General features: G+C 45.8%; 3 protein-coding genes and 1 long non-coding RNA gene across 10 annotated transcripts; 2 read left to right on the top strand and 2 right to left on the bottom strand.

Annotated features, from left to right (window-relative positions):
- Positions 1–24808: 24808 nt before the first annotated feature.
- LOC137427540 (uncharacterized) lies at positions 24809–99690 on the bottom strand. 6 transcript variants are annotated; one of them, XM_078778048.1, is made up of 10 exons: positions 99418–99671; positions 98137–98515; positions 94055–94117; positions 91139–91282; positions 47532–47594; positions 46120–46182; positions 38412–38474; positions 37000–37062; positions 30296–30439; positions 24809–27023 (listed from the first exon to the last, which is right to left on the bottom strand). In XM_078778048.1, the coding sequence occupies exons 4-10, from the start codon at positions 91170–91172 to the stop codon at positions 25831–25833; spliced, it is 1623 nt and encodes a 540-aa protein (XP_078634174.1). In that variant the 5' UTR covers positions 91173–91282; positions 94055–94117; positions 98137–98515; positions 99418–99671; the 3' UTR covers positions 24809–25830. The 6 variants fall into 6 exon arrangements, with proteins under 6 accessions (XP_078634174.1, XP_067973217.2, XP_078634172.1 ...); XM_068117116.2 differs by lacking the exon at positions 98137–98515 and having other exon boundaries at positions 99418–99690; XM_078778046.1 differs by lacking the exon at positions 98137–98515 and having other exon boundaries at positions 99520–99629.
- A 44-nt stretch (positions 99691–99734) lies between these two features.
- On the top strand, positions 99735–108016 carry LOC144892267 (uncharacterized). Of its 2 annotated transcripts, none has more exons than XR_013623481.1 (3): positions 99735–99799; positions 102663–102779; positions 107918–108016. It is a non-coding gene; the product is annotated as an uncharacterized LOC144892267 (long non-coding RNA). The 2 variants fall into 2 exon arrangements; XR_013623480.1 differs by having other exon boundaries at positions 102660–102779.
- Positions 108017–110568: 2552 nt separating this feature from the next.
- Positions 110569–118006, top strand: PITHD1 (PITH domain containing 1). Its single transcript, XM_068117119.2, has 6 exons — positions 110569–110798; positions 113696–113739; positions 114297–114374; positions 114672–114776; positions 117108–117216; positions 117519–118006. Exons 1-6 carry the CDS (start codon positions 110598–110600, stop codon positions 117618–117620), a joined length of 639 nt encoding a protein of 212 aa, XP_067973220.2. The 5' UTR covers positions 110569–110597; the 3' UTR covers positions 117621–118006.
- A 4102-nt stretch (positions 118007–122108) lies between these two features.
- MRPL15 (mitochondrial ribosomal protein L15) lies at positions 122109–141509 on the bottom strand. Its single transcript, XM_068117121.2, has 5 exons — positions 141273–141509; positions 138482–138636; positions 128641–128806; positions 122786–122909; positions 122109–122692 (listed from the first exon to the last, which is right to left on the bottom strand). The coding sequence occupies exons 1-5, from the start codon at positions 141366–141368 to the stop codon at positions 122352–122354; spliced, it is 882 nt and encodes a 293-aa protein (XP_067973222.1). The 5' UTR covers positions 141369–141509; the 3' UTR covers positions 122109–122351.
- Positions 141510–144179: the final 2670 nt, after the last annotated feature.

Here is a 144179-nt window from a genome sequence, read left to right as displayed (position 1 = left end):
GAGGACACTGTCGCTGTACTTGAGATGCATGCTCATCATCTGTTTCCTCATCCCGAGCTCTCTGCTGATGTTCTCTGTTGTGAGGACGCTATCGCTGTAGTCGAGATGCATGCTCATCTTCTGTTTCCTCATCCCGAGCTCTCTGCTGATGTTCTCTGTTGTGAGGACACTGTCGCTGTAGTCGAGATGCATGCTCATCTTCTGTTTCCTCATCCCGAGCTCTCTGCTGATGTTCTCTGTCGTGAGGACGCTGTCTCTGTAGTCGAGATGCATGCTCATCTTCTGTTTCCTCATCCCGAGCTCTCTGCTGATGTTCTCTGTTGTGAGGACGCTATCGCTGTAGTTGAGATGCATGCTCATCTTCTGTTTCCTCATCCTGAGCTCTCTGCTGATGTTCTCTGTTGTGAGGACGCTGTCGCTGTTGCCGAGATGCATGCTCATCTTCTGTTTCCTCATCCCGAGCTCTCTGCTGATGTTCTCTGTCGTGAGGACGCTGTCTCTGTAGTCGAGATGCATGCTCATCTTCTGTTTCCTCATCCCGAGCTCTCTGCTGATGTTCTCTGTTGTGAGGACACTGTCGCTGTACTTGAGATGCATGCTCATCATCTGTTTCCTCATCCCGAGCTCTCTGCTGATGTTCTCTGTTGTGAGGACGCTATCGCTGTAGTCGAGATGCATGCTCATCCTCTGTTTCCTCATCCCGAGCTCTCTGCTGATGTTCTCTGTTGTGAGGACGCTGTCGCTGTAGTCGAGATGCATGCTCATCTTCTGTTTCCTCATCCCGAGCTCTCTGCTGATGTTCTCTGTTGTGAGGACGCTATCGCTGTGGTTGAGATGCATGCTCATCTTCTGTTTCCTCATCCCGAGCTTTCTGCTGATGTTCTCTGTTGTGAGGACTCTATCGCTGTAGTCAAGTGGCATGCTCATTGCTCATCCTCTATTTCCTCAGCCGCAGCAATATGTTTGTATTGGGTGTTTGATCTACTGCCGGATAGAAACCGTTTTCTTTTTCCTCTGCGAGGAGGAATTTCCACTGGAACATAAAAAATGTCAATGAGCGGCATCAATGTGGATTTATAAATAGCGGTTTTGTAAATAGCACACTCTTTGTCAAAGCAGAATAAATATGCCTTTGATATTAATTCATTAATAAAATATTTAGTTGTTCACGTCACTCGGCTCACGTCACGTGGTTACAGAGGGACAGGTATATTTTAACCACAATGCATGTAATTAAATACTTTACCTCACCACCATGTAATTACAAACACCGGCTGTGCAACTGTGCAATTCAAAACGCCTCATCGCACATTACCATAGAGTCCGGCTCGTTTTAACTGAGAATATATATGTATATAGTGTTACGGTTGTGGGGATAATGATGATAACAAAGCAAGCATGATGATTCGTGTCGTTTAAGGTGTATTGCATAAGAAATGCCAGGTCAGTTGTGGGATCAGAAATAGGACCTTTTGTTCTTTATTTTTCCTTTTCTAAAAGTTTAGCCCATATCGACTCCCTTGACACTTCACGGGAATTTCCCTGATGGTAGTGGTGCACAAAAACAGCTGTGGAAAGGATTCAAACCTTTTTCTTTCAAGTAAGAAAGGGTGGGAATATACTAAGATGAAGAAGAAGAGCGTCTTTTGCTTGCCCAGTAAAAAAAATGATCCATGCTCGTTGCGTGAGAGGCCTCATCTTGTTGGTGTGAGGGACCCAATCTCTGAACGTTATGAAGGAGATTTGGTGTGCATGAAGGAGGTGGAGAAAAGAAAAAGAGCGTGTTCTGAAGAAAAAGGCACTTCTTTGGGTCTCTATGGAGACGATCTCTGCTTCAGGCTGTGAACGGCCTCGGTGTGTGTTACATGCAGGACTTGACCTCGATGAACTTATTGAAGGATTTGCTGTGTTGCATGAAGGAGGTGGATGAAAGGAAAAGGATCAAAGAAGAAAGGAATTGCAGAGCATGATGACTGGTCCATTCACGCTTGTTCCCGCCAAGCTCCGCTCCGACGAGCGTCGGATGAAACTGCCCTTCAAAGCTGGCCCGTTTAATTGAATTCCCTAAGAATGTTGTTTTTTTTGCTTTGCTTCCCTTTCCTTACCCTGGGTTAGATAGAAGGGGGTCCGTGAGTGTGATGTAGTGTCTGCCTTTCGTATCGGTTGTATGTGGCCTGTGTTATTAATTAATTAATTCAGTCTGTCATTATTTAATTAAATGAGTCCATTGTCATACCTATATCATTTGCTTATTGTACCGTTTTGCCTTCTGTGAAGTAAATTTATTGCATTTGATTGTTTGATTTACATTTTTCGGATCGAGTTGCAATCCCCCTTGAGTTGCCAACGCAGCAGTCGAGAAACTCGATCTACTCCTTGTGCTCAACCAGAAGCTCAAGCTTCCAAATACTGCTCGGCCAGCTTGCGGGCCTTGGCCTAGTGGGTTGGGAATAGGACCTCGGGTCGCTGACAGTTACCCAGTAACGCACAAAGTTGGGAGTGACGTTTGTGACTCTGGTCTTCAACCCCTTCACCCATAACAATGGTGTCAGGAGTAGGATGTGAACCCTTACCCTCGTATTCCTCAATAACTCTGGTATCTGTACTGCGATAAGTACCTGAGAGGAGTGTACACCCAGTGCTGTTGTAATTGGGTTTGATGGAGGATTAGTGCTACCACAGCAGAGGAAGGAGTAGAAGAAGGGGAAGGAAAGATACTTTTGGTGTGTGGCAGAAGTTCCCTCAAAATGTCACTCATGGGGAGAATAATAGAGCAGCGCAGCACTCGTGTCGTGATGACAGAGCAAGCCCCGTGGAATGACAGAACCTACGCAGCAGAGCAGGAATGGCAGGATGATGCCAATAAGCACAAGGACAGGGGGCAGATTGCATTTTTTGCTGTATTTAGCATGCTGCCCTGACCACAAAAGCAGATAATTTACAACGCACTTGTTTACATCGGCTGAAAAACAAATTGCGAAATATTGCATGGAAGACAAGAAGGTGATTGAAGAACTACAAAATCAACTACAACGGCACTCAACTCAGTAGAGAGCAAACCTCCGCCTGGTTGGCCATATCACTCAATGGTGAAGAATCTCTTTAAAAATACTACTTTCCGGATCTGCATCTTCACCAAAATTGAATCGATTCTTCCTTGTCACACACACAACCTGTCCAACAAGTTTCGTCCAAATCCATCCATAACTTTTTGAGATATCTTGCTATGTATAGTTTTTGGCCCCATCTCGCAACGGTGAAGAATCACTTTGAATATTAAATAATTCTCATCCGAATGCATATTCAGATCTTCACCAAAATCAAATCCCTTTGTCCTTGTCAGACACCCAACTGGTCCACCAAGTTTCGTCCAAATCCGTTTAAAACTGTTCGAGATATCTTGCTATGTATCGTTTTTGGCCCTATTTCCCAATGGTGAAGAATCACTTTAAAACTTCTAGTAGCCGAATCCGGATCTTCGCCAAAATCTAATCATTTCGTCCTTGTCACATACGCTACCTCTCTGCCAAATTTCGTCCGAATCCGTCCACAACTTTTTGAGATATGTTTTTCGCGGACAAACAGACAGGCAGGGGTGAAAACAACCTCCATCCACCTTTGGTGGCGAAGGTAAAGAGACGAGGCACTGCAGCATGTAAAGCAGATGGAGAAATATTGCATGGAAGACAACAAGCGTTACGCCTCGGTCCCCCGTCGGTGAAGTGATGCGAGTTGACAAAGTGGAAGACGCAAGGCGGCCATCTTGGATTTTGACGTGGCGACCCAATTTTCAATAGCGTTCTCCCTTATGCGTCGATACACCCACATAGTCAGGTTCACTATGTTAACAAATATAATTTCGTTCAAAATTTTGGTAGATTAGCAAAACTATACATTTCTGGAATACTCAGAGCATGGAGAATCCGAAAATCAATGTTGGCATTTGCACAGACACCTGTATGGCCGCCATTTTGGATTTTCAAAATGGCCGCCATAAAATACATATTTTGCGCGATCTCGGCTTCCAGTCAACCTAGAAACTTAATTAAATATGCTAATCCTATGTTTTCTGGGTTAAGGAATCCAATAAAGGCCTCAAAATAGTGCTCAGGATTATAGAAAAGCAACAAACAAAGGTAATTGAAAACCATTGTCTTTATATTTGTGATATAACTGTATTACATAATACATGATATTGCAAGTCCTTTGAAGTTATAGGTATGGGTTTATAAAGCAAGAAAGCAGCCTTGTTAGTATCAGATTGAACTATAAGTCCTATACACAGGATCTACTAGGTCTACACCGTTCAGGAATTATGCTTTTACAGATCTTCATCACTGTCCTGAGGGTCATTTTCGCAAAGGTGTCTACGCAAATGTAAACATAAATTTTTGGATTCCTCATGCTCTGAGTATTCCAGAAATGTATAGTTTTGCTAATCTACCAAAATTTTGAACGAAAAAACATAGTGAACCTGACTAACACACCAGATTAGAAGTTAGTAGTTCGTTTATTTTTCAAGATATTTCGCTCACAAGGTTCAGACATACATGGTGGTGGCCATCTTGGATTTTGACGTGGCGACCCAATTTTCAACAGAGTTCTTCCTTATGCCGAGATACACCCACACACCAGATTAGAAGTTGGTACTTCGCTTATTTTTCAAGATATTCCGCTCACAAGGTTCAGACATACATGGCGTCAGACATACATGGCGGCGGCCATCTTGGATTTTGACGTGGGTTGCACCCACACACAAAATTTAAATGCGGTCCTTCGCTTACGCACGCACGCCTGCCCGGACGGACGGACACACGGACTAAGGGGAAAACCATAGTCCCCCTTTCGCTCCGCGGTGCGACGGGGGACAAAAAGGAGATTGAATAATCAGATCATATACATTTGGATCAGGACCTCTACCTGCACCGTCAACCCCATGTCACCCCTGCACGCTTTTCTTTTTTTTTGTATACTGAATCGAGGCTCGTGAAAGAGCTAAATGAGCTGTGGATGTTACAACCAATGATCAAGCTCTTGAAGCTTATGTGCATCCTTGGCTCATCTAATAAACGCCAAGTAACTCATGTGCATCCTTGGCTCATCTAATAACTCATGTGCACCTTCCCCAGGACTCATGTGCATCTTTGGCTCATCTAATAACTCATGTGCATCCTTGTGTACACCTTCACCATCTCCAATGATTCGACGTTCTGTCCGATCATGTAGACAGCCTGCTTATCTGGCCGATTGTCAAGTAACCATAACACAGTCCTGTCCTTTGTGTACGGTGTTGGGCTTTGACATTTACATCCGTTCGCTGACCCTCTTGTGGCCTTCACAAATAAAGTCTGTTAAAATGTGCACCCATTGTTTGGACAGCTGCCGCACCCCACCCACATTTGTCACTTGACTCCACCCACATTTGTCGCTTAACTCCACCCACTTGTCACTTGACTCCACCCACATTTGTCACTTGACTCCACCCACATGACACCCAGACAAAATATGGCTGCCATCTTGGTTTTCTGATGGGCCTGAGGCATCAGGGCTGTCGGCCTCTGCTCATTATTCACTGCCCCGAGTTTGTGACATCAGAGTTCCATTGGCTTTGCTTGGGTCGAGTGTTACTCACGATAAGGGACCCCAAAAATGTAATCACATGTTGAATAAAATTCATCAGTATTTTTTATTCAAGCCCATCAGCACGTATGGTACGTGCCTCCCCAAAAAATGGCGTTACGTAATTTTTGAACGGCTCAGCATTGGGGTTAAACAATCTGTCACCATGTGACAAGTCAGCACGATCTTCTGATATAACTGTGGCGGAGGCTGTCATGGATGAGAGGTGTCAAGTTAATCTTTTCATTGAGCGCATTAAATGTGTGTTTCCCAATCAACCCGTTACCTGATTTTGTGCAGGTTATGACCACAGTGAGGACATATTCTTCTCTTGATATGTATGTATCTCTCGGTGATCTCGGTGTCCGGGTGTGGAACCTCCATCTTGACCGAGCGCTGTTCGTGATCTGTATTAAACCACATTGGATCTGAGCCGGACTGGGGTATCTCCTTAACAAGTTCTGATGTGGGACTCTCGCGAGGCGGATAAAACAAACTGGATAAAAAATGGATAAAACAAACGATGTATTTTGTAAAATGTAATTAAATTGATTGATTCTGTCTTCAGAAACAGTGATTGAGTTACATCAAATCCTCCAGACACTATTTGCATCACGACGGGCTTTTGCTTCATCCATTTATTACCTCCGCCACCAAAGGTATAGTCAGGTTCACTATGTTTTTTCGTTCAAAATTTTGGTAGATTAGCAAAACTATACATTTCTGGAATACTCAGAGCATGAGGAATCCAAAAATTAATGTTTGCATTTGCATAGACACCTTTGCGAAAATGACCCTCAGGACAGTGATGAAGATCTGTAAAAGCATATTCCTGAACGGTGTAGACCTAGTAGATCCTGTGTATAGGACTTATAGTTCAATCTGATACTAACAAGGCTGCTTTCTTGCTTTATAAACCCATACCTATAACTTCAAAGGACTTGCAATATCATGTATTATGTAATACAGTTATATCACAAATATAAAGACAATGGTTTTCAATTACCTTTGTTTGTTGCTTTTCTATAATCCTGAACACTATTTTGAGGCCTTTATTGGATTCCTTAACCCAGAAAACATAGGATTAGCATATTTAATTAAGTTTCTAGGTTGACTAGAAGCCGAGATAGCGCAAAATATGTATTTTATGGCGGCCATTTTGAAAATCCAAAATGGCGGCCATGCAGGTGTCTGTGCAAATGCCAACATTGATTTTCGGATTCTCCATGCTCTGATGATTCCAAAAATGTACAGGTTTGCTAATCTCCCAAAATTTTGAACGAAATTATATTTGTTAACATAGTGAACCTGACTCTTCATCACTGTCCCGAGTGTCATTTTCGCAAAGGTGTCTACGCAAATGCCAACATTAATTTTTGGATTCCTCATGCTCTGAGTATTCCAGAAATGTATAGTTTTGCTAATCTACCAAAATTTTGAACGAAATTATATTTGTTAACATCGTGAACCTGACTAGTAAGCGCGAGTCATCAGCTCACGTTGATCAAGTCCCTGCCCTTTGTACACACCGCCCGTCGCTACTACCGATCGGACGGTTTGGTGAGATCCTCGGATCAGCCCCTGCACGGGCCGTTCTCGGCTCGTCAATTTAATTACATTTTAGATAAAATAAATCGTTTGTTGATCCATCTTTGTGTTGTTGTCCCATTGTGACGTCACATTCGTGCGCATAGTGACGCGTCTCGCTGGAGTCCCGTGTCCCCCTTCACTTCCTTTGTAATCATCACGAACACCTTGAGAATACTCACGCTCTGCCGAACTCAGACCCGACGGGAGCAGCGGGATTCGAACCCAGCGAGGCAGTATTTATTATTATTGGTTCCTCCTTCGGACATCCCCGTAAATCAAAGGGAGGTGCAAAGCGTCCCTCCATTTATATACGGGATCGTTTTTCTGTATGCAGCTTTAACATGGGGACTGAAAATACTGTTGTATATCTGCCCTGTAGTGAACACCACTTGGCGACACAGATGACCAAACGAGCTTTAACTCCAAGGCGTTCAATCCATTGATGACGGTATTCTTTACACATGAGGGAAAGGAGGATGACGAACTTACCTGTACGGCATCCACCCGACGTCTTCGTACCTGTATTAATCAATTAACTCAAACCGACACGGAATTAAAATGTACAAAAATACCAGCTTTATTTAAGAATACAGACCCAAATACAGACAAAGGGAAAAATAACTGTGAAAAGAAATGCGTTATTTTTGTGGGCACTTAGCTCTGAGCTCGTCAGGGATCGTCTCGGTTTGTCACAGGCCTCTACGTCCTTGCGCAGGAACCACAGGCTGCGCTGCCGCGAGCATGAACTAGGCCTCCTCGTCTCTCGCCGTCAAGCGCGGAGTCAGCAGGCCGCGCCCATTCCACTCACCCCTGCTCGTCAATTAAATCTCCTCGCGCAGGAGCGCTATGAACTCCGACCGCTCACCGTGAAATCCCTAGTAGAGCGAGATATGAAATCAGTTCACCACCAAAGCCAGAAGATGCAAGGAAGTCAAGAGGGACAGCCAAGAAGAGAAGAGAAACCATGAGTCAAGAAAAGAAAATGTCCGCGGAGAGCGTTCTTTTATACTCCAGGCTCTGATGTCATCCGTGCCTGCTCCACCAATCTGATAGTCCCATCTTAGCAGTCCTTGCTCCAATCAATCCCGGACCAATCACTACTCTTCGTGGCGTGGCCTCCCGGACCTGCCTGCTTGTGTTGCGATGTGACGGCTGCTGCACCAGCGGTAGTTGAATGTTCGGGTTCCGGTCGCTTTTATTTTGTGTTATAAATGCGCGATTTCCTGGCTATGTGTGTGTGCTGCTGGTGTCATAAGGAACAGAGGAAAAATAACAGAGGCCATTACATACAGGGGATTAATTACCCATAATCCCAAACTAATTAACATAACCCCGCCCCTCGTGATGGGAACGAAGATACGCGCTTACACGACATTCGGCCTGACTTATGTACATCAAGATGGCTGCACGACATTCGGAGCATACCACCAATGCAATTCTACCTGGACAAAGGTAATCACTGCCTACCCCCTACAAATGTAACAATACATTTCTCGGCTTTTACTGGACGAAATCGACTGCAAATTTCAGAAGTAAATGTTTTGTATGTTATGGTAATATGTTCCAAATTTCAGAAGTAAATGCTTCAAATTTCAAATTTCAGCAACGTCCGTTTCCGAATTCTTGAGTTTTATTTAGAAAACCCTCAAAATCACGTTGGTGTCTGTCCGACTGTCCGTCCAAAATGTGTTGGTGCTCATATCTCAAGGACTATACATTGAAACTACCTGAAACTTGGAATATACATCGGCCAATCGGTCGAGTTAATGGATTTCAAAACAAATTCCACATAAGTGCAATCGTTTTTGTTTTAAAATTAAATATATAAATATATAAATATATATCCATAAAAAATATCTATATACACACTTTATAACTTCAAAATATTATTACACCAATATAACGTGCTGGATTAATGGCCAAATGGGTAAAGCACCAGACTCCCAAGCTGGGGGTTGTAAGAAATGCAAATATTCAACCCAGACAGGATTTAAACCCACAATTCCCAGCTTGGGAGTGTGATGCTTTATCCATTAGGCCATTGAGCCAGCACATTAGAATTTAAAATTTTTTTTTTTTTAAAGGGGTATAAAGTTTGTATATACAGTGGTACCTCGGCTTACGAGTGCCCCAACGTACGAGTTTTTCGGGATACGAGCCGTCGCTCGGGCGGTTTGTTGCTTTGGGATACGAGCCGAGATCCGATGTACGAGCTCAAAAAATTTATTTTTTTGAATTTTCCGGTTGTGGCTTCCGGTTCCGGTCACGCGGTTATCTTGCCGTGAAAGCATCTCTGCTTGGATATAAAACACGCAATCGTCGAAATACATGAGCGAGGAATCTCCTTGCTCCAGCCGGTGACGTCATCGGCGGGGATCCCCGCCTCCAGAGTGGCTGGTCACGTGACCGCCAAAGCGTGTCGCGCGTGCGGGTATAATGAGCTACACCTGTGGATCACGTGACCACGGAAGCACGCCTCGCTTGAGAGGCATGGCTTTCGGTTTGCGTTTTGCTTTATAAGGCGCGATAAATGGGCTTTTGAGTGTTAGCGGTTCATGGCGTTGACGGTTCATGACGGTTCATGACGGTTCATGGCGTTGACGGTCAAAAACCCATTACATCAATTTTACCAGGCACTGTACAGTAAGTACAGTGGACACCAAATGCACGGTGGAAGGCTAGAAGTAGAAGATCGTCCAAGACAAGTGAGAATAAGCCATACTTTGGAGGAGATGACGTCATTCGCTGGTCCGATAACCAAAGATGTGGTATAAAAAACCAGGTGAGCTAACAATGCAGCAATGAAGGAATTCGGCCAAGGCACCGGCACACAACGACCTACCTACATCGAAAGACTCAATGCCAATGGTGACAGAAGCCAAGACGGCCGGCTTAAACACCGCCGAAAGACCACGGTGTACCAACTTACGATGCAGAACATCTTGCACTTAATATGATGACAACAGGTGCCATCCTCTGACGTACCATTACAGGTACAGGTACAGTACACGTGAGCACAGAGCAAAAGTTCACTGAAACCGAGATTAAGAAAAAAGAAAAAACACCTCGTGGTCCGTGCTCGATATCCGAGTTTCAATCTTTTCAAACACATGATGCTCTCGGTCACGGTATCTCCTGCGAGCTGCTTCTCCTTCAACCACACAAACAACAACTTCTCCATATCTTCATGGATAGAGGTCCGGAGCTTTGAAATAATCGTAACGCCCTTGGCTGGCGTTATAGCCTTTATGGACTCCTTCTGCTTCAAAATCGTACATATCGTAGAAGGAGTACGATCGTACTGCCTCGCCAAGTCGACAACACGCACACCTCACCTGGCATGCTCTTCTCCTCTGCTTAATAAAACCAGTTTATTTCTTTACATTCTCTTGTATTATGTACAGTATATACGAGGTCGTGCTTGTTTATACATTATTTGTTATTTATAAAGTACATTTTTGTTATTTAAAAGCACCTAACAAAAAAAATTGGTGTTTTTTTTTTGAGGCTGGAACGGATTAATAGCATTTCAATGCATTTGAATGGGAAAATTTGCTTTGACTTACGAGCGATTTGGCTTACGAGCTCCGTCACGGAACGGATTAAACTCGTAAGCCGAGGTACCACTGTATATTGTTGCAGATATGAGGACTGTATTTTTTTTGATTGTGCTTTATTATTAATATTGGTTATTCTGCGCCTCCTGCCTCCGGAGCTGTGTAAAGGTCAAAGGGCATCCCATAATTAGTCCATAGAGCACCCACACCACAGCTAATCATAGAATACCCCTGTTCGATAGCTTACATCTTATTATGTGTTTTAGGGTAAGGCTGTGTCTCCCATTAATTGAAATACTCCATTGCACCAGTGAAAGAGATAGATTCCCTTCATTCCCATTCCCAAAAACCTCCATTCCCCCTTTCGTCGATTGGAAACTACCTCCGCTCCAACAATTGCCGCCATTGACCACGAGGCAGGGTCGGAGAAGAAAGGCGCGTCTCCACCTCGTCATAGAGGGGAGGAGTGAGCCAGCCCCACTCGACCAACCATGAGCCAGGGGTTTGGCTAGAGAGGGCGGAGGAAAGAAACATCGAGGAGGTTCGCGAAGGTTGAGGGGTGGGGCCTATATAAACCCACGGCAGGGCGTTTCCAAAAGGAGATGATGAGCTTTTACCGAAACTGTGAGAGAAGTCCAGAGTTGAGCTGCAGATCGAGCCACCGAAACTGCGAGAGAAGTCCAGAGTTGAGCTGCAGATCGAGCCACCGAAACTGCGAGAGAAGTCCAGAGTTGAGCTGCAGATCGAGCAACCGCAACTGCATTTTACTGCAGCTGGAGCCACCGCAACTGCAGCCACAGCAGCGTGAGGCCTGGACGGCAGTTTGGAGCAGGGCCGCGAAGGGGCGGCGGCTGCCCAACGAGTCGATCGGTGGCAGGACCAGTTGGACCTCCCTATCCCGCAAGCCATCCATCTCCCGCCAGTCCCATCATCATTCCCCGTGTAAGTGTGCTCATAGTCTGTCTTTTGTCTTGTCCCTGGGTAGTAACAATAAGTCTGTATAAGCTAGTATTTTCACTGTGTCACCTGCGTCTCATGTGCTTGTAAATAAACGTGACTGCTGTCTTTTTGCTTATGTGTGTAAATAGTAAATAAATTAGTAGTATTTCCAAACCTTTCTTTGCCTTCGTTTTCCTCTTTGCATTCGGTTGCTTTAGAGTTTTCCCGATTGAATAGCGGTGGCGCGATCCGGCCAAAGTTTGGGGCAAATCGGGTATTAGTCAGGGAATAACTGTTCGGTCGCGGTAGTACCACCGCTCGGTCAAAATAACATCTTTAACCGCGTCCGTAACAATTGGTGTCAGGAGTTGGGATTCGAACCTGGGACTAAATTTATTTAGCCCAAATTTTGGACACCAATTGTGTTATTACCGTAACAATTGGTGTCTGGGAGTGAGATACGGACCCGAAGCGTGCTTAACGCGCTCAAAATTACAAGCTGCTGGAAATTTGTGTTGTTTTACAAAAACCCGAATTTTGAAATCGCGCCATGGCTGGTCAAGGCGATCGGATGCCGGTGAGTGAGCTAGAGATAGACGGGGTGGAATCGACCCAGGACCTCGGGGAAATGTATATGGAGGAGGTGGTTGAGGGGGTATCAGACGCACAAAATGGCGCTCTCGCGCACGAGGTTACGGGCGCGCAAAATGGCGCCTCGCACATGGCCACGGCGCCCGCGACCGTAGCAGCGCCGCTGGTGGATTCGAACCTTTTTATGATGATACAAATGAGGGCCCTTATGGAGAGGCCAGAAGCCAAAATGGGACAATTGGGAAACCAAATTGAAGCAACAACGAACGGAATGAGGGCCGATAATAGGGAAGCGGAGAGGGACAGAGACCGCAGGTTGGGCGAGCAGGTCCCACGGGTGCACGAGGAGGTAAAGCGGGTCGAGAAGCGCTGGTTGAGCGAAGCGGAGGAAAGCACGGGTACAATGACGGGGGTAGAAATCGCGACACGGGGTTTGGAAAAGCCGGCGACCGCTGAGGTAGAGGAGGGTGTTTTATTAAAGCCAACGGTCGTCGAGGTGAATAAAGAAAAAGCAGTGCTGAGAATTAAAATTGAAGAGATGACGGAGGTAGCCCGGGAATTGCAGGGACAAATGGAAAATGTGCAAAGTCCCTGCTCACATCACGATGCTGTGCTTAACCCGAATGGAAGTTTGCAGGTTTTGGTGCAGGGAGGAAGAAGAACCCCGAAGGTGAGACGTGCTGTGTATTGTGCGGGGAGATTTTGTAAAAGGATGTTTGGCGACAAAAGAATTTTCGCGCGCTTGGGATCGAGGAGGCACCCGGGCGTTGGTGAAGAGTCCCGTGTGAGTGGAAATGGCACGCGTGGGAGGAAAAAGTGTGCGTCGGCGAGTGGGTGTGTTATAAAGTGTGGGAGTGAAACCAAGTGCGAGCGAGAATGCACGTCGGGGTGTACGGAGTGTGACACGGAGAGTAAGGTGGTGGTGGAACGTGTGCGAGGAAGCACACCTGAGTTGGTGGTAGCACGAGTGTGGGAGAGCCCATGTGAGCGCGTTAGTGGGTGGATGCAAGAGTGCACGCCCATGGTGAGTGGTACGGAGTACGTACCAAGGGAGAGTGCGCAAGACGGTGCGCGAGGTGTGTTAAGGGAGAGTGCGCAAGACGGTGCGCGAGGTGTGTTAAGGGAGAGTGCGCAAGACGGTGCGCGAGGTGTGTTAAGGGAGTGTGCGAACAGCGAGTGTGCGCGAGAGGTGTGGTGTGTAACAGGGAGTACGTTGGTGGAATGTACGGACGTCGTTGGAACGCCGGGTTTGGTGAGGGTGAAAGGGGTAGCGTATGCGTGTGAGCATGCAGGTGAAGCATCGACGGTAACCGGGTTAGCGGTTAGGGCGACGGATAGCCGATGCGAGCACTCGGGGCGCGGTGTGCTTTGTTGGATGCCAGGCCCGGCGCGGGTCGATGCTGCGTCGCTTCTCTTCGAAGCGTCGTTGTCGATTCGGGCTTGGCCCCGCCCTGCACGATCGAGTCCGGGCCTTGGCGGGCGAGGCGACCGGTGCGGTTCAAGGGTGAGTGGGAGGAAGCGGAACGGTGCCCCCTCGTGGGGACGGGGTTCCGACCGGGGGAGATTGAGCCATCGGGCCCGGGACCGCAAGGTCCCGCGCCGAGATGGTGCGTGGAATCTCGGCCCGACCAAACCACCTCCCTTGAACCGAAAGCCGGACGGATTCAACCTGCAGGTGACCAAACCACCCGAATTCATTGCTCGGCTTTACGAACCGAGTTTAATGATGTCACGACGCACCGAGGCTAGGATATAGTGGACTGTGATGATGGTGATAGTGATAGTGATAGTGATTTGATACGAAATTTATAATAGTGGGTAGAATTGGCAGTAAATGGAAAATTTTTGAATTGGTTGGAATTTGGACGAGCAAAATTGATAGTGGGACCTCCCCGATGTGGTGGGATGGGCAATCCACCATCCCTCACAGGGGGGGGGGGCAAAGGAGCACTAGGTTTATGGGGTGTATGGCAGTGAAAACTAGCCCGGGTGGGTTAGGATATTGTGTGTAGGGACCTAGAAGATGACATTAGGTAACGTTAAGGTTAGTTAGTGACTGATACCTGTAGTGGGGACGCAGGTAGATTAGTGTGGATGATAATGACGTGGTATGTGCTTAGTTTAAAGGGAAGACGGGGAGCACTAAGTTAGCAGGGCAACAGGTAGTTCAGATGATGCCGTGTGAGTGTTGGAGGTGTATTCAAGTGCATTGAGCAGTGTGTAAGGAACAGGTGTGATTGAACAGGTGTGATTGCACAGGTGTGCAACTGAACCGGTGTATGGAGCAGTGTAGGAGGGAGTAGTGGTGAGGTGTGTTGTGTTGACCAAATGGTCCAGGAAGAGGAGGAGGGTGCAGGTGGCACCAGGTGTGAGTGCACAGGTGTGCACCAACAGGTGAATGGAATAAATGGTAGTGTGGAATATCTGGAGTATTGGAATGGATGGTTGTGGAGTGAGTAGAATGGAAATTGTGGAGTGGAGTGGATGGTGCGAAGGTGTGAATGGGGGAAGAGTGGACCCCCATCACGGATACCCGGGGCGGGTAGTGTAAGTGTTAGGTAGAGGGTATAGGTAAATTGTGGTTGGATATTGGCATCTGTGGTGCGAGGTGAAAGAATGGTATTTGGATGGGTGCATTAGTGTTGTGGAAATGGCTGGGCGTGTAGCCTGTTAGTGTGTGTAGTTGGTTTGGGCACTCCACCACTGTGAGGATGTCGGCCAGGTGAGGCCGCAGGTGGGCTCTGGGAGCCGGGAGTAGTTGTTGTGGATGGGGCCCGAGGATCCGGAGGACGGACACGGATAGCCCAGTGCCAGAGGGCACCAAGGGGTGACAGAGCCAGGAGGGGCCTTCCCCAGTTAGTTAGGTTAGGGTGAGGAGCTGGGTAAGCTCGGGTGGCAACTGCAGTGGTGGAGGTGTGCAGGTGGGTAGACCTGCTGGGAGAGCTACACGTCACAGCCCAGAAATTGTGCAAGGGCACCGGGAGATGAATCGGGGGAGTGAGACCCCAAATTGAGAAGCACCACAGTTTGGTCAATGGGAATTGGTTTTTAGAACCCATAGTGTAAGTGGCCAATGGATTGGCAGGGAAAGACCCCGGGTAGTGTAAAGTGTGTTAATGTCATTTAGAGGATAGTTAGGATTGGAGTCTCCTCGCACCATCTGCATCCACTCACCTGAGGTGACAGGTACTCCACACCATGCCATGTTTTGATTATTTTTTATGATGCAAATGTTTGGATTGTGAGACGCATCATGACGTGGGTGTGACATTGTGCTTGATGTTCCATCTCTGCCTCCTTATGAGGATTGATGATGAATTGGGTGATGGCAAATTTTGAAGTAGAGGGATTGTGGGGACGAATTTGGTATAAGGGAAATAAGGGGAAGACGTGACAGTAGTGACGAATTTGTAAAGGTGTAGATTTTTGTACATATGGGGTAAGGGCAAGGGTAGTGTAGGTGACAGGGGGGTGACGTACGGTAGGGACGAGCTTTCTCACTTCGCCCTCCGTACGCATTTCGCCTTGCATTGCCTTATTGATGTGTACCCTTGTGACCTTACCCCTCGCTCATTTGTCTCTTTTGTCTCCCACATGACCTGTGCGCCATTGGGCGCCGAGGGGAGCGTGCGTGAGTCGGCCATTGTGCGCCCGGAACTCTCAGAACCAGCTGTCTGCATCGATGCACCACATTATGGACCACATGCCTGTGGCCGAGCACCACGTATGGACCCCATGGGTTGGGGCATGGCCCCTCTGCTGGAACCGGCCATGAGGGCCTGAAATCTTGCTGGCGGACCTTGGCCACAGGGCACCGATGCCCCACAGGTGAACCACACTAGTCGGCCCTGTGGGCCATAAATAAAATAAAATAAAAAGGACACATTGGGTGCATTTTTCAGTTCAAATAGGCCACCAGTAAGAAAATGAAAGAAAGACAACATCTGGAAGAAATAATAATAGCCAGCAGTGGGAGCCGAAGAGCAAGAGATCACCTGCAGGGTTAGGGGTTGTTGATTTATTTTTTATTGTTGAACATTGATGAACAGTGATGACTGCACCGATTGGTGCTTGGGGGTGTATTGGTGCGTTTTTGGGTGCTTTCATGGTGCATTGATGCAGAGCAGACTGTCTTCCCCCCAGAAAGAACAATTACAGGTCCTGGGTTAGTTTTGTAAATAAAAGCAGAGTCAGTGTAAATAATGCTCCCCACCGTCAGTGTGTAGTTTGAAGACCATTCCGCAATTCGGTTAAATGTGGGCGTAAGTCTGTTAGGCAGGGTGCAATGGAGCAGCGGGACACATTTATTTATGTTTTAAAAACTGTCGCACTCAGGGTCAGGTTAAAAGTAGAGGGAACTACACCTACGTGTCACACTAAATAAAAGTTGTAGGCCCGGGGCGGGCCTAAGAGGAGGAGGGTGCAGTGTTGCAGATATGAGGACTATTTTTTTGATTGTGCTTTATTATTAATATTGGTTATTCTGTGCCTCCTGCCTCCGGAGCTGTGTAAAGGTCAAAGGGCGTCCCATAATTAGTCCATAGAGCACCCACACCACAGCTAATCATAGAATACCCCTGTTCGATAGCTTATATCTTATTATGTGTTTTAGGGTAAGGCTGTGTCTCCCATTAATTGAAATACTCCATTGCACCAGTGAAAGAGATAGATTCCCTTCATTCCCATTCCCAAAAACCTCCATTCCCCCTTTCGTCGATTGGAAACTACTTCCGCTCCAACAATTGCCGCCATTGACCACGAGGCAGGGTCGGAGAAGAAAGGCGTGTCTCCACCTCGTCATAGAGGGGAGGAGTGAGCCAGCCCCACTCGACCAACCATGAGCCAGGGGTTTGGCTAGAGAGGGCGGAGGAAAGAAACATCGAGGAGGTTCGCGAAGGTTGAGGGGTGGGGCCTATATAACCCACGGCAGGGCGTTTCCAAAAGGAGATGATGAGCTTTTACCGAAACTGTGAGAGGAGTCCAGAGTTGAGCTGCAGATCGAGCCACCGAAACTGCGAGAGAAGTCCAGAGTTGAGCTGCAGATCGAGCCACCGAAACTGCGAGAGAAGTCCAGAGTTGAGCTGCAGATCGAGCAACCGCAACTGCATTTTACTGCAGCTGGAGCCACCGCAACTGCAGCCACAGCAGCGTGAGGCCTGGACGGCAGTTTGGAGCAGGGCCGCGAAGGGGCGGCGGCTGCCCAACGAGTCGATCGGTGGCAGGACCAGTTGGACCTCCCTATCCCGCAAGCCATCCATCTCCCGCCAGTCCTATCATCATTCCCCATGTAAGTGTGCTCGTAGTCTGTCTTTTGTCTTGTCCCTGGGTAGTAACAATAAGTCTGTATAAGCTAGTATTTTCACTGTGTCACCTGCGTCTCATGTGCTTGTAAATAAACGTGACTGCTGTCTTTTTGCTTATGTGTGTAAATAGTAAATAAATTAGTAGTATTTCCAAACCTTTCTTTGCCTTCGTTTTCCTCTTTGCATTCGGTCGCTTTAGAGTTTTCCCGATTGAATAGCGGTGGCGCGATCCGGCCAAAGTTTGGGGCAAATCGGGTATTAGTCGGGGAATAACTGTTCGGTCGCGGTAGTCCCACCGCTCGGTCAAAATAACATCTTTAACCGCGTCCGTAACAATATATATATGTATATTTATACAATCACGTGAAAAAGTAAGTACACCCCATGTAAAGTTTTGACTTTTTCAACATATTTCAACATACAGCTATTTGATCTTCATTTCAACAATATTGATAGATAAAGGTGATATAAGATAACAAATATCATGAAACATTTACATTTTGTAGTCCATTGTATAATTTAAATGAACATAAATGCAAATTTCACATGTGGAAAAGTAAGTACACCCTTGGCTCTAATAGGTGGTATTGCCCCCTTTGGCAGAAACAACCTCAAGTAGGCGTTTCTTATAACTGTCTACCAGTCTCTGACATCGACTGGGAGAAATTTTTGCCCACTCCTCCATGCAGAATTCTTTCAGCTGTGCGATGTTTGAGGGGTTTCTTGCATGCACAGCTCGTTTCAAATCCCCCCACAACATCTCGATGGGATTTAGATCCGTGCTTTGACTTGGCCATTCCAGAACCCTCCATTTCTTTCTTTTCAGCCATTCCTTGGTGGATTTACTGGTATGTTTAGGGTCATTGTCATGTTGCAAGGTCCACCTTCGGTTGAGCTTCAACTTTCCGACAGATGGCCTCACATTATCCTCAAGCACCCTCCGGTACAATGAAGAATTCATGGTGGATTCTATGATGGTGAGCTACCCAGGCCCTGATGCAGCAAAGCTGCCCCAAACCATAATATTTCCACCACCATGCTTTACAGTTGGTATCAGGTTCTTGTGGTCAAATGCTGTCTTTGGTTTTCGCCAAACATGTCTTCTGGTACTGTGGCCAAAAAGCTCTACCTTTGACTCATCTGTCCAGAGCACATTGTTCCAGAAGTGCTGGTCTTTGCCTAGGTGTTGATTGGCAAACTTTAGTCTTGCCCTGATGTTCTTTCTGGACAGCAAAGGTTTCCTCCTGGCACACCTCCCATGTATATCAAATGTGTGCACCTTCTTTCTCATGGTAGACTCGTGCACTTTGACATCAACAGTGGCAAGAGCTACCTGTAGGTCCCGTGATGACATTCTGGGGTTTTAGAGACTTCTTTCAGCATCTTGCGGTCTGCTCTCGGGCTGAACTTGCTGGGGCGGCCTGGCCTGAACAAGTTGGCAGTTGTTTGGAATCTTCTCCACTTGTAGATGATCTTCCGGACAGTCGAATGATTGATTTCAAATTGTTTGGAGATCTTTTTAAATCCCTTCCCAGACTCGTTGGCATCTATAACCTTCTTTCTGAAGGCCTCAGCGAGCTCTTTTGATCTAGGCATGGTGACGCCACACACTTAAACAACAAAGAGCAAACCAAACTAAATGTCTGAGGTTTAAATAAGACAGGTTCCTCCAAGATCCTCTCTAACGATGTTCTAATCATTTGCACCTGAGCTGGTGCACCCGATTCTAATTTTAGGTATTTGAAGTAGTAATAAATGTCGGGGTGTACTTACTTTTTCCACATGCGAAATTTGCATTTATGTTTATTTAAATTATACAATGGACTACAAAATGTAAATGTTTCATGATATTTGTTATATTATATCACCCTTATCTATCAATATTGTTGAAATGAAGTTCAAATAGCTGTATGTTGGAATATGTTGAAAAAGTCAAAACTTTACATGGGGTGTACTTACTTTTTCACGTCACTGTATATATATTGTTACGGACGCGACTAGGATGTTGATTGGCCGAGCGGATGGCCGCCGCGCCCGAACAGTTACCCCGACTAACCTGATTCCTGGACGTTGGCCAAAACTACGCCACAGATGTTCAATATGGAAACTTCTAAAGCGACCGAATGTAAAGAGGAAGAAGAAGACATACAGAAGAATAACAGGATTTATTATTTACACACACTAAAGCAAAAGGAGCAGTCAAGGTTATATACAGGGAAAATGGAAAAAGCAGGTGACACAGTGAAAATACTAGCTTAACTATACAAGCTTAACTTATTCCCTGGGACAAGACAAACGAAACAAACTCACGTACACAAGAAGGATGGAATGGCAGGAATGAATGCTGGAAGGAGGAATGGGAAGGTTCAGCTGGGGCAGATGGTTCGGGCTTGATTCCGCACGGGACGTCGGGCTGGACCTCGACGGCCACCGATGCCACCGCAATCTGGTTCCCGCGGGGTAACGGGTCGAAGCGGCCTGGTGGAATCAACTGCTGGTGGAGCCAAAACTACTGGTGGGGCGCAACTCTTTCGTTGCACTTCTTACTTCGCACTTCTGTCAAAGGCTTCCCCGCGCTTCTTGTTTCGCACTTCTGTCAAGGCTTCCCCGCGCTTCTCTTGCACTTCTCCGAACTCATCTTAGGTGGGGGCGTTTCCCATGGGTTATATATAGCCCCACCCTTGAACCTTTTCGAACCTCCCCGATCGCTCTTCCTCTGCTCTCTCAAACCAAACCCCTCGTGCTCGGTTGGTTGTTCGGGGCTGGCTCCCTCCTCCCCTCTATGACGAGGTTGAGACCCGCCCTTCTTCTCCGAGCCGGAGCACATGGCGAATGGAGTCGCGGAGGGAACAGTTGGCAATTTGTTGGAAGGGGAATGTGAAGGGAAAGGGGATCTACTCTTATTTAATGCAGTGCAATGGAGTATTTAATGAATGGAAGACACAGCCTTACACTAATACACATAATAAGGATATAACTACTGAACAGGGATATATGGTGTCCTTCGTGTATGCTTTATGGAATCAACTACGGGAACGCCCTTTGATCTTTATACAACAACAATTGCAGGAAGGAGGGTGACATTTTACCACAACCTTTTACAACAACATTTTACCACAACAATAAAAAAAACACCATTCTCATATCCACAACAATATAATATACCAGTAGAAGCCATGAAACGTATTTTCAGTCCCCATGTTAAAGCTGCATCCAGAAAAACAATCCCTTATATAAAGGGAGGAGCGCTTTACACCTCCTCCCTTGATTGCCATACAATAAGCAATTTGATGTGGTACAATTACTCATAATGACGCTGAAATTCAGGTTTAAGAATAATTATGTTTTAAATATGAACAAAATGCATTTGCTCGTTGTGCAAGATGTATATTTGCTCATTATTCTTGAGACGATATAAAAGACTTGAAAAAGTAAGGGGGAAAAAAATATTCAACCCAGACAGGACCAAGGGGCTCCCTACATCTGACAAATAAAATACACTTACTTCTTCATGCAGCTGTATGAATCAAATTGGCACCCCTTTATATGAACTTTTTTGGAGCATTACTTGGTTCCTCCTCAGAACACAAGGGTAGTCCAGCATGCACACGAGATTTTTTGAATGCCCCTTATTTTGTATTGTTTGGCATTTTCTACAAGCTATGGAATGTCCTTTCTTTTCTCTACTTTGCCACATGGCACATACCCTTATATATAGGGGCCTTTTCTATGTCCCTGGCATTTTACCCAAAAATTCATGTTAATCACTCGTGAACGTGTCGAGAACATGCATCACGTGGGACAACAATCTGTCACGTTATCTGTTGGTCTTTATGGTTAAAATCAATTAAACACCAACGAGTGACCAGGAGAGCCGGGACGGGAAAAGCCAGGACAGGGAGAGCCGGGATTGGGAAAGCTGGGACCAAAAGAGTCTGGACCAGGAGGGCCGAGACCGGGAGAGCCGGGACGGGGAGAGCCGGCACGGGAAAAGCCGTGACTGGGAGAGTTCGGACCGGGAGAGCGGGACGGGAAAAGCCGGGACTGGGAGAATTGCGACTGGGAAAGCTGGGATTGGAAGAGTCTGGACCGGGAGAGCCGGGACCGGGAGAACTGGCATGGGAAAAGCCGTGACTGGGAGAACCTTGACTGGGAGAGCCGGGACCGGGAAAGCCAGGACCGGAAGTCTGGACCGGAAGAGTCTGGACCGGGAGAGCCGAGACCCGGAGAGCCGTGCCCGGGAGAGCCGAGACCGGGAGAGCCGGGACCAGGAGAGCCGGGACCAGGAGAGCCGGGACGGGGAGAGCCGGCACAGGAAAAACCGTGACTGGGAGAGTCGTGACTGGGAGAACCTTGACTGGGAGAGCCGGGACCGGGAAAGCCAGGACCGGAAGAGTCTGGACCGGAAGAGTCTGGACCGGGAGAGCCGAGACCGGGAGAGCCCTCACCGGGACCAGGAGAGCGGGGACCGGGAGAGCCCTGACCGGGAGAGCCGGGACCGGGAGAGTCAGGACTTGGAGAGCCGTGCCCAGGACCAGGAGAGTCGTGACCGAGAGAGCCGGGACCGGGAGAGTCGTGACCATGAGAACCGGGACCGGGAGAGTCGGGACCGGGAAAGCCGGGACCGGAAGAGTCTGGACCGGAAGAGCCGAGACTGGGAGAGCCGTGACCCGGAGAGCCGGGACCAGGAGAGTGGGGACCGGGAGAGCCGGGATGGGGAGAGCCGGCACGGGAAAAACCGTGACTGGGAGAGCCGTGACTGGGAGAGCCGGGACCGGGAAAGCCAGGACCGGAAGAGTCTGGACCGGGAGAGCCGAGACCGGGAGAGCCGTGACCCGGAGAGCCGTGCCCGGGAGAGCCGAGACCGGGAGAGCCGGGATCAGGAGAGCGGGGACCAGGAGAGCGGGGACCGGGAGAGTCAGGACTGGGAGAGCCGGGACCGGGAGAGTCGTGCCCAGGACCGGGAGAGTCGTGACCGAGAGAGCCGGGACCGGGGGAGTCGGGACTGGGAGAGCCTGGACCGGGAGAGTCGTGACCGTGAGAACCGGGACCGGGAGAGTCGTGACCGAGATAGTCGGGACCGGGAGTCGGGACCGGGAGAGTCGGGACCGGGAGAGTCGGGACCGGGAGAGTCAGGACTGGGAGAGCTGGGGGTTAATATGACCGGATTGTAGGGATTAGGATAAAAAATCCAGGATTAGAAATCATGGATTAGGATAAGGCTAAATCCTGCTCTCGCAGGGAAAATGGCCTTAAAATGCGTTGTTGTTGTTGTTGTTGTTGTTGTTGTTGGGATTAGGATACTCCGTGCATTCAAAATGTTCTCAGAACCAGACTTGATCATCCAAGAAATGACGTTTGGTGTTCACGTTTTCGCATTTTTTTCTTCACGTTCAACCATCCTCTATTCTCTTGTATTGGGGGTCCTTGGACTCGATTGTAATTGCAGTGTGCTCATGAAGCAGAAAGCAGGGATAAGCTATCGGTTGCGTCCGTACAGTGTTTACATTTATAAAATTCATTTTCTTGGCAACCATTGGTCCAATTGACAAAATAATTCCCAATAGGAGCACATCCTCCTGTATAATATTTTTTCGTGATAATTGTGATGTCATAGGTCACTTGGTGCGGGTGCTATATTAAATATATATATTGCACCTCTATATCTACGAAACCGCTGCATGGAAAAAAAATGAAACATGGCTCATGGGCAAGTCCTCCCATGGGGAATAAGATATGTTAATAATGATGTTATTTGGTGCCTTCATTATGACGTCATAATTTGACAAGTACAACGCTTGATCCGATCAAGTTGAACATTTTTGAAGGTCAACTCGGGATAATTTGGTCGACAGAATTAAATTGATGATATCACAGGTCATGTGCTATCCCAGCCATGTTGGATTGAACATAAAACAAAACTTTTAAAATCCTCTTCTCCAGAACAGCTGACCAGATCCATGCCAAACTTCATTCACTTGATCTACAAGCCTTGGGGTATATAATAGGGTGTCCATGAATAAATCATAGGCCACATGGTTTGACAGCCATATTGCATTTAACCTGAAACCTTAGAAAAACCTTCTCCACAATGGATGCACAGATTGAGTGCCCTCCCTTAATAAACAATAAAATGTGCCCTCCCTCAATAAACCGATGATCCTCCCAAGAAATTGGTGTGATTTTTGCAGGAGATGTTCTAAAGCGCAAGTGTCAGCTGAGCCTCATATTGTGAGAGTGCATGACTTACACCCGTGCCTCCCTCATTGACGACGAAAATCGTGACACCCTGCGTGATGCCATAGTCCATCTCATTAAACTAGAACCAAGTAGTTGTTGTTTGCGGAACAGGCGACACCTTTTAGCTTTGGTGTACTGCTCTGTCCCATCTTGAGGCAGGGATCCCGTTTCTTACTTAAGAAGGTGCAGTCAATAAGCTTTTCAGCACACATTTTAGCTGCTCAGTGTGACTGCACAGACTTAGGCCTCAGCCTACAAGGGGTCTCTGTCCATTTAGTCATTTTCTGTGACTGATTGTCATTGTTTGGCATATTTTTGTTGCAGTCAGCCACATTGCTTTTTAAAAGAAGCCATGGGGCCTTGGTTGCTTTACAGGGGTCACTGATGGCACTCAGGAGAGTCGTGCCAATAAGGTATATGCCAGGGTTGTGCACACCTGCCTGCTCACTTTCTCCTAACTGGTTTGCTAAAGAGATTGCCGCCGCTCATCATCACTCACAGGGTATGTGTCCACAACCAAACCCCTAATCTAAGTGAAGCAAATGCCTTGCCTCATGCAGAGCACTTCTAGGGATTCTCCAGTTGGTTGTTCCATATGTGGGTTTTAAGAGTTGTGAAGTCGTTGTCCCAGAACTCAAAATCTCCACCTCCTTTTTTGGATCCAAGGAACATTACACTGGTCAACAGCCAAATTGGTTCTGACTTATTTTCAACTGTTTCTAACTAATTTGGTACCCACGAATCCAAATCTGACCTTAAAATTTCGCTATCACGTAACCTTGACGTAGTACATCATAAGTGTGGAAAACATCTTTAGAGCATGTGAATTTCTTCATTAATATAAGTCTCAATAAGTCTATTTATTGTCACAAAAAATAATATGAAGTTAAAGTTTTTATTTACATCACATAAAAAAATGCAAATCTCCAAAAATAATATGAACTTTATAAAATATCACAAAAAATAATATGAACTTTAAGTTTTTATTGACATCACATAAAAAAATGCAAATCTCCAAAAATAATATGAACTTTATAAAATATCACAAAAAATAATATGAACTTTAAGTTTTTATTTACATCAAATTAAAAGTGCTTCTGAACTTTACTTTTGCGTTTGTAGGAGCAATCACTTTCATGCTGTAAAGTCCAACAGTAGTCGCCCATCATGCTTGGATTGAATCGGCCTTGATATCGAGACTCCACGATGGCAATTTCCTGGTGAAACCTTTCTCCATGTTCATCACTGACATCGCCAAGATTTTGTGGAAAGACGTCCAGATGAGAATGGAAGAAATGTATCTTGAGTGACATTTGAGCACCGAGCGCCTGGTAACTCTTCAACATCTTGTCCACAAGCTCTTCATAATTTGGTGCTCGAAAATTTCCAAGGCAATTGTTAGCAAGAGCCACAAAGCTGTCCCAAGCAACGCTTTCCAGCTCAGATAGTCTCGTTACAAAGTCCTGATTAGTGAGTACAAGACGAATTTCGGCTGTGGCTGATATTCCTATGGTATACTGGTTCTCAAAAACTGGATGTGCTAGTGAAAATTGGATATCATAATCGAAATGTACACGTTCATGTTGGTTAGAATCACCTCAAAATATACTAAAACCATAAAAGTTTAAAAAAAATTGTTGAACAGTGAATTATTCATGAACCACATTGTGAAACTTCCTCGTCACAGCTTCGTTCCAAGAGGTCCTTTCAGAATCCTCACTGAACCTCTGACAGTCTCCACTTGTGGTTCATTTGTAGTGATATTCCCCTGAATGCTTTTTAAGTACTCGGTAAGGGTTTTCCCGATCATCCCAGTTGCTTTGACTAGCACTGGTACAATTTCAGCTTTCTTAAATTTCCACGACCTCTTGACTTCATTTTTCAGATCCTGGTATTTGATCATTTTCTTGGTTTCTGAAGCATTTTGTCCAAAGCATTGGGAACAGATACCTCAATCAACAAAGTCGTCTTTTCCTTTTTGTGTTTGAGAACTATGTCCGTCCAGACTCTCTTGTGTGTGCTATTTGATGTCTACTTAAATGAGATGATTGAATAAAGGCTTTAGGACACAAATGGCACTTGTAAGGCTTCTCACCCGTGTGTGTTCTTTGATGAACTTTCAATTCTGACCTACGAGTGTAAGCCTTGCTGCACACAGAGCACTTGTATGTCTTCTGTCGTGAATGTAATCTTCGATGATGGGTTTTTAAATGTGTTGACCAAAAGAAGGCCTTGTGACACACAGAACACGTGAACAGCTTCTCTCCTGTGTGTATTATTTGATGGCTCCTTAAACGTGCTGATTGAAAAAATGCTTTATGGCAGAAAGAACACGCGTAAGGCTTTTCCCCTGTGTGTATTCTTCGATGAATGTGTAAATCTGATGAGCGAGGAAACTCCTTCCTGCACACAGAACACTTGTGCGGCTTCTTTCCTGTGTGTATTCTTTGGTGTTTTTTTAAATATGCCGATTGAGCAAAGGCTTTGGGACACAAATAGCACTTGTGTGGCTTCTCTCCTGTGTGGCTCATTTGATGTAGTTTCAAAGATGACAACACAGGAAATGATTTGTCACACAAATGACACTTGTGTGGCTTCTCACCCGTGTGCACTCTTTGATGAATTTTCCATCTTGCGATAGAAATGAAAGACTTGCCGCACACAGAACACTTTCTGGGCTTCTCTCTTGTGTGTATTATTTGATGTCTGTTTAAATGTGATGATTGAGTAAAGGCTTTGGGACACAAGGAACACTTGTAAGGTTTCTCACCTGTGTGTGTTCTTTGATGAATTTTCAATTCTGAGATAGAAGTGTAAGCCTTGCTGCACACAGAGCACTTGTAGGCCTTCTCTCCTGAATGTAATCTTCGATGATGGGTTTTTAATTGTGTTGACTGAAGGAAGGCCTTGTGACACAAAATACACTTGTGTGACTTTTCACCCGTGTGGATTGCTTGATGTTGTTTTAAAGATGACGACGTTGTAAATGATTTGTAACACACAGAACACTTATGTGGTCTCCGACTTTCTTGGATATTCTTGAGCGTTTCTGTACAACATTTACAAGACACGTTGCTATATGTGTCAGTTTCTTGAGTAACAGTCTGTGTCATGCGATGATTCAAAACTTCTGTGTTTAACAGCTGGGAACAGTTGGAACAAGAATCCAGTTTCATGTGTTTCTCTGTCAAGACAAGTCATAACAACCATTAAGAATTCATACCAACTTTGAAAAACAGAGAAAAATTGATAATTCACAAAATCTAATAAACAGGTCTCTAAACACGGTCCACCATTAACCACCTTCAAGAGAAACTCCCCAAATCCAAAATCGCTGCTCACCTCTACTTATTCATTCCTTTTTTCCTCCCACCAGTGGAATCGACTTCCACATTGTTTTCAATCTCATTATTACCCTCGCCAGAGGAGAGGATATTGCATTTGATTCAGTTTGTTTGTTTGTCTGTCTGTCTGCCTTTCTGTTTGGTTGTCCGCACAGAATAAATGTGTTTTTCTCTGCAACGGTTGGTCCAATTGACAGGAATTTTTCACCATAGGTGCACCTCCACCTGTATAATTTTTAGTGATAATTATGACGTTTGGCACCCTGCTCTGCTCACCAAACTCTCCTCCGATGGTATCCATGGAAATCTCCATGCATGGCTTGCGGACTTCCTCTCTGGTCGTAGTCAACGTGTGGCCCTGAATGGATTTCTCTAATCTCCCCTTCCTGTTTGTTCTGGCTGGAGTTCCCCAAGGTAGTGTTCTGGGCCCAGTGCTTTTTCTGGTCTTCATCAATGATCTCTCCGACTCTGGAAAATCCTCTCTATCTCTTTGCTGATGACTCCACTATCTGCCGCTCCATTCCTTATCCCTCAGATTGGCAGTCTGCAGCCTCCTCACTCTCTGTCGACCTGGACAAAATCACAGACTGGTCAAACAAGTGGAACATGTCTTTCAATCCTGACAAATCTCACACTCTTACTATGTCTCTCCGAAAAGACCGACTGGAAAACCCTCCCATCTACTTTCTCAACAATCCTCTCCAAGAAGTTCTGTCGCTCAAGCTTTTGGGTCCCACTATCTGCCATGATCTTTCTTGGGAAAACCACATTTCCAAGTTGGCCTCCAAAGCCAGTCGCCGACTGGGCATCCTCCGTCGTGCAAAGTCCTTCCTTGGCACAACTGAGCTCCTCACCACATACAAGGCTTTCATCCGCAGCTCAATGGAATACTGTTCCCCCCTCTGGGCCGGTGCTCCTGCCTCACACCTAGCTTGGCCTCATGCTGTTGAAACCAAAGCTTTCAGAATCATTGGAATCTCCTGCGATGAAGCTAACTCCGAGGGCCTTTCACTCACTCACCGCAGGCAGGTTGGTGGTCTTTCTGTCTTCTACCGACTCCTCTCCGGCCTTGCTCCCCCAGCTCTCTCTGTGCTCTGTCCCCCAAATATTTCTGCAGGTCGCACAAGATCTGCCAGCAACTCTCTTATGGTTAAACTGCCAATTGCCAAACTGCAGGTACCAATAATTTAAAACAACAGAACTACAAGATCACAGAGAGTAAGGGACAGAGTCCAATAAATGGTGTGCATTTGCACTTCTGATCCTACAAACGGAAAGGGTCCAGGCTTAATGCATGCATTAAAAGAAACAGGGTGTCCCAAAAAGACCCGGTCAACTTTGGTTGTTAACATCATATATTTTGTTACCAGAAATGATACAACCGTTTGTTTTATATGATACAGAAACTCAAAGTTTTCTTTATTTTCAGGGCTGGTGGTTTAACGTAAAAGAAAATGGCGATTCCAAAGGAAGAAGCTCAGTGTGTCGAACGATTCATCGAGACGAGATCTGACACGCACGTTCAGCGTAATTTTCGTACAAGGTATGGAAGGAAACCACCATCACGGACTCGTATCACAGAGTGCTACAATAGGTTTAAGAAGACTGGTAGTTGGCAGAAACAGAAAAGTAACGAACGACCAAGCACAAGTGCAGCAGACATTCAACAAGTAAATGAATTATTTCAACGAAGTCCCAGAAATTCAATCCGAAACGCATCCTGCGAACTGGGAATGCCAAACAACACTGTACACAGGATTTTGCATCAAAGACTGAAGCTTTATGTCTATAAGGTGCAGATTCTGTCATAACTCAAACCAAATGACAAGGCGTTTGCCTTGAAAATGCTCAGTCGCATAGAGGATGACGAAGATTACCTGAAAAAGGTCATGTTCACAGACGAAGATTGCCTTCATGTAACAGGGAAGGTCAACCAGCCCAATGTGAGGATCTGGGGCTCTGAAAAGCCCCACATGGTCATTGAACACATATGCGACAGTCCAAAGGTCAATGTGTGGTGTGGCCTTCTCCATTACTGCTTGGTGGGTCCGTTTTTCTTTGCAGACGATACAGTGACCTTAATTTACATGAACATGTTAGAAGGGTTCGCCTTCCCACAGATTGAAGATCTGCAACCCAATATCATTTTTCAACAGGACGGTGCTCCCCCTCATTGGGCCATAGTCGTTCGAGCCATCCCAGTATGCGTTTGAGCCGTCCCGTCCGAGACAGACCAACGGCCTAACCCCACGATCACCAGACCTAACCCCCCTTGATTTTTTTTTCTGTGGGAGTTTGTCAAAGATGTTGTCCACAATACCAAGGTGGTAAACATGCAGGATCTTCGTTCTCGCATCACAACTGCATGTGCACTGGTGCACGCAAACATGCTGAGCCGAACATGGAAATAACTCGTGTACCGCCTTCATGTCATGCGCGTGACAAACGGAGCTCACATTGAAGTGTAACGATGGTGTGCACAAAACGTTATGAATTTCTTTGTCAAGTAAACCAAAGGGTATTGTTGTATCCTTTGTGGTTCTAAATATATTAACAACCAAAGTTGTCCGGGTCTTTTTGGAACACCCTGTAGATGCATTTAAAGATTACCACATAACTGAGTTGCTGAGCTCCTTTCTACAGGAAATCATCCAAAGTTTGTGATTGTAACACTGCGGAGCGATGTCACAAAATTTGGATAGGGTTGTGATTGACCTAATGCAACGATCTTGAATATGCTTCTCGTATCACATGATTGGATTATCATAAACTTTTCTTTCAAACTTGAAGAGGCCCAGTAATCTCAATCGGTTTGTTATTGCCAACGTTATTTCCACAGTGCACATTAGTGAAATACAGACTTTTAAAACTTCATCTTCATGTGTCCAATCAATCCTGAGTTAAGAACAGAAATACAAATAACAGAATGTTTTCTGGGTATTTTATATGTAACTGGTGTCCCCATCTTGTTCACATAAACAAGACAATTGAGTGAAAACTATCTGAATGGACCAGTCATTCTGCAGGATTTATAACCAAATTATTTCATCGTGAAAGAATGATCTATACAAGTAAACACAATATGATGTGATCTATAAAGAGCCCGGCTTACCTTCAATCAGCTGAGCACCTTTACTTGGCTCCATAGGTGAAGAATCACATGGTTCCTCCTTTACATGATCATTGCTCAAAGCATCCTGGGAAGTCTGAAGAAGATTGTTTTGTGAATTTTCTGACTTCACCACTTGAGCTTCACCTGCAAACCATGTGACAACAGTTTATTACAATAGAGGAAGGGGAAAACAAGGAAATCTTAATGAAAACAAGAACGGCCCTCAGTTGAGAGCATACCTCCGCTTGGTTGACCAAATCACTCAATGGTGAAGAATCATTTAAAATATTCTACTAGCCGGATCCGGATCGTCACCAAAATTGAATCGATTCTTCCTTGTCACACACACAACTTGTCCAACAAGTTTTGACCAAATCCATCCATAACCTTTTGAGATATCCTGCTATTTATCGTTTTTATCGTAACCCTTCTTCTTCTATAGGTGGTACCAGCCCTCACATCCACTCTATAAGCAGACTTGTTCTATTTGTCCGCTTCTAGATTATCGTCACCGTCATGTGATATCACAATGGAGAGTCAAGCAAAAAATGTAGAAAAAAAACTTTTTGCAACTTTTTGCCTTTTACATGGAAACTCAACCTTGAGATTTTTATCTTTTTTTGTTTTTTTTGTTCTGTATACAGAATCGAGGCTCGTGAAAGAGCTAACATTTATGACACAAAACAAATCAAAGACAAACAAAATATATAAAAAGAGGGAGCGGTAGATAAGATGGGGAGAGAAGGGGAAGCACACAAACACAACATTTGAGAGCAGGGACATTGGGAGATGTGTGGAGGGAGAGGGCTTGGGGGGAGGAGGTGTGGGAAGGGGACGGGGAATGGAAGGGGGGGGGGGGAGCGGTGGAATAGGCTTATCTCACCTGGAACGAAGTTCAGGGGAGGTTATGTGATGGCGCGTTGTCCGTCCGTCAGTCCGTCTGTCTGTCGATCTGTCCGTCAGTCCGTAAACACTTGAAACTTCTTCTCCGAAACCGCTGATAAAATTGCAACCAAATTTGGCACAAATGATATTTGTTGTGTTGTGACTAAAGTTTGTTCATGGCATTTAAGGAGTCGGGATCTAAGGGGGTTTATCGGGGTCAAAGTGGATCCAGGTTTGACCCCCCAAAATAGGAATTTGCTTTTTCCTTTGAAACTACACACACGATTTTGATGAAACATGACCATAACCTTCACCACCCGTTATGTACCAAGGTTTGTTCACGGCATTAAAAAAAAAATCTGCCCTTTTGGGGGATTATGGGGGTTTGCCCCACAAAATAGGTATTTGCTTTCTTCTCAGAAACTACACACACAATTTCGATGAAACTTCACCACAACCTCAATCACCCATGATGTACCAATCTTTGTTCAAGGCATTAGAAAAATTGGGGTCTTATGATAGGTATTTCCCCCCCCCCCCCCCCCCCCCCCAAAATAGGTATTTTTTATTTGTTTGCTTAAAGTCTTTTGATTATGTTAGTATGATTATACATGCTGCCCTGTCTTCTAGCAAGCATTGAAATTGGTTTAAAATACCTTTAGTAGGTGCAGTATACTGTTTATTCTACCAGGTGAGCGCCAGGGGTATTGCGCATATGTTTCATTATATTCCACTCCTCTCGTACATATCTTGCTTACCTCATCATTTATCCCCATATTGTGATGTGGAATGGAGGATGGATCCATCGCAATAATTTGGTAAGAATAGTATAGACTGTTTTTTCAAGTGAGACCAAATTACTCTTGTATTCAGGATCTGGTATGGGTACGTCATATGTAATATGTGCACCGTCGGGGAAGGCATTGTAAACGATAGAGCAGAATATGGTACGGGTGTATAGTGTAAAACCTCCTGCAAAAGCGAGGCCAGGTGGAGGAGTTGAGCACAATGGCATCAATAAAACGCAATGCGCTTTCAAAAGGCACGATCACAAATTGTTTGGCCAGTGGACTGCAAGGCACAGCGGTAAAGTGAGCTGCAGAACCCTGGAGAGGGCGGAAGACTTTCAATCGGTTCCCGTCCAAACAACCCAGAAGATGGCGCTGCACATATACCATCGGGGGACCAATGAGAGGCACCAGCTGCATGCTCAAAAGGCGGTCCCCTGTGGGGCATAATGGCAGTGTACGTGCATGTGCATGGCAGATTACATTTAAGACCAGAGAAGAAGACACCTCTCCCTCTGCTTCACCGCCATCCCCTCGTGTCCCCTCCGGCTCAGATCGCCCACGTTAGTGCATCCTCTAACGTGACAACTGAAGTCAGCATTGGGTTTAATTTGAACACTAGATTTTAAAATGTCACTCCTGACAAGACAATTATTGGTCGGATGGGATTCGCCCCGATATCCTCCATAACAAATTAAAAATCAAATTTGAGTGCAGAAAGCACGATTGGCCTTTTTTAATTTGAGAGATTGTATTTTTAAATTTGGTAATGTGGGAAAAAGTGGAGGAAATGGTGGACATCCACGAAATGGCAGATCATGTGGAACATGCTCAGAGGCAAGCCCAAGGCGGGGCTTTTGGGGAGGAGTGTAGACTCGGAACCTGCCCCTCAGAAGACCTGGAAGGACATTGCACTAGTGTGGATGTTGTTCTACCCCAGACCAAATAGACCATGAGATGAGGCCGGTAGACAGAATAGTGGGGATAGAGACTCATGGACCCCGTGATGTGCAAGCCAGTGGTCACATTGGTGGGTATGAACGTATGGTGGCGGAGAAGCATACACCGGCAATCAGGGCTCAACCTATGCTGGGAAACAGGGGTCAGGCCTATGACAGATAGAAAGGACTAGCCCATGCTCGGGAGCAGGCTGAAGCCCATGCTAGGGAATCTTGCCAAACCTGTGCCCGTGTACAAAGGTGCATCCGCTGAGTTGTGGTAATGTGGTTGTTGTGGTTGTTGTTGTGGTTGTTGGCAATGGTAAAAGTCACATCAGGACTCGAGGTACGCGAGTCGGACGCTTTGGGAATCTAGGTGCACGGATCGGTACACCTGCTACACAAGGAGTTTGCTTCAAGGACCGTGGAGGAGGGGTAAAATGGAGTTTTGGGGCAATTAGAAAAGGATAGGATAATGTGGGACAATGTCAGATTGAGCCGCAATTGGAATCAAAATGTATTTGTTCTGCTGTTATAGGAGCTGTGAGTCATGTGCAGCTGGACACTCATATATCATTGAGAAAAGATTGGGTGAGATGGTGGCTGCAGGATGGGGCAAGACCAGAGAATCTTCACCGGCTGCTGGAATTTGGTGCACATGACTGGGAACATTAAATTAATTTACATTTGCAGCAGCCTCAGAATGTCTTATTGAAAATTGCCCCCCTGGAAAATTGGGAAGCTCCGCACAGCACGGGAGAAGGCCTGGCAGGATTGGGATGTGGGGACCGACCACGGGTGTGCTACCACGTGGGCCCTACAGGGAACTCTGGTGGTGTCCATGGGGACGCCACCGGAAGTAAAGTCTCGGGTCGATGAGATCATCAGACCTTGAAGGAGCATTGAGACCTTTGAGACATTGAAGTGGTCCATCCCGGACACCGGTAAAGGTGAGACAAGAGAACCACTTGGGAGAGGTTGTGTGGTCTGCACCTTCGAGGCGGCGACACTAAGGACCAATGAGGCCCTAAGGAGGTGACTGTCCAGGCATGCGGTCTAACAGCCTGCCCCTGAGGCTATGGGACAGCCAGCAGAGGGAGACCTGGCATGCTGGGCTGGGCTATGGACATGGGACTCACAGCACATGGACTAGATTGTGAGTACTGCCAACGGAAGACCCACCAGAGCATCTGTGGAAAGTTATCCTGCAAAATGGAAAACATAATTGGGAAAGGCCCAGAGAGGCCCGCAATACCATCACAAATCGTCAGCTGTGATTAATGGGCTCTCAATTTGGTAAAAGAGCCCTGGGTTTTAATTTGTAGTGTGGAAAAGAGAAGTGTGGTACGACTGGGAGTGCGGTCCGCCAGGAGGAGAGTCAGGATTGGTCAGCTACGGGTCAAGAGGACCCACAGAAGGCCAATGGATGCTCTCCTCTGGTGAGTATACAGCCCAAAGGAACTGTTTTAGTGCTGGCAGTCGATGGGGGTGTCCAGGATTTCCCTTGAAATGGGAATTTGTTTTTGCACTGCGGGCACCACACACTGCTACCACCCCTCTCCGCCACATTGTAGGACCGCACCTGCAGATAATTGTGATGCCCTTGCTGGAATGAATATTGATACAGGGAATGGTTGTCGATGAGTGAAGTGTTTATGCTATGTTTTATGTTGATGGATATATGGGAAAGTTCCAGCCAGTGATGTGTGGCAACAGTATATGCTTTGGAGGAGAGAAAGCCCATTAAATTGGTCGGAAGATCCATATTTATTTGTCGCATCCTGTCTCCCTTTTTCCTTGAATACATTACAAACAAACCCTTTTAATTGTGGGAATCATCTTTCTGGCTTTTGTATTATCACACGACTCAAAGCCACTTTTGGCTTGCATTTGGGCAATCCTCGAGAGGAGCATAAATGGCAATAATAAGTGTTGACGATATATCGCACGATATCTAAAAAGGTTGTTGTCGGATTATGACAAACCTTGGTGGGTGTTGGAGAGGAGGATAAGGAAGAACGTGAAGATCGACGAAATGCAGTTTGGATTTATGCCAGGAAGAGGAACGACAGACGCGCTTTTTATTGAAAGGCAGTTGCAGGAGAAGTACATGGAGAAGAGGAAGAAGTTGTTTCTTGGGTTTGTTGATCTGGAGAAAGCATTCCATAGGGTTCCACGTGAAGTAGTGACATGGGCATTGAGGAAGTTAGGAGTGGAGGAATGGTTGATCAGAGTAGTGATGGCAATGTACAAAAGAGCGCGCACAGCTGTAAGGACGAAAGACGGGAACAGTGGTGAGTTTGAGGTGAAGGTGGGAGTGCATCAGGGGTCGGTACTAAGTCCTCTACTATTTGTAGCTGTGATGGAGGTGCTGGCTCGGAACGTAAAGGAAGGTTTACCGTGGGAGTTGTTGTATGCAGATGATCTGGTGTTGATTGCGGAAAGTATGGATGAACTGAAGGAAAAGATGAACAAGTGGAAGGAATGCATGGAGACAAAAGGTCTGAAGGTGAATATCGGAAAGACTAAGGTGACGGCAAGTGGTAAAGCATGTGGTGAGGTGGAAAGAACTGGGAAGTGGCCGTGTGCTGTGTGCAGGAAGGGTGTCGGAGTGAGCTCCATTCAATGTACAATGTGCGCTGAGTGGGTTCATCAAAAATGTAGTGGTCTGAGAGGGTCATTAACCAGTGTGGTAGCTACATTCAAATGTAAGGTGTGCACATAGGGAGCTGCAGATGGAGGAAATGTTGAGCTGGATCTTGGAGACGGCGTGAAGCTGGAAGGTGTGAAAATATTTCGCTATCTCGGAGACATGCTGAATGGAGAAGGTGGATCAGACTCGGCAATAAATGGCAATAATAAGTGTGAGATGTGCATGGAAGAAGTTTTGGGAACTGAGTGGCGTGCTGATGAGGAGGGGAGTGTCGTTGAAGCTGAAGGGAAAGGTGTATGCTGCATGTGTGAGAAGTGTTATGATTTATAGGAGCGATACATGGGTAATGAACGTAGAGCAGCAACGAAGGCTGGAAAGGTTGGAAATGCGAATGGTTCGGTGGATGTGTGGAGTATCGTTGAGAGAGAGGATGACAAATGATGAATTGTGAAAGATTATGGGAATAGAGCCTGTGATGGATGCTGTGAAGAGGAACAGGTTGAGATGGTTTGGTCATGTGTTGAGGAAGGATGAAAGTGACTGGTTGAGAAGAGTGATGGAAATGAATGTAGAAGGAAGTAGAGGACGGGGAAGACCGAGAAAGACTTGGCTAAAGATGGTGGAAGAAGAAATGTGGGCAAGGGGGTTAACAAGGGGAGATGCAGAAAATAGGGCAAAATGGAGAAGATTGTCATGGGGACCGCAAGGCTAACCCCCACTCTGGCAGGAAAAATGGCCTTAAAATGCATGTTGTTGTTTGTTGTTCGTGGGTGAGTTGAGGAGGTGACAAGAACAAGCTGATTACATTTTGGTTGAGGTCCGGATGCATATCCGGTCTATCAGTGGGATACAAAACTTAACCTGTTCAGCCTGATGGAGGTGTGCGCTCTACCGAGTGCCATTCTCGTTTTGTGTTGTGCAATAGGAGTGTTCAGTGAATGATGATGTGGTTGATCCAAATATTTTTTACAAATTTATTTCTCATCGAACTACTTCTGTCACAGCTGTCAGTACAGTCATTTTTGTCAAAAAAGTCGAGGCTCGCGGAGCAGCTAGAACATAGAATGGATCGGGACGTAACAGAAAGCAAGGGGAACACACACACACCAACAGCAGGGTTGAGGGACAAAACAGAGGATGACTTGGACAATTAGGGGACGCGAGGAAGAACGACAGGTCGGGGAGGATGCACTGGGTTAACATGATGGATACAGGTAAACTCTCAGGACGTTTACCCTAAACATGTCAAACATATATTGTGATGCTTCAATGTGCAGAAGGGAATCCATTATTAATGAGCCGGGTCTTTGAATCACTCTGTGGTCTTCAGAAAAGTCCAACATCATCTCTCCAGAGAATAATCTCCATACGTACAATGTACATGCACACACACATAAATGTCTGTAACTGGAACAAGTGGAATGTTGATGTGGTTCACACCTTTCTCTTGAGATATTGAATCATCTTCAAATTCAGATTCCACCTTCACTTTCACAATCAAATCTGAAAAAAAAGAAAAACATTCTTCAAGAAACACCTTTTAAAAGGAGAATTGAAGCCTTAGCATATATGAAGGTTTAACTTTCTTGTATTTGCATTTTTCCAGCTACCTTGTATCATATATGTGTGAATACAGCAGGATAACATATCTGGGATTTTCAGCAATACTTGATCAACTAGACAGTTCCATGAACTTTGGGAGACGTAACAAGTATCCGATTCACTGTGTCATAAAATTCAAGGTTTATTGATTGATTGACCTCCAACAGTCAGAACAGTGGAGCCCAAACTTGAGTTTATTACAAAGATTAAAACACAAGCGATACACAAACACGTGGGCATGTCTACTGCACCCTACTCTACTTGACTCAACTCTACTATACAACACAGAGAAACGCAAATGGTGACACACGGCAATGTTCTCTCAGTTCAGCTTTGTTCTTTGACTTCTGGAATTCACGGACATTCCCTAAAGTCCCTCGCTCTCGGAAACCACTCATTGGTGCGAGATGGCTTTATATCCAGAAGGAACTAGAAAATGCTCAATACTGCGAGATTATTCCATATCCGCAACTTCCCATAACTCTCATGATCTTTCTATGGGTTATAAATTGAACTGCAGTAATAATACTTGCCACTTTCTTACTCTGTCCAACGTTTACAATCAACTTTTCGCCTCAACAATACAGTTCTTTCTCCCTTGTTTTACGCAGGTTTAGTGTTCACCTTTTTGAAGTTACACATATAATTGTCTGTACACCGTTCTGTATTTACATGGGTCTCACTTTTACGTGGTGTTTTCCACCCCGGTGCGGGTCGGTATTCTTCCTTCGGTCGGTATTTTCCTTCCTCTGCCGTGGTGTTGTGTGCCCACAGTGTCGCTGATGTGTGCGGATGGTAAACGATGCACGCAGTGCATAGAGTGCTCTACTGTACCTATCTCCGGGTCAACACGGCGCTCTGTGGAATTGTAATCAATTGCTTTATCTGTATTATTATTGCATTTACTGATTTTTAGCCTTGGCTATCAGGATGAAAACTGTTGCTAGTGGTGAACCAAGTGCACAAAAGTCGAGGAAGGTGATGTCTGTCACAGAGAGTAGAGGTTTTGGATAGCCTCTACTCGTGGATAAGTTGGTTGTGGCGAGAGTGCTGCCTCACTAGGTACACATGATGGTGTTAACAAGTCTAGTATCAGCCAAATAAAGAAATGCGCAGAAAGACTGATTGAAAAAACAGACCAAAGACCAATGAGAAACTGTAGTTCGCAAAAGAAACAAACATAGTGTTTCTGTTTTATGGCAGAGAATTAAGAAGTAGAACTATAACATGAAGATTATTGTCATTCAAACCTTTGGCGAGCGAGGAGGACTCGTCCTGAAACTCAGATTCCACCTTCACAGCCAAAATAACATCTGAAAATAAAACATCGCACTCAAACTAAAGTCTAAGCAACACTTCTAGCCAAACTCGTCACAATACACGTTCAAGAAGCGTTCACTTTTCAATCTTCGATAAATACCTGTTTAAAATATTGTTAAGGAACTGGGGATCAGGGTTTACCAAGAGGGCGTTCCTCAGACCTCCTCCCTGACTTTGTTTCCTCAGGTCACCAGGACACGGATAACTCTGCGGCCCGAAGGGTTTTAAAGCAACCACAGGCATCGGTTGGGATAATTAGGTCTAACAATGTCCCCTCTCCTTTATGTCATCTTACCTGCTGATGACCCAATGACCTCCGCTAAGTACCGCGCCCTCAACATTCACCCGTCTTCCAACTACTATTACTACTACGGCCAAGCAAATCCTGAGTGAACGCTGGGTGAACACTACCGAAGCGAAAGGGTGGGGAAGAACTCCCGGCTACCAACTGCGTACACCCTCATGGCTGATCAATGGAAGAAAGGACGAGTCTGGTTCTCAAAGTGTGGTCACCCGAGGACTGAAAGATCACGAGAAAAAACATTGAAGCAGCTCATGAAGCAGTTTTGAGGAGCCCCAGGAAATCACTTCATCGTCAATTTCAATAATTGAGATTATCTTTATCAAGTACACAAATAATTCTGAAGCAGGAACTAAAAATGTACCTGTATCCGTGTATCGCATACAATTGAAGCAAAAACTAACAGACAATGATGAACGACTTTGTGTGACGATGTTTGAATGGTTTGAGGAAAAAATGTGTTGGGATACAAAATTTCTGAGTAATATGTGGTTTTCTGCCAAGGCCCACTTTCTTTTAAGTGGTCATGTTAATGCTAAAACCAACGTGTTTTGGGGTTCTAGTTCTGATTACGTTTTTTAAAGGCCGTTGCACAGCCAGAAATGCACTGCACGGGTTGCAATAAGCAAATCTGGCATCATTGGGCCTTTCTGTTTCCAATATGAAGAAGGGAAATCGGTAACCATAACCACTGGAAGGTGCTTGAAAGTTATCCAGAAGTTCTGGGTTGCATCCAGGAGTAAGTGTCACATTGGCAGTGCTGTGCAATGGTTTCAGCAAGGTAGCGCCACGCCTCACACTTCCAACAGATTGATACGGTGTCTACAACGGAAATTCTGTGATCAAATCGTCTCTAGAAGAGCAGATGTTGAATGGCCTCCCCACTCTCCGGACCTCAACACACCTGGGGTGACCTGAAGGATAGAGTGTACGAGGGGAGACCTCAGAGTAATGACAACCTCAAAAATGCAATTGCCACCAACATCAAAACTCTTCCGGTTCAGGAATGCAGCCGAGTTATCGCCAACTTTACCAGGAGGATCCACTTGTGCCCGCTGCAGCAGGGCAGCCATTTATAACATGTTTTGTGAACTTTCTTCTGAAATCACGAGTTTCATTCTTGCATGTTACTTTATTTTAAATATTACAATGATTATTACGTATAAGTTTCATTCATGTAGTTTGAATGGAAAATGTAAAAAGTATAAAAACAACTTTGGCCTGCGTTTTTTAAATTTTTTTAATGAAACAGCCTGTACAAGAAACACCTACTCCCTACGAGAGCTTAATAACCCGCAATACGAAAGCAACCTTTAATTTATTTATTTTTCAATTGAAATACATACTTGATTGAACACTGTAGACCACAAAATATCCTTTTTAGGACTTTTAAAACCCCTCTCTTTAGCAGTAATTGGTAAAATAAATTGCGGCATTTTACGTCGTCACGAAAAATCACGTTTTCCGCTCGTAGATCCTGCCTCAAGACAGCGTTGGGGTAATGTGTTCTATAAACTCTCTAATTTAAGAAGGGGTTCAGAGAAGAATTGGTGAACTCCAGACCATTGTGTTTAACTTCAGTGGTGGGGACGATGGGGAACCATTGATATAAATCATCATCACCATCATGATGAATCATGCCCTGCACAGAGTATTGCTGCTCTCGAAGCAGTTTCTGGGCTAGAGTCCTGGTCAGGTCGCTACTCCAACTCTTCACGGACGACAGTGTGAGATAACAACGACCACCAACTAATGCCAGCAGATGTATCTACCTGCATCTGTGTGTGTATATGTACGAGTGTGTGCATGTACAGTACACCTTCAGAAAGTATTCACACCCATTGATTCTTTTCACATTTTGTTGTTACAGCCTCAATTTAAAATTGATGAAACTTGTTTTTTTTGTTACTGATCTACACAAAAGTACTTCATAATCACAAAGTGAAAACATGTTTTTAGAAATGTTTCCAAATTTTTTGAAAATTAAATACAGAAATATCTAACTTATAAAAGTATTCAGCCTTCTGAGTCAATACCTCGTAGAAGCACCTTTGGCAGCGATTACGGCTTCGAGTATTCTTGGGTATGTATGTATCGGCTATGCAGATCTGGATTTGCGGAGTTTCTCCCATTCTTCCTTGCAGATTTGCTCAAGCTCTGTCAAGTTGGATGGGAGTGTCGATAAACAGCAATCTTCAAGTCTTTCCACAGAATCTCAATGGGATTCAAGTCCGGGCTTTGGCTGGCCCACTCAAGGACTTTCACGTTCTTGTTCTGAAGCCATTCCAGTGTTGTTTGGTCCTATGCTTGGGATCATTGTCCTGTTGGAATGTAAATCTTCACCGCAGTCTGAGGTATTTTCCACTCTGAAGCAGGTTCTCCTCAAGGATTTACTTGGATTTTGATCCATTCATTATTCTAACCTTACAAGTCTCCTAGTCCCTGCCGCTGAAAAGCATCCCCATAACATGATGCTTCCACCACCATGCTTCATGGTAGGGATGGTGCTAGATGGGTATGAGCTGTGCTTTGTTTCTGCCAGACATAGTGCTTTGAATTCAGGCCAAAGAGTTCAATTTTCATCTCATCAGACCACAGAATCAGACCACAGGCCTCATGCTCCCAAAGTCTTTCACATGCTTTTCTGCAAACTCCAGGCATGCTGTCATGTGCCTTTTTCTCAGGAGTGGCTTCCTTTTCCTCAGGTCTGACCACTCTCCCCGAAAGCCTCGATCAGTGAAGTGCTGCAGAGACTCATATTGAGCCAAGGAACTCTGTGGTTCTGTCAGAGAGGTCATTTGGTTCTTGATCTCATTCCTGAACAAGGTCCTTCTTTCCCGGTTGCTCTGTTTGGTCGGACGGCCAGCTCGAGTAAGAGTGTGGGTAGTTCTATATTCTTTCCATTTCCTAATGATGGAGCTCACTGTGCTCTTGAGAACTTTTCACAGTCTAGAAATTGTTTTATACCCTTCCCCAGATCTTTGCCTAATCACAATTATATCTCGGAGTTATATGGACAGTTCCTTGGACTTCCTGGTAGAGTTTCTGCTCTGACATGCACTGTGAACTGTGGAACTTTATATAGAAAGGTGTGTTTCTTTCTAAATCATGTCAAATTAATTGAATTGGCACAGGTGGACGACAATCAAGTTGTAGAGACGTCTCATGAATGATCAAAGGAAATTGGACGCACCTGAGCTTAATTTGGAATGTCATAACGAAGGGGTTGAGTACTTATTGAGTTGAGACATTTCATCTTTTCATTTTCGATTAATTTGTAAAAAAAAAAAAAAAAAAATTAAATCCACTTTGACATTATTGGGTTATTATGTGAAGATCAGCAACAAAAAAAAAAATCTCAATTTAATCGATTTTAAATTCAGGCTGAAACACAAAAAAAAGATGAAAAAGGTCAAGGGGTGCGAATACTTTCTGAAGGCACTGTACGGTATGTATGTATGTGTGTGTGTATATATATATATATATATATATATATATATATATATATATATATATATATATATATATATATATATATATATATATATATATATATATATATATATATATAGTTATCGGTTTCTGAGGTTTGGGACATGGAATGTAGGGACAATGACAGGGAGATCAGGAGAAGTGGTGGAAGTATTGGTCAGAAGAAGAGTGGACATATGTTGTGTGCAAGAGACGAGATGGAAGGGAAGTGGTGTGAGAATGGTGAAGGGTAGGCAGGGACAGAAATACAAGTTTGTGTGGCAAGGGTGCCTGGAGGGCGTGAATGGTGTTGGTGTCCTGTTTTCTGAGGAGTTTGTAGACAGTGTGGTGAGTGTGACTAGAGTGAGTGATAGGTTGATGATGGTGAAAATGATGATTGGAAAGCTCTAGATGAACGTCATCTCGGGATATGCTCCGCAGGTTGGTCGGAGCGATGAAGAGAAGGACAGGTTCTGGTGTGCGATAGAGAAGCTGATGGAAAACGTGAAAGATGAGGAAGTTGTTGTGGTAGGAGGAGACCAAATGGACATGTGGGAAGGAGTATGGATGGTTTTGAGGGAGTTCATGGGGGTTACGGATATGGTGTGAGAAATGGAGAAGGTGAAAGGATTTTGGAGTTTGCTGATGGAGCTGATTTGTTGATTTGTAATACTCAGTTCCAGAAAGAGGATAATAAGCTTGTTACATACACGTCAGGTGGGTCGACGACAACCGTTGACTACCCGATGGTGCGTAGGCGAGATAGGGGGCACCTCCGGGACACAAAGGTGATCCCGGGGGAGGAGGCTGTTTCACAGCACCACTTGGTTGTCTGCGACATAAGGGTGAAAGGTGCGATGAGAGCTCGGCGGGTGAAGTACCAACCGAGAATGAAGGTGTGGAGGTTGAAAGAGGTGACAGTAAGGGAGGCATTAAAAGAGAGGCTGAGTAGGGTCAAGGATGATGTGGTTGAGCTTGAAAGTGGTTGGATGTCAATGAAAGCTAGTCTGTTGGGAGCCGTTGGTGAGGTATGTGGATGGACAAAAGGACCACCGAGGCACTCGGAAACATGGTGGTGGGATGATGAAGTTGGAAAGAGGATTGACGAGAAGAGGAAGAAGTTCAAGGAGTGGCAGAAGGCGAAGGGTACGGGAGCAGAAACAGCAGAGCATGAAAGTTATAAGGCAGCCAGGAAGGCTGCAAAGAAAGAGGGAGCAAAGGCGCAGGAGGCATGTAGGAAAATGTTCAGAGAACGCTTGGATTCGGAAGAGGGTCAGAAAGCAGTATTCAGGATTGCAAAGCAGATAGCGAAAGAGAGGTGTGATGTGATGGGGGTGAGTTGCTTGAAGGATGAAGTGGGACAAATCGTTGTCGACCCAGATGGAATTAAAGGAAGATAGAAAAGATATATGGAAATGCTGTTGAATACAGAGAATGAATGGGATGGCAATATCGAGAGTAACCCAGTTTTAGGACCGGCAGAGAAGATAACTGAGAAGGAAGTTGAGGAAGCGATAAAAGCAATGAAGGGTAGAAAAGCGGGAGGGCCGACGGGAGTTGTGGGAGATATGTTGAAGGCAGCAGGAAGTTGGGGTGTGAAGGGAATGACAGAGATCTGTAATCTGGTGGTGAAAGAAGGCCGCATTCCAGTGCATTGGGAACTGAGTACCCTCGTCCCTCTATACAAGGGGAAAGGTGACCCTCTGGAGTGTGGCTCGTACCGAGCGATAAAGTTATTGGAGCATGGAATGAAGGTATTGGAAAGGGTGTTGGAGAGGAGGATAAGGAAGAAAGTGAAGATCGACGAAATGCAGTTTGGATTTATACCAGGAAGAGGAACGACAGATGCGCTTTTCATTGTGAGGCAGTTGCAGGAGAAGTACATGGAGAAGAGGAAGAAGTTGTTTCTTGGGTTTGTTGATCTGGAGAAAGCATTCGATAGGGTTCCACGCAAAGTATTGACATGGGCATTGAGGAAGTTAGGAGTGGAGGAATGGTTGATCAGAGTAGTGATGGCAATGTACAAAAGAGCGCGCACAGCTGTAAGGACGAAGGACGGGAACAGTGGTGAGTTTGAGGTGAAGGTGGGAGTGCATCAGGGGTCGGTACTAAGTCCTCTACTATTTGTAGCTGTGATGGAGGTGCTGGCTCGGAACGTAAAGGAAGGTTTACCGTGGGAGTTGTTGTATGCAGATGATCTGGTGTTGATTGCGGAAAGTATAGATGAACTGAAGGAAAAGATGAACAAGTGGAAGGAATGCATGGAGACAAAAGGTCTGAAGGTGAATATCGGAAAGACTAAGGTGACGGCAAGTGGTAAAGCATGTGGTGAGGTGGAAAGAACTGGGAAGTGGCCGTGTGCTGTGTGCAGGAAGGGTGTCGGAGTGAGCTCCATTCAATGTACAATGTGCGCTGAGTGGGTTCATCAAAAATGTAGTGGTCTGAGAGGGTCATTAACCAGTGTGGTAGCTACATTCAAATGTAAGGTGTGCACATAGGGAGCTGCAGATGGAGGAAATGTTGAGCTGGATCTTGGAGACGGCGTGAAGCTGGAAGGTGTGAAAATATTTCGCTATCTCGGAGACATGCTGAATGGAGAAGGTGGATCAGACTCGGCAATAAATGGCAATAATAAGTGTGAGATGTGCATGGAAGAAGTTTCGGGAACTGAGTGGCGTGCTGATGAGGAGGGGAGTGTCGTTGAAGCTGAAGGGAAAGGTGTATGCTGCATGTGTGAGAAGTGTTATGATTTATAGGAGCGAGACATGGGTAATGAACATAGAGCAGCAATGAAGGCTGGAAAGGTTGGAAATGCGAATGGTTCGGTGGATGTGTGGAGTATCGTTGAGAGAGAGGATGACAAATGATGAATTGTGAAAGATTATGGGAATAGAGCCTGTGATGGATGCTGTGAAGAGGAACAGGTTGAGATGGTTTGGTCATGTGTTGAGGAAGGATGAAAGTGACTGGTTGAGAAGAGTGATGGAAATGAATGTCGAAGGAAGTAGAGGACGGGGAAGACCGAGAAAGACTTGGCTAAAGATGGTGGAAGAAGAAATGTGGGCAAGGGGGTTAACAAGGGGAGATGCAGAAAATAGGGCAAAATGGAGAAGATTGTCATGGGGACCGCAAGGCTAACCCCCACTCTGGCAGGAAAAATGGCCTTAAAATGCATGTTGTTGTTTGTTGTTCGTGGGTGAGTTGAGGAGGTGACAAGAACAAGCTGATTACATTTTGGTTGAGGTCCGGATGCATATCCGGTCTATCAGTGGGATACAAAACTTAACCTGTTCAGCCTGATGGAGGTGTGCGCTCTACCGAGTGCCATTCTCGTTTTGTGTTGTGCAATAGGAGTGTTCAGTGAATGATGATGTGGTTGATCCAAATATTTTTTACAAATTTATTTCTCATCGAACTACTTCTGTCACAGCTGTCAGTACAGTCATTTTTGTCAAAAAAGTCGAGGCTCGCGGAGCAGCTAGAACATAGAATGGATCGGGACGTAACAGAAAGCAAGGGGAACACACACACACCAACAGCAGGGTTGAGGGACAAAACAGAGGATGACTTGGACAATTAGGGGACGCGAGGAAGAACGACAGGTCGGGGAGGATGCACTGGGTTAACATGATGGATACAGGTAAACTCTCAGGACGTTTACCCTAAACATGTCAAACATATATTGTGATGCTTCAATGTGCAGAAGGGAATCCATTATTAATGAGCCGGGTCTTTGAATCACTCTGTGGTCTTCAGAAAAGTCCAACATCATCTCTCCAGAGAATAATCTCCATACGTACAATGTACATGCACACACACATAAATGTCTGTAACTGGAACAAGTGGAATGTTGATGTGGTTCACACCTTTCTCTTGAGATATTGAATCATCTTCAAATTCAGATTCCACCTTCACTTTCACAATCAAATCTGAAAAAAAAGAAAAACATTCTTCAAGAAACACCTTTTAAAAGGAGAATTGAAGCCTTAGCATATATGAAGGTTTAACTTTCTTGTATTTGCATTTTTCCAGCTACCTTGTATCATATATGTGCGAGTACAGCAGGATAACATATCTGGGATTTTCAGCAATACTTGATCAACTAGACAGTTCCATGAACTTTGGGAGACGTAACAAGTATCCGATTCACTGTGTCATAAAATTCAAGGTTTATTGATTGATTGACCTCCAACAGTCAGAAGAGTGGAGCCCAAACTTGAGTTTATTACAAAGATTAAAACACAAGCGATACACAAACACGTGGGCATGTCTACTGCACCCTACTCTACTCGACTCAACTCTACTATACAACACAGAGAAACGCAAATGGTGACACACGGCAATGTTCTCTCAGTTCAGCTTTGTTCTTTGACTTCTGGAATTCACGGACATTCCCTAAAGTCCCTCGCTCTCGGAAACCACTCATTGGTGCGAGATGGCTTTATATCCAGAAGGAACTAGAAAATGCTCAATACTGCGAGATTATTCCATATCCGCAACTTACCATAACTCTCATGATCTTTCTATGGGTTATAAATTGAACTGCAGTAATAATACTTGCCACTTTCTTACTCTGTCCAACGTTTACAATCAACTTTTCGCCTCAACAATACAGTTCTTTCTCCCTTGTTTTACGCAGGTTTAGTGTTCACCTTTTTGAAGTTACACATATAATTGTCTGTACACCGTTCTGTATTTACATGGGTCTCACTTTTACGTGGTGTTTTCCACCCCGGTGCGGGTCGGTATTCTTCCTTCGGTCGGTATTTTCCTTCCTCTGCCGTGGTGTTGTGTGCCCACAGTGTCGCTGATGTGTGCGGATGGTAAACGATGCACGCAGTGCATAGAGTGCTCTACTGTACCTATCTCCGGGTCAACACGGCGCTCTGTGGAATTGTAATCAATTGCTTTATCTGTATTATTATTGCATTTACTGATTTTTAGCCTTGGCTATCAGGATGAAAACTGTTGCTAGTGGTGAACCAAGTGCACAAAAGTCGAGGAAGGTGATGTCTGTCACAGAGAGTAGAGGTTTTGGATAGCCTCTACTCGTGGATAAGTTGGTTGTGGCGAGAGTGCTGCCTCACTAGGTACACATGATGGTGTTAACAAGTCTAGTATCAGCCAAATAAAGAAATGCGCAGAAAGACTGATTGAAAAAACAGACCAAAGACCAATGAGAAACTGAAGTTAGCAAAAGAAACAAACATAGTGTTTCTGTTTTATGGCAGAGAATTAAGAAGTAGAACTATAACATGAAGATTATTGTCATTCAAACCTTTGTCGAGCGAGGAGGACTCGTCCTGAAACTCAGATTCCACCTTCACAGCCAAAATAACATCTGAAAATAAAACATCGCACTCAAACTAAAGTTTAAGGAACACTTCTAGACAAACTCGTCACAATACACGTTCAAGAAGCGTTCACTTTTCAATCTTCGATAAATACCTATTTAAAATATTGTTAAGGAACTGGGGATCAGGGTTTACCAAGAGGGCGTTCCTCAGACCTCCTCCCTGACTTTGTTTCCTCAGGTCACCAGGACACGGATAACTCTGCGGCCCGAAGGGTTTTAAAGCAACCACAGGCATCGGTTGGGATAATTAGGTCTAACAATGTCCCCTCTCCTTTATGTCGTCTTACCTGCTGATGACCCAATGACCTCCACTAAGTACCGCGCCCTCAACATTCACCCGTCTTCCAACTACTATTACTACTACGGCCAAGCAAATCCTGAGTGAACGCTGGGTGAACACTACCGAAGCGAAAGGGTGGGGAAGAACTCCCGGCTACCAACTGCGTACACCCTCATGGCTGATCAATGGAAGAAAGGACGAGTCTGGTTCTCAAAGTGTGGTCACCCGAGGACTGAAAGATCACGAGAAAAAACATTGAAGCAGCTCATGAAGCAGTTTTGAGGAGCCCCAGGAAATCACTTCATCGTCAATTTCAATAATTGAGATTATCTTTATCAAGTACACAAATAATTCTGAAGCAGGACCTAAAAATGTACCTGTATCCGTGTATCGCATACAATTGAAGCAAAAACTAACAGACAATGATGAACGACTTTGTGTGACGATGTTTGAATGGTTTGAGGAAAAAATGTGTTGGGATACAAAATTGTCTGAGTAATATGTGGTTTTCTGCCAAGGCCCACTTTCTTTTAAGTGGTCATGTTAATGCTAAAAACAACGTGTTTTGGGGTTCTAGTTCTGATTACGTTTTTTAAAGGCCGTTGCACAGCCAGAAATGCACTGCACGGGTTGCAATAAGCAAATCTGGCATCATTGGGCCTTTCTGTTTCCAATATGAAGAAGGGAAATCGGTAACCATAACCACTGGAAGGTGCTTGAAAGTTATCCAGAAGTTCTGGGTTGCATCCAGGAGTAAGTGTCACATTGGCAGTGCTGTGCAATGGTTTCAGCAAGGTAGCGCCATGCCTCACACTTCCAACAGATTGATACGGTGTCTACAACGGAAATTCTGTGATCAAATCGTCTCTAGAAGAGCAGATGTTGAATGGCCTCCCCACTCTCCGGACCTCAACACACCTGGGGTGACCTGAAGGATAGAGTGTACGAGGGGAGACCTCAGAGTAATGACAACCTCAAAAATGCAATTGCCACCAACATCAAAACTCTTCCGGTTCAGGAATGCAGCCGAGTTATCGCCAACTTTACCAGGAGGATCCACTTGTGCCCGCTGCAGCAGGGCAGCCATTTATAACATGTTTTGTGAACTTTCTTCTGAAATCACGAGTTTCATTCTTGCATGTTACTTTATTTTAAATATTACAATGATTATTACGTATAAGTTTCATTCATGTAGTTTGAATGGAAAATGTAAAAAGTATAAAAACAACTTTGGCCTGCGTTTTTAAATTTTTTTTAATGAAACAGCCTGTACAAGAAACACCTACTCCCTACGAGAGCTTAATAACCCGCAATACGAAAGCGACCTTTAATTTATTTTTTTTTCAATTGAAATACATACTTGATTGAACACTGTAGACCACAAAATATCCTTTTTAGGACTTTTAAAACCCCTCTCTTTAGCAGTAATTGGTAAAATAAATTGCGGCATTTTACGTCGTCATGAAAAATCACGTTTTCCGCTCGTAGATCCTGCCTCAAGACAGCGTTGGGGTAATGTGTTCTATAAACTCTCTAATTTAAGAAGGGGTTCAGAGAAGAATTGGTGAACTCCAGACCATTGTGTTTAACTTCAGTGGTGGGGACGATGGGGAACCATTGATATAAATCATCATCACCATCATGATGAATCATGCCCTGCACAGAGTATTGCTGCTCTCGAAGCAGTTTCTGGGCTAGAGTCCTGGTCAGGTCGCTACTCCAACTCTTCACGGACGACAGTGTGAGATAACAACGACCACCAACTAATGCCAGCAGATGTATCCACCTGCATCTGTGTGTGTATATGTACGAGTGTGTGCATGTACAGTACACCTTCAGAAAGTATTCACACCCCTTGATTCTTTTCACATTTTGTTGTTACAGCCTCAATTTAAAATTGATGAAACTTATTTTTTTTGTTACTGATCTACACAAAAGTACTTCATAATCACAAAGCGAAAACATGTTTTTAGAAATGTTTCCAAATTTTTTGAAAATTAAATACAGAAATATCTAACTTATAAAAGTATTCAGCCTTCTGAGTCAATACCTCGTAGAAGCACCTTTGGCAGCGATTACGGCTTCGAGTATTCTTGGGTATGTATGTATCGGCTATGCAGATCTGGATTTGCGGAGTTTCTCCCATTCTTCCTTGCAGATTTGCTCAAGCTCTGTCAAGTTGGATGGGAGTGTCGATAAACAGCAATCTTCAAGTCTTTCCACAGAATCTCAATGGGATTCAAGTCCGGGCTTTGGCTGGCCCACTCAAGGACTTTCACGTTCTTGTTCTGAAGCCATTCCAGTGTTGTTTGGTCCTATGCTTGGGATCATTGTCCTGTTGGAATGTAAATCTTCACCGCAGTCTGAGGTATTTTCCACTCTGAAGCAGGTTCTCCTCAAGGATTTACTTGGATTTTGATCCATTCATTATTCTAACCTTACAAGTCTTTGTAATTGTCTTTAAGTCTTTGTAAGTCTTTACTTTTTGTAAGTCTTTGTAAGTTTTGTAAAAGACTTTGTAAGTCTTTTAGTCTTTGTAAGTCCTTACATTATTCTAGTCCCTGCCGCTGAAAAGCATCCCCATAACATGATGCTTCCACCACCATGCTTCATGGTAGGGATGGTGCTAGATGGGTATGAGCTGTGCTTTGTTTCTGCCAGACATAGTGCTTTGAATTCAGGCCAAAGAGTTCAATTTTCATCTCATCAGACCACAGAATCAGACCACAGGCCTCATGCTCCCAAAGTCTTTCACATGCTTTTCTGCAAACTCCAGGCATGCTGTCATGTGCCTTTTTCTCAGGAGTGGCTTCCTTTTCCTCAGGTCTGACCACTCTCCCCAAAAGCCTCGATCAGTGAAGTGCTGCAGAGACTCATATTGAGCCAAGGAACTCTGTGGTTCTGTCAGAGAGGTCATTTGGTTCTTGATCTCATTCCTGAACAAGGTCCTTCTTTCCCGGTTGCTCTGTTTGGTCGGACGGCCAGCTCGAGTAAGAGTGTGGGTAGTTCTATATTCTTTCCATTTCCTAATGATGGAGCTCACTGTGCTCTTGAGAACTTTTCACAGTCTAGAAATTGTTTTATACCCTTCCCCAGATCTTTGCCTAATCACAATTATATCTCGGAGTTATATGGACAGTTCCTTGGACTTCCTGGTAGAGTTTCTGCTCTGACATGCACTGTGAACTGTGGAACTTTATATAGAAAGGTGTGTTTCTTTCTAAATCATGTCCAATTAATTGAATTGGCACAGGTGGACGACAATCAAGTTGTAGAGACGTCTCATGAATGATCAAAGGAAATTGGACGCACCTGAGCTTAATTTGGAATGTCATAACGAAGGGGTTGAGTACTTATTGAGTTGAGACATTTCATCTTTTCATTTTCGATTAATTTGTAAAAAAAAAAAAAAAAAAATTAAATCCACTTTGACATTATTGGGTTATTATGTGAAGATCAGCAACAAAAAAAAAATCTCAATTTAATCGATTTTAAATTCAGGCTGAAACACAAAAAAAAGATGAAAAAGGTCAAGGGGTGCGAATACTTTCTGAAGGCACTGTACGGTATGTATGTGTGTGTGTATGTATATATATATATATATATATATATATATATATATATATATATATATATATATATATATATATATATTGTTGCGGATATGAGATTGGCATCCATCCATATCCGCTTGTAAATATTCCCCTATTTCCTCCATACTTCCCAACTATCCCCAATCCCCCATTCCCTAGTCCCATTTCCTGTAAACAACACTCTGTAGACCCGACCTCCCCCTATTTCCCCCATTAAATGTCGCATCCAGGTCCACCGCATCTCACGTAGACAACTATAGGACATCTTGCTAGTTATTCTTAGTTTATGTCAGTTAAGGACTCGTTTCCATTAATTCTGACTCTTCGTTGCACCAGAATGTGATTGTATGGCACCGTTAGGAAGTTTAGGACCTCCCAATACCTCCCCGCAGCTCTTCCTCACGGTTCAGCAACAGCAACAACAACAGCAACAGCAACAACAACAACAGCGGCGGCGGGGCGGGGAGTGCGCGTCCTCACTCCGGCTTGGTTGGTAGGGGGTGTTGGGAGGGCACCAAGCCTTTCCAGCGAGCCGCCATCGACCATGTGCTCGACGGGGTTACCAAGTAGGGGCTCGCTGTCAGCTCCTCGTCAAGGGCGGAGCCCGGCAACCCCCGCACCCAATAGAAGCGGCGGACCGATCCCATCTGGGGCGGAGCCAACGAGCCGAGTGCGTGTCACTCCCCGCTGAGCATGCGCAGGAAGAGGGAGGTGACGTCAGATGCGCCCTCAGCTTGGAGAGAGAAGGACGCCACCTCCGAGCGCTGTGACACCTCCCCGCATCTCTGGACTGTGCTTGATTCTGTCCCTGAGCCAAGGTGCACCTTGTGCTATCGACTGCCTGTCCTTCCCTGCCATCAATCCCCGTGTAAGTCAGTCTTGTTCCGTTTGTCTGTGGTCTGTCTGGGATAGATAAGATTGTGTCTAAGTGCCTATCTCTTCTGTGTCTTTACCTCATTCCCGTGTAATCTACCCCTTTTCTCCCCCACTAATTATATCCTCCTCCGGAGGTCTTGAGAACTGTACCCCTTGCGTCGTTTCATTTATCCCAGTCGTTGTGTCCTTTCCTTCATTGATTTAGCATAGCGCGATTTGGCCAACGTTCGAGTGGAATCGGGTGAGTTGGGGGTAATCGGGTAAACTGTGCGAACACGGCGGCCATTCCGCTCGGCCCATCATAACATCTAAGCCGTGTCCGTAACAATTGGTGTCGAGGAGTGAGATCGGACCCGAAGCGCGCTTAACGCGCTCAAAATTACAAGTAACCGAAATTTGTTTTGTTGTAAAATAAAAACCCGAATTTTGAAAGTCGCGCTATGGCAGATCAAGACGGCTGGGTTCCGGTAGAGGAGAGTGAGGCAGGGTCGATCCAGGACCAAATTGAGGGACATGAGGAGAGCGAAGCAGTGAGGGCGGCAGGTTCGCAAAATGGCGTCCTCGCGCACGAGGTTGCGGGCGCGCAAAATGGCGCCTCGCACATTGCTACGGCGGCCGCACCCGCTGCACAAGTGGGAGGGATGGCCCAAATGCAGGCCCTCATGGAGCAATTTATGGTACAAATGCAGGCGTCCCTCAACCTGCAGAAGGACGATATGAGGGCTAATAGTGAGCAAATGAGGGCTGATAGTGAGCGATTGGGTGAGCGATTGGAGGGCCAAATGGGGGTAATGAGGGACGAAGCGAGGGGTACCGGTGAGGGGTTAGACAAGAAATTTGGGAAGTTAGACACAAATTTTGAGGAGTTAGACAAGAAATTTGGGAAGTTAGACAATAATTTTGAGGGGTTAGACAACGGGATAAAAGAGGTGAAAAATGGGTTAATGGGGTTAGAAAATAGGATGGAGGACAAATTGCGGGAAATAGGGCAACAATCTGCCAGGGAAATCAAACGAATGGGGAACCAGATAGAGGAGGTGCAAATCGGGTTAGAAACTAAATTGGATGCTCACAGGGAGGAAATGGAGCAGATGAGGGTGGCATCTGGGCAGGAGATGCAAGTGATGGGAGAGGAGATCAGAAGAGGTGTGAGTGAGGAGGTCGGAGGAGTGCGCGAGGAGGTGAGGCACTGTAAGGAGCGCATGGAGAAGGAGGTGAGAAAGGGGACTGTAAAATTGCAAGGTGGTATAGAGGAGTTGACGCTGGGAGTAGAACAACTGACAGTGGGACAAAAGGAGTTGGGGGACCAGGTAAAGAAGAACACAGCGGTAATAGGAGGGTTAAAAGCGACACAAAATGACCTAAAAAATGACTTGATAGCGACACAGAGGCAATGTCAGATGGTACGTGAGGGACTGACAACGAGGTTGGACGAGGTGACAGAGGTAATGGAGACGAAGGACCGGCAGGTGAGGACGCACATGGAAACGGTCAAGGTAGCCTTAGAGGACGAACTTGAGGAGACGCACCGGGAAATAAAAAAGGTGAAGCAGAAATTAGAAGAAGTGGAAGAAGGGGTGAGCGAAATTAAGAAGCGACGGAGAGGGGATAAGAAAGAGATAAAAGAGGAGGTAAAAGGATTGGTCCAAAGTCTGTGTTCGGATCGTGATGATGTGCTCATTAACCGGATGAGGGATTCGCAGGTGATGGAGGAGAAGCGAAGAGAAAGAGGACCCGGTGTAAGTGGTGACCAATATGGTCGTGCGTATGATGCGCCAGGTGATTTAATAAGCTTGGGGGTCGAGATGGACCCGGGTGTTCGTGAGAGGCCGTTGGTGAAGTGTGCGACGGGTCTGGTGTGCGAAAAAGGAGGTGTGCGAGAAAGTCCGACTCTGGGGTGTGTGAGGAAAAAGTGCGTGCCAAGGAGTGAGGGTGCTGTCGAGAGTGAGTCGGTCGTAGCGCGTATGCGAGGGAGCACATGGAAGCGTGTAGTGAGGAGTGTTACGGAGGGTGTAAAGGGAGAATGCACGCCTGTGGTGAGTGTTACAGAGGATGTAACGGGAGAGGGTGTGCGAGAAAGATGTGTGACGGACAGGTGCATGGGGAAAGAGTGCGCTGTCAAAAGTAAGGAAGAATGCACGCCTGTGGTGAGTGTTACAGAGGATGTAACGGGAGAGGGTGTGCGAGAAAGATGTGTGACGGACAGGTGCATGGGGAAAGAGTGCGCTGTCAAAAGTAAGGAAGAGTGTACACCTGTGGTGAGTGTTACAGAGGGTGTAACGGGAGAGTGTGCGCGAGAAAGGTGTGTAACGGACGGGTGCATGAGGAAAGAGTGCGCTGTCGAGAGTAAGGGTGAGTGCGCTGTCAAGAGTGGAGGTGAGAGTAGTAAGAGTGACACGGAGCGTGAGTTGGTTGTGACAGGTGAGCGAGGATGTACACCTGGAATGGAAGGATGCACACCTGGAATGGTAGAGCGTGTGTGGGAATGCACACTTGAGTTGGTCGTGAGGCACGTGGTTGGGTGTGCGAGTGAAAGCACACCTGTGATTGTCACAGAGGAGGTGACCGAGGAAGGGGCGCGAAGAGGTGTGTTGGTGAGGTGTGCGACCAACGAATGTGTGCCAAAGTGTTCGGTGGTCAGGTGTGTGACCAAGGCTGTGAGTGGAATGAGTGTACCTGGGTGTGTTAGGAAAGGTACGAGGAGCATGGGAACAGCTGGAGGTATGAGCAAGAAAGGGGTAGCGTATGCATGTAAGCATGCAGGTGAGGCATCGACGGTAACCGGGTTAGCGGTTAGAACGACAGTTAGCCGAATCGGGCCCTCGGTGCGTGCCGGGCTTCGCGTGCCGCGAGAACCAGCGGGGATCCGAGCCACGGCGGGTTCGGAAGGACCGCCGTACGCGATCCACGCTGGGCCTCGCTTTGAACGGCCGCGTCCGTGCTCCACTAGGCGGAGCGGGCAGCCCGATAGGAAGGGTCGTCATGGCGACCACTTTTTGTTGAGGCATTCCGGCAGGTCGAGATCGGGCCATGGGATGGCTCCGTGCCGAGATGGTGCGTGGGACCTCGGCCCGGGTAAACCTCCTTCCCTGCACCGAGTGCCGGACGCATCCAGCCGCCGGCACCAAACAACCCGCATTCATTGCTCGGCTCTACGAAGCCGGGCTGTGGAAGTGAATTGGCGCACCGAGAGGCATTAGTAAGTAGACTGTAATGACGAGGATAGTGTTTTGGCCCCGAAATTAGAAAAACAAAATTTGATGATTGGCAAAGGATTGGCAGTAATGATTGGCAGATGATGGGTAGTGATTGGCAAATTTTTGATTTGTTGAAATTTGATGTGCAAAATTGGTAGTGGGAGATGCCCAATGTGGTGGGATGGCAACTCTGTCATCCCTCACAAACGTGGGGCAAATGCGCTATAGATTATGGGGTGTATGGCAGTGAAAACTAGCCCGGGTGGGTTAGGATATTGTGTGTAGGGATCTAGCGAAGATGACATTAGGTAACGTTAAGGTTAGATAGTGACAATGATACCTGTAGTGGGGACGCAGGTAGATTAGAGTGGATGATAATGACGAGGGAGCGCAATTGTTTAAAGGGACGACTGGGAAGCGCAAGTTTCAGAGGGGAGTAGTTAGATGAGATGATGCTGTGTGAGAACTGGACAGGTGTGTGGAGCAGTGTATGAGTAGTGAGTGTTGTGGATCAGCGCGAATGCGCTTGGGGGAGAGAAGGGTGCAGGCGGCACCAAGTATGAGAGCACAGGTGTGCAAGTACAGGTGTGTGGAATACATGGAGTAAGTGGTACGGAGTGGTGTGCATGGTGCGAAGGTGTGGATGGGGGAAGAGTGGACCCCTTTCACGAGTACCCGGGGCGGGTAGTGTAAGTGTTAGGTAGAGGGTATAGGTAAATTGTGGTTGGATATTGGCATTTGTGGTGCGGTTGCAGAATGGTATTGTGGATGGGTGCATTAGTGTTGTGGAAATGGCTGGGCGTGTAGCCTGTTAGTGTGTGTAGTTGGTTTGGGCACTCCACCACTGTGAGGATGTCGGCCAGGTGAGGCCGCAGGTGGGCTCTGGGAGCCGTTAGTGTCAGTGGGTGCCTGAGGATCCCGGGTGTGGATCGGGCAGCCCGTGCCAGAGAGGGCACTGAGGGGGTGAGAGTGCGAGAGGGCCTTCCCCAGTTAGTTAGGTTAGGGTGAGGAGCAGGTAAGCTCGGGTGGCAACTACAGTGGTGGAGGTGTGCAGGTGGGTAGACCTGCTGGGAGAGCTACACGTCACAGCCCAGAAATTGTGCGAGGGCACCGGGAGATGAATCGGGGGAGTGAGACCCCAAATTGAGAAGCACCACAGTTTGGTCAATGGGAATTGGTTTTTAGAACCCATAGTGTAAGTTGGCCAATGGATTGGCAGGGAAAGACCCCGGGTAATGTAAAGTTGTTAAAGTCATTTAGGAAATAGTTAGGATTGATGAACCTTTCGCACCATACGCAGCCACTTACCTGAGGTGGTGATGATGACTCCACACCTGTGTTCCTTTGTTTTGTGTTGCAGGAAATGAGAATTGCTGTTTGGATTTGTGAGACGCATCACGACGTGGATGAGACATTGGGGTGATTCCATCTCTCCCTCCTTAGGAGGGACTGATGATGAATTGGTGATGGCAAATTTTGATGTTGAGTTGGAGATGGCAAATTTTGATGAGAGTTGGAAATGGCAAATTTGATTGGTTAGGAGGGAGAGAAGACGAATTTGGTTTATGGGAGGAACGGGGAAGACAGTAGGGACGTTTGTTGATGTGTAAAGTAGATGTATATGGGTAGTGTTGTGTTTTGTGGATACCGTAAGGGGTAAGGGAGGGGCAATGTAGGTTACCTGGTGGGGGGGGGGGGGGGGCGTACGGTAGGAACGTACCTGTCTCACCTGGTTCCCATGTGCCCCTAGTGTGCATTACCTAATATTGCGTGCACTTTTGCGCCCTTACCACCTTACTCACTAGTTTTCTTTTGTCTCCCACCTCCGAGGATCTGGCTTTGGGGCAGAGAGAGAGGAGAGAGAGGTGCTGGCTCCACAGTTGTGGGCCTGTACTTTCGCTGCTTGCTGCCTGGATCGATACACCATATGGACCGCAATTTTTGTGGCCGCCCACAATGGACCGCAGTTCTTTTGCGGGCAAGCACCACCCGTGGATGGACCTCTGGGTCAACGTGGCACCTATGCCATACAGGTGAACCACTTATAGTTGGCCCCCTGACGGCCACAATTAAGAAATGGATGCGGTTGGCGCCTTTCTTTATTTCTAAAGAAGCCAGAAGGCCAAGTGCACTGCATGAAGGCAAGACCAGCGGCAGAACATCGGCCGGCTGCGACACCACCGGTGACCATGGACACTTGATTGTGCATTATTGTTGAACACTTTATTGGTGCACCGGATAGTGCTGACTGTGTGTATGGGGTGGTGCTTTTGGTGCTTGGACGGGGTGCTCTGCACATTATTAAAGGCCGTAGGGCCACAGGGCACTCGTGGGTTGGTGTATCGATGGTGGCATGCGTGCTCTCTCTCTATGCATAACATCTGCATGTGTTCCTCAAAGAACAGGTCCTGGATCGTAGTGTAAATATCAGTCTTGTGTAAATAATGCTCCCTACCGGCTGTATGTTTAGTTTGAGGATGCTTTCCGCGATTCGGTTATCCTGTGGGTGTGTTTCTGTGAGGAGAAGGGTGCAACGTCGCAGGGGGACATATTTACTCATTTGTGAACATCTGTAAAACTGTCGCACTCAGGGTTGAGTTAATAGTAGAGGGAACTACATCTGAGTGCCACACAAAAGTAAGTAAAAATTTATCGGGTCGGGCCGCCCCGAGGTAGAGAAGGGTGCAATGTTGCGGATATGAGATTGGCATCCATCCATATCCGCTTGTAAATATTCCCCTATTTCCTCCATACTTCCCAAATATCCCCAATCCCCCATTCCCTAGTCCCATTTCCTGTAAACAACACTCTGTAGACCCGACCTCCCCCTATTTCCCCCATTAAATGTCGCATCCAGGTCCACCGCATCTCACGTAGACAACTATAGGACATCTTGCTAGTTATTCTTAGTTTATGTCAGTTAAGGACTCGTTTCCATTAATTCTGACTCTTCGTTGCACCAGAATGTGATTGTATGGCACCGTTAGGAAGTTTAGGACCTCCCAATACCTCCCCGCAGCTCTTCCTCACGGTTCAGCAACAGCAACAACAGCAGCAACAGCAACAACAACAGCGGCGGCGGCGCGGGGAGTGCGCGTCCTCACTCCGGCTTGATTGGTAGGGGGTGTTGGGAGGGCACCAAGCCTTTCCAGCGAGCCGCCATCGACCATGTGCTCGACGGGGTTACCAAGTAGGGGCTCGCTGTCAGCTCCTCGTCAAGGGCGGAGCCCGGCAACCCCCGCACCCAATAGAAGCGGAGGACCGATCCCATCTGGGGCGGACCCAACGAGCCGAGGGCGTGTCACTCCCCGCTGAGCATGCGCAGGAAGAGGGAGGTGACGTCAGATGCGCCCTCAGCTTGGAGAGAGAAGGACGCCACCTCCGAGCGCTGTGACACCTCCTCGCATCTCTGGACTGTGCTTGATTCTGTCCCTGAGCCAAGGTGCACCTTGTGCTATCGACTGCCTGTCCTTCCCTGCCATCAATCCCTGTGTAAGTCAGTCTTGTTCCGTTTGTCTGTGGTCTGTCTGGGATAGATAAGATTGTGTCTAAGTGCCTATCTCTTCTGTGTCTTTACCTCATTCCCGTGTAATCTACCCCTTTTCTCCCCCACTAATTATATCCTCCTCCGGAGGTCTTGAGAACTGTACCCCTTGCGTCGTTTCATTTATCCCAGTCGTTGTGTCCTTTCCTTCATTGATTTAGCATAGCGCGATTTAGCCAACGTTCGAGTGGAATCGGGTGAGTTGGGGGTAATCGGGTAAACTGTGCGAACACGGCGGCCATTCCGCTCGGCCCATCATAACATCTAAGCCGTGTCCGTAACAATATATATATATATAGTTATCGGTTTCTGAGGTTTGGGACATGGAATGTAGGGACAATGACAGGGAGATCAGGAGAAGTGGTGGAAGTATTGGTCAGAAGAAGAGTGGACATATGTTGTGTGCAAGAGACGAGATGGAAGGGAAGTGGTGTGAGAATGGTGAAGGGTAGGCAGGGACAGAAATACAAGTTTGTGTGGCAAGGGTGCCTGGAGGGCATGAATGGTGTTGGTGTCCTGTTTTCTGAGGAGTTTGTAGACAGTGTGGTGAGTGTGACTAGAGTGAGTGATAGGTTGATGATGGTGAAAATGATGATTGGAAAGCTCTAGATGAACGTCATCTCGGGATATGCTCCGCAGGTTGGTCGGAGCGATGAAGAGAAGGACAGGTTCTGGTGTGCGATAGAGAAGCTGATGGAAAACGTGAAAGATGAGGAAGTTGTTGTGGTAGGAGGAGACCAAATGGACATGTGGGAAGGAGTATGGGTGGTTTTGAGGGAGTTCATGGGGGTTACGGATATGGTGTGAGAAATGGAGAAGGTGAAAGGATTTTGGAGTTTGCTGATGGAGCTGATTTGTTGATTTGTAATACTCAGTTCCAGAAAGAGGATAATAAGCTTGTTACATACACGTCAGGTGGGTCGACGACAACCGTTGACTACCCGATGGTGCGTAGGCGAGATAGGGGGCACCTCCGGGACACAAAGGTGATCCCGGGGGAGGAGGCTGTTTCACAGCACCACTTGGTTGTCTGCGACATAAGGGTGAAAGGTGCGATGAGAGCTCGGCGGGTGAAGTACCAACCGAGAATGAAGGTGTGGAGGTTGAAAGAGGTGACAGTAAGGGAGGCATTAAAAGAGAGGCTGAGTAGGGTCGAGGATGATGTGGTTGAGCTTGAAAGTGGTTGGATGTCAATGAAAGCTAGTCTGTTGGGAGCCGTTGGTGAGGTATGTGGATGGACAAAAGGACCACCGAGGCACTCGGAAACATGGTGGTGGGATGATGAAGTTGGAAAGAGGATTGACGAGAAGAGGAAGAAGTTCAAGGAGTGGCAGAAGGCGAAGGGTACGGGAGCAGAAACAGCAGAGCATGAAAGTTATAAGGCAGCCAGGAAGGCTGCAAAGAAAGAGGGAGCAAAGGCGCAGGAGGCATGTAGGAAAATGTTCGGAGAACGCTTGGATTCGGAAGAGGGTCAGAAAGCAGTATTCAGGATTGCAAAGCAGATAGCGAAAGAGAGGTGTGATGTGATGGGGGTGAGTTGCTTGAAGGATGAAGTGGGACAAATCGTTGTCGACCCAGATGGAATTAAAGGAAGATGGAAAAGATATATGGAAATGCTGTTGAATACAGAGAATGAATGGGATGGCAATATCGAGAGTAACCCAGTTTTAGGACCGGCAGAGAAGATAACTGAGAAGGAAGTTGAGGAAGCGATAAAAGCAATGAAGGGTAGAAAAGCGGGAGGGCCGACGGGAGTTGTGGGAGATATGTTGAAGGCAGCAGGAAGTTGGGGTGTGAAGAGAATGACAGAGATCTGTAATCTGGTGGTGAAAGAAGGCCGCATTCCAGTGCATTGGGAACTGAGTACCCTCGTCCCTCTATACAAGGGGAAAGGTGACCCTCTGGAGTGTGGCTCGTACCGAGCGATAAAGTTATTGGAGCATGGAATGAAGGTATTGGAAAGGGTGTTGGAGAGGAGGATAAGGAAGAAAGTGAAGATCGACGAAATGCAGTTTGGATTTATACCAGGAAGAGGAACGACAGATGCGCTTTTCATTGTGAGGCAGTTGCAGGAGAAGTACATGGAGAAGTGGAAGAAGTTGTTTCTTGGGTTTGTTGATCTGGAGAAAGCATTCGATAGGGTTCCACGCAAAGTATTGACATGGGCATTGAGGAAGTTAGGAGTGGAGGAATGGTTGATCAGAGTAGTGATGGCAATGTACAAAAGAGCGCGCACAGCTGTAAGGACGAAGGACGGGAACAGTGGTGAGTTTGAGGTGAAGGTGTGAGTGCTTCAGGGGTCGGTACTAAGTCCACTACTATTTGTAGCTGTGATGGAGGTGCTGGCTCAGAACGTAAAGGAGGGTTTACCGTGGGAGTTGTTGTATGCAGATGATCTGGTGTTGATTGCGGAAAGTATGGATGGACTGAAGGAAAAGATGAACAAGTGGAAGGAATGTATGGAGACAAAAGGTCTGAAGGTGAATATCGGAAAGACGAAGGTGATGGCAAGTGGTAAAGCATGTGGTGAGGTGGAAAGAACTGGGAAGTGGCCCTGTGCTGTGTGTAGGAAGGGTGTTGGAGTGAACTCCATTCAATGTACAATGTGCGCTGAGTGGGTTCATCAAAAATGTAGTGGTCTGAGAGGGTCATTAACCAGTGTGGCAGCTATATTCAAATGTAAGGTGTGCATAGAGGGAGCTGCAGATGGAGGAAATGTTGAGTTGGATCTTGGAGACGGCATGAAGCTGGAAGGTGTGAAAACATTTTGCTACCTCGGAGACATGCTGAATGGAGAAGGTGGATCAGATTCGGCAACGGTTGCTCGAGTGAGATGTTCATGGAAGAAGTTTCGAGAACTGAGTGGCGTGCTGACGAGGAGGGGAGTGTCGTTGAAGCTGAAGGGAAAGGTGTATGCTGCATGTGTGAGAAGTGTTATGATTTATGGGAGTGAGACATGGGTAATGAACGTAGAGCAGCAACGAAGGCTGGAAAGGGTGGAAATGCGAATGGTTCGATGGATGTGCGGAGTATCGTTGAGAGAGAGGAAGACAAATGATGAATTGCGAAAGATGATGGGAATAGAGCCTGTGATGGATGCTGTGAAGAGAAACAGTTTCAAATGGTTTGGTCATGTGTTGAGGAAGGATGAAAGTGACTGGTTGAGAAGAGTGATGGAAATGAATGTAGAAGGAAGTAGAGGGCGGGGAAGACCGAGAAAGACTTGGCTAAAGATGGTGGAAGAAGAAATGCGGGCAAGTGGGTTAACAAGGAGAGATGCCGAAAATAGGGCAAGATGGAGAAGATTGTCATGGGGACTGCAAGGCTAACCCCCGCTCTAGCAGGGAAAATGTCCTTTAAAATGCATGTTGTTCTTGTTGTTGTATGTGGCACGATTTGGCCAACGCTCGGAATCGGGTTTAGTCAATCGATAACGGCTCGAACCGCGGATTGCTAAACCGCTCGGCAAATACCATCTTGTCCGTGGTTCGAGTGGTACTTGTCTCCCTGTTTTGCGGAGGGATTGGTGAAGGTATTCGGGATAACACCTTGACCAATAACCCTGACCAATCCCATCCCGCAAAAGAGCGTTACAAGTACCAGAACCAGAGACGGCCGGCTTAACAGGCCAAGGGGATTAACCCCCCCCCCCCCCCCCTTGCTAAGGGGAGTGCCGTCTCTGAGATCCGTAACAATATATATATATATATATGTGTGTGTGTGTGTATGTGTATGTATCCTGTGTTTATCATGATAAAATGTGCGTATTCCATTTATCACTCATTTTGGGGATGTTTAAACTTTATTTTTTTTATCCAACGAACGGAATCTGTTCACCAGATCAAGACATCGACACGATATTGTATAAAGGAACCCGATCAGGACATGGACACGATCTTGTACGAGGGAACCAGATATCCGTACATGATTTGATTCCCACATAAACTATTAACGTACATAGTGCACAGCACGGACCCCGCACGGGAACAAGAACGTCACGTAGAGACCTACCGGGTGCGGGTCCGAACTCCTTATCCGCGGGAGATTCTCCCGGACCGAGCAGGTTCCTCCCATCGGAGACCCTCGTGGATCCTGAAGGGTTCACCTTGTGTTCCTCACCCGAGAGATCTCGGTTCATCGGACACAGCTCGGAGTTCGTAACCTCGGGACAATTCATTCCGGATCCGGTACCACAGAACTGAGGGACAGCGAAAAGGGAAACACGTGCTCTTCTTCCTCCACTGAATCACTGATTCTTCTTCTTTAATAACAATGACGTTTACAGAGCTTCTCGGATCTCCGTAGACCACGCCCCAAATGTAACCTGGACTCGTGAGTGACGATGTTCGTTTCAAGATCTTTAACGTTTAAACAAGTTTAACAACCACTTTCCGGTTCCTGTCCTCGTACTGTTCAATTACAAGTTTAAAAGTTGGACATTCGGACCATTTCGTCCTGTTTCATATTATTAATAGTGTAAAAGAGGTTCCGCCATGTTTACTTCTTTATGTGAATCCCAGCTGTCACGTGATTAGGAGGCACCCAGGTTCAAATCCCGTGTACCGTATGTGTCTATTATTTAATATCTCTGTCCTGTCCTTGTAATTCATGTAAATGTACACTGATGTCTCCTAACAGGGAAGTAGAATTAATTAATGTATGGAGCACGCAGTGGAGGTGAAGGTTGGGATGTTGGGGAAGAGGTGTAAATATTTCGGCGATATTTCCATACGTAATAGATCGATAAAGCAAAATCCCCTCGTGATACATATCGTTTCTGGTGGAAGCGGAACTCCGGGGAGGAGCGTCGCTACGGACATGTTGGTGACGTCATTACCTGAGAAATTGGGATTTTTTGGGGGGGAATGGCAATCCCTGTTCCCGGGGACAGAAACAATGAGTTTAATTTCATTTTATATAAAAATGCATCTTTGTTGGATCTACCTTTGTAAGTGCGCTGTTGTCCGATTGTGACGTCACATTCGTGTATATATTGACTCGTCTCGCAGGAGTCCCGTGTCTCCCTTCACTTCCTTTGTAATCAGTCCTTCCGCTGTGGAACACAAATTGAAACATGAATCGGAGCATGAACCTGCGGTTTAGGGTGACCAGGTCCGAGGAAAAAAAATACGGGACACTCAGGCAATTACCCTTTAGAACCTATTAGAATTACCCTTTATAACCCATTAGAATTACCCTTTGGAACCCATTATAATTACCCTTTAGAACCCATCACAATTACCCTTTAGATCCCATTAGAATTACCCTTTAGAACCCATTATAATTACCCTTTAGATCCCATTAGAATTACCCTTTCGAACCCATTAGAATTACCCTTTCGATCCCATTAGAATTACCCTTTAGAACCCATTAGAATTACCCCTAGATCCCTTTAGAACCCATCACAATTACCCTTTAGAACCCATTAGGCGTACCCTTTAGAACCCAACAGAATTACCCTTTGGAACCCATTAGAATTACCCTTTAGAACCCACTAGAATTACCCTTTAGAACCCATCACAATTACCGTTTAGATCCCATTATAATTACCCTTTAGAACCCATTAGAATTACCATTTAGAACCCATTAGAATGACCCTTTAGAACCCATTAGAATTACCCTTTAGAGCCCATCACAATTACCGTTTAGATCCCATTAGAATTACCCTTTAGAACCCATTAGAATTACACTTTAGAACCCATTGAATTAACCGTTATAACCCATTAGAATTACCCTTTAGAACCCATTAGAATGACCCTTTAGAACCCATTAGAATTACCCTTTAGATCCCATTATAATTACCCTTTAGATCCCATTAGAATTACCCTTTAGATCCCATTAGAATTACCCTTTAGATCCCATCACAATTACCCTTTAGATCCCTTTAGAATTACCCCTTAGATCCCTTTAGAACCCATCACAATTACCCTTTAGAACCCATTATAATTACCCTTTAGATCCCATTATAATTACCCTTTAGAACCCATTAGAATTACCATTTAGAACCCATCACAATTACCCTTTAGAACCCATTATAATTACCCTTTAGAACCCATGAGAATTACCCTTTAGACCCCATTAGAATTACCCTTTAGACCCCCATTAGAATTACCATATAGATCCCTTTAGAACCCATCACAATTACCCTTGAGAACCCATCACAATTACCCTTTAGAACCCATTAGAATTACCCTTTACAACCCATTAGAAGTCCTGGAGGTTCAGGGTGGACGGTGGGGACATTATAAAAGTGTGGGAATTATCCCGTCATCCATCGGGTTCTTTGCTGTTTGATCAAATATATAAGCAGCACCATATTTACATGTCAAGGCAAAACGTTTTCGGTAATTCAATCTTTACTCTTTGAAATAACAATGTTCTGCTCAACTAATAATCTGAAATCAACGTGTTTCCAAATAGATATTTGCACTAAAAGTTGGAAAATTGCTGGAAGTTCATCTTATAAAGTCTCATGAGAAAATGAGTATCGGAAAATGTTTGCGTGAAAAAGTAAATAATTACCAAACATTCTTGAGAATGATTTATTATCCAGGTTACCTTTTCTGTTACTGAAGAGTCTTTTACTGTGAAGGTTTTGATCCCTCGGCTTGTTACGATAACCATTAATTTAGACTTGTGCGTGCTTCCTGCAGCATGCTGCTTCACATGCGGTAACCATCAATTTAGACTTGTGCGTGATTCCTGCAGCATGCTGCTTGACATGTGGTAACCATTAGTTTAGACTTGTGTGTGCTTCCTGCAGCATGCTGCTTGACATGCGGTAACCATCAATTTAGACTTGTGCGTGCTTCCTGCAGCATTCTGCTTGACATGCGGTAACCATCAATTTAGACTTGTGCGTGCTTCCTGCTGCATGCTGCTTGACATGCGGTAACCATCAATTTAGACTTGTGCATGCTTCCTGCAGCATGCTGCTTGAGATGCGGTAACCATCAATTTAGACTGGTGCGTGCTTCCTGCAGCATGCTGCTAGATATGCGGCAAGCATCAATTTAGACTTGTGCGTGCTTCCTGCAACATGCTGTTTGATATGCGGTAACCATCAATTTAGACTGGTGCGTGCTTCCTGCAGCATGCTGCTAAATATGCAGTAATCATCAATTTGGACTTGTGCGTGCTTCCTGCAGCATGCTGCTAGATGTGCGGAAACCATCAATTTAGACTTGTGTGTGCTTCCTGCAGCATGCTGTTTGATATGTGGTAACCATCAATTTAGACTTGTGCATGCTTCCTGCAGCATGCATGCTGCTAGATATGCGGTAACCATCAATTTAGACTTGTGCGTTCAACCATCAGTTTAGCCTTGTGCATGCTTCCTTCAGCATGCTGTTTGATATGCGGTAACCATCAATTTAGACTTGTGCGTGCTTCTTGCAGCATGCTGATTGATATGCGGTAACCATCAATTTAGACTTGTGCGTGCTTCTTGCAGCATGCTGATTGATATGCGGTAACCATAAATCTAGACTGGTGCGTGCTTCCTGCAGCATGCTGATTGATATACGGTAACCATCAATTTAGACTTGTGCCCGCTTCTTGCAGCATGCTGATTGATATGCGGTAACCATCAATTTAGACTTGTGCGTGCTTCTTGCAGCATGCTGATTGATATGCGGTAACCATCAATTTAGACTTGTGTGTGCTTCCTGCAGCATGCTGTTTGATATGCGGTAACCATCAATTTAGACTTGTGCATGCTTCCTGCAGCATGCTGCTTGACATCGGATAAGCCGCCATGGGAAATGGAAAAACTCCGCAAGCATACTGTAACTGTACAGTAAGCTCCATGATAATTTTCTGTATGCTTCATCAACCAGTCATAACTGGTGGAAAGCAGCCATTCGTCAGAAAAGACACACGTCCTTTTTGTGGTTGCCTTCCTCTTTTTCAGTGAACTTTGGCCCTTCAAAGTTTCATCACTCCCAGTCCCATGTGATGAGTCCCACGACGCCATGACAGTTTTGTTTCCGGCTGCTGCTTGGCCTTATTGACGGCATATTGTTGCCATCATGGAAGAGTACACGCCAGTGCTGCATGCTGCCTTTCCGTCCCCTTTTCAAATATTGTTCGGAGGATGGAAAATACGGTACAAATGGCATCCCGGTGTTACGTGCTCCTCCCCAAACCCCAGTCACGGTGTACCTCCGAGCCCCGAGAGGAGTCATGGCAGAAAGATGTGTTATTCTGTGTGTCAAAGATCAATGGTGAAACCACACCAATTGTTACCAACAAACAAGTATTGTATTAAGATCACACAAGAATAACAGCACAATAACAATATTAATCAATTGTACAACCAATATATCATTCCTATGATGGTACCATCAGTTTCGTACAATATAACTCACTGTGCTCCAAGTGAGCGAAAATAACATTCCCAATGTCTCTGTCCCAGCTTCAAACCAAAGTCGATCCATGCTCCAGTGATCGTCAGAATGATGTTGTATCGAGACCAGAATCCCGCTCGGTTGACAGTCACACTGCCAAAGATAGGCAAAAGTGTCCTCAAGAGGCGGCTGGGAAATCACACCTTCGGGTATGGATGTTCAACAGCTCCCAATCGGTGAACCGCAAATTCCCACTCAAAATCCACATTACACACACACACCAGGTTAACGTCTGGATGCGGTGAAATGGTTGAAGCGAGGTGAAAAACCTGGAGCGATGCGAAAATCCAGAGCAAGGCAAAATGGCCAACGGTCTGTTCTCGAGACATAACGGCACTCCAGTGATTCTCTTCGGAATCAACCACAAAACCTGTCACGCAGGTTTATCTGTCACAGCGATAACAACTCTGTCGCAGGAATCCCTTTCCCAGGAAACCCCAAAGTTCGCTAGTGACCCCCATTCGCCAGCGTTTGCTCAAAACCTCAACGCAGCTCGGCTCCTTCTGCGACCTCACTTGCTCCGCATCTTCTTTCTCTTCTTCCTCCTCTTCTTCGTCCGGTTCCCGATCCGGTTTCCGGTTTCTTTTTAAAACATTAATTTTTTTTACCTTTTGAAAATAGTTATCTCCAATTCACTTAAACGATAACAATAATAGTACATGCAACCAAAAATGTTTGCAGTGGATGAGAACCACAACAACGGAAGTGACAAATCCGTAACACTGGGAAGGTTTGAAACGGGACGCGGTGATTTTGAGGTAAAAAACAGGACGATCCCATAAAATACGGGACACCTGGTCAGTCTGGTTTTGCAGTACCTTGGCTCTGTATTTGGTAAATTCTCTGGAATCTCGTCCAGAGCACACAGAGGAGTATAAGGCAGTTGTTTTTGTCTGTCTGCCTGTCAAGTAGTCAAGCAAAATTGTAAATCATTCCAAACAAGAAGCCTACTGTTTTTAGGGACATCATAAAGGACACAAACAACACGCACTGATAACTAATCTAACGTGTTAAATCAGGTGGTGTAAAAGACGCTGCATCAACGGTGGTGAACTTCCAAAAAAAATGTTTGTTTGTTTTTATGTTGCCTTTAGAACTTTTATTTCAATTAAATTGTACACTTGAACAATATAGAACACAAATAGAGTTGTTGGTACAACACTTCCATAAACCTCTAGTTTAGCCGTACTTGGACAAAATATTAGCGATTTTACACCATCTCCACCAATCAAATTTTCCGCTCGCGCTCTCAGCATTGGGGCATGTTGAGATTCAGGCAAAATTGCAGCTCCTCAGAAATATAGACTGTGCTCAAACATAAAGCAAGTGTTGAAAAGACCCTTCACATGTACTTTTTCTCAAGACTGCCCAGAATACGGTGTTCCATGAACTCTCTCGTTCATTCATGTTTATGATTCATTTCCTTCTGGTCTTTAGCTGAGTGTCTGACTATCAGTGATTTCCTTAATTCTGTCTTTGGGTGGATATTTGTGGACTTTATATTACCGTGGTGATCTTTGCGATACTGTATCAACTTCAGAAGATACTCTCACGTCAAAGAGCCCGTTAAGACAAAACGCTCAGCGCCGGGACCTATCGTCCTGGGAGATGGCCTAAACGGTTTTAATGCACTGCGTTCAATGAATTCTACAACTTTACAGTTCCCCAAGGATCATTCGATTGGGCCGAAATCGACGGCAAACGCACATGGAAAACAGATGCCTCAAACGCATTTTCTTACCTTTAAAAGGATTTATTTTGTAAGGTAAACAGGGAAGAGGATAAACAAGATGCTATAAACAAAACAGAATGAACCAAGCAAATCAAATAGCACACAAATAGGTAAATGGGAATATTCAAATTTGTTTACAATGATTGGAAACAAAGCAATTCCTGTCCCACTCAAGGCGCCACAGATCACACTTGTACAACAAGGCAATAATGGAGCTGAGACTTCCCTTTTCTCTGATATGCAGAGTGGACACAACTTTGGAAACCAGGTGCGGGATGAGGGCCAGTGACGAGTAGTTCCAAAGATGCTGAAAGCGAAAACGCGCACGATGAAGATCAATAACGAGGAAGGCCAGCAACGCTCAGCCTCCACCTGACCTTGTTGAAGGATGCATTGCTCTTACCCCATGTAGAAGGATGAAGACAAAGCCACAATCAGTCTCCTCTAAAATTCCTCAGTGAACAGCTTGCTCTCATGTGCATGAGGCTTCCTGTCTATAAATTACATATGCTGCCTCATCAGTGTTGTGTGTAACAAATGACTCTGCCAGGTTCTTGTTACATGACAATCTAACCTATACGAAACACACGGACCATACTACTCTTACCACAGTCTCGCTATGCATTTCCACTTTTGACCTTTTCAGTTGGTCCACAAAACATTTTCCTTTTCTGTATTTCTGCAATACCTCCAGCATAGAATAAACTTTGTAAATGAGGATGGCCTTATTACCTCCGCTACTGAAGGTGGTGGTTATGTTTTCACCCCTGTCCATCTGTTTGCTTGTTTGTCTGTCTGTGAACAAGATATCTCAAAAGGTTGTTGACGGATTCAGACGAAATTTGGCGGAGAGGTAGCGTAAGTGACAAGGAAGAATTGATGAGATTTTGGTGAAGAGCCGGATCCGGCTAGTATAATTTTTTAAGTGTCTCTTCACCATTGGGAGATAGGGCCAAAACCGACATCCAGCAGGATATCTCAAAAAGTTGTGGACGGATTCGGACGAAGCTTGGTGGAGAGGTTGCGTAAGTGACAACGAAGAATTGATTCAATTTTGGTGAAGATTCGGATCCGGATCAGATAATGTTTAAAGTGATTTTTCATCGTTGATAGGGCGAAAACCTATACAGTCTCTTGAAAAAGTAAGTACACCCCATGTAAAGTTTTGACTTTTTCAACATATTTCAACATACAGCTATTTATTATTTTTTTTTTTTGTATACTGAATCGAGGCTCGTGAAAGAGCTGACATTTACTTCATAAACAAATCAACCAGACAAACAAAATATATAAAAAGAGGGAGCGGAAGACAAGATGGGGAGAGAAGGGGAAGCACACAAACACTTGAGAGCACACAACATTTGAGAGCAGGGAGATGTGTGGGAGGGAGAGGGCTTGGGGGGAGGAGGCGTGGGAAAGGGGGGGGGGGGGGAGAAGTAGAAAACACAAGGACACCAAGGACTTCCAGGACAGAAGTTGGTATTTCAAAAAAGTGGAATTGGGGTGAAATTAGCGGGGGTAGAAAAGATGAAGGTTTTGGATGGGGGAAGATAAGAGATGGTGGTGAACAGCTGTTTCAAAGACCTGGAGGGTGGAGTGGGATTGACGAGAGTGAGGGAGTTTGTTCCAGAGGTGGGAGAAAAGAGGAATGAAGGAGTGAAGGTGAGCAGAGAGTCTTGATTTTGGCAGTTTAACCATAAGAGGGTTGCAGGCAGATCTTGTGCGACCTGTAGGAATATTTGTGGGACAGAGCCCAGAGAGAGATGGGGGGACAAGGCCAGAGAGGAGTCGGTAGAAGACGGAAAGACCACCAACCTGCCTGCGGTGAGTGAGTGAGAGGCCCTTGGAGTTAGCTTCATCGCGGGAGATTCCAATGATTCTGAAGGCTTTGGTTTCAACAGCGTGAAGACAAGCTAGGTGTGAGGCAGGAGCACCAGCCCAGAGGGGAGAGCAGTATTCCATTGAGCTGCGGATGAAAGCCTTGTATGTGGTGAGGAGCTCAGGTGTGCCAAGGAAGGACTTCGCACAACGGAGGATGCCCAGTCGGCGACTGGCTTTGGAGGCCAGATTTGAAATGTGGTTTTCCCAGGAAAGATCATGGCAGATAGTGAGACCCAAAAGCTTGAGTGACAGAACTTATTGGAGAGGATTATTCAGAAAGTGGATGGGAGGGTTGTCCAGTCGGTCTTTTCGGAGAGACATCGTAAGAGTGTGAGATTTGTCAGGATTGAAAGACGTGTTCCACTTGTTTGCCCAGTCTGTGATTTTGTCCAGGTCTGCAGAGAGTGAGGAGGCTGCAGACTGCCGATCTGAGGGATGAAGAATGGAGCGACAGAGAGTAGAGTCATCAGCAAAGAGATAGAGAGGATTTTCAAGAGAGTCAGAGAGATCATTGATGAAGACCAGAAAAAGCACAGGGCTCAGAACACTGCCTTGGGGAACTCCAGCCTGAACAGGAAGAGGAGATGAGAGAAACATTCAGGGCCACACGTTGACTACGACTAGAGAGGAAGTCCGCCAGCCATGCGTGGAGATTTCCATGGATACCAAAAGAGAGTTTGGTGAGCAGAGCGGGGTGCCAGACCGTATCGAAGGCACGTGATATGTCAAGGGAGACAGCTCTAATTTCCTGTTTGGCATTGAGGACCTCCATCCATTGTTGAGAAAGCAGAAGCAGCATGTCCAGAGTAGAGTGACCAGGTCTGAAACCAAATTGATGATCAGAGATCAAGCCATTGGAGAAGAGGAAAGATTTCATATCTGAAGCAATGATGGATTCCATGACTTTGCTGATAATTGGGAGAAGGCTGATTGGTCTGTAGTTGCTGGGATCTGTTTTTGCACCTTTTTTGTGCAAAGCGGTGATGTTGGCAGATTTCCAAGCAGATGGCAGATGACCTTGAGCAAAAGAGAGGGTGAAGAGAACAGAGAGAGGGAGTGAAAGAGCGGAAGAACAGGATTTTAGGACCCGTGGGCTGATGCCATCAGTTCCAGTTGCAGAATCAGAGTCGAGGGTTGACAGAAACTTTTCCACCTTGTCAGGAGGAAAGGACACAGAGTCCAGGAGCAGCTGGGTACGACTGGGTACAGAGAGGGATGGGTTTGGGACACAAGATTTAGAGGCAAACACAGAGTTGAGGCATTCAGCTTTTTCACGTGCGGAGTCAGCCGTGTGGCCGTTTGAGGTGAGGGAGGGGATGGAGGGGGAACAAACACCAGAAACAGATTTGACCAGACGCCACCAGGATTTGGAAGAGGGAGACAGATAAGAGAGTTCTGTCCTGAGAACGGAGAGATATTGTTTCCTGGCTCTCCTGAGGGTGGACGCACACTTGTTTGGGGCTTTGTGAAAGGAAATGAGATTTCCTTCCATTGGATTTGCTTTCCAGGAGACGAAAGCAAGTTGTTTCTGGGCAATAGCCTCACTACAAGATTCCGTGTACCTTGGACGGGAGGAAGGGTATGACAACTGAAGACGAGATGGGATAAATCTGTGCATGAGAGAGAGCAATTTACTTTGGAAGAATTCCCAGGAAAGAATTTGATCTTCATTTCAACAATATTGATAGATAAAGGTGATATAATATAACAAATATCATGAAACATTTACATTTTGTAGTCCACTGTATTATTCAAATAAACATAAATGCAAATTTCGCATGTGGAAAAAGTAAGTACACCCCAAGAAATGTTTTTTAAAATCTTTTTATGTGGACATATCAATATTTGATCTTCATTTAAACAGTATCTATAGATAAAGGTGATCTAATTGAACAAAAAATAATGAAAAATTGACTTTGCAATAATTTATTCAAACAAAAAAATTAACAAAGATGCCATTTCCTTCTGTGGAAAAAGTAAGTACACCCTTGGCTCTATCTAATAGGTGGTATTGCCCCCTTTGGCAGAAACAACCTCAAGTCGGCGTTTCTTATAACTGTCTACCAGTCTCTGACATCGACTGAGAGAAATTTTTTCCCACTCTTTCATGCAGAATTCTTTCAGCTGTGCGATGCTTGAGGGGTTTCTTGCATGCACAGCTCGTTTCAAATCCCCCCACAACATCTCAATGGGATTTAGATCCGGGCTTTGACATGGCCATTCCAGAACCCTCCATTTCTTTCTTTTCAGCCATTCCATGGTGGATTTACTGGTATGTTTAGGGTCATTGTCATGTTGCAAGGTCAACCTTCGGTTGAGCTTCAACTTGCCGACAGATGACCTCACATTATCCTCAAGCACCCTCTGGTACAATGAAGAATTCATGGTGGATTCTATGATGGTGAGCTACCCAGGCCCTGATGCAGCAAAGCTGCCCCAAACCATAATATTTCCACCACCATGCTTTACAATTGGTATCAGGTTCTTGTGGTCAAATGCTGTCTTTGGTTTTCGCCAAACATGTCTTCTGGTACTGTGGCCAAATAGCTCTACCTTTGACCCATCTGTCCAGAGCACATTGTTCCAGAAGTGCTGGTCTTTGCCTAGGTGTTCATTGGCAAACTTTAGTCTTGCCCTGATGTTCTTTCTGGACAGCAAAGGTTTCCTCCTCGCACACCTCCCATGTAGATCAAATTTGTGCAGCCTCTTTCTAATGGTAGACTCGTGCACTTTGCCATCAACAGTGGCAAGAGCTACCTGTAGGTCCCATGATGACATTCTGGGTTTCTTAGAGACTTCTTTCAGGATCTTGCGGTCTGCTGTCGGGCTGAACTTGCTGGGGCGGCCTGGCCTGAACAAGTTGGCAGTTGTTTGGAATCTTCTCCACTTGTAGATGATCTTCCGGACAGTCGAATGATTGATTCCAAATTGTTTGGAGATCTTTTTAAATCCCTTCCCAGACTTGTAGGCACCTATAACCTTCTTTCTGAAGGCCTCAGCGAGCTCTTTTGATCTAGGCATGGTGACGCCGCACACTTCAACAACAAAGAGCAAACCAAACGAAATGTCTGAGGTTTAAATAAGACAGGTTCCTTCAAGATCCTCTCTAACGATGTTCTAATTTTAGGTATTTGAAGTAGTGATAAATGTAGGGGTGTACTTACTTTTTGCACACGTGAAATTTGCATTTATGTTTATTTAAATTATAAAATGGACTAAAAAATGTAAATGTTTCATGATATTTGTTGTATTATATCACCTTTATCTATCAATATTGTTGAAATGAAGATCAAATAGCTGTATGTTGAAATATGTTGAAAAGGTCAAAACTTTACATGGGGTGTACTTACTTTTTCACGTGACTGTATATAGCACGATATCTCAAAAAGTTATGGACGGATTTGGACGAAACTTGGTGGACAAGTTGTGTGTATCACAAGGAAGAATCGATTCTATTTTGGTGAAGATCCGGATCCGGCTCGTAGAATTCTTTACATGATTCTTCACCATTGAGTGACATGGCCAAAAACGATACATAGCAGGATATATCAAAAAGTTATGGATGGATTTGGACGAAACTTGGTGGACCGGTTGGGTGTGTGACAAGGACTAATCATTTCGATTTTGGTGAAGATCTGAATATGGATTCGGATACGATAATTATTTACTTTTTAAGTGATTCTTTACCATTGAGAGATCGGGTGAAACGCGATAAATAACATGATATTTTAAAAAGTTACGGACGAGTTATGACGAAACTCGGTGGTTGAGTTGGTTAGGTGAAAAGAACAGGCCGATTTGATTTTGGTTCAGGTCCGAATCCAGATCCGGCCTATCAGTGGGATACAAAACATAAATTGTTCAGCCTGGCGGAGGTATGCGCTCTACCAAGTGCCGTTCTAGTTTTGTTCGGAATAGGTCACTTCGTTTTTTAACTCCTTTTCATGTGTACCTCAGTTTGTCCTGGTTTTGCAGACAGGTGTTATCTCTCAGGCTTTTTGCTTGGCATGGTGCAATGTCTGACAGTGAGTTTGACATTTTCTTCTTTCCCGGCGAAGCTGGGGTTTGTATTCTTCTCGGGACATATTCTAGCTGCTCACATATGTGTGAACACACATGCATACCGCTCACACTTGGAGAGGTGTGTGTCCTTTTTTCAATTGTTTTTGTGGTTGCCAGTCACCAATGAGCATCGTTTGCTTACAGCCAGCCATGCGTCTTTACCCCAAGGTGCCCTGAGGACCAGGCTGTTCCTAATGGGCCACCGATGGTATTCTGTGAAGTTGTACAAGTTACATCTCCATTTTGCAGGTTTCACAAGGTTGAACAGTATCCTCCCACGACTCAAGTATACACGTCCATTGTAGGATTGGAGCACAGTTCAACGACCACGTTGTGAAGTTTTCCTGTTCCTATATCTTTGTTCCAAGGGTTCTTTTCACAATTGCCACTGAACCCCAGACAGCCTCCAAATGTAGTTTGTTTATCGTAATATTCCTCCATAAGGTTTTCAAAATCTCAGTGAGGTTCTTTTTTATTATTCGTTTTCAATGATCGCTTTTTGTTCATGCTTCCAGGATTTTTTATGAGACCAGGATATTGAAGTTTCTTTTCAGATATGCTCGTGGATTACTCTGCATACATTGTTATGCCTTTGTGAGTACACCTGTTCTGACAAGGTTTTCTACACCTTCCTGAGAGAAGGTGATGCTGCTTTCTGTTTCTCCCATGCCAAACCTACACTTGTCAGATGAAGTCAATCCTGCCATCTTCTTGAAGCCATTGATATAGTGTGTAGTGTCTATGATCTTGAGCATTTATTATGATTCGTTATCCATTTGTATTTGTAAAATTGGATTTGATAGTCTGATGAACTTTCCACGTTCTCGACCAACCCCACACTCGCCAGTCTGTGCACTTGGTTGAGCTCCATCAGCAGGTGGAGGTACATTCTCATGATGCAATGTTTTTTGCATAAGATTTTTATGGATAGTGAGGAGTTTCCTTGTTTTGGTATCGAGCTCGTTGATGTCTGGGTATGACCAGTTTACTATTCCACAACTGTATTGGAACACTTGTACTGCGAGTTGGTTTATCTTACTATAATTCACCAAATGTCCGTCTGTCTGTCTGTCCGTCCATTCGTTCCCAGGTACCGCAAAAACGGCTGAACCGATCGCAACGATATTTTGGGTGGGTAATCTTGGAACCCCCTGGAGTAAAATAGGCTATATTGTTTTTCCAATTTTTCCAAACACGATGGAATAATATTTACCGATATGAACAGTGATGTGGCTTTTATTGAAATTATACAAATACTGTTTAGATTTTGATGAGAATTACGAACCTGCCACGAATGCAGAAGTGGACAGATTACGGCAATGGTTACGGCAATGTGGGATTGATAATATCCAAATATAACCGTCATTCAATCATAATGTTAAATCGTTTTGTTAAAGTATCAATTGATGATTGGAATTGAGTGAATACAATTACGATTTTGAATTCGTAATTTTATTCACCCAACCGTACGGAACTTCACATCAGGATTTAAATATTTGTTTATGTCACGAATGTTGTTAAAAGTTTATTTTTTATATTAATGTTATTTCATTTGTGATTGGAGATATGCTGTTTGGAATGAAAAAGGAGATATAGAGTTCAAGTGAATGACGAAATGCCGTGACGGTTTCTACTTTCTAAGCGTGAAATTCGCGGATCGCCATATGCAGATTCGCCACGGACTGGGTATGGAACAAACGTACCCATTTGTTTGTGAACGGATACGTTTTTCATTGACATCCTTCACGAACTTGCTGTCCATGTCTGACGTGCGACTGAAGGTGATACAGGAATGTGGCATTTATTGGTTTCATGCTTTAGCATTCGCCGTTTGTGCATTGTCTGTTTGCTTCTGGCCCCCCACCCGTGCGTAGCACAGGTACCTCACTAGTAGCTTTAATTTTGTTTCTAGGAGAGAGTTTTTAAGACGGTGATGGTGTGGGAGAGGTATGAAAAGTTGACTCTCCTTCCGAGTGCTGTGTTTTCAGGATCTGCCTTGATCTATAAAGGTATTCCTTGGCAAATGTTTTTCACATCTGTTTGTGATATATTTGGTGGCCCTCCTCTACTCCGAGGTATTTGTGTGATGTTTTATTTTCTAGGTCCTGTATTATTGCCCTCAGGTTGATATTTATGGTGTCTGTTTTGTTGGTTTACCTGCTATGAATGTGATCTCTGTCAAATTCCATCCCAATGTCCTCAGAGTATCGTTTCATCAGGTTGAGCTCCATCAGGCCGCCACCTCCTCTTCGTCTCGGCAGGTTCTCAGGATGCACTGGTTTTTGTAGAACATTTTATGGATAGTGAGAAGTTTCCCAGTTTTGATATAACGTGTTGATTTCTGATTCCGGCCAGTATACTATTCCACAACTATATTGAAATAAACGTACTGCAAATTGGTTTACGGCTTCGATTTTGTTTCTCGGGGAGAGGTATGTTTTCAAGATCAGCTTCCTTCCACGTTAACATTCTTTGACAATTGTTTTGCACATTTGTTTGTGACATATTTGGTGGTCCTCTTCTTCTACAATGCACCTTTGTGATGATTCTTCTTATAGCTCCGGTATTATTGTCCTTAGGTTGATATTTATCTCATCCAATTTTGTTGGTTTACTTCTTACGAATGTGCACTTGCCTTATCTAGACCAAATTCCATTTGAATGTCGTCAGTGCCATTTTATTAATTTAAATTGTCCTGGCAATGTTTCAACGTTCAGTGCAAAGTTTTTAATCATCCATATACAGTATGTGTCACCTTTCCTGATCATTTGGACATTATTCTGTTTGACGTTCGGGTGTATCCATATCCTTGCTCATTAATAAAGTTTCTCAGTGGGTCCAGAGCCACCAAACAAAACAAGAATCAGGATCTCGGAGATCTCGCGAGATCTCGGAGACGGTGGGAGGGATTTTCGAAGCTCCACACGGTCTCCACGTTTTTCGAAGTTAAGTCTGTTCACAATTGTATTTTGTCGAAACTGTATTTATCTTTCGGTGTGTGAAGTTATCTATCTATAATTCCAGCAATCTCTGTGTGTGTGTGTGTGTGTGTGTCTGTGTGTGTGTTTGTTTGTTTGTCTGTGACCGCTGTTTCTCGACAACCACGGGTCCGATATACTTTAAACTTGCCAGGTATATTGCTGGGGACCCGAGGATGTGCCTTTTCAAGGTTTCATATTAATTGGACAAGTACTTACCGAGCTATGGCGATTTCTTTACCAAACACTGCAAGCCGTTCGCTTTGGACCAAACCATTGCATGTAAATAGAGGGGGGGGTTCTGTGGTCGTTGCGAATGGACCAAACCATTCATGTAAATAGAGGGGGGGGGGGGTTCTGTGGTCGTTACTGCCACGTGGTTTCAAAGTTTTTTTTTGTTGTTGTTGTTTGCACGCATGTTTTTTTGCACCCACGTACGGGCACGCCCTAGGATGTTTACACACACACACCCCTACACAAATTTTTTTTTTTTTTTTTTTTTGGCAAGGAACGGGCACCCACGTACGGGCACGTCCTAGCTTATATATAGTACGGGCATGCCCTAGTTGTGTGCAACTTTGGTTGTTTCTCGGTGTTTATCTTTCATAAATTGATCGTGTTTGCCGTGTCATGTCTTGAGGCCTTGTACAGTGTGCACTGTACAACCTTGAGGCTTTGTTTTTCTCTCAGCGGTCCGTCGTTTGTGATCCAATAACTTTCGTTCTCTGTATTCCCAGGCTTTTCACCCATAGCCTACTTCCTTGTGTAAATCTCAACTCAAAAAAAAAAAAAAAAAAAAAAAAAAAAAATTTCCTTCTCTGTTCTCATTCGTTTATTCATTCTTATTCGTTCGTTCGTTCTTCGACCACGTGTTTCTCCCCCATTTCCCCAGATAGTTTTCACTCATTAACCTTCAATGTTTACACTTTCCCCTCAAGTTATGTATTCCGTCATATTTTATAACACCTTTTTCTTCTTCTTCTTTAAAAGGCTGCTTTCGACTTGCTCACCAAATCAATTCATCCCAAAAAAAATATCCATCTCCTATAGTGCCTTTTTTCTACATTCCCTAAACTCTCCTGCACTCCATCCTCCATCCAGCGTCCTTAAACGTATTTTTAACTCGAAGGTCACAAGAAACTCATTTTGCAATAAATGTTCGTTTCCCATAAATCGTACACTTTCAAAAATCCAATCTCACCCCTCCCCTCCAAATCTTCCCCATAACCCCTCCCCTCCAAATCTTCCCCATCACCCCTCCCCTCCAAATCTTCCCCATCACCCATCCCTTTCAAATCTCCCCCCTTGCCCCCTCCCTCCTAAACTACCCCCTCACCCCTCCCCGCCAAGACGCCCCCTCGCCCCTCCCCTCCTAGACTCCTGCCTCACCCCTCCCCTCCAAATCTCCCCCATATCCCATCCCTTTCAAATCCCTCCCCTTGTCCCTTCCCTCCCAAACTCCCCCCTCACCCCTCCCCTTCAAATCTCCCCACCCTCATTGCTTCTCAATTTCCCCCCTCTCACTCCCCCTCCTCAAAGCGTCCTCCCCGCTTCTTCCCCCTTCAAACTCTCACCTCCATCTCCCCCAACCTTCTGCCTCGCTCTTCCCCCTCCTCAAATAACACCTCATTGTGGCTCACCCAATCACCATCAAACCTTTTGTCCGCCCCATCCTTCCCTTTCTCAGAGCTATTCTGAAATCTCTGACACACCTTCAACAGCTCTCCCTATCTCTTCCACCTCTTCCACATCTTACCCTACCCCTCCTCCCCCCTGTTCTGTATCTGATGCTCCCCCTTCCTCTTCATTAACGGTATGGACCTCAAACATCCGGGGCCTTCGTTCAAACTTAACTGATCTCTCCATACAGGTTGCTTCTGTCAAACCAGACGTGATCTGCTTAACAGAAACTTTCCTCCTTTATGATGTCTCTGATTCCATAGTATCTCTCCCGGGCTACTCCCTCCTCCGGTATGATAGACCTGAGCCTCGTCCTGGAGGCGGGGTTGCTATCTTTATCAAAAACTCTCTTCCTCACTCGCCCTGCACTGCACTCTCTCCACCTCACCCCCAGGAATACCTCTGGCTACGGCTTCCCCTTCGCTCCCACCTCTTGTTCATATGTGTGTTGTACCGTCCACCAAACAGTGATGACTCCATCTACATCTCGCTGTCTGATGATATGGACCAACTTCTATCTACTCATCCCAACTCTCTCTTCCTCATATGTGGTGATTTCAACTGTCATCATGCCAGTTGGCTGGGTGTGGGTACCTCTCTCACCAGCCATGGCTCCTCAGCAAAGGACTTCTGCGACTCACTGGGACTGACACAATCTGTCAATTTCCCGACCCGGATCTCAGTCAACGGAACATCTTCTCTTCTGGACTTGGTTATGACTAACTTCCCTGAAAATGTCTGCTGCTCTTCTTCTGCTCCGATCGGATCATCTGATCATGTCCTTGTTAAAGTGGACATCTCTCTGACCATCCTCAGGGAGCCTGCTCAGCGTCGACGAGTCTGGCATTTCACTCAGGCCAACTGGCACGGTCTTCAAGCAGCCATCAATCATCTGGACTGGTCTCCCATCTCTACCACCTCTGACATCAACTCATCCTGGGAATTCTTCCAAAGTAAATTGCTCTCTCTCATGCACAGATTTATCCCATCTCGTCTTCAGTTGTCATACCCTTCCTCCCGTCCATGGTACACGGAATCTTGTGGTGAGGCTGTTGCCCAGAAACAACTTGCCTTCGTCTCCTGGAAAGCAAATCCAACGGAAGGAAATCTCATTTCCTTTCACAAAGCCCGAAACAAGTGTGTGTCCACCCTCAGGAGAGCCAGGAAACAATATCTCTCCGTTCTCAAGACCGAACTCTCTTATCTGTCTCCCTCTTCCAAATCCTGGTGGCGTCTGGTCAAATCCGTTTCTGGTGTTTGTTCCCCCTCCATCCCCTCCCTTACCTCAAACGGCTACACAGCTGACTCCGCACGTGAAAAAGCTGAATGCCTCAACTCTGTGTTTGCCTCTAAATCTTGTGTCCCAAACCCATCCCTCTCTGTACCCACCATACCCAGTCGTACCCTGCTGCTCCTGGACTCCGTGTCCTTTCCTCCTGACAAGGTGGAAAAGTTTCTGTCAACCCTCGACTCTGATTCTGCAACTGGACCCGACGGCATCAGCCCACGGGTCCTAAAATCCTGCTCTGCTGCTCTATCTCACCCTCTCTCTGTTCTCTTCACCCTCTCTTTTGCTCAAGGTCAACTGCCATCTGCTTGGAAATCAGCCAACATCACCGCTTTGCACAAAAAAGGTGCAAAAACAGATCCTAGCAACTACAGACCAATCAGCCTTCTCCCAATTATCAGCAAAGTCATGGAATCCATCATTGCTTCGGATATGAAATCTTTCCTCTTCTCCAATGGCTTGATCTCTGATCATCAATTTGGTTTCAGACCAGGTCACTCTACTCTGGACATGCTGCTTCTGCTGTCTCAACAATGGATGGAGGTCCTCAATGCCAAACAGGAAATTAGAGCTGTCTCCCTCGACATATCACGTGCCTTCGACACGGTCTGGCACCCCGCTCTGCTCACCAAACTCTCCTCCTTTGGTATCCATGGAAATCTCCACGCATGGCTGGCGGACTTCCTCTCCAGTCGTCGTCAACGTGTGGCCCTGAATGGGTTTCTCTCATCTCCTCTTCCTGTTCAGGCTGGAGTTCCCCAAGGCAGTGTTCTGAGCCCCGTGCTTTTTCTGGTCTTCATCAATGATCTCTCTGACTCTCTCGAAAATCCTCTCTATCTCTTTGCTGATGACTCCACTCTCTGCCGCTCCATTCCTCTTCCCTCAGATCGGCAGTCTGCTGCCTCCTCACTCTCTGAAGACCTGGACAAAATCACAGACTGGTCAAACAAGTGGAACATGTCTTTCAATCCTGACAAATCTCACACTCTTACTATGTCTCTCCGAAAAGATCGACTGGACAACCCTCCCATCTACTTTCTCAACAATCCTCTCCAAGAAGTTCTGTCGCTCAAGATTTTGGGTCTCACTATCTGCCATGATCTTTCTTGGGAAAACCACATTTCCAAGCTGGCCTCCAAAGCCAGTCGCCGACTGGGCATCCTCCGTCGTGCGAAGTCCTTCCTCGGCACACCTGAGCTCCTCACCACATACAAGGCTTTCATCCGCAGCTCAATGGAATACTGTTCTCCCCTATGGGCCGGTGCTCCTGCCTCACACCTAGCTCGGCTTCACGCTGTTGAAACCAAAGCTTTCAGAATTATTGGAATCTCCCGCGATGAAGCTATCTCTGAGGGCCTTTCACTCACTCACCGCAGGCAGGTAGGTGGTCTTTCTGTCTTCTACCGACTCCTCTCCGGCCTTGCACCCCCAGCTCTCTCTGTGCTCTGTCCCCCAAATATTCCTACAGGTCGCACAAGATCTGCCAGCAACCCTCCGATGGTTAAACTGCCGAAATCTCGGCTCTCTGCTCACCTTCACTCTTTCATTCCTCTTTTCTCCCGCCTCTGGAACAAACTCCCTCACTCCCTTCAATCCCACTCCTCCCTCCAGGTCTTTAAAACAGCTGTTCACCACCATCTCTTATCTTCCCCCATCCAAAACCTTGATCTTTTCTACCCCCGCTAATTCACCCCAGATCCACCTTGTTTGAAATTCCAACTTCTTTCCTGGAAGTCCTGGCAGTGTCCATATGTTTTATACCTCTCCCACCGCCCCCTTCCCATGCCCCCCCCCCCCCCCCAAAGCCCTCGCCCTCTCTCAGATCTCTCGATGTCTCCATGTCTCTCGGTCCCTGCTCTCAAATGTTGTGTTTGTGTCCTTCCCCCTCTCCCCATCTTGTCTACCGCTCCCGATGTTATATGTTTTATGTGTCGGTTTGTCTTTCTGTGTGATTAATGTTCGCTCTTTCACGAGCCTCGATCTTGTATACAAAAAAAAAAAAAAAAAAAAAAAAAAGGCTATAACCCTGGAAGATCCCGTGTTCTATCTTCACTCCTGGTGTAATATCAATGTGGTGTTTCCCGAGCTCCATTGCTTTCACAACCAGTGTGATTATTTGGGTATTGGTTTTGTACACTTGCATGCATTTTACCATCCACAAATGTGGGACACTATCAAAAGTTCTTTTTTTATATAGGCTGTGTGCAATTTGGTGCTTCGCAACTTGCAGTTTTGGAGTATGACCTTATTCAGTAATAGATGGTCTATTGTTCCGTATCGTCCATTCTTACATCTCTACTTCTCTGACTCGTCATTTTTATTGTATTACGTGATTATAATGATTGTGGAAATCAGAGAGTTGCTTTGGCCATCACATGGGCCGGGGCTTTTTAAATTTGGCATTTTTGTGAATTGTTTTCTAATTTATCTTTTTTTTTCCCCTCATATATTAATTATCACTCAGGACATTTCCTCTTGATGTTGCCCTTTCTTTTCCAAATTTGTGATCCTGTGTGGATTCTTTTATGTTGAGAGAAATACGACAAACGAGCAAATGACTTGCTGCACACAGGACACTTCAAGGGCTTCTCTCCTGTGTGTATTAGTTGATGCTTTTTCAGTTCCGAGTAAAAAACGTAAGCCTTGTTGCACACAGAGCACTCTTGTAGTTTCTCTCCTGTGTGTATTCTTCGATGATTCCTCAAAAGTGTTGATCGAATAAAGGCTTTAGGACACAAAGAACATTTGTAAGGCTTCTCACCTGCGTGTGTTCCTTCATGAACGTGTAAATCTGACGAGCAATCAAACTCCTCGCTGCAAGTGGAACACTTGAATGGACCCGTGTGGATTCTTTGATGTTGAGTCAAGCGAGGTGAATTAGAAAACGACTTGTTACACACAGAGCAAGTGAACAGCTTCTCACTGGTGTGCACACCTTGATGAATTTTCAAATCCGAGATAAAACTGAAAGCCTTGCTGCACACAGAGCACTTGTGTGGCTTGTCTCCTGTATGCACTCTTTGATGCTTTTTTAAATGCGTCGATTGAGTGAAGGCTTTAGGACACAAAGAACACTTGAACGGCTTCTCACCCGTGTGCAGTCTTTTATGACCAAGTAAAGTCGTTAAACGAGAAAAGACCTTCGTGCAGACAGAACACTTGTAACGCTTGTGGCACTTCTCACCGGTATGAATTTGATGTCGTTTTAAAACTGTGAACGTGGCAAATGACACGCAGCACACGGAACACTTGTATGTCTTCTCTCCTGCATGTAGTCTTTCATGATGGTTTTTAAAATATGTTGCTCGCAAAAAACCCTCATGACACACAGAGCACTTGTATGGCTTCTCTTGTAGATGTATCTTTTCGTGCGTTTTTAAATATGATAACAGGGTAAATGATTTATTGCACATGGAACACTTATATGGCTTCTCTCCCGGATGTAATGTTTGTTGATGAGTGTTCAAATGCTTTACGTGACAAAAGGCCTCATGACACACGGAACACTTGTAGGGCTTCAAGAGCGTGTACATTCGTTGATGCTCATAAAAACTTGAGGCACGGGAAAACACATCGTTGCCTACAGAGCACGTGCCAGTGTGCATTCTTTGATGTGCTTTCAATTCCGACATAAAAGCAAAAGCCTTGCTGCACACACAGCACCTGTTTGTCTTCCCTCCTGAATGTATTCTGAGATGTTTTTTTAAACTGTTCGAATCAGAAAAGGCTGTAGGACACAAATAACACTTGCAAGGCTTCTCACCTGTGTGTACTTTTTGATGTCCTTTTAAATATGATAACCCGGCAAATGATTTGTCACACAAAGAACACTGATAGGGTTTCTCACCCGTGTGTGTTCTTTGATGAATGTGTAAATATGATGAGCGAGCATACTCCTTTCTGCATAGAGAACACTTGAACGGCTTTGCATCCATGTGGACTTTTTGATGAATCTTCAATTCTGACATAAAAGCAAAAGCCTTGTTGCACACAGAACACGTGTGTGGCTTCTCACCTGCATGCGTTATTTCATGTTTCCTTAAATGTGATGATTGAAAAAAGGCTTTCGGGCACAAAGAGCACTTGTGAGGCTTCTCACCCGTGTGTATCCTTTGATGAAGGTGTAAATATGATGAACGAGCAAACTCTTTTCTGCAAATAGAACACTTGAACGGCTTCAAGCTCGTGTGGATTATTTGATGTCGTTTTAAAGATGACAACGTTGCAAACGATTTGTCACACACAGGACACCTGAGCGATTTATCGCTTTCTTGGACATTCTTCAAGGTATCCGGACAACATTTACGAGACTTGATGCTAAATGTGCCAGTATCTTGAATAACTGTCTGTGTCGTGTGATGATTGAAACCTTGTGCGTTGAACAACTGGGGGCAGTTGGAACAAGAATCCAGTTTCATTTGTTTCTCTGTAAAGACAAGTTACAAAAAGTATAAAAAATTCACACCAACTTTGAAAAATATAGAGAAATTAAAAATTAATCCACAAATTCAATCAAACATTGTCCATATTTTATGTCCTCTACTCGAGGGAGAGGGTTCAGTTAGGATTCAAGAAAAATGGAAGAATTTTGAAACTGCCAAAATGTGTCAAACAGTTACTGAGCACACACAAACTATCTTAGGATGTGTGTAGGTATACGTGTGTGTGTATTGCTACGTTTGTGAGAGGGTAGGCAATGGATTATCTTTGGGCCAGGTAGGATTGTATAGGATAGTGTGCTCTGAATGTTGTGATGAAGAAGAAGAACACTGTACCAAAGTAGGGACCCGTTAGACCGGATGTCGTGTAAGAGTATCTTTGTCCGCATGACGAGGGGTGCGGTTATGTTGATTAGGTATGGGTTAAGGGTAAATCCCCTGTATGTAAATGGGCTCTGTGATTTATCCTTTGTTCATTATGACACACACCACACCAGCCGTGCAGGCTACACCTAAAATAAACATTAAATAAGTAACCAGAACCAAGACATTGAAAACTACCGCGGCTTCCGCCAGCCGAGCCATCACCAGGGCACAAGAGGGGCGTGAGGCCACGCCCCAAAGAACAATTGGTCAGGACGGCCAGAGAGTGATGAGATGGGACTCCCTGATAGAAGCATGCGCGGACGTCATCAGATGACGTAAGAGCCCGGGGAACAAAAGAACGGAGTCCCCGACATTTTCTCTCTTACGTTGGGGCTGTCATCATGAGCAGTTGAAGATACGAGCTTTTGCGCCAGGGACATTGAAAGCGAATGGTCGCAGATATTCTCTTCTTGCGCTGGGTTCCTATTGAAGGCACAATCACATTTCCTGCTCTTGCGTTGGGACAGGGACATTGGTGTCTTGCAGTCGGACATTTGCGCTTTTTCGTCCGGGCGATCGATTCGAGCGGCCACATTTTCCTTTCCCTGGCTTGTTGGTGCTGACGGTGCGGTGTGTGTCCGCCCTGAGGGACCACGGTGCTGTGTGGAGCAGACGGTGAGTGGACGAGCGCAGCCTGCTCGCTTCGCGCTCCGCGGCTGGATTAACGAGCTGCACGCCAAGGCCGGTTTTCCCGTGCATGGACTTCACACCAGGGCGTGTGTTTTCCCGCGCAGGGACGCAGGGGCCTGTGACGATCCAGCACGATCAAGGGGACCAGAGCTAAGTACACAAACACACATTTTTACTTTGTTATTTTTCCCCTTGTGTTGTTTTACGAGTCCATATGGAGGGTCCCTCGATTAGGAATCTCAGTTTTATCATGTATTTTCTTGTTTGCTGGCATTTCTTTTATTAAACCTTTTTATTGTACATTTTAATTCCGTGTCAGGTTGAGTTGATTACCAGGGTCGAAGACGTCCAGTAGGGTCCGTGCAGGTAAGAGCTTCGCTACCCTTCGCTGCCTCATCCCCCGCGCGTATTAACTCCGCAATAGTTGGATTGAACACCTCGGAGTGTTCAGCTCGATCGGCTTCCCGTTACCTTGGAGGATCTTAATCCCCGGGAACACGACAGTATGTATGTGTTTGAGTGTTTGCGTGCGTCTGTGCGAGTGCATATGCGCCTGCACGAGTGCGCATGCGTCTGCGCGAGTGTGGATGCGTCAGCGCGAGTGCGGATGCGTATTGTTAATATCTGGCTTCCTTCTTGGGACTACAGTGCAGTAATCTGTCTTCATTTTGATTAGCAAAGATTGTTCCATCGTTCTGGACAGCGCATAGCAATCAGAGGCTTGCTCTGACCAAGTGTTAATAATGCCTGTAACATCAGTTTCTCCTTTCTTCCCATGGCGATCACCATACTTCGATCACCATTCTGGTGACTTTCATAGCTTTTCCCTCTGCAATATCCAGATAAGAGACAAAGTACCAGGCCATTCAGGAGAACAATACTCCACAATGCTTTGAAAAGGATACAATGGCAGAGCGAAGAAGAACCCAGGGATGACTAGGCATGTTGGAGCATGCCCAATACATAGACACATTCCTTCAGATGCTCACATGGAAATTTGACATCTCATGGACATGCCATCAGGAATTGTAAGACTTGAAGAAGTCTCAAGAATTAACTGCAAAAATTAAACAGTAAATATGAGAGTTGGCTGGTTTATCCTTTCAGAAAGGTGCTGTGAGTAAACATGTCCATAGACCATACCTGGAATAACGGCTGTTTGAAGATGATAAAAGGAAAGTTATTCGAATATTCCCTTTGGAGAATTTCCCAAAGAAATCCGCAATGAGGGAAACTCATGTGAGCTCCACGGAGCGATGAACGGAGGAAAGGCTATATGTCATACTGACATACATGGTCATACTGACCATGGATTTTTTTAGTATCACGATTCAAAACCTCCTTTGGAGAGGAGCTGTTTTTGCAGGGCTGCTTTGCACGCATCACCTTGCATAACTAGATGGTATTCATAGAATACTTTCTCTGCGCAGTCAACTTGGTGCAAGCCAACTCTTCTGTTTTTGAAGGGGTTTTTAAAATTTGATCCAATATGACTGCCAGACCATGTGAGTGATGACATTATAAATTTACATTCTCGAATATAATTGCTGCGTAGATCACGCTCACAAAATTTCAAACTGATCAGACTAAGCGTTGTCCCTGTCAAATTATGATGCCATAATTAAGGCACAAATGACGGCATCAATAACAACACATATTCCACATGCGGAGTTCTTTACAATGAGCCACATTTCATTTTTTTCCATGGAGTGGTTTCGGAGATATAGAGGTGCAACTTTTCTTAGTTTTTCCAAGATGGTGCCTGTACCATGTGACCTACGACATCATAATTGTCATAGAAATTTATACCGGAGGAGGCGCTCCTATTGTGAAAATTTTGAGTCCATCGGACTAACAGTTGCAGAGAAAAAAAAAATCATACTGATCAGACTAAGCGTTGTACTTGTCGAATTATGACGTCATGATGAAGGCACCGATGCCATCATCATTAACATATCTTATTTCCCATGGGGAGTACTTGACAATGAGGCATGTTTCAAATTTTTTTTCCCATTGAGCGGTTTTGGAGATATAGAGGTGTAACTTTTTTCCAAAATGGCGTCCGTAACATGTGACCTATGATGTCATAATTATGAAGAAAACAATTCTACAGTCGGAGGCGCTCCTATGGTAAACTTTCATGTCAATCAGACCAACGGTTGCCGAGAAAATGAATAAAAATGCAGACACGCAGTTATGTACGTACGTTTGCATGGACGGATGCATGGACGTTCGCCAGGTGTATGCACGCAACCGATTGCTTAACCCGCTTTTCACTTCGCAAACACAGGATAATTAAAGTGCAAATAAGGGTGGAATAAAATGGTTGGAAATCACCAGTTGGGTGGAGTTTTGGCTGGAGCTCAGCCTGTGGCAGGTGCCGAGAGATTTGAGGTTCCGCTGAGATTTTATGAGAGGATATTTAAGAGCCACCTGGGTCCTGTTGTGTTGTGACAATCTTTGCTGCTCTATATTGTTAATCTTTTCTTGTATTCACCCTCCACCGAATCATAGTCAGGTGAGTAATAACACATTACTGTCTGTGTTTGATCATATTCTGGTCGGTGGGCGATCTCTGCATTTTGACGTTCATAACGGTCTCATGTCACGTTTGCCATTATTTTGCGATGTGAATTGTTCTTTTCTCTGTTTTGGATTATGATGGTGGCATGGCAAACTGTGCAAACATTGGGTGGTTTGTTTGTTTTGTTTTTGCAGTCACCGTTGTATTAAAGGAAACAGTTACAAGATCTACACGTGACAACTTCTTTTGTATAACACTTGACAAGTGCTGATGAAATTTGATCTATCGTTCGCTCTGAGCTGCGCTTTAACAGAAACCAGTACAGGTCATGTTGCAGGTATCGGAACATTTCCTGATCTGTTGTAGGTTACCTGAGAGAGACATAACCATTTCTCCTGTCAATGGGGATAAAAATTGGCATAAGTACTTCCAGATAGTCTGTGGAATGGAAAAAAGTAGTTTAATAGAGAAATTGTGAGGTTAAAACAGTAATCGTGAATAGAATAAAATCTAGAATGCAGTCATAGTGCAAGCTCGTCATCAATCAGGGAGATGGTGACATTAGATATCGATCTGATCAGAAACTTGAAAGGTGGGATGCATAACTCAAACTGGACAATGATAGAAGCTACCAATTATTTAAAACAACAGAACCACGAAGTGAATAGAGGAATCTGCAGATAGTTGATGTGTTCAAGATTGTCACGTAGCTGATTTGTTGAAATCCTTTCTACGGGAAATCATCCAAAGTTGGTGCAGATGATTGTAACACTGCCAAACTAGGTCGCATGGAAATGGTTGTGACCGACTTGTCCGACGTGATGCAATGATCTTCAATATGCTTATTGGATCACATGGTTGGATTGTCATAAACTTCTCTTTCAAACTTGACGAGTCACAGTAATCTCAATTGGTTTGTCATTTCCCCATTGTGCATTGGTGAAATGCAGACTTTTAAAACTACAACTTCTTTGTCCAATCAATCGGAGTTAAGACCAGATATACAAAGTACGGAATGTTTTTGGAGTATTTTAACCCTTGGATGCAGTGATTGGGCCTCGGAGGCCCACAAGGTTTTTTTTTGTTGCAAAAACTATGCTGTACAATTTTTTTTTGGAATGAACCTCATTTTCACCAACTTTCATGTTGTTACACAAAATTCAGACATTAAAAAAAAAGTTTCATTCAGGCTCGTGGGAAAATCTTCATTCTTCACTTATAACCCGAAAATCCGACACGAATGCAGGCCTGGGGCCTTCGAGGCCCCACATAAATGTTGTTGTACTACTATGTTATATCATTATTTTCTTGATATGAGCCTCATTATATGCTCCTATAACTTGGTTACAAATAATTCAGTGACAAAAATATGAAAATTTTAAAACTTTACATGAATACATTAGTGGGGCCACCGAGGCCCAATGGCTGCAAAGGTGTAGGATTTTTGACAGTTGTGGACATATACATTCTAAATAAAAGGATTAGTGAATCATATTTTTTGAGCAAATACTCTCCATGAGCCTCAACCTTTTAGAGAAAAAAAAGTTGAAAAACCAGGAACCAAATTTTTTTTTTTGCAAAAAAAACAAACAAAACAGATTCATTACTTGTATGGGATTCTTCCAACTAATAGGATCAATGATTCACATTTTCTGAGCAAATACACATCCATGAGCATCGACTTGGATTGAAAAAGGATATGAAAGAAAAAAAAATCTATTAAAAAAAACCCAAAAAAAACCATTACACGAATACATCAGTTGGGCCTCCGAGGCCCAATGGCTGCGTTTATGTATGATTTTTGACGCCTGCATCTAAGAGTTAAATGAAACAGGTATCCCTGTCTTGCTCACAAAAACAAGACATTTCAGTAAAAACAATTTCAATGGACCAGTCATTCTGCAGGATTTATAACAAAATTATTTAATCATAAAATAATTAACTAAACAAGTAAACACAATATGATGTGATCTATAAAGAGCCCGGCTTACCTTCAATCAGCTGAGCAGCTTTGCTTGGCTCCATAGGTAGAGAATCACACGGTTCCTCCTTTACATGATCATTGCTCAAAGCATCCTGGGAAGTCTGAAGAAGGTTATTTTGAAACGTTTCTGACTTCACCACTTGAGCTTCACCTGCAAACCATGTGACAGCAGTTCATTACAATAGAGGAAGGGGAAAACAAGCAAATCTAAACAAAAAATAATTATTCTAGTAGTGGGTAAAATTAATGCCTTGTATAATATTAATAACCGCTCATACCCACTCTATCAGTCTATCAGCACACATATTCTTTTAGCCTGCTTCTGGATTGTAGTCACCGTCATGAGATCTCACAATAGAGACTCAGGGTTTGACGATCACAAATCATCATACCATTTACTCTCTGGACGGTTAAAAACCTAACAAATACTTTTCACACCTTTTTTGCTTTGTTCACGGAAACTCAGCAGTTATTCTCGTCTCGCAATTAAATTTTTTGCTAAAATTGCGATCCACCCCTCCAGTAAATATCTTGATTACCTCATAGTTTATCAACATATCCAATTAGATCCTGAAAAGTACGAGGCGAGATATATTTTCTCTTTTATCACCTCTTTTATCCTTTCTCTCCTTATTTCATGTTGTCCATCGTGAATACCGATTCATTTGTAGAAACCACCTTTAGAGGCCATTTTTCCCCGCAAAGCGGGGGTTGGCCTTTTTCGGGGACCGTGGTTGTTGTTGTTTTTCGGTCCCCTTTTTGAAGCAATGTTTTACGGCCGGATGCCCTTCCTGACGCCAACCCTTTTTGCCGCCTTTAACGACAACCAGGGAATTACCAGTGAACTGGTCCTCAATTAGCCGACCTCGGAAGGTATGACAGGCTGAGTCAACCCCCCTGGCGTTAATTCAGCGATCGACCGGGATTCGAACCCAGGATCCTAGGATCCATAAGCTGACACCCTAGCCGCTAGCCCAACACCAGGGTTAAGGATTGATTTTGTAGGATTCATTCGATTCGATTCATTTGTAGGATTGATTAAAATAGTTACCTCCGCCACTGAAGGTGGATGGAGGTTATGTTTTCACCAATGTCTGGCTGTTTGTTTGTGAACAAGATATCTCAAAAAGTTTTGGACGGATTCGGACAAAATTTGGTGGAGAGGTTGGGTGTGTGACGAGGACGAAATGTTTAGATTCTGGTGAAGATCCAGATCTCAGAATTTTTAAAGTGATTCTTCACCATTGAGTGATTCGGGCCAATAACGATATGTCTCATTATAATCACAAAAAGTTGTAAGTGACAACCAACTAATCAGTTGGGTAAGTGACAAGAACGAGCCGATTAGCTTTTGGTTCAGGTTTAAATCCAGATCTGGCCTTTCAGTGGATAGAAAACGTAAACTGCTCAGCCTGGCGGAGTTTTGCTCTCTAGTTTTACCTATTTCTTTGTCATCTAACTGCGACCGCCACAGCTGTTAGAACACACACACATTTACCCTGAACATCTCAAACAAATATTGCGACCCTTGGATGTGCAGAGGAAAATCCATGAATAACTAGAACGACACTCAGTAGAGAGCATACCTCCACCAGGTGAACAGTTTACGTTTTGTATCCCAGAGTAGACCAGAAAATCACATTTAATCAAAATCGTCCGTCCACAACTTTGAGATATTCTGCTAATATTGTTTTTGGCCCTATCTCTCAATGGTGAAGAATCACTTTTAAAATTCTACTAGCCGGATCCGGATCTTCGCCAAAATCGAATCGATTCTTCCTTGTCACACACAACCTGTCCACCGCGTTTCGTCCAAATCTATCCATAACTTTTTGAGATATCCTGCTATATGTTTGTTTTAACCCCATCACTCAATGGTGAAGAATCACTTTAAAAATCAAATAAACATCGTATCAGAATCGATATTCAGATCTTCATCAAAATCCAATAGATTCGTCCTTGTCACACACCCAACTAGTCCACAAAGTTTCGTACAAATCTGTCCACAACTTTTTGGGATATCTTGCTATGTATAGTTTTTGGTCCCATCTCCCAATGGTGAAGAATCATTTTTAAAATTCTAGTAGCCAGATCCGACTCTGGATCTTCACCAAAATCTAATAATTTCTTCCGTGTCTCATACGCTACGTCTCTGCCAAATTTTGTCCGAATCCGTCCACAACGTTTTGAGATATTCTGTTCACAAACAGACAGACAGGGGTGAAAACATAACCTCCATCCAACTTTGGTGTCAGAGGTAATGAGCTGGATCTTTGAATCACTCCGTGGCCTTAAGGAAGGTCAAACAGCATCTCTTCAGAGAATAACCTCAGTATGTAGAATGCACAGGTAGTGGACAAAAAAATGGAAACACCAATGTAAAGTTATTTAATAGGGCGTTAGGCCACCACGGCCTGTATGTGCCGTGGCATAGAGTCCACCAGCATCTGAAATTCTGCAGGAAGGATGCAGCACCATTCTTTCACAAGAAAGTCGTTCTACTCTCACCTGTTTGATGCATGAGGAAAACGCTGTCTCATGCGTCGTTCCAGAATATCCCATAAATGTTTGATTGAGTTCAGATCTGGTGACTGAGAAGGCCATGACATATGGATAACATGAGTGTCATGCTCATCAAACCATTGGGCGACCACATGTGCTCTGTGGACGGGGCATTGGGGGGTCTCCTCTTGCAGCCATGCGAGCCATAATTAGAGTCACCCAGGCCTGTGCAGCATTTTTATACATGACCCTAAGTATGCTGGGATGTTATTTGCTCAATTACACATGGGCCACACCTGTGTGGAAGCCGTTGTTTGGTGTCCCTCATTTAACCAGGTGTTACCATTTTTTGTCCACTATTCATATATGCACGCATAACTGTCTGTAGATGGAACATGCGGAAAGTTGAGGTGGTTCAGACCTTTCTCTTGAGATGTTGGATCATCCGCAAACTCATATTCCACCTTCACTTTCACAATCCAATCTGAAAAGAAAAACATACTTAAAAAACCCCTTTTAAAAGAATGATCAAAGGTTTGGCATAGATGAAGGTTCATCCTTCATTTATTTGCAATTTTTTTTCCAGCTACCTTGTATCACATACCTGCATGTACAGCACGATACCATATCTGGGATTTTCATTTACAGCAATAATTGACCAAATGCATAGTTACTTGAACATTGATAAAAGAAAAAAAAAAGAAAAAAAAATTAAATTACAAAAATAACACCACCACCATTCTTAATAATCACCACCACCATCACCATCACCATCACCATCATCACCATTCATAATCATTATCACCACCATCACTATCACCATCATTCATAATCATCATCACCACCATCACCATTCATCATCATCACCACCAGCACCATTCATCATCATCATCACCATCACCATCACCACCACCACCAGCACCATTCATCATCATCATCACCACCATCACCATCATCATCATCACCATCATCACCATTCATAATCATCATCACCATCACCATTCATCATCATCATCACCACCAGCACCATTCATCATCACCATCATCATCATCATAATCACCACCACCATCATCACCAAGACCACCACCACCATCATCATCATCATCCACCATCATCATCACCATCCACCATCTATCATAACCATCCACCACCATCATCATCACCATCCACCATCTATCATCACCATCCACCATCATCATCATTACCATCTATCATCATCCAGAATCAGCATTACCATCTATCATCACCATCCACCATCATCATCATTACCATCTATCATCATCCAGAATCATCATTACCATCTATCATCACCATCCACCACCACCATCACCATAATCCATCATCTATCATCACCATCCGCAATCATCATCACCACCATCCACAATCATCATCATCATCATCACCATCCACCATAATTACCATCCACCATCATCACCATTAACATTAACATCTATCATCACCATCACCCATCATCATCATTACCATCTATCATCACCCATCATCATCATTACCATCTATCATCATCACCATCAACATTACCATCTATCACCATCACCCATCATCATCATTACCATCTATCATCATCCAGAATCATCATCACCATCCACCACCACCATCATCACCATCCACCATCATCCATCATCTATCATCACCATCCACCATCATCATCATTACCATCTATCATCATCCAGAATCATCATCACCATCCACCACCACCATCACCATCACCATAATCACCATCATCCACCATCATCATCACCACCATCCACAATCATCATCATCATCATCACCATCCATCAACATTACCATCTATCATCACCATCACCCATCATCATTACCATCTATCATCACCATCCACCATCATCATAATCACCATCACCATCATCTATCATCACCATCCACCATCATCACCAGCCACAATCATCATAATCATCATAATCATCACAATCCTGGCCCTGAATTATACGTGGCCCTGAATGGGTTTCTCTCATCTCCCGTTCCTGTTCAGGCTGGAGTTCCCCAAGGCAGTGTTCTGGGCCCTGTGCTTTTTCTGGTCTTAATCAATGATCTCTCCGACTCTCTTGAAAATCCTCTCTATCTCTTTGCTGATGACCCCACTCTATGCCGCTCCATTCCTCATCCCTCAGATCGGCAGTCTGCAGCCTCCTCACTCTCTGCAGACCTGGACAAAATCACAGACTGGTCAAACAAGTGGAACATGTCTTTCAATCCTGACAAATCTCACACTCTGACTATGTCTCTCCGAAAAGACCGACTGGACAACCCTCCCATCTACTTTCTGAATAATCCTCTCCAAGAAGTTCTGTCACTCAAGCTTTTGGGTCTCACTATCTGCCATGATCTTTCCTGGGAAAACCACATTTCAAATCTGGCCTCCAAAGCCAGTCGCCGACTGGGCATCCTCCGTCGTGCGAAGTCCTTCCTTGGTACACCTGAGCTCCTCACCACATACAAGGCTTTCATCCACAGCTCAATGGAATACTGCTCTCCCCTCTGGTCTGGTGCTCCTGCCTCACACCTAGCTCGTCTTCACGCTGTTGAAACCAAAGCATTCAGAATCATTGGAATCTCCCGCGATGAAGCTAACTCCAAGGGCCTTTCAATTACTCACCGCAGGCAGGTTGGTGGTCTTTCTGTCTTCTACCGACTCCTCTCCGGCCTTGCTCCTCCAGCTCTCTCTGGGCTCTGTCCCTCAAATTTTCCTACAGATCGCACAAGATCTGCCAGCAACCCTCTTATGGTCAAACTGCCAAAATCAAGACTCTCTGCTCACCTTCACTCCTTCATTCCTCTTTTCTCCCGCCTCTGGAATAAACTGCCTCACTCTCTTCAATCCCACTCCTCCCTCCAGGTCTTTAAAATAGCTGTTCACCACCATCTCTTATCCTCCCCCATCCAAAACCTTGATCTTTTCTACCCCCCGCTAATTCACCCCAGATACACTTTTTTTTTGAAATTCCAACTTCTGTCCTGGAAGTCCTTGCAGTGTTCATGTGTTTTATACCTGTCCCACCTCCCCCCCAAGCCCTCCCCCTCCCACATTTCTCCCGATGTTCCTGCTCTCAAATGTTGTTTGTGTCCTTCCCCCTCTCTCCCCATCTTGCCTACCGCTCCCTTTTTTGTTTTATGTGTCGGTTTGACTTTTTGTGTGATTAATGTTAGCCCTTTCACGAGCCTCGATACAAAAAGAAAAGAAAAAAAACCGTCTCAAAATCGTCCATAACGAATCTGCCTTCTGCTCTCGGGAATCAAAATGTCCGTTAGAGCTCCGATTACAACAAACGGGATCGATTACCGGCTCAGGAGATCGACACGACCTTGTACGAGGGAACCAGATCAGGAGATCGACACGATCTTGTACGAGGGAACCAGATCAGGTCAACACGATCTTGTAAGAGGAAACCAGATCAGGAGATCGACACGACCTTGTACGAGGGAACCAGATCAGGAGATCGACACGATCTTGTACGAGGAAACCAGATCAGGAGATCGACACGACCTTGTACGAGGGAACCAGATCAGAAGATCGACACGATCTTGTACGAGCGAACCCGATCAGGAGATCGACACGATCTTGTACGAGGAAACCAGATCAGGAGATCGACACGATCTTGTACGAGGGAACCTGATCAGGAGGTCAACACGATCTTGTACGAGGGAACCCGATCAGGAGATCGACACGATCTTCTAGTTCTACGAGGGAACCAGATCAGGAAGTCAACACGATATTGTACGAGGGAACCAGATCAGGAGATCGACACGATCTTGTACGAGGGAACCAGATCAGGAGATCGACACGATCTTCTAGTTCTACGAGGGAACCAGATGAGGAAGTCAACACGATCTTGTACGAGGGAACCAGATCAGGAAGTCAACACGATCTTGTACGAGGGAACCAGATCACGTAGTCTAGTAGGAAGACTAGGTCCCCCTGCACCCCCCGGAGATATACTTCTAATCAGTGTTTCTAGATTGGAAACAATGTGTAGAAAATGACTAGCTATGGCCCCAAGCTGAAAAAATGTCCCACATACCATTTTTATGCAAATTACTGCTGCCATTATCAAAAAAAGACTAGGTCCCACTGCACCCCCCCGGAGATATACTTCTAATCAGTGTTTCTAGATTGGAAAAAATGTGTAGAAAATGACTAGCTATGGCCCCAAGCTGAAACAATGTCCCACATACCATTTTTATGCAAATTACTGCTGCCATTATCAAAAAAACGATTTTTGACATATCTCAGCCAATATTGCAGATAATTGAAAAATGAAGGTGTCTAGACCCATGTTTTGAAGGGCATAGATCATGATAGAACTATTCATAACATGATTACATGTGTCTATGGTATACTAGTATGCTAATTAGTGCTTTATTTACAAAATAATCACAGTTTTACGAAATAATAGACTCATATTAAGGTCCGTCTACACAGACGTTAACACAAAGTTTTATTTTTCTAAATACCCTGTGAAATTCACCGAATGCCCTGTGAAACCTGGGATTCTTCTCCAGCTTTTTCAAGGGCCCGACTTTTCCCTTCCCTTTGAAGGCACTGGTGCAGTCTTCTCCGCTGAACACATAGTACCCCAGGAGAGTGGCACAGTAGTCCTCTCCCAGGGATTCTGCCAGCTCAGAGACGTTGACAAGTTGGCGATGCTTCCCTGACCCTGTATCCAGGTACACCGTCAGCTTGATGTTGTGGGCATGGTGGAGCAGGATCAGGAGGATGTCTGTGTCCGGTGTTCTGACTACAGCGTTCTTGTATCCGATGGTAGCAGCATGATGGAGGTACAGAACCACCCTGGTATCAGTCTCTTCCTGGTTGCTGTAGATCGTGGGGAGTTCACGTACCTCGACCTGAAACACAAAAAGGCACCGCATTTCAATCACCAGTCACTGCCAGTTTCAGTATATCTCCGGGGGGTGCAGGGGGACCTAGTCTTTTTTTGATAATGGCAGCAGTAATTTGCATAAAAATGGTATGTGGGACATTTTTTCAGCTTGGGGCCATAGCTAGTCATTTTCTACACATTTTTTCCAATCTAGAAACACTGATTAGAAGTATATCTCCGGGGGGTGCAGGGGGACCTAGTCTTTTTTTGATAATGGCAGCAGTAATTTGCATAAAAATGGTATGTGGGACATTTTGTCAGCTTGGGGCCATAGCTAGTCATTTTCTACACATTTTTTCCAATCTAGAAACACTGATTAGAAGTATATCTCCGGGGGGTGCAGGGGGACCTAGTCTTTTTTTGATAATGGCAGCAGTAATTTGCATAAAAATGGTATGTGGGACATTTTTTCAGCTTGGGGCCATAGCTAGTCATTTTCTACACATTTTTTCCAATCTAGAAACACTGATTAGAAGTATATCTCCGGGGGGTGCAGGGGGACCTAGTCTTCCTACTAGACTAACGAGATCGACACGATCTTGTACGAGGGAACCAGATCACGAGATCGACACGATCTTGTACGAGGGAACCAGATCAGGAGATCGACACGATCTTGTACGAGCGAACCCGATCAGGAGGTCAACACGATCTCGTACGAGGAAACCAGAGATCGACACGATCTTCTAGTTCTACGAAGGAACCAGATCAGGAAGTCAACACGATCTTGTACGAGGGAACCAGATCAGGAAGTCAACACGATCTTGTACGAGGGAACCCGATATCCGTACATGGTTCGATTCCCACATAAACTATTAACGTACATAGTGCACAGCACGGACCCCGCATGGGAACAAGAACGTCACGTACCGGGTCCGAACTCCTTATCCGCGGGAGATTCTCCTGGACCGAGCAGGTTCATCCCATCGGAGACCCTCGTGGATCCCGGAGGGTTCACCTTGTGTTCCTCACCCGAGAGATCTCGGTTCATCGGACACAGCTCGGAGTTCGTAACTTCGGGACAATTCATTCCGGTACCACAGAACTGAGGGACAGCGATACACGTGCTCTTCTTCCTCCGAATCCTCCTCTATGCCGCTTCTTCCTCTGCTTTAAAATGCGATGGCGTTTTCAGCGCTTCTCGGATCTAGATAGACCACGACCCACATGAATCGCATATCTATTTTGATACCCCCGGAAGTGTACTGGCGGCCATGTTGGTTCCCCAAAAACACGCACTGGATGTGTGAACGCAAGTGGAAATCTGTCGCTGATCTTTTCTTTGATTTCACTGGTTTTACAATATGCTGATTTAAAACTGATATATTTGCTTACATTATTGTACTTTTAAGCAAAATGCCGTCGTTTGCCGCCTACGGTTGCTCAAATCGTGATGAACGCGAACGAAGCCAAAGTTGAGTGACTTTCCATCGGCAAGGCTGTTGGTGGACGTTAAATATCCCATGAACCCTTCACGAAGAGTAAGCGAGTTATCGCCGGCATCCTCAAAAAAATGACAAAATCCTGCTCTAACTTACAGTGGGCATTGTATCAGCGGCAGAGCTGCACCTCCAGAAAATGATGCCACCAGCAACCACGTGTTGTATACGAAAGATTAAGAAAATAAATAAATTAACCTGTGTTAAAGAGCCAAATTTACCACAAAGTTTTGCCTCAAAATCTTGTGTCCCAACCCCTTCTCTCTCTGTACCCACCTTACCCAGGCGAACCCAGCTGCTCCTGGACTCTGTGTCCTTCTCTCCTGATAAGGTGGAGAAGTTTCTGTCAAACCTCCACTCTGACTCTGCAACTGGACCAGACGGCATCAGCCCACGGGTCCTAAAATCCTGCTCTGCCGCTCCATCACACCCTCTCTCTGCTCTCTTCTCCCTTTCTTTTGCTCAAAGTCACCTGCCATCACCTTGGAAATCCGCCAACATTACAGCTTTACACAAAAAGGTGCAAAAACAGATCCTTGCAACTCCAATTATCAGCAAGGTCATGGAATCCATCATTGCTTCTGACATAAAATCCTTCCTCTTCTCCAATGGCTTGATCTCGGATCATCAATTTGGATTCAGACCAGGTCACTCTACTCTGGTCATGCTGCTTCTGCTGTCTCAACAATGGATGGAGGTCCTCAATGCCAAACAGGAAATCAGAGCTGTCTCCCTTGACATATCACGTGCCTTCGATATGGTCTGGCACCCAGCTCTGCTCACCAAACTCTCCTCCTATGGTATCCATGGAAACCTCACACCTGGCTTGCCGACTTCCTCTCTGGTCACAGTCAACGTGTGGCTCTGAATGGGTTTCTCTCATCTCCCCTTCCTGTTCTGGCTGGAGTTCCCCAAGGTAGTGTTCTGGGCCCTATGCTATTTCTGGTCTTCATCAATGATCTCTCCGACTCTGGAAAATCCTCTCTATCTCTTTGCTGATGACTCCACTCTCTGCCGCTCCATTCCTCATCCCTCAGATCGGCAGTCTGCAGCCTCCTCACTCTCTGCAGATCTGGACAAAATCACAGACTGGTCAAACAAGTGGAACATGTCTTTCAATCCTGACAAATCTCACACTCTTACGATATCTCTCCGAAAAGACCGACTGGACAACCCTCCCATCCACTTTCTGAATAATCCTCTCCAAGAAGTTCTGTCACTCAAGCTTTTGGGTCTCACTATCTGCCATGATCTTTCCTGGGAAAACCACATTTCCAAGCTGGCCTCCAAAGCCAGTCGCCGACTGGGCATCCTCCGTCATGCGGGGTCCTTCCTTGGCACACCTGAGCTCCTCACCACATACAAGGCTTTCATTCGCAGCTCAATGGAATACTGTTCTCCCCTATGGGCCGGCGCTCCTGCCTCACACCTAGCTCGGCTTCACGCTGCTGAAACCAAAGCATTCAGAATCATTGGAATCTCCGGCGATGAAGCCAATTCTGAGGGCCTTTCACTCACTCACCGCAGGCAGGTTGGTGGTCTTTCTGTGATTCTACCGACTCCTCTCCGGCCTTGTACCGCCTGCTATGTCTGTGCTCTGTCCCCCAAATATTCCTACAGGTCGCACAAGATCTGCCAGCAACTCTCTTATGGTTAAACTGCCAAAATCAAGACTCTCTGCTCACATTCACTCTTTCATTCCTCTTTTCTCCCACCTCTGGAACAAACTCCCCCACTCCCTTCAATCCCACTCCTCCCTCCAGGTCTTTAAAACAGCTGTTCACCACCATCTCTTATCTTCCCCCATCCAAAACCTTTGTCTTTTCTACCCCCGTTAAAACACCCCAAATCCACCTCTTTCAATCTCAAACTTCTTTCCTGAAATTCCTAGTAGTGTTCATTTGCTTTATACAGTTTAACCCTCCCCCGCCCTCCCCTGCACCAGCCCTCTCCCTTCCACAGATCTCTCAATGTCCTTGTTCTCTACTGTTGTGCTTGTGTGCTTCCCTCTCTCTCCCCCTCTTGTCTCCCGCTCCTTTTATTATACGTTTTATGTGTCCGTTTATGTTTTCGGGTTTAATGTGTTAGCTCTTACACAAGCCTCGACCTTGTCTCCAAAAAAATATCGAAAAATCCTCGCATTCACAACTTTTGCTTTGATTTCGAGCTCCGATTGCCATACAAACATACCAGCTCCCGCTATCAAACAGAAACGGCTATTTTTAGGGTCATGTGGCACCAAGTGAGATACCTCCAATCGTGGTGTTGGTAATATACACCACATTGTGAATTTTAAAAGTTCACTTTGATACTCTAAGTTGTTTTAATGCGCAAAGTGTTATATCTGTATCTCCCAATCAATACACTTCACTTCAATATAATCAATTCATTATAAAGAAAATAAAATACAAAGTATTTATTCACGTCCTGACCAACTTTAACTTTTCCCTTGAGTGTTTTGACTATTTCAAACCTGCTGGATATTTTGTTACTGTAAGAGAAGTATTTCACCTTGTTCATTTCATTAATTTTTTTAATGTAGTAATTTTGTGTGGGTGTGCACAAACAATTTTTAAAATCTCATTTTCAAGATAAAACTTCGTGTGCGCTCGTTTTCTCTATGTTGGGCTCAGATCATTCTGGAACAATCATGAACAGGTATGGCGTGTGCAGCAGGCATTGGATACAGTGGTGGAGGTGCTTGGATGATTCCTTTTTGGGTGAAAAAAGATGGCGGACGGTGGCGTCAACATTCAGCATTGAACCTGCAATCCAGTTAGTATATCAGTGAATGTGAGTGACCATGCTGGTTCTCAAGAACTTTAAACAAGTTTAACAACGGCCTTGCGGTTCCTGACCTGATACTATGCAAGGTTAAAAGTTGGACTCCTGTCCTTTAAATGATAATTATGGCGCCATAGGTGGTACAGGCGACATCTTGGAAAAACCGAAAAACGTTGCACGTCTCTCTCCAAAACCTCTCCATGGAAAAAAATTGAAATATGGTTCAATGTAAAGAACTCCGCATGGGGAACAAGTGTTGTTAACGATGATGTCATTGGTGCCTTCATTATGACATTGTGGCGGACACGAAAGCACTGACGTGGTGACATCACCCCGCACACCAAGTGGGGATGGGCCACGCCAGGGAGAGAGGCGTGGCCTCACGATATACGCGGAGTGCGCAGCCCTGAGCAGTTTAGTGCTGCAGTTTGAGTACTTTGAATAAAGACTCTTTTATGAACCGCGTTGTCCGTTTGCTCTTTGCGTAAGCATTAGCGCGCGCAGCATCGCGCTTTATATGGTGACCTCGACGTTGGATCTGCCGTAGCGATCCTTCCGAACACGACGCCATTGCAATGGCCAATGACAAGGCAATGGCGATTAAACTTCCCGAATTTTGGGAGGCCCAGGCCGAAGTCTGGTTCGTTCAAGCCGAAGCCCAATTTCAGCTTCGGCGCCTCACCAACGACGACATGCGCTACTGCCACGTCGTCGCCTCCCTCGGGCCCGGCACGGCCGCTCGAGTTGTGTCCGTCCTTCGCCACCCACCGGACGGCCACAAGTACGAGGCACTCAAGCGGCTACTCCTAGCCACGTTCGGCCTCACGGACGACGCACGGGCCGACCGCCTCCTGGATCTCCCCGAGCTCGGCGACACGCGCCCGTCGGTCCGAATGGACCATATGCTGTCACTGTTGGGCGACGAAGCCCCCGGTTCTCTATTGCGGGTGCTTTTCCGTCGCCAACTTCCAGCGCAGGTTCGCCTCGCGTTGGCCGGGACCGGGCTAACGGAACCCCGAGCATTGGCAGCCGAGGCGGACAGGTACTTCGCGGCTTCGGATACGCGGGTGAGAGTCGGCGCGGCCGTCACGGACCTCGAGGCTGATGCTGCTGATCCACAGCATCAGCTTCCACAGCATACGCAGCATGCTGATACGCCCCTCGTGACCGCCGCCACGCCCCGCCCACCGCCGCGGCGAAAACCGCCAACTCCACCGGCCTGGCGGAGCCAGCCACACTCCTCCAGCTCCACCACCTGGTGCTGGTTCCACGCCAAGTTTGGCCACGAGGCTCGGCAATGTCATCCGCCATGCTCCTTCAACAGGTCGGGAAACGCCCGGGCCGGCGCTCAATAGTGGTGATGAGCGCCGGCCGTTCAAGCAGCCTGCTGTTCATAACGGACACCTTATCCGGGCGCCGTTACCTGTGCGACATGGGAGCGCAGGTGAGTGTCGTTCCCGCCGGCACGTCAGACAAGCATGCCGCGGGCGGGGGCCCCGCGCTGCTTGCCGCGAACGGGACGCCCATCCGTACGTACGGAAAACGCTGCCTCTCTCTGCGGTTCGGAGGGCAGGTTTTCCGATGGACGTTCGTCACCGCCGACGTGCCCATGGCACTGCTTGGCGCGGACTTCCTGTGCGCTAATGGGCTCCTGGTCGACGTAAAGCGCAGACGTCTTGTCCAGGCCGAGACGTTCAGCTCGCTCGCTTGTGCGCTGCCCAGCTCGTCGAGCAGCTCAACGAGCGGCTTGCCAAGCGGCTTGCCGAACGGTTCGGTTCCGGCCACGTTGGTCTGTACGCTTCCGGCAGCGGACGCATTCACCCGCCGGCTTCCCGGCCCTCACGCGGCCCACCTTCTCGGCGGGGGCCGTCAAGCACGGGGTGGCCCATCACATCCCCACCATCGGGCCACCGTTCTACGCCCGGGCACGCCGCCTCGAGCCGACGAAGCTGGCGGTGGCAAAAGCGGCGTTCGCTACCCTGGAGCGACTCGGCATCGTTCAACGCTCAGAGAGCGCTTGGGCGTCGCCGCTGCACATCGTGCCGAAGCCCGGCAGGGGATGGCGACCGTGCGGGGACTATTGCCGTCTCAATGACGCCACGACTCCCGACCGCTACCCCGTCCCCCACATTCAGGACTTTTCCGCCCGTTTGGCGGGCATGTCCTTCTTCTCGAAGGTGGACCTCATACGCGGCTACCATCAGGTCCCCGTCAGGCTGGAGGACGTCCCGAAGACGGCGGTCATCACGCCATTCGGACTCTTCGAGTTCCTGCGGATGCCCTTCGGTCTGAAGAATGCGGCTCAGGCATTCCAGCGACTGATGGACAGCATCCTGCACGACTTGGATTTTGTCTACGTCTACCTGGACGATATCCTCGTCGCCAGCGCGTCCCGCGAAGAGCACCTACGCCACCTCTGCACGCTCTTCGAACGCCTGGGCCAGCATGGCCTGATTGTGAACCCCGCAAAGTGCCGGTTCGGCGCCGCCATAATCGATTTTCTGGGGCACCGTGTCACCAGGCACGGAGCCGTCCCCCTGCCGGCCAAGGTGGAGGCGGTGAAGGGGTTTCCGCGCCCCCGCACGATCAGAGGGCTGCAGGAGTTCCTGGGCATGGTGAACTTTTACCATCGGTTCCTGCCCCGTATCGCCCAGCTCCTGCGCCCCCGGCACGAAGCTCTCCGAGGTAAGCCGGGCAAAGGCGATGTTACCTGGACCGAGCAGATGGACACGGCGTTCACGGGCGCGAAGCTCGCCTTGGCTAACGCCACCATGCTCACGCACCCGGCGCCCGATGCACCGATCGCCCTCACCACCGACGCCTCGGACTACACGGTGGGCGCGGTGCACGAGCAATGAGTGCGTGGAGCTTGGCAACCGCTGGCGTTCTTTAGCCGGCAGCTTCGCCCGCCCGAACGCCGTTACAGTACCTTCGACCGCGAGTTGCTCGGGCTTCACTTGGCGGTCAGGCACTTCCGCCATCTGCTCGAGGGCCGTGCGTTCACAGCCTTCGTCGACCACAAGCCGCTGATCTTCGCGATGGGCAAGGTCACCGAGCCGTGGTCGGCCCGGCAGCAGCGTCACCTCTCGGCCGTGTCCGAGTACACGACGGACATCCGGCACGTCGCGGGGAAGGACAACCCGGTGGCGGATTGCCTTTCCCGGGCCGTCGCCCACGCAGTCCACCTCGGCATCGACTATGCCCGGATGGCAGCGGACCAGGCCGCTGACCCCGACGTCCAGGCCTTGCGGACCGCCGTCACGGGCCTCCGTGTCACCGAGGTGCCGTTCGACGGCGCAGGCGCGGCCCTCTTGTGCGACGTCTCCCTCGGGCGTCCTCGCCCCATCGTGCCCGTGGGCTGGCAGCGCCAGGTGTTTGACGCCATCCACGGCCTGTCCCACCCGGGCGCGAGGGCCTCCCAAAGGTTGATCGCCGACAAGTTCGTCTGGCATGGCCTCCGGAAGGCCGTCCGCGGCTGGGCCAGGACGTGCCTCGCGTGCCAGCGCGCCAAGGTGCACCGGCACACCCAGGCCCCGTTGGCCCCGTTCACGGTGCCGGAACGCCGGTTTGACTACGTCCACGTGGACCTGGTGGGACCTCTGCCCCCCTCGCGGGGTTTCACCCACGTCCTCACCATGGTGGACCGCACCACCCGGTGGCCGGAGGCCGTGCCCTTGGCGTCGACGACGGCGGCGGATGTCGCGCAGGCTTTCATCGCCACCTGGGTCGCCCGGTTCGGCGCCCCCTCAGACATCTCGTCCGACCGCGGCCCCCAGTTCACCTCGGAGCTCTGGGGGGCGGTCGCGCAGGGGCTCGGGGTCCGGCTGCACCGAACCACGGCCTACCACCCCCAGGCTAACGGCGTGTGTGAGCAATTTCACCGCTCATTGAAGGCCGCGCTCCGGGCCACCCTCCGCGACGGCGGCTGGGTCGACAGGCTCCCCTGGGTCCTGCTGGGCCTCCGGACGGCGCCCAAGGAGGACCTGCGCGCATCCGCGGCGGAGTTGGTCTTCGGGCAACCGCTGCGGGTGCCGGGCGAGTTCCTCCCCGACTCCACGGCACCATGGTCCGCGGCACAGCAGCGCTCCGCTCTGCAAGAGACCGCCCAGAGGTTCACCCCGGTGCCAACGGCATGCCACGGGCACCCACCGACGCACGTCGCCCCGGAGCTTCGCACGGCGGAGTACGTCTTTGTCCGCCACGATGCGCACCGGACACCACTGCGGCCCCCGTACGACGGGCCTTTCCGCGTGCTGGAGACCGGGGCGAAGCACTTCACCCTGGACATCGGCGGTACTCCTGACCGCGTTTCTGTAGACCGCCTCAAGCTGGCCCACCTCGACGTGGACCATCCACCGCCAGTGGCCCGACCCCCGCGTCGGGGCCGCCCCCCTTCGGGCGGACCCCCGGCACCGCCCAGCCCCGCCGCCATGCCGCCCCCCGGTCCTGCTGCCGGAGGCATCCCAGATGGCATCCCTGCATCCCAGACGCCGCCAGTCACCAGGGGGCGCTTCGGCCGGGTCATCCGTTTGCCCCGCAAACTGACCCTTCAGGTGCGCGGGGATTCTGGGGGGGCACGTGTGGCGGACACGAAAGCACTGACGTGGTGACATCACCCCGCACACCAAGTGGGGATGGGCCACGCCAGGGAGAGAGGCGTGGCCTCACGATATACGCGGAGTGCGCAGCCCTGAGCAGTTTAGTGCTGCAGTTATGAGTACTTTGAATAAAGACTCTTTTATGAACCGCGTTGTCCGTTTGCTCTTTGCGTAAGCATTAGCGCGCGCAGCATCGCGCTTTAACATCATAATTTGACAAGTACAACACTTAGACCGATCACGAAAATTTATTGAGCGTGATCGACGCAACAATTATATTGGAGAACGTAAATTTATGACGTCATCGGTCACATGGTCTGGCAGCCATATTAGATCACATTTTAAAAACCCTTAAAAAATAAGAATTGCCTCGCACCAAGTCAACTGCACAAGATAACGAAGTATTCTATGATTACCATCCAGTTCATGGAAGTGTACATTTATGGCCTCTAATATTTTCATACGTAATAAATGTATGAAGCAAAGGTCCCTCACGGTGCATGCAAGTACAGTGTCTGCAGGACTCGATGGATCTCTTCTTCACTGCAGGGGTCTACAGGGGTCGACAGCCCTGAGGTCTTCACTACAGGGAAGACACACGACAATATCTTACTAGAATTCACCAAATGTCCGTCCGTCCGTTCGAAGGTACCGCAAAAACGGCTGAACCGATCGCAACGATACTTTGGGTGGGTAATCCTGGGACCCCTGGGAGTAAAATAGGCTATATTGCTTTTCCAAGTTTTCCAAGTTTTCCAATTTTCCAAACACGATGGAATAATATTTACCGATATGAACAGTGATGTGGCTTTTGTTGAAATTCTACAAATACTGTTTAGATTTTGATGAGAATGACGAACCTGCAGCGAATCCGGAAGTGGACAGATGACGGCAATGGTTTGATAATATCCCAATACAACCGTCATTCATTGGTAATGTTAAATCGTTAAAAGTCAATCGTGTTAATCGTTTTGTTAAAGTATCAATTGATGATTGGAATCGAGTGAACACAATTACGATTTTGAATTCGTAATTGTGTTCACCCAACCATACGGAACTTCACATCAGGATTTAAATATTTGTTTATGTCACGAATGTAGTAAAAAATATATTTTTTATATTAATGTTATTTAATTTGTGATTGGAGTTATGCTGTTTGGAATGAAAAAAGAGATATCGAGTTCAAGTGAATGACGGAATGCCGTGACGGTTTCTACTTTCTAAACGTGAAATTCGTGGATTGCCATATGCAGATTCGCCACGGACCCACGATCGATGTTTCTACTTTCTAAACGTGAAATTCGCGGATCGCCATATGCAGATTCGCCATTGACTGGGAATGGAACACACGGACCTGTTTGTTTGTGAACAACGGGTATGTTTTTCATGGAAGTCCTTCACGAACTTGCTGTCCATGTCTGCCGTGCGACTGAAAATGCTACAGGAATGTGGAATTTATTGGTTTCATGCTTTAGTTTTCACCGTTTCTGTATTGTCTGTTTGCTTCTGGCCTCCCACACGTGCGTAGCACGGGTACCTCTCTAGTATAACCAATTCAATAATTACATATATAACCAATTCAATAATTACCTCCACCACCAAAGGTGGATGAAGGTTATGTTTTCACCCCTGCTATTTGTCTGTTTGTTACTTACAAAATCGAAGATTTTTCAAGTATATTAGTCGGTTGCGTTTGTTATTCTGTCTGTTTGTTTGTCACCGGCCTACAGGTCACAATTCTAAACTGATCGTCATGAAACCTCACCAAGGCATAGAGGTCGTCACAATTGAGAAGCCTATTGATTTTGAGGTCAAAGGTCATCTCGAGGTCAAATTTCTAAAATCGCCATTTTAATCCAATTGTCTTGACAATTGAACAACATTTGTATATCGAGTCATTAAATAGGGAAACCAACTATTTTTGAGGTCAAATGGTCAAAGGTCAACTCAAGGTGAAACTTCTAAAATCATCTATTTTCATCTGAAAAATCATCACTTTTCATCCTTAACCCGAGCTTTGATCAAGATCGTCAATTTTAATCTTCATGAAATTGGCAATTTGATGGATCAATGGCATCCTTTTTGGGGGGAGAGAGGGGGGGGGGGTGGATTTTGCAAGTATCGTGCTTTGCATGACGCCTTCTCGTTTGTTTGTTTGTCTGTCTGTCTGTGAACAAGATATCTCAAAAAGTTGTGGACGGATTCAAACGAAATTTGGCAGATGTACTGTGTTTGACAAGGACGAAATGGTTAGATTTTGATGAAGATCTGGGTTCGGATCCGGCTAGTAGAATTTTTAAAGTGATTCTTCACCATTGGGAGATTGGGCCAAAAACGATACATAGCAGGATATCTGAAAAAGTTGTCGACGGATTTGGACGAAACTTGGTGGACCGGTTGCGTGTGTGACAAGGACGAATTGATTCGATTTTGGTGATGATCTGAATATGGATTCGGATATGGGAATTATTTAAATTTTAAGTGATTCTTCACCGTTGCAAGATGGGGCCAAAAGCGATAAATAACATGATATTTAAAAAAGTTATGGACGAGTTATGACTAAACTTGGTGGACGAGTTGGTTAGGGGACAAGAACAAGAAGATTAGATTTTGGTTCAGGTCCGAATCCAGATCGGCCTATCAGGGGATACAAAACATAAACTGTTGAGCCTGGCGGAGGTATGCGCCCTTCCGAGTGCTGTTCTAGTTTCATATATACGTATAACCAATTCAATAATCCACAGCAACCTTGTTCCCAACCACTATGTCCCCCATCCACCACCACCCTGTCCCAAACCCACCAACAACCTTGTCCCCCAACCACCACCATCTTGTCCCCCAACCATCACCTTGTCCCCAATCCATCACCACCTTGTCCACCACCCACCACCACCACCTTGTCCCCCAACCACCACCACCACCTTGGCCCCCAACCACACTACCACCATGTCCCCACCAACCACCACCACCACTACTACCTTGTCCTTCGATTGGTTTCGCTTTGATTGGTTGAATATGTGCGTAAAAAGTAAATTTCGCACCGACGACACAACACAACGTTGTTAATATGGGACCAGCTAAACTTCCGCCAAGCATGGCCGTCACACAAAGACAAAGTATGGCAGATTACATCATTACATTTCAAATTGATCATAGTTATAAATACTTCATGGGTTTGTAAACCAATAAACAACCACAACCGGCGACGGCAAGAGCCAAGAAGATCAAAATGGCGGGACATGGGCACAGTCACGGAGCGGGCGGGTGCAATTGCGGTGGAAACGAAGGTTCTGAAGGGACAGGACCCGTGGGAGGCTTCGGCCTGTATTTGCGGATCGACAAAGACAACATGGAGTGTCTGAACGAGGCGCGGGAGGGCAGCGGACAAGACGTGCTTCGGGCGTGGGACGAACGGACCGACAGAAGCAAGGCGAGTTCGGATTCGGACTCCAAATCGACCTTTAACCTTTGGCTTTGAGATTCATCGAGTCCGTTAAACTTCACGTTAGGGCCCCGAGTGGTGAACACGTGACCTAAACCGCTTCCGGGTTTCCTTATTAATATTAACCTGACGTCGAACCTTTTAAATATTCCCGCCGTTTTCCCAAACTCGTTCATTTAAAACTTAAATTGGCGTTAATAATAATATAATTATATGATATCATTATTATAATAATAATATAATAAAAATTATTAATTAAATAGTAATATTAATTAATAAAATTAATATGAATTAATAAAAATTAATAATAATTGAAATAATTATAAATAATATTTATTGTCCCGTATCCATGGAAACTAATCTTTGGTGTACACCGGAAGTTCAAATATCATGAAAAAACATCAAAAGGAATAAGAAAACAGGGTAAAAAATTTGGAAGATTGACGAAAGAGCAAATTGGCTACAAATTTGAATTTCACATGGTATGACAAATGACGTTTTGAAAATGTTCTTCTTCATCTGCCAATCAAGAAAGTGGCTCCATGATGGCAGCTTTTCTAAAAAGTCCGTTCGAGAAGCAAATATAGACTCCTGGTTGAAGGCCTACCAACTTTAGGCCTCAGTCACACTGGATCGTACGATTTCTGGATCGTGCGATTGATGGCAATCTGGCCGAGGTACGACCAATAGTCAATGTTTGCTACGCTCTCCATTGGCGATCGCAAACAGCGATTGGTCTTAGGGGTCATCGTACGATTGGTGGTACGCGTGGTTGTGCGATCACCAACGATTGGAGAAGATCGATCGCAAGATCAATCGTAGGTAATCGTGCGAATAGTGGTGGCGATCAGCGACCAATCAATCGTACGGTCAATCGTGGCGACTTGCGACCGCTCGGACTACCGATCGTGAGGTTGAACGACAGGTGGCACCACCAATCGTCAGGTGGCAGGACCAGTAGCACGACCAATCGTGCGACTACTTGACCCGCGATCATGCACGACTGGTGGTGCGTCCATGCGCGACTGGTGGTACGACCATGTAAGACCTGTCTGCGACCTCTTACGATTTGGAATCGCAGGTCAGAAGTTTTGAACATGAGCATCGACCTTGCTGCGACTGATTTTGCTCTGGCGATCACCCACGACCTCTGCGACCAGTCGCGGGCAAATCGTAGAAAGAGCGCGCGATTCACAAAATTTTCGGTCGCAGCTAGGTCGTAACCTGGTCGCAGGCCCGGTGTGACTGGGGCTTTAAGATGCCAGCGTCATGACCTTTCTCAGTCGTGACTTACGTGAAAATTTGGCTTATATTAATAAAGTTACACACTTCTTCGAGGGCCACAAATCCATTGGTGTACAGACTGAACAGTAGAGGTGACACTAGACCACCTTTTGGAGCACCAGTATTCAAGATTTAGAACTTTGATAAACTACTATTCACCCTCAGCTGCTGAGGACAGTCTCGTAAAAACTTTCCACCCAAAGTATGATTATGGGGGTTCAGGCACAGGTCACTCAACACTTTCAGAAGGGTAAATGGTTGCATAGTGTTAAAGGCTGATGATAAATTAATAAATAACACACAAACATTGGATCCATTCTGGTCAAGGTGACTTGTGATTGGATGAAACAAACTGAGCCAGACATCTTCAACACCTCGCCTTGCTTTGTATGCAAATTGTAAAGGATCCAGTTTCGGAGTTACATCTGATGTTATAAATTTCACCATCAACTTCTCCATACATTTACACAAGATGGAGGTAAGGGCAACAACAGGTCTATTAATCATTGAGCTGCCTTGGGTGAACATTTTTTTTGTCATGGGAATAATGATGGACTTTTTCCAACAAATAGGAACAGTATGAGTCGTTAAAAGTAACTGAAAGAATCGAGTAAAAACATTACTAAGTTCTCAACCGAACTCTTTCAATCAAAATACCAGACTTGATGCCATCTGGACCACAAGCCTTCCTTTTACTCAACGCCCTAAAGCACTTCACGATATCCGGCATGGGACACGCTCGAGTATCTAGATCCTCACAGAAAGTTTCACATTTTACTCGGTTCCCCAGAACCTGGGTGGGATTACCAAGTTCTAAGTTATCAAATAATATAGATATTAATTTATTTATTTTTTGACTTCAGGCATGGACAGCTGGTTCGTGAATGATTTGGGTAAAACAAAAACCAAAAAAAAGGCGAATGGCAAACGATGAACCAATAAATTCCACGTTCCTGTGCCATTTTCAGTCGAACGTCAGGCATTGACACCAGGTTCGTGAAGGACTTGGGCACAAACAATACCCGGTCTGAATGTTGCTATATCCAGGCAATGGCGAAACTGCAAATGGGGAATCCGCGAATGTCATGGATGGAAACCCTTACGTCATTTCCTCATTCTGCTTTAAACTCCATACCTCTATATATTCATTCCAAACAGCATCATTCATGACGAACCAATCTCTAATCTAAGTTCCAATCTCTAAATTGATACTCTATTTTTCTTGTATCATGCTTTGCATTTCCATTTAAATGCTGAAAGGAGTTGATTTTCCTCTGACAAAATTGGAGAATTACCGTCAAATTAATGTTCAATTAACATCCAAGTGACGTGTTCTGCTGGTTTATTACGACATAAAGCGAAATAAAACATTAAGTTTACCAGAGTCTTACAATTCTGACGTTGACCTTGACTTCACAAAAAGCTGTTTTGTCCATTCGCACATTTTTGGGGTAAATGTGTACATTTGGCTGGGATTATTTTTTGTGGGGTAAACTGGACAAAGCAAGAATTTTTGGATTTTTTTTGCAAGTTGCACATTTTAACATGGGATATAAATAACTCTGTTTACTCTCTACTCCCAAAATCCTGGCTGTCTGCAGTACGTGGAGAGCGATGTGGATCAGGAGCTGCTCTTCAACATTCCGTGAGTTATTGGACTGGATTGGGGTCGGTCTGGAAGGAAGGAAGAGAGGGGAGAGTGGGATTGGATGGGGGGGGGGACTGGATGGGGGGGTGAGAGTGTGACTGGATGGGAGAGAGGGGTCTGGCTGGAGGGGATGGATGCAGTGGGTCTGGTAGGAGGGGATGGGGTGGGTCTAGTATGAGGGGATGGGGTGGGTCTAGTACGAGGGGATGGGGTGGGTCTAGTACGAGGGGATGGCGTGGGTCTAGTACGAGGGGATGGCGTGGGTCTAGTACGAGGGGATGGCGTGGGTCTAGTACGAGGGGATGGCGTGGGTCTAGTACGAGGGGATGGGGTGGGTTTAGTACGAGGGGATGGGGTGGGTCTGGTAGGAGGGGAGGGGATGGGATAGGGTGGGTCTGGTAGGAGGGGATAGGGTGGGTCTGAAAGTGTTTGGTGTTGTTTTGTTGTTGTAAGCATTCCTTGTACCTCTGATGGAATTATTTGCTCTCTGGTGAGGGCGGAGCCATGTACATCCATTGTCATGAAGCACAAATCACAATTCGAGTTGTGTGCAGGTTCCTGGGCAGCGTCCGGCTGCGTGGTGTGGTCGTCATGGGCGAGGAAGGAGGAGCGCACCCGGCAGAAATGAGACTGTGAGAATTGGGGAAATGAGGTTGTAAGTCGAGGGTAAAAGGTGCAGTAAAATGCACCTGAAATGGTGGAGCTGAGGCGGCCGACATACCCAACGCTCGAACCCCAAACCCACCTCATTAACCTTTTTGTCGTTACCTCGTTTTTCCATGAGCCTCTATTATGGATACAAAAAAGAATAATTATTTTTTTCATGGACAGGGCTTCATATACAGTCAATGTCAAATGCTGTCGTCTCACCCTAGGGAATAGTATGGAAGCAATGTGGTCAGCTTCCTGGTTGCACTGGTCTGTTCCAGATTTAAAAACATACCTCACATGACGTTTGATGACACGGGACGAGAGGCAGATCAAGAATTTGGAATGAGTCACGACCTCGCAGGCACGCTGGAGTACCCCACAAAGTAAGCACGTCTCTTTATCCGATTTCTAATTTACTTTACTGAGTGGAGTGTTACATTTTGCATTGTAAGGGTAGAATATACTCGTATGTGTCCACTATACTTGGATGTGTACGCACCCGTTAAGAGGTCTCACACATGCTGGGACTCAACCCCCAAGATGAGCTGCACTGTCTCATTGGCCAAATTTGAACGTAGGTGGGACCTCGTTCCCTTTGGACTCGATCACCCTCAGACTCCCTTTTGAACCCCCTCAACCATCGCCCATTGGGCAGAACGTCTCCACGCTTGCCATCCAAAAAGGACCTGCTCCTCTCATCGCTCGATCCTCTCTTCGCTCGTCCTTCCCACATGCCACAACCATCTCGGCCTGAGTTTCAGCCCAATCCCCTCCAAAGAAGAGTAAACTCCAAACGTTTTCCTCATTTGCTGCATTATCTGATGTCAAGGACGTGAAACCCGTGCACTTATTATGGAAGGCCTCAAGCTTCTTGCTGGTCCTGCTCTTGTTAGTCTCTCTATGTAATCAATAGAGACAGATAACCCACTTGGTTGTAATGGGGAGGTCTGTGTCCTTCAAGACATGCTAGCGTTGTACCCCTTCAGCTCTTGAACCATGACTAATCCTCTGGATAACCTCCCTCTCTCTACACCTCTACTACTGGTTATCATTGCTCCAAGGTACTTAAACCTGAGGTGACCACCTTAATGGTTTTATTACCGATGTGGAAAGGAGTTGCGTCATCCCTTCCCAGCCACCATCAGCTTGGTCTTTGGTAAACTGTCATTCCCTACCGAGATGTCACTTGTGGAGACGATACCAACGCATGTTCCGTGTTTTCTCTTTAAATAGTGACTATACATACATCGTCAGCAAAAATCATCGGTGTCACAGTTGTCTTATTATTTTATTTTTTCCCTCTGCAGCCTTTCTCCTCTCCGACTGACCGAAAGCCTGTCAAAGCTTGTCTTTATTGGGTGGATGAGACATCTTTCATCACACTACCCTCCCCCCCCCCCCCCCCATATTACCCCCCTTACAGACCCCTCACGCTCCCACCCGACCATTCACACCCCCTCCCCCCAGACTCCTCATACTCCCCCCCCCCCCCAGACTCCTCATACTCCCCCCCCCCTTACTGATCCCTCATACTCCCCCCCCCCCTTACTGATCCCTCACACTCCACACCCCTTACTGGCTCCTCACACCCCCCACCCCCTGACCCTTCCACACCCCCTCCCGACCCTTCACACTCCCCTACCGACCCTTCACACTCCCCCTCCCGACCCTTCACACTCCCCCTCCCGACCCTTCACCTTCCCCCTCCCGACCCTTCACACTCCGCCTCCCGACCCTTCACACTCCTCCTCCCGACCCTTCACACTCCTCCTCCCGACCCTTCACACTCCTCCTCCCGACCCTTCACACTCCCTTCCCCCAACACTTCACACTCCCTTCCCCCAACACTTCACACTCCCTTCCCCCAACACTTCACACTCTCCCCCAACTCCTCGCTCTCCCCTGATGCCTCCCTCCCTGACCCCTCACACTCCCCCTCCCCGACCTTTCACACTCCCCCTCCCCGACCCTTCACACTCCCCCTCCCCGACCCTTCACACTCCCCCCCCCAACTCCTCGCTCTCCCCTGACGCCTCTCACTCCCTGACACCTCACACTCCCTCTCCCCGACCTTCACACTCCCTCTCCCCGACCTTCACACTCCCTCTCCCTTACCCCTCACACCTCCTCTCCCCGATCCTTCACACTCCCCCCCCCCCAACTCCTCGCTCTCCCCTGACGCCTCTCACTCCCTGACACCTCACACTCCCTCTCCCCGACCCTTCACACTCCCTCTCCCCGACCCTTCACACTCCCTCTCCCCGACCCTTCACACTCCCTCTCCCCGACCCTTCACACTCCCTCTCCCCGACCCTTCACACTCCCTCTTCCTGACCATTCACACTCACTCTTCCCGACCCTACACACTCCCTCTCCCCGACCCTTCACACTCCCTCTCCCCGACCCTTCACACTCCCTCTCCCCGACCCTTCACACTCCCCCCAACTCCTCACTCTTCTCTGATGCCTCTCTCCCCCTGAACCCTCACACTCGCTCACCCCACCCCACCCTCCTTCACCCCTCCCTTTCCCCCTCACCTTCCCACTCCCATCTCCCCTCCCATCTCCCCTCCCATCTTCACTTCCCTCCTGTCCCTCCCCCCCCCCTCCCCTTTAGCTGAGCACCTGTGCCAGGAATTGAAACGTACTAGGAATTTGGAACAGGGGGCAAAGCTCATGAGCAGACTAAAGGTCGCTGTTGATCTTCTGTTTCAGGGCAACGAGATTTTCTAACGTGTCGCACCTCTCGATGCACTTTTCCAAGAATTTTGGAGCAGAAAACACAAAGATCTACTATATCGGCCTTCGTGGAGACTGGATGCAGGTGGGCAGGTCTTTAACGTAAACATCCAAGTTGTACATTTATTTCTGACTTGTCTGGTCTCACCACCATGGTCCAAGATCTTCGGTTGTGTAAACATTTTATCTTTAATACAGAAAGTCTTGAAGCATTTATTTGGTTTTACAAAATAGGATCTTCAATTCTTCTTCTTTCCTCCTCAGTATGTGATCGCTGCATTGCAGGGTGCCACTGATTTCTTTGATACCAATATAGTTGTTTCAAATGAAAGTTTTCATCACACACCTGGCAGCAACACAAACAACACTCTTGTTGTGTCTCTTCAGGCACAGAGACACGAGGTGACCATTTGTACCTACGAGGCAGCGGCCAATCCAGCAGACCACAAGACTCCATCATTCACACCTCAAACTCACCTTATTTCGTGATGCCTTTGTTTTTACCTTGAACTTAATGTCGTTGCTGGTTTGTTTAAGCTTATGATCGCAAATGCTCATTTGAAGGCAAACTTTGTCCGCAACTGGGGATTCATCTAGCCGGCATGGTTGGACAACTCCAAGTCACCTTGCACTTCATGTGACGATTGTCACATGACTTTGAAAGTCAAATTAGTGTTTCTTCTGCTCTTAAGTGTTGCCTGCCTCAATTCCACCCAAATTGCAGAATTTGTCTGTGCTCATCAAGTTTGTCATTGAACCTTCATCATGGATGGAATAGACAGGTCTTGGCAACCCCCTCCGGATGCGGTACTTTCCTATCTGTACTTTGTTGGTGTGCAATTAAATAAAGTTTGCTGCTATGGTGTTGAAGAGAACCAGTTTGTTTGGCTCTCGTATGTTTTTACGGCGTAGCCCGTAAGGCAATGTCGTCTCGGTTTGTCTATCCGTATGTCCCCACAAATGTACATTGTACACCAATCAGAGCTGAGGATCTGGTCACATGACAGGAAGACGATGTTTAGTAACCATTACAGTTGCACATTTCACTAAAAGGAAATATAATAACCTTCTGTGAAACCTTTTGGGGTCCCAGCAGGTGTTGCAAGGTAGGTAGGAGGTTTCAGAAATTCGTCAATACAATTATGGTTTTGAAATGTGATCGACACGGACCTTGCTCCCGAATCCGGAAGTGAACGTATCCGTTCCCTGGTTTTATATCTCAATACAATCGTGATTTAATATTATATTTTGATGTATTAATACCGTAGTATTAATTTGTGATTGGAATGATGAATGATGCTGTTTGGAATGAAAATATAGAGAACATGCTGTCAATGCCTGACATTTTAATGAAGGTGGCACAGGAATGTGGAATTTATTGGTTCATCGTTTAACATCTGCCTTTTTTTTTTTTTCCAAGTCATTCAGGCTGTCCATGGCTGAAAACAAAAACAAAAAAACAATACATTATTTGTTAACTGCTAACTGGTATCCCCACCCAGGTCATTCCCAAGTCACTATCAAGCAAGTCCGGCTACGCTGTTGTTAGACTATCGGTCTTGTTTATTTATTGTACACCGCTCCTTTCCTGTTCCATCTCCATGCGCTGCATGACGTCATCGCCAGGCACCGAATGGCGCAGAAAGGGAGTACTTGGTTTTCACTCCGGTACCTTGTTTATTTGTTCGGGCGATATCTCAGCCATCCTTTGAGCTAGGAAGCTGAAATTTGGGCACAATAGTGTGCAAGTCATTTGGCAAAAAAGCAATTTTTTTGTTTTTTGATTAATCAATTAACTGATCAATTACTTCATTATTATCGATTTATTAAGTACTTATTTATTTCCTTTCTCATTTGGGCGATATCTCAGGCACCCTTTGAGCTCGGAAGCTGATATTCGGCCACGTCAGTGACCAAGTGATGTGGCTATAAAGGATATTTTTTATTTATTGATAAATCAATTATTTCTTTTTTGATTCATGTTTATTTAATTTTCAAAAAGTTACAGCTTTGGATGAAACACTGGTGGTTTAGGTATGCTATTAGCCAATTGATTGAAAAATTATTTTACGATTACCATTTATTGATTTTAATTACGCAATCAATTATTGTACACCTCTCCCTCCCAATACTGACCCTATGTGCTGCACGGCGGTATTGCCAGGTGCCAAAGCCTCCCTGGCCATGCCGTGTGCTGGAGGATATTATTTATTTATTTGGCATGAGGGCGGTGTACTATGAATGTATCTGTGCATGTTTAATTAGTTTCCTGTTTTCATGTTTTGCATATTTATGTAAACTAGTGAGATACCCGTGCTACGCACGGGTGGAAGGCCCGAAGCAAACAGGCAATGCAGATACGGCGAATGCTAAAGCATGAAACCAATAAGTTCCACATTCCTGTAGCACCTTCTGTCGCACATTAGACATGGACAGCAAGTTTGTGAAGGACTTCCATGAAAAACGTACCCGTTCACAAACAAACGGATACGTTCACTTATAGAAACATCGACCGTGGTCCGTGGCGAATCTGCATATGGCGATCCGTGAAGTTCACGTTTAGAAAGTAGAAACCGTCATGGCATGCCGTCATTTACTTGAACTCGATATCTCTTTTTTTCATTCCAAACAACACAACTCCAATCACAAATTAATCTTTTAACAACATTGTTAATGTTTCCTTCCTTGTAAAAACTACCAAGTCAACAGTTAAAAGGATTTTGAGCTGATAGGTGTTACGGCTTTGGCAAGACCGATGGAGACAACGATCTGTTGGCTTATACACCATCCAAATAGCTATGTGGAATTCTCTCATGTAGAGATTAAACCCACGTCGTTTGAACTTTGGCCGAGGTCATTATTTACTTTTAATGATGTTTATATACGAATCAAAAAGAAGATAATTGGTTTTGGGTCGTCCTTTCCGCATATCTCATGGGATTGTGAGTTGGAGAGACAACCGTGATGGTGGGGAGGGGGTTGGCATTCTCTCAAGCAGGGATTCAACCCATGTCCTTATAAAACATGTCTTTGTCCGAGGTCACCGAGTTGATCGGTGCAGCCGTTTGTGCAGCACCCTGGAAAATAACGTTATGCGGGAGTCCAAACCTGAAAATGCTGGAGGCCAAAGCTGAAATTGGAAAAACAATATGGCCTATTTAACTCCAGGAGATCCCAGGATTACCCACCCAAAATATCGTTGCGATCGGTTCAGCTGTTTTTGCGGTACCTTCGAACGGACGGACAGACAGATGGACATTTGGTGAATTATAGTAAGATGGTTCCATGACAAGTGTGAAGCCATTTTGTAGGGTCTTTGCAAGATTTGTAGAAGTGTCAGGGACTGACTGGTGAGGCCTGGGATGTGTTCGTTTACCAAGTTTCTTGTACAGTGCTTACCAAGTGGCTTAAGCACTCGAGCAAGCACTCCATTTAAACTGTTGAGGAATGGCTGGATTGGCAAATGTTAGCGAGCTACTTGATAAATCCCCCCCCCCCCCCCCCCATCTACATCTTATCAGGAATTTAAACTAACATACTGCTGCCAATTTATTTTGAGTGATGATGCATTCATTGATATAACACCTGAACTATGCCTCACTGACAATTTATCACTGAGAAATGAATGGTCGAGACAACTCGGACTAGGTATGTACCTGTGTACCATTCTATCGATAAAATGGCCAACTTGTACCACTGTCTTGCAACTGCAAATAATTATAGAACACGTGGAGGTTGTTTTCGGGGCACCTAACTTTAGCATCAGGCATCCAAATTTTAGAAGTGGTTTGGTTTTGGATGCCCGCTTGGGTACCCACATAGTCGCATGACGAACATCAATTTTGACCCCAAATGTAGGCCATGATTGGAGCGATGAGGTCTTTGAAATCCAGTGATGTAGCCACAACCACAAGCCAACATAGTTCTCACTCTTCTCTCACCCCCCCCCCCCCCCCCCCACTGCCATCACGTTTATTTTGATTTTTTTTTCCCCAAAAAATTATTTCTGCCTTTTCAACTGTCTTGTTCCTCCTTGCTAAAAAAAACTTTCACTCTGATACGAACATTTCTGCCTTCCACCTGAATTTCCTGTACATCTTTTTCCTCAATATCTTCATTGAATAAAATGCTTATTCCTTCTTTAAAAGCTGTTTTTTTGACACCTCAACAAAGGACTTATTTGATTCCATGGGACTGACTCAATCTGTGATCTTTGATTTCTCGCAATGGCAAATCCTGCTTTGGGGACTTGATGACCTTTCCCACAAATGTCTCCTGCTCTTCCTTGCTCCAATTGGTTCATCTTATCTGTGCTTGTGAGAATCAGCATCTCTGCCCTTGTACTGATAACACTTTTGAACCCCCAGGAGTACCTTTGGCTATAACTTACCCTCCACTCCCACCTCTTCTCTCAGATATTCAATCTCATTCTTTCCTCCAGGTCTTTAAGGCAGCTGTTCTCCACCACCTCAGATCCTGTTTTTTTTTTTTTACACCCCGAAGCCCTCCTTCCCAATTTCGTTTTATCTTCTGCATCATCCTTCCCTACATTTTGTCAAAGTTTCCCTCTATTAATCTATTTTGTCCCTCAACTCAGCTGTTAGTGCTCCTATCCCCTCCTCTCTCCACTGTTCCTTTTGGCCTATCTGTTCAGTGTTCTAGCTCTTCCACAAGCCTAGACTCGTACAACAAAAGGAGGTATGAGAAAAATCAATGATAGCACACACCTCCAACAGGCTGAACAGTTTACATCTTGCAAGTGCAAATTACATGCGGACCTGAACCAAAATCTAATCGGCTTTTCCTTGTCACCTACCCAACTCATCCATCAAGTTTTGTCATAACCCATCCACAACCACAACTGTGGCTGAAGTCCTTGGTGCAAGAATGTCCCTTAAAAGAGAAGGTGTCTAGACAATGCATTGCTTTGATATAATCTGTAATAAAATTAATTATAAAGGCACAACATTCAATATGTCGTGAGTAGAACAAACCTTTATTGCAGCGAGGCTAGGTCTTCCTCTGACAACAAAATTGAGTGTTGTAACTGAAGTGTGAAATTGCAAAGAAAGTGTAGCTGGAAACCAAACCCAGTTGTCCGACGTGGCCACAAAGTACATAAAGCCGAGTTCTACATTCGGAAACAATGTTGCCATGTAAGCGCAACCATTGCTCAAGATTCATCGATGTTCTGAACGATCCTCGAAAATGAGAGGTGGCTTAAGGGGCAGCATAAAATTCCAGGAGCTGTGGATCTGTGGGTTTAAGTACCTCCCGGTCAGTCAGGCTGACGAGCCAGCCTGGTGCCAAACCGAAGAATATTTGCCGGGGCCGTTTCCTCTTGGAAAGCATAGCTAGGAGTTCAGGTTGCTCAAGATTTGGAAGAGTGTATCCGTAGCGCAGTGCAAGCGCTTCCCGGGCCATTCTCACTTCCTCCTGATCTGCCAGGTAGCCACGGCATTTGGGATCCGTGTAGAAGGAGATCAGATCTTGCGGTGGAAGTTGTCGCCGGGGAATGGGTTGGCCTCGTCGAAAGAACGGCACCGGCTGGCGAAGAATATCTGAAGAAGGGGGAACATGATGTAGCATCGCTTTCATTACGTATGGCCAAAATCATATGGAAAAGGCAAACATAAATAAACAACGAAAAATACCCAAACTTCTGAGGTCGTAAAAAGCTGTCGTGACAACTCCTCCTTTACTCTCCACGGCGGCAATCGCCAACTCGGATGCCCATTGCACCTCCAGGTTCACCAGAGCGTCAAACTCATCCGCACCCTGGCAGATAACATGGCGTCAAATGTGGAGGTGGTGGCACGATCTAAAACCTGACATTTCAATCGATTTAGAGCGTTTCTGCTCGTATTGGTCTCAAATCTGGTCAGCATCAAGACGAGTGCAAATCAGAGGATGTAATAATAATAATAATAATTCATTTATTTTGTATAGCGCTTTTCATGAAGCCCAAAGGCGCTTTGACAGAGTGCAAAACATAATGCATAACAAAACATGAAAACAACAATTGCAAAAAGACAAGAATCAATAGGGAAATATTTAAAGCAAAAGGAGGGAGAAGGAGAAGTGATAGTCAGGGGTTAAATGCTGTGGGTTGAATGTTGAATGCAGTGCTGAACAGGTGGGTCTTGAGTGATGTTTTGAATGTGGTGAGTGAGGAGGAGTCTCTGATGGTGTGAGGTAGTGAGTTCCAGAGGGTGGGAGCAGCGATGGAGAAGGCCCTGTCCCCCCAGGATCTGAATTTGGTCCGGATGGGGGGGGGGGGTCAGGAGATTGGTACCAGCAGAGCGGAGGTTGCGGGTGGGAGTGTGTCTGGAGAGGAGGTCAGCCAGGTAGGATGGGGCCAGGTTATGGAGGGCTTTGTAGGTCAAGGAGGATTTTGTACTGGATTCTCTGGGAGATGGGGAGCCAGTGAAGCTTGTAAAGGACGGGGGTGATGTGGTCACGGGTCCGGGAATGGGTGAGTAGACGGGCAGCGGAGTTCTGAATGTATTGGAGTTTATTGGTGATTGTTGAGGGTGAACCATAGAGGAGGCTATTGCAGTAGTCCAGACGGGAGGTGATGAAGGCGTGGATGAGGGTTTCTGCAGCCGTGGAGGAGAGGGATGAGCGGAGACGGGCGATGTTTTTCAGGTGAAAGAAGGCCGTCTTTGTGATCTGTTTAGTGTATTTGTCGAAGGAGAGGGTTTGGTCAAAGATGACGCCAAGATTCCGGATGAGAGGGGAGGTGGATACTGGGATACCGTCGATGTTGAGGGCAAAGTTATGGGTGGATTTTGTGAGCGTTTTTGGGCCAATGATGATTATTTCAGATTTATCACAGTTTAGTTTGAGGAAGTTGATTTGAAGCCAGGATTTTATTTCAGAGATGCAGTTTGTCAGGATAGAGTGGGTATCGGTGGAGACGGACTTGGTGGAGATGAAAAGCTGGATGTCATCGGCGAAGCAGTGGAATTGGAGACCATGACGGCGGATTAAGTGATCGAGGGGGGACAGGTAAAGGATGAAGAGGAGGGGGCCAAGAACTGAACCTTGGGGGACACCTTGGGGGAGGGGAGCAGTGGGGGATTTGCAGTTATTGATGGAGATGAACTGGCGTCTGTCAGAGAGGTATGATTTAATCCAAGAGAGGGCAGTGCCGGTAACGTTAAAGGTGGATTCAAGTCGGGTGAGGAGGATGGTGTGATCGATGGTGTCAAAGGCAGCGCTGAGGTCGAGGAGGACGAGAATGTTGAGGTTGCCAGCGTCAGAGGAGAGGAGAAGGTCGTTGGTGATTTTGAGGAGAGCAGTTTCAGTACTGTGGTTGGAGCGGAATCCGGATTGGAATGTTTCATACAGGTTATTGACAGAGAGGTGATGTTTGAGTTGAGTGGCTACAGCGCGTTCCAAAACTTTCGACAGAAAGGGTAGGTTGGAGATGGGTCTGAAGTTGTTTAGGGTGTCAGGGTTTAGACCAGGTTTTTTTAGAATGGGGGTAACAGCAGCAATTTTGAGGGATGGTGGGACGATGCCTGTAGACAGGGAGGAGTTTATTGTTGCAATGATAAGTGGAGAGAGAGCAGGGAGGGAGGCCTTGACAAAGCTGGAGGGGATGGGGTCAAGAGTGCAGGTGGCAGTTTTCATTCCTATGAGGAGTTCAAAGAGGTCAGTAGGGGAGACCGGGGAGAATTGAGACAGGGGGAGGCAGGATAATGGGGGGCAGGTGGTTGGAGGGGGAGCGGGTGCGGTGGTGGTCAAGCTGTTGTAGATGTCAATTTTGCGTTGGAAGAAAGGAAGGAGATGCAGTTGTCTACTGTGAATGACTGGGTGGTGGTGTCCAGGGGGCGGAGGAGTTTGTTTATTGTCGAGAAGAGTGCTTTTGGGTTTCCGGAGCCAGAGTGGATAATTTGAGAGTAGTAGGCGGAGCGGGCGTGGGAGAGGGCATCTTTGTAGTGTTGTAGGTGGTCCTTGTAGGCTTGGGAGTGAACTGTGAGACCTGTTTTATTGCGGAGTCTTTCAAGTTGGCGAGCACGAGTTTTCATCAGGCGGAGTTCAGGGGTAAACCAGGGAGCAGAATGGGTGAAAGAAACTTTTGGTTTTTAAAGGCGCAAGCTGGTGAAGGCAGGAGGAGAGAGGTGTGGTTGTAGTAGTCAGTGAGGTCGGAAGGGGTGTGGAGGTCAATGAAGGGAGAAGTGGACATTTTTTCAGAGAGGGTGGATGAGAATGAGGTAGGTGAAAGAACGTTTAGCTTACGGAAGTTGATAGTGCGATAATGTCTTGGTGTTGGGGTGGGGATGTTGATGGTCATAGTGATGGCTAAGTGGTCAGAGAGGGTGAGGTCAGAGCCAGAGAGATGGTGCAAAATTAATCCAGTGGAGCAGACAAGGTCCAAAATGTGACCACGGATATGCGTAGGAAAGTTGACATGTTGAGTGAGGTTAAAGCAGGTGAGTAAATCAGTGAAGTCAGTGGTTATTGTGGAGTCAGTGGAGTCCATGTGGATATTGAAATCACCAAGGAGGAGGATTGAGGGGGAGAGGGAACATAGCTGGGTCAGAAAGTAGGAGAAGTCAGACAGGAATAATGGGTGTGGTTTGGGAGGGCGGTAGACGACAGCCATGACTGACTGCGTGCGACCAGAGAGTTTAAAAGCCAGGTGTTCAAAGGATGAGGATGAGGCGATGGGGATGAGGCTGGTCCTGATGTCTTGACGGTGGATAACGGCAATTCCACCACCTCGGCCCTCCGAGCGTGGTTTATTGACGTAGGAATATCCATTGGGTGTGGTGAGGTTGAGCGTGTAGTAGTCCAGTGGTTGTTGCCAGGTTTCGGTGAGACAGAGAAAGTCCAGTTTGTTCTCCAGGATGTAGTCGTTGAGGATGAGGCATTTGTTGTTGAAGGACCGGGTGTTGAACAGGGTGAGCTTGATGTTGTTTTGAACAGCGGGGATGAATTCAGGTGATTTAGCCAGGGTTCGCAGGCAGGAGATGTGATTGTGTGCGTTGCCGTGACAAGGTGCGCTGGGACGATGAGTGGGAGTGCGCTGAGCCGACCAGAGGACGGGGATGGAGTGACCTGATTGTACATATACAAACTTACGACCGGAGCCACGGTGAATGTACCTGGGTCGTCGGAGGAGTCCATTTGATTTGATGGCAGAGATGCATGATGGGGTGGAGCGGGTATTGAGCAGGAGCCTTGCGGCGGAGTACCGCAGAGCCATGCCAGGCAGGAGCAGAGAGGCGAGCACGAGGCCAAGGTTGAGGTGAAACAATGGTCCCAACGCACGGGAGCAGGCCCAAGGAAACGAAGGAGCCAGGTAGGTGAAGCCAGGAGCAGAGTCGGGACCAAGCAGAGGGCAGACAGGAGCAAAGACGATCACGAGGCCAAGGTTGATCACGGCAAAGCGGGAAATGCAGCGGCAATCGACCACCGCCGCTACAAATCTAGATCACGGCGGGAAAACCGCCGCCACACCGCTGCGAAGGACACAACCCACGAGAGCGTGCCCGAGGAAACAGCGAGCAGGCGAAGGAGCCGGGTAGGCGAAGCAGGGAGCAGAGCCGGGACTATGCGGAGGGCAGACTCAATGGCCCAAAAATCCGCACGACCACCAAAAAAGCAAGCCACAGACAGTGGCCCAGTCGAAGAAGCGGCGGGCATGTGACGCCTGCGTAGTGCGTCCTCTTCAGACCGGACCTTCAGACCGGATGTAGATATAAATTACCCCGCTCTCCTCATCCATATGTTAAATATCAATCATCTGCATCACCGTCAGAAGGTTTGGGATGTTAACATTGATGCAAGATGGAGATAATATCAAGGCAGACTCGGTCACAATCAACGCTGCTTATGACATGTGCACACATGGTTAACATCACCTGGTAGGCCACAAGGAATTACGTTGTACGGATCGTTACAATGTCCATTTGCAGGATGTGCTTTATCCATTATTTGCCATTGTCGATACACTATCTCAACCAGACTCGGTGTAATGGTTGGAGCGTCCGCTCCGAGTCCGGGAGGTCGGTGGTTCAAACCCGGTCCGAATCATACCGAAGACTTCAAAAACGGCACGTGCTGCTTCCTTGCTCGATGCTCAGCATTTAAAAATATAGAGCACTGACAAATAACGCTGGAAAGGCAACGACAAACCACCCAGTGTGGAAGTAACATCCAACCAATCAATTTGTCAGGTGGACAAAACATCAGGTCAGACGTTTCGGCCCCAAATGATCATCAACTGGGACTATGCACGATATCGCAAAAGCCTTCATATACGGTACTTAACGAGGAAAAAGGGGATGACAGGTGAGGATGAGAAGAAAGAATGGGAGGATGGATGAGGACGACAAAGGAGAGTACAGATGAGGATGAGGAAGAAGGGAAAATAATGAGGAGGAAGATGTGGATGGATGGATGAGAGGAAAGGGGAGTGTGTATGGGGAAGGGTGTCGGGTTTTGGAGGAGGGGTCCTTTTAATCAACCCCATTGCCCACCTCCTCATGTTTTATTTAATGCTACAATACTTGTGGCTTTATGTGGACAGCTACCGCAGTCAAACACACGTACAATAGACCCCAACCGCATTCCCTCTCCCCCATCTATTTTCCTTTCCAAACCACATTCCACTCTGTGTCCACCTTTTGTGTTCTCCTCCTTCCCATCCGCAACCATAAGACTTGGTGAAACTCAGATCTGACACACTCCAATACTATCAATCAAATACATGCCCAAGCTCATGTGCCTGCATCGAAAAGCTTTAGATAAATAAACAAGAAGACGTCATGCAGAGAACGATACTTGCAAAATCCACCCCTTCCTCCCCCCAAAAAGGTTGCCATTGATCCATCAAATTGTCCATTTCATCAAGATTAAAATTGACGATCTTGATCAAAGCTTTGTTCAATGGGATGAAAAGTGACGATTTTCAGATGAAAATTGTTGATTTGGGAATTTTCACCTTGAGTTGATCTTTGACCGTTTAACCTTTAAAAAAGCTGGTTTCCCAATTCAGTGATGCACGATGCAAATGCTGTTAAATTTTCAAGTTAATCGGATGAAAATTGAGGATTTTTCTGATACAAATTGATGTTGGAGCTTTGACCTTCAGTTGACCTTTTGACCTCAAAATTAGTTGGTTTCCTATTTTAGTTGGTTGGAGATATCCTGCTATGTATCGTTTTTGGCCCTATCTCCCAATGGTGAAGAATCACTTTAAAAAATTCGGATCCGGATCTTCACCAAAATCTAATCATTTCATCCTTGTCACATACACTACATCTCTGCCAAATTTCGTCCGAATCCGTCCACAACCTTTTGAGATATTTTGTTCACAAACAAATGGACAAACAGTCAGACAGAGGTGAAAACATAACCTCCACCCACCTTTGGTGGCAGAGGTAAAAATAATTAGACAATAAAAATAATTGGAAAAAGTAATGGAGAAAAGCAGTTCCACCAAATGGAATTGGGAACAGGGGTGACGGAAAGGAGGGGGTGAGGAGCTTCATACCTCCTCCACCAGTTGCACCCCATACTGGCGTCTTAGAGGGTTAACGCGAACACCACGACCATTCACCAGCTGAGTGAGATCCACAGGTTGTGTGGTGTCCACTCTTCCGAGGTCGATCAGGTACTGGAGTCGTTGTAGACTTAGTGGAACATACTGTCTGCGTAGACTGGCGGACACACATCACCAAAATCAATCTATGCTTGGGACTTTGGACCACCTGTGACACATCCATACTTGGCCAATCATTCCAGAGGCTTCAAATAACCGTCAACACAGAAACTTTACATAGCTACAGGTATGAGCCTTTTATCAACAAGCAGTCGAGTACCAATGTGGTGTGATTTACACGACAGTACAGAGATAGCGTAATCGCCTCCGGAAGGAACTAATATTAGTGTAGCAGCATAGCAAACCTGTTGTGCATTTTGTGATACAAGCACCAAATTTGGCACAAATGTACATTAATATGTTGCGAACATTTTCAGATATTGGGCCACTTGAAATTCCGTAATTTTTTTTTTCAAATTTTTTCAAATTTCGTAATTTCAAATTTTTCGGGTGACACCGTCACAATTTCGGTCTTCGAGGCCGGCCGATATAGTGGGGCAGCTTAGCCCAAATATTCAAAAGAATTGTGCATTTTGTGATACAAGCACCAAATTTGGCACAAATGTACATTAATATGTTGCGAACATTGTGTGGTCAGCAATGAAGACGAGAGTCTGAATTACATGTATGCAAAAGACCTTGTGAACCAGTGAAGCAAATACACGGGTAAGCATGAATTAAATCTAGGGCATGATATAATTTCCATGATGTTTACCTCTACACTCAATGGTGGAAGGAGGTAATGTTTTGATCCCAGCTTGTCTGTATGTCTGTTTGTCTGTTAGTCCACAAAATTCCAGACAAAGCTTGTAGTAGTGGTAGTTGTAGTGGTAGTGGTGATAACAGAAATTGTTATATAGAACTGAACTTATATTATTATTATATGCAGAAAATAACTTCATTTCTATATGCCCTGCAGTGGACAGGTTAATTGGTTTATGCACTGAAGGGGTCACCCTGGTGTGCACTGCTGTGTTCTGCCTCACTGAGTTGTTCAGGTATGATGTACTCAGCACAAGCTTCCGGTCGGCCCGGAGGTGGGGGTGCGGGGCCTGTCACGGAACGTCAAAACAAACGGCCTGCCGGGGCCGCCCAAAAGTCGGGCGTGAGGGGCGCGTCCACTAATGGAACGCCTCTCGCTTCCCAGATCGAGGGCCACGTGGTCAGGAGAACCTTGTCCCTTCCGGTCACACTTTGCCTATCGGCCGGCCTCGAAGACCGAAATTGTGACGGTGTCACCCGAAAAATTTGAAATTACGAAATTTGAAAAAAAAAATTACGGAATTTCAAGTGGCCCAATATCTGAAAATGTTCGCAACATATTAATGTACATTTGTGCCAAATTTGGTGCTTGTTTCACAAAATGCACAATTCTTTTGAATATTTGGGCTAAGCCGCCCCACTATATTGGGTTTGATTCCCACTAAATATGACAAGTCCGTGCTTCACGGGGAGGGTGACCTTCGGAGAAGTTATTTAAGCACATTCGCTCATGGATGGAACAGTTTCTTTTTGGATGCACCTACAGTTTCCCTCTGGATGCATCGAGATCGAATGGTTCTTCTTGGACGATGTCAACGAACATGTGTTGTTGCAAGTGCTGTCATGATGTTCCGTCGGATCAATAATGGCAAGCCACACCATTGTGAAGGAAAACCTACAAGTCCCCGATCATCCTGCCCCTCAGATCACCTGTACGTTTTGTGAGACTGCTTACCCATCTGTGCAAATTATTTATGACCCCCACAACCGCCCCCAAACTGTTTTACAACTAGACAGTTCAAATAACACGATACTGTGTGCAGTGTTCAAGTATATATACTTCAACTTTATAACTAGAAAGAGCAGAGATTGCAGACCCTTGCCAGGATGTGTTTTCAGTGGTTTTTAAGGCTCTTGTGTTAAAACAAATATGGCGGCCGAACTACGTGACCGATGACGTCGTCATTTTTTTTTCTCCACCAATTTATCCCTGGATGATGCTCAAGAAATTTCATCTTGATCGGATGAAGTTTTGTACTTGTCGAATTATGACGTCAAAATGGAGGCACCTATGACATCATAATTAACATATGTTATTCCACATGGAGAGTTCTTCACAATGAACTATGTCTCAATTTTTTTCTATGCAGCGTTTTCGGAGATATAGAGGTGCAAAGTTTTTTCGGGTTTTCCAAGATGGCACCCATACCACGTGACCTATGACGTCATAATTATCATTTTTTTTAAATTATACAGGTGGAGTTGCACTTGTGGTGAAAATTTCCTGTCAATCGCACCAACGGTTGCAGAGAAAATCATATTTATTCTGTGTGGACAAACAAACAAACAAACACAGACAGACAGACAGACAAACAGACAAATGAAAAATCACTCATAGAGCGACACTTGGCAAAAGAGAACAAAGTAGAATGGCACTCAGGGGATCATCCTTTTGACCCCAAAAATAATTGGTGGTTGAATTCAGTGATCTGATATGCGAATAGTCTTCAAATTTTAAGGTAATTGGATGAAAATTAACAATTTTAGAAATATGGCCTATGTTGACCTTTTGGCATCTGCTGAACTCAAAAATAGTTGGTCGTTGAATTCAGTTAGCTGATCTGTAAATCCCATTCAATTTTCAAGTCAATCGAATGAAAAATTGAGGATTTTAGAAATTTGAAATTGTTGTTGACCTTCGGTCTATGTTGACCTTTTGGCCTATGTTGATCTCAAAAATAGTTGGTGGTTGAATTCAGTTAGCAGATATGAAAATCCTTTCCAAATTTCAAGTCAATCGGATGAAAATTGAGGATTTTTTCTTTTTTTTGTATACTGAATCGAGGCTCGTGAAAGAGCTAACATTTATTTCACAAACAAATCAACCAGACAAACAAAATATACAAAAAGAGGGAGTGGAAGACAAGATGGGGAGAGAAGGGGAAGCACACAACCACAACATTTGAGAGCAGGGAGAAGTGTGGGAGGGAGAGGGCTTGGGGGCAGGAGGTGTGGGAAGGGGAGGGGGGGGGGGGGGAGAGGTATAAAATACAAGGGGACCGAAATTAGCGGGGGTAGAAAAGATCAAGGTTTTGGATGGGGGAGGATAAGAGATGGTGGTGAACAGCTGTTTTAAAGACCTGGAGGGTGGAGTGGGATTGAAGAGAGTGAGGGAGTTTGTTCCAGAGGCGGGAGAAAAGAGGAATGAAGGAGTGAAGGTGAGCAGAAAGTCTTGATTTTGGCAGTTTAACCATAAGAGGGTTGCAGGCAGATCTTGTGTGACCTGTAGGAATATTTGGGGGACAGAGCCCAGAGAGGGCTGGGGGGGCAAGGCCAGAGAGGAGTCGGTAGAAGACGGAAAGACCACCAACCTGCCTGCGGTGAGTGAGTGAGAGGCCCTTGGAGTTAACTTCATCGCGGGAGATTCCAATGATTCTGAACGCTTTGGTTTCAACAGCGTGAAGACGCGCTAGGTGTGAGGCAGGAGCACCAGACCAGAGGGGAGAGCAGTATTCCATAGAGCTGCGGATGAAAGCCTTGTATGTGGTGAGGAGCTCAGGTGTGCCAAGGAAGGACTTCGCACGATGGAGGATGCCCAGTCGGCGACTGGCTTTGGAGGCCAGATTTGAAATGTGGTTTTCCCAGGAAAGATCATGGCAAATAGTGAGACCCAAAAGCTTGAGTGACAGAACTTCTTGGAGAGGATTATTCAGAAAGTGGATGGGAGGGTTTTCCAGTCGATCTTTTCGGAGAGACATCGTAAGAGTGTGAGATTTATCAGGATTGAAAGACATGTTCCATTTGTTTTCCCAGTCTGATTTTGTCCAGGTCTGCAGAGAGTGAGGAGGCTGCAGACTGCTGATCTGAGGGATGAGGAATGGAGCGACAGAGAGTAGAGTCGTCAGCAAAGAGATAGAGAGGATTTTCAAGAGAGTCAGAGAGATCATTGATGAAGACCAGAAAAAGCACAGGGCCCAGAACACTACCTTGGGGAACTCCAGCCTGAACAGGAAGAGGAGATCCGCTCACTTATACTTTCCTACAGGTGACAATTTGAAACCGAACTTCACGAAACTTCACCAAATGGTAGAGTTCGTCGTCCGACAAAATCCTATATATATTTGAGGTCAAAAGGTCAACACAGGCCAAAGGTCAACCACACTTTTTCAAATCTCTAAAATCCTCAATTTTCATCCGATTGACTTGAAATTTGGAAAGGGTTTTCATATCAGCTAACTGAATTCAACCACCAACTATTTTTGAGATCAGCATAGGCCAAAAGGTGAGGATTTTAGAAATTCAAAAAAAAGTGGTTGACCTTTTGGCCTATGCTGATCTCAAAAATAGTTGGTGGTTGAATTCAGTTAGCTGATATGAAAACCCTTTCCAAATTTCAAGTCAATCGGATGAAAATTGAGGATTTTAGAGATTTGAAAAAGTGTGGTTTACCTTTGGCCTGTGTTGACCTTTTGACCTCAAAAATATATAGGATTTTGTCGGACGACGAACTCTACCATTTGGTGAAGTTTCGTGAAGTTCGGTTTCAAATCGTCACCTGTAGGAAAGTATAAGTGAGCGGATTAACAAACACACAAACAAACACACAAACAAAGAAACACACACACAAACCGGAGCGATCAACATACTTGCAATTTTTTTATTTTTTTTTGCCAAGTAATCAAGCAGACTGAAATGCAATACCTCTCCTCAGGTGAGGGTAATAACAGCAATTTTAAAGATCGTTAAAGGAGAACCCAAACGCAATTTTTTTCCCCTGAAAACCATTGAAAATCATTAATCACGATCTAATTTGAAGGGAATATGTTGAATTTTTTTTGCCAGTGACGTCACACTGTTAACGCACCTTGATCCAAATGGCGGCTTTACATAGAGAATGGTGTATTTCAAGCTCGGATTCTGATCCGAGAATTCTGATCTGATTATGATCCGGTTTTATCGTTTTCTGATCGATATTTTTCGATATCGAAAATTTTCGATGTACTGTATTTCGATATTTTCGAAAAAAAATCGATTTTTTTTCTCGATATTTTTCGATGTCGATAAAATCGATATTTCTGATCGATATCGAGATTCTGATCTCATTCCGGTCCGATTCTGATCCGGTTTTATCGTTTTCTACATTTAAAAAAATTCCACCGTCATTAGCAACTCTGATGGTTCTCATTATGCTTAAACTGATCAGTGGGATTTTGAAGAAAACTATTGGAGGGGAAAAAAATAGTGATGGAAACGCTTTCGGGGGAATTATGGAACCGTATCGTTTTGCGCCTCATGAGAGCGATTCAGACAAACATGGTGACAATGGAGTGTCAGTGAAGTTGAAAATGCCAGTTGCATGTTCATTACAGATCTGTAGGTTTCAGTTTTCTGTTCAATTGATGGTTTAATCAAGGATTTTGTATTGATTGATAAATCATGTTATATAAAGAGTTTGTTTTTATAAGAGCGACTGTTTTTAAAGACCATTATGAAGGACACAAACAGCCATGAATAACTCATGTAACCTGTTAGATAGGGTGGTGCAATAGACACTGAGTAAAACAGCAGTAAAACCCAGAATCAATTTATTAATACACCTTTAAACCTCGAGATACAACAACACAACAACATGCATTTTAAGGCCATTTTCCCTGCTAGAGCGGGGGTTAGCCTTGCGGTCCCCATGACAATCTTCTCCATCTTGCCCTATTTTCTGCATCTCTCCTTGTTAACCCCCTTGCCCGCATTTCTTCTTCCACCATCTTTAGCCAAGTCTTTCGCGGTCTTCCCCGTCCTCTACTTCCTTCTACGTACAGTACATGCAGTACATTCATTTCCATCACTCTTCTCAACCAGTCACTTTCATCCTTCCTCAACACATGACCAAACCATCTCAACCTGTTCCTCTTCACAGCATCAATCACAGGCTCTATTCCCATCATTTTTCGCAATTCATCATTTGTCTTCCTCTCCCTCAATGATACTCCGCACATCCACCGAACCATTCACATTTCCACCCTTTCCAGCCTTAGTTGCTGCTCTACGTTAATTACCCATGTCTCGCTCCCATAAATCATAACACTTCTCACACATGCAGCATACACCTTTCCCTTCAGCTTCAACGACACTCCCCTCCTCATCAGCACGCCACTCAGTTCCCGAAACTTCTTCCATGCACATCTCACTCTAGCAACCGTTGCCGAGTCTGATCCACCTTCTCCATTCAGCATGTCTCCGAGGTAGCAAAATGTTTTCACACCTTCCAGCTTCATGCCGTCTCCAAGATCCAACTCAACATTTCCTCCATGTGCAGCTCCCTCTGTGCACACCTTACATTTGAATGTAGCTGCCACACTGGTTAATGACCCTCTCAGACCACTACATTTTTGATGAACCCACTCAGCGCACATAGTACATTGAATGGAGTTCACTCCGACACCCTTCCTGCACACAGCACACGGCCACTTCCCAGTTCTTTCCACCTCACCACATGCTTTACCACTTGCCATCACCTTCGTCTTTCCGATATTCATTTCCGATTAATACACCTTTAAACCTCGAGATCTTTATTTAAATTTAATTATACACTTGAACAATGCAGAACACAAATCACCTTCATCATACTTCCAAGAACCTACAGTTTTGCAGATCTTGGACTAGTTATACAAGGTGGTGTATGTAATAAGAGCTGTCAAGCACAGCCCCTGGAATAGGGTGCAGTATCGAGGTGAAGACGAGGGCGTCAATACGGGTATGTATGATGCCGATTGACGCTGTGTGAACTCCATAAAAAAAAATTAAAAAACCACCTTTAGAAGCCATTTTTCCCCGCAAGCGGGGGTTGGCCTTTTTCGGGAACTGTGGTTGTTGTTGTTTTTCGGTCCCCTTTTTGAAGCAATGTTTTACGGCCGGATGCCCTTCCTGACGCCAACCCTTTTTGCCGCCTTTAACGACAAGCAGGGAATTACCAGTGAACTGGTACTCAATTCAGCTCCATGGTGATCACATGAATTGTGTGAACTCCATGGTGATCAATAAAGCCTCCATCTCCTAAACTGTGACTCAACATCGTCTTATTACAGTGATAAGGGTGGTGGATGACTGCTTCAGTCCGCTAAACTTCCGGATTTTTTAAAAAACGATCTTTCATATCGTTATAATTAAAATATAAACTTGAACACTATGCAGGATATTATGTTCTATGAACTCTCCAGTCGAAGAATGTAATTGTCAATCTAAACACATTTAGCGATTTGCATGGACGGCAAATGAAGTCAAAACAAATAGGAAACAAGAAAGCATCTGAAACTGCAAAACCCGTCAACATCTCCTTTGTATTCAGACTTTTTTTTTTCTTTTTTTTGTATACAAGATCAAGGCTCGTGTAAAAGCTAACATGAATCACAAAAAACAAACGGACACATAAAAAAACATATAATAAAGGGAGCAGGAGACAAGATGGGGGAGACAAAGGGAAGCACACAAGTACAACAGTAGAGAACAGGGACATCGGGAAATTTGTGGGAGGGAGAGGGCTTGGGGGGAGGAGGCATGGAAAGGGGGGGGGGGTGGGAGAGGTATAAAACACATGTACACTGCGAGGACTTCCAGAAAAGAAGTCGGGATTTCAAAAAAGTGCATCTGGGGTGAATTAGTGGGGGTAGAAAAGATCAAGGTTTTTGGATGGGGGAAGATAAAAGATGATGGTGAACAGCTGTTTTAAAGACCTGGAGGGAGGATTGGGATTGAACAGAGTGAAGGAGTTTGTTCCAGAGGCATGAGAAAAGAGGAATGAAAGAGTGAAGGTGAGCAGAGAGTCTCGATTTTGGCAGTTTCACCAGAAGAGGGTTGTTGGCAGATCTTTTGTGACCTGTAGGAATATATGGTGGACAGAGCACAGACAGAGCAGGGGGAGCAAGGCCGGAGAGGAGTCGGTAGAAGATAGAAAGACCACCAACCTGCCTGCGATGAGAGAGAGAAAGGCCCTCAGAATCACCTTCATCGCGGGAGATTCCAATGATTCTGAAGGCTTTGGTTTCAACAACGGGACGCCAGGCTATGTGTGAGACAGGAGCACCGGTCCAGAGGGGAGAGCAGTATTCCATTGAGCTGCGGATGAAAGCCTTGTATGTGGTGAGGAGCTCAGAAGTGCCGAGAAAGGACTTCGCACGACGGAGGATGCCCAGTCGGCGACTGGCTTTGGAGGCCAGATTTGAAATGTGGTTTTCCCAGGAAAGATCATGACAGATAGTGAGACCCAAAAGCTTGAGTGACAGAACTTCTTCAAGAGGATTGTTCAGAAAGTGGATGGGAGGGTTGTCCAGACGGTCTTTTCGGAGAGACAAAGTGAGTGTGTGAGTCAATCAGATGTTCAATTCAAGTCAATCAGATGGAAATTGATGATTTTGTGACCTTAACAGTTTGACCTCATTGCCAGAAAACAGGTTACACAAGGAGTTGGGTCATATTGGGTCACTGAAATATTGATAGAACTGATAGATGGATATTTTGAAGGCTGGAAATGCGAATGGTTCGACGGATGTGCGGAGTATCGTTGAGAGAGAGAATACAAATGATGAATTGCGAAAGATGATGGGAATAGAGCCTGTGATTGATGCTGTGAAGAGGAACAGGTTGAGATGGTTTGGGCATGTGTTGAGGAAGGATGAAAGTGACTGGTTGAGAAGAGTGATGGAAATGAATGTAGAAGGAAGTAGAGGACGGGGAAGACCGAGAAAGACTTGGCTAAAGATGGTGGAAGAAGAAATGCGGGCGAGGGGGTTAACAAGGAGAAAAAAAACCACCGTTCAGAGGCCATTTTCCCCCGCAAAGCGGGGGTTGGCCTTTTCGGGGACCGTGGTAGTTGTTGTTTTTTTGGTCCCCTTTTTGAAGCAATGTTTTACGGCCGGATGCCCTTCCTGACGCCAACCCTTTTTGCCGCCTTCAACGACAAACAGGGAATTACCAGTGAACTGGTACTCAATTAGCCGACCTCGGAAGGATGACAGGCTGAGTCAACCCCCCTGGCATTAATTCGGCGATCGACCGAGATTCGAACCCAGGATCCTAGGATCCTAAGCCGGCACCCTAGCCGCTAGCCCAACACCAGGGATAACAAGGAGAGATGCAGAAAATAGGGCAAAATGGAGAGGATTGTCATGGGGGACCGCAAGGCTAACCCCCGCTCTAGCAGGGAAAATGGCCTTAAAATACATGTTGTTGTTGTTTGTTTGATAGATGGATATTTTATGCAACCTTGACCTTTGACCTAAAAAAAAGGAAAGAAAAAAAAACAATTGGCTTCTAGGTTTTGATTGGTGAACCAATTCAGCAACCCAATATGCAAATTCTTAAAATTTTAGGTCAATTGGTTGAAAATTGATGATTTTAAGTGATGCTGACCTTTGACCTTTTGACCAATGTATTAGTTTGTCTTCTCCATATTCTCATAATAAAGCTTTGTTTAAAATTGGATGACAGAAGCGCACATGGTAAAAACGTTACGACACAGACAGACACAGACGAACAGCGATTGCAAAACCCCGTCTCCCGCGATGCCTTAAATGGCGATTGATCAGCCGTGGAGAGAAGAGAAGCTGACTTTCTGGCCTTACCCTTCATCCGAGTACCTTTGCTCCGGCAAAGGGCAAGGCCCGAAACGTCAGCTTCTCTTCTCTCCACGGCAGATAAATCACGATTTTAGGTACTTTATTTCCTATTTGTTTTGTGTACCGCCATTATTGCAGCTTACCTGTGACCATAATTGTATCCATATTTTGGGATTATGATGTGGAACGGGGTCTGTCCACCCTCGTATCCCAGCGGAGGGGACGTTTTGTGCTGCCGCTTGTTTCCCCGGCCACTCTTTCCTCCGTGGTTGAACTTCCCTCTTCCGCGCAGCTTTGTCTGCGCACACGACACACGGTGTCAAAGTCAGAAGCGTATTGCAAGGTGCGTTCGCGCCTCATGGTAATGAAACATCAAGGCGCTTTAGAACTGTGCTGGCAAGTTCTGTTATCACTGCACTTTAAATACTTGTTACCAGTCAGAGGGAACTCATCACACAGGAGGGACACCTCCGACCCGAAGGATTTATTTTAAAGTAAGCGAAACATAATTTGAGTCAGTAACATTATTGATCAAGGTGCCAACATGGTCACTGGTTGTACATTGGTGGGTATTATTGTGTGCATTATTGCAGACAAATGTTTATCTTTCACGCTGGTCATGGTGATATGTTTGTGTCAATTTTAAAGTGTTTCATGCTCCCAATGAACCTGGGCGAGCATGAAGGCCGAGCTCAAGAGGTATGCACACTCGCCTCTAAGCAGTCTAGCCTGGAATTGAATGGGGGAAGACACCCAGGGAAGAGGGAGTGGTGGCTGGAGAGAGACACCCAGAGAGAGAGGGAGTGGTGGCTGGAGAGAGCCACCCAGAGAGAGAGGGAGTGATGGCTGGAGAGAGACACCCTGAGAGAGAGAGGGAGTGGTGGCTGGAGAGAGACACCCAGAGAGAGAGGGAGTGGTGGCTGGAGAGAGACACCCTGAGAGAGAGAGGGAGTGGTGGCTGGAGACACCCAGAGAGAGAGAGAGTGGTGGCTGGAGAGAGACACCCAGAGAGAGAGAGGGAGTGGTGGCTGGAGACACCCAGAGAGAGAGAGAGTGGTGGCTGGAGAGAGACACCCAGAGAGAGAGAGGGAATGGTGGCTGGAGAGAGACACCCAGAGAGAGAGAGGGAGTGGTGGCTGGAGACACACAGAGAGAGAGGGAGTGGTGGCTGGAGAGAGACACCCAGAGAGAGAGGGGGTGGTGGCTGGAGAGAGACACCCAGAGAGAGAGGGGGTGGTGGCTGGAGAGAGACACCCTGAGAGAGAGGGAGTGATGGCTGGAGAGAGCCACCCAGAGAGAGAGGGAGTGGTGGCTGGAGACACCCAGAGAGAGAGAGAGTGGTGGCTGGAGAGAGACACCCAGAGAGAGAGAGGGAATGGTGGCTGGAGAGAGATACCCAGAGAGAGAGAGAGGGGTGGGAGACACACAAAGAGGTGTCCGTGCACCCCCTGGGAGGGAGAGAGATGGCACATACTCGCATGGCCGTTCGTGTGTGCAGCAATGTACAGCCGATGTATTAAAACAAGGTGCGTTAATACAAAATTAGCGATCGTTGCAGGGTGGGCGAGTTATCGCCGACATCCTGAATATTGATTTGAAATAAATCCACGTTTGGAGGTCAGACAGAGGTTCGGCTCACACTCCAACACAGACGTACGTCATTTCAAAATGAACCTCAAGACAGCCAGCTTAATGCTGCCTTGTCGTGGAATGCGCTCCCAAATCGAGATTCATTTCAAAAAGGTACAGTGTTTGTAACCACCACAAAGTAACAAGGTACAGTGTTTGTAACCACCACATTTCACGAAGGTACAGTGTTTGTAACCACCACATTTCACGAAGGTACAGTGTTTGTAACCACCACATTTCACGAAGGTACAGTGTTTGTAACCACCACAAAGTAACAGGGTACAGTGTTTGTAACCACCACAAAGTAACGAGGTACAGTGTTTGTAACCACCACAAAGTAACAAGGTACAGTGTTTGTAACCACCACATTTCACTAAGGTACAGTGTTTGTAACCACATTTCACGAAGGGACAGTGTTTGTAACCACCACATTTCACGAAGGTACAGTGTTTGTAACCACCATAATTCACAAAGGTACAGTGTTTGTAACCACAACATTTCACTAAGGTGCAGTGTTTGTAACCACCACATTTCACGAAGGTACAGTGATTGTAACCACCACATTTCACTAAGGTACAGTGATTGTAACCACCACATTTCACTAAGGTACAGTGATTGTAACCACCACATTTCACTAAGGTGCAGTGTTTGTAACCACATTTCACTAAGGTGCAGTGATTGTAACCACAACATTTCACTAAGGTACAGTGATTGTAACCACCACATTTGACTAAGGTACAGTGATTGTAACCACCACATTTCACTAAGGTACAGTGTTTGTAACCACCACATTTCACGAAGGTAGCGTTTGTAACCACCACATTTCACTAAGGTACAGTGTTTGTAACCACCACATTTCACTAAGATAGTGTTTGTAACCACCACATTTCACTAAGGTACAGTGATTGTAACCACCACATTTCACGAAGGTACAGTGATTGTAACCACATTTCACTGAGGTACAGTGTTTGTAACCACCACAAAGTAACAAGGTACAGTGTTTGTAACCACCACATTTCACGAAGGTACAGTGTTTGTAACCACATTTCACTAAGGTACAGTGTTTGTAACCACCACAAAGTAACAAGGTACAGTGTTTGTGACCGCCACATTTCACGAAGGTACAGTGTTTGTAACCACATTTCACTGACTAAGGTACAGTGTTTGTAACCACCACAAAGTAACAAGGTACAGTGTTTGTGACCGCCACATTTCTCGAAGGTACAGTGTTTGTAACCTCCACATTTCACGAAGGTACAGTGTTTGTAACCACCACTTTTCACTAAGGTATAACATGAGGCAAACCTTCTTCTGAAGGCCCGGATTGGGCCGCATGTTCGCCAAGGAGACCCGCGGAAGGTCACGCAAGCAGCGGAGAGACGTTCGTCCGGGGCCTGACATTCTCCACAGCTTCGTCGTTGAAATTTTAAAATCAATTTATGTGAATCATCAATGGTGGCGAATGCGATAACTACGTTGTCTGGAAATTATTCTCTGCGATCTCACTTCACTGAATGAATCCGAAAGCGAAGTCGAAGTCTCGCGATATTTGGTGATTCGGTAATATATTTTTCTGCAATCAGCAAATCATTTTATTTATCGAAATCAAATCATTCAAATTATTCCCAGTCATGATCTCTCAATGGAATAAATAACAATAAATGAACGAAATTTAAATGTTCGAGCTCGGCCTGCTCATGTAAACGACACCACTTTTGGTTTTGCATACTGCGTCCACTGTGGGTTTTCTTCCAACATCTTGGCGTTTGAACGTCGATCTTGGGATCCCGGGAATACTCGATGAAATCTTGTTATTTTTCAAAATCCGAGAGACAGCGAATATTTTTGTGAATTATTTCGGCATGAGCAAAAAAAAAATTCTACACATGCGGTGTGAAAAAAAAAATGCAAAATACCATGCGTTATGGTGCCAAAATACCACGTGTTATGGTGCCAAAATACCATGCCTTATGGTGCCAAAATACCATGCGTTATGATGCCAAAATACCATGCGTTATGGTGCCAAAATACCAGGTGTTATGGTGCCAAAATACCATGCGTTATGGTGCCAAAATACCATGCCTTATGGTGCCAAAATACCATGCGTTATGGTGCCAAAATACCATGCGTTATGGTGCCAAAATATCAGGTGTTATGGTGCCAAAATATCAGGTGTTATGGTGCCAAAATATCAGGTGTTATGGTGCCAAAATATCAGGTGTTATGGTGCCAAAATACCACGTGTTATGGTGCCAAACGCTTTGTGAATGCGTTGTTTCAGTTCTTCAACAGATGCCATGGAATGTTCAGCAACCTTAGCTTTGACGTACACCCACAGAGAATTGTCACAAGTGGTCAGGTTAGGACCGTGTGGTGGCCACAGGCCGACAGAGGTGTTGGCAAAGACGTGCCAATCCAACGGTTGGGATATATTTGATTGAGGTAATTTCGTACCACACATGCATGATGCGCAGGTGCCCCGTCCTGCTGGAAATAAATCTCATGGGCTAGTCCACGTCGTTCAACTTCAGGATCCCATGGGCTAGTCCACGTCGTTCAACTTCAGGATATCATGGGCTAGTCCACGTCGTTCATCTTCAGGATCTCATGGGCTCGTCCACGTCATTCATCTTCAGGATCTCATGGGCTAGTCCACGTCGTTCATCTTCAGGATCTCATGGGCTAGTCCACGTCATTCATCTTCAGGATCTCATGGGATAGTCCACGTTGTTCAAGTTCAGGATCTCATGGGCTAGTCCACGTCGTTCATCTTCAGGATCTCATGGGCTAGTCCACGTTGTTCAAGTTCAGGATCTCATGGGCTAGTCCACGTCGTTCATCTTTAGGATCTCATGGGCTCGTCCACGTCAATCATCTTCAGGATCTCATGGGCTAGTCCACGTCGTTCATCTTCAGGATCTCATGGGCTAGTCCACGTCGTTCATCTTCAGGATCTCATGGGCTAGTCCACGTCGTTCATCTTCAGGATCTCATGGGATAGTCCACGTTGTTCAAGTTCAGGATCTCATGGGCTAGTCCACGTCGTTCATCTTCAGGGTCTCATGGGCTAGTCCACGTCGTTCATCTTCAGAATCTCATGGGCTAGTCCACGTCGTTTATCTTCAGGATCTCATGGGCTAGTCCACGTCGTTTATCTTCAGAATCTCATGGGCTAGTCCACGTCGTTTATCTTCAGGATCTCATGGGCTAGTCCACGTCGTTTATCTTCAGAATCTCATGGGCTAGTCCACGTCGTTCATCTTCAGGATCCCATGGGCTAGTCCACGTCGTTTAACTTCAGGATCTCAAGGGCTAGTCCACGCTGTTCAAGTTCAGGATCTCATGGGCTAGTCCACGCTGTTCAAGTTCAGGATCTCATGGGCTCGTCCACGTTGTTCAAGTTCAGGATATCATGGACTAGTCCACGCTGTTCAAGTTCAGGATCTCATGGGCTAGTCCACGTTGTTCAAGTTCAGGATCTTATGGACTAGTCCACGTCGTTCAAGTTCAGGATCTCATGGGCTAGTCCACGCTGTTCAAGTTCAGGATCTCAAGGGCTAGTCCACGCTGTTCAACTTCAGGATCTCATGGGTTAGTCCACCCTGTTCAAGTTCAGGAATCATGGGATAGTCCACGTCGTTCAAGTTCAGGTATGAGGTCATTCTGTGCAGGGAGATGTGCAGATATGACTGCTGGTTGACTAACGGATCAAAAAAGTAAGGACCAATGAGGTGGTGGGCAGATAACACCGGCAAAACCATAAAATGTGGTGGATGGTCTTGCGCTTCTTCAACATAATGTGAATTAGCATCATTCCAAAAGGAAGCATTGCGTGGAGCTGAACTGAGATAAACAGCACACTCATCACGAAACATAACCTTTGAACTTTTTTTATAAATTGTATCAAAGTGTTGCAGCAGTCTGTCATAAGTTGTCAACCTGTTTTCATGATCTGCATCTGACAATTCACAGACGACAGTTGGTTTACATGATTTCATATGAAGCTCTTCTTTCATTTTGCAATGTAACGATGAATACGAAACACCCAACTCTGCAGAACGTTTCCGTAATGATTTTTTCGGAGATCTGAGAACTTGTGTTTTAATGTTTTGAATTCCCAAATCACTAATTTTTGGTCGTCCGCTGCGCTCCCTGTTGAGTACACTTCCAGGGTGAAATGCCTTTTTTCCCAAAGATGAAGATTTGATTTTG

The sequence above is a fragment of the Myxine glutinosa genome, chromosome 5 (genome assembly GCF_964187855.1).
Source record: "Myxine glutinosa chromosome 5, kmMyxGlut1.1, whole genome shotgun sequence".
Classification (NCBI taxonomy): Eukaryota; Metazoa; Chordata; class Myxini; order Myxiniformes; family Myxinidae; genus Myxine; species Myxine glutinosa.
Note: the sequence above shows the minus strand (reverse complement) of the source record. Positions and strands in the feature narration are given on the sequence as shown.

What these genes read in the sequence shown, in the direction of transcription:
- PITHD1 (XM_068117119.2), top strand. Translation starts at nt 110,598, where the DNA reads ATGGCGGGACATGGGCACAGTCACGGAGCGGGCGGGTGCAATTGCGGT. An exon ending in GAGCTGCTCTTCAACATTCC is followed by an intron (nt 113,740 to 114,296) that starts GTGAGTTATTGG and finishes AGTTGTGTGCAG; the next exon opens with GTTCCTGGGCAGCGTCCGGC. An exon ending in ACGCTGGAGTACCCCACAAA is followed by an intron (nt 114,777 to 117,107) that starts GTAAGCACGTCT and finishes CTTCTGTTTCAG; the next exon opens with GGCAACGAGATTTTCTAACG.
- MRPL15 (XM_068117121.2), bottom strand. Translation starts at nt 141,368, where the DNA reads ATGTCAGGCCCCGGACGAACGTCTCTCCGCTGCTTGCGTGACCTTCCG. An exon ending in GGATACAATTATGGTCACAG is followed by an intron (nt 128,807 to 138,481) that starts GTAAGCTGCAAT and finishes TGTGTCCGCCAG; the next exon opens with TCTACGCAGACAGTATGTTC. An exon ending in GGGTGCAACTGGTGGAGGAG is followed by an intron (nt 122,910 to 128,640) that starts GTATGAAGCTCC and finishes GTTATCTGCCAG; the next exon opens with GGTGCGGATGAGTTTGACGC.
- LOC137427540 (XM_068117114.2), bottom strand. Translation starts at nt 99,577, where the DNA reads ATGAATTGTCCCGAAGTTACGAACTCCGAGCTGTGTCCGATGAACCGA. An exon ending in TCCAACATCTCAAGAGAAAG is followed by an intron (nt 91,283 to 94,054) that starts GTCTGAACCACC and finishes CATGGTTTGCAG; the next exon opens with GTGAAGCTCAAGTGGTGAAG. An exon ending in AGCTGCTCAGCTGATTGAAG is followed by an intron (nt 85,555 to 91,138) that starts GTAAGCCGGGCT and finishes TTGTCTTTACAG; the next exon opens with AGAAACAAATGAAACTGGAT.